The 120531-nt window shown below is 68.5% G+C and overlaps 12 protein-coding genes and 1 long non-coding RNA gene across 33 annotated transcripts; 4 read left to right on the forward strand and 9 right to left on the reverse strand.

Moving 5' to 3' along the window:
* LOC139020588 (uncharacterized) lies at positions 1-1206 on the reverse strand. The gene is made up of 3 exons (XR_011473332.1): positions 1133-1206; positions 137-246; positions 1-63 (listed from the first exon to the last, which is right to left on the reverse strand). It is a non-coding gene; the product is annotated as an uncharacterized lncRNA (long non-coding RNA).
* Positions 1207-3644: 2438 nt separating this feature from the next.
* On the reverse strand, positions 3645-25908 carry ABCA2 (ATP binding cassette subfamily A member 2). The gene is given in 52 exon segments (XM_070431011.1): positions 3645-4346; positions 4690-4896; positions 4982-5119; positions 5191-5293; positions 5479-5571; positions 5650-5753; positions 5851-5985; positions 6110-6251; positions 6337-6515; positions 6658-6775; positions 6867-6945; positions 6948-7128; positions 7247-7285; positions 7287-7361; positions 9148-9295; positions 9407-9522; positions 9872-9895; positions 9897-10047; positions 10126-10185; positions 10265-10377; positions 10465-10567; positions 10678-10760; positions 10762-10895; positions 10965-11284; positions 11388-11490; positions 11980-12198; positions 12285-12524; positions 12763-12883; positions 13015-13199; positions 13381-13563; positions 13684-13880; positions 14191-14403; positions 14496-14676; positions 14761-14925; positions 15036-15240; positions 15328-15478; positions 15657-15847; positions 15957-16071; positions 16149-16251; positions 16331-16504; positions 17237-17333; positions 17404-17571; positions 17673-17801; positions 18452-18611; positions 18939-19294; positions 19606-19824; positions 20086-20196; positions 20375-20502; positions 20977-21140; positions 21245-21356; positions 22355-22448; positions 25754-25908. Coding segments are annotated over 52 exon segments (7431 nt in total). The 5' UTR covers positions 25820-25908; the 3' UTR covers positions 3645-4310.
* Positions 25909-28211: 2303 nt separating this feature from the next.
* FUT7 (fucosyltransferase 7) lies at positions 28212-30062 on the reverse strand. The gene is given in 3 exon segments (XM_070431012.1): positions 28212-29186; positions 29188-29294; positions 29966-30062. Coding segments are annotated over 3 exon segments (1179 nt in total).
* A 3759-nt stretch (positions 30063-33821) lies between these two features.
* NPDC1 (neural proliferation, differentiation and control 1) lies at positions 33822-40032 on the reverse strand. Of its 2 annotated transcripts, XM_070430229.1 has the most exons (9): positions 39743-40025; positions 36231-36377; positions 35134-35268; positions 34869-35042; positions 34721-34787; positions 34557-34641; positions 34389-34468; positions 34094-34190; positions 33822-33992 (listed from the first exon to the last, which is right to left on the reverse strand). In XM_070430229.1, exons 1-9 carry the CDS (start codon positions 39852-39854, stop codon positions 33912-33914), a joined length of 978 nt encoding a protein of 325 aa, XP_070286330.1. In that variant the 5' UTR covers positions 39855-40025; the 3' UTR covers positions 33822-33911. The 2 variants fall into 2 exon arrangements, with proteins under 2 accessions (XP_070286330.1, XP_070286331.1); XM_070430230.1 differs by lacking the exon at positions 33822-33992 and having other exon boundaries at positions 34103-34190; positions 34865-35042; positions 39743-40032.
* A 2068-nt stretch (positions 40033-42100) lies between these two features.
* On the reverse strand, positions 42101-47295 carry ENTPD2 (ectonucleoside triphosphate diphosphohydrolase 2). The gene is made up of 9 exons (XM_070430238.1): positions 47125-47295; positions 45750-45867; positions 45040-45190; positions 44442-44601; positions 44142-44369; positions 43480-43734; positions 43284-43403; positions 42762-42896; positions 42101-42645 (listed from the first exon to the last, which is right to left on the reverse strand). The coding sequence occupies exons 1-9, from the start codon at positions 47239-47241 to the stop codon at positions 42442-42444; spliced, it is 1488 nt and encodes a 495-aa protein (XP_070286339.1). The 5' UTR covers positions 47242-47295; the 3' UTR covers positions 42101-42441.
* A 2577-nt stretch (positions 47296-49872) lies between these two features.
* Positions 49873-57646, reverse strand: SAPCD2 (suppressor APC domain containing 2). Of its 2 annotated transcripts, XR_011473334.1 has the most exons (7): positions 56996-57646; positions 55221-55333; positions 54534-54680; positions 54140-54247; positions 53943-54065; positions 52795-53871; positions 49873-49932 (listed from the first exon to the last, which is right to left on the reverse strand). XR_011473334.1 is itself a non-coding variant. In XM_070430240.1 (6 exons), the coding sequence occupies exons 1-6, from the start codon at positions 57579-57581 to the stop codon at positions 53743-53745; spliced, it is 1206 nt and encodes a 401-aa protein (XP_070286341.1). In that variant the 5' UTR covers positions 57582-57646; the 3' UTR covers positions 51593-53742. The 2 variants fall into 2 exon arrangements, 1 of the variants encoding a protein (XP_070286341.1); XM_070430240.1 differs by lacking the exon at positions 49873-49932 and having other exon boundaries at positions 51593-53871.
* A 3176-nt stretch (positions 57647-60822) lies between these two features.
* Positions 60823-67237, forward strand: UAP1L1 (UDP-N-acetylglucosamine pyrophosphorylase 1 like 1). Its single transcript, XM_070430239.1, has 9 exons — positions 60823-61176; positions 61855-62059; positions 62236-62411; positions 62671-62843; positions 62946-63139; positions 63788-63928; positions 64310-64495; positions 65010-65076; positions 65514-67237. Exons 1-9 carry the CDS (start codon positions 60888-60890, stop codon positions 65595-65597), a joined length of 1515 nt encoding a protein of 504 aa, XP_070286340.1. The 5' UTR covers positions 60823-60887; the 3' UTR covers positions 65598-67237.
* A 992-nt stretch (positions 67238-68229) lies between these two features.
* On the forward strand, positions 68230-77242 carry MAN1B1 (mannosidase alpha class 1B member 1). 2 transcript variants are annotated; one of them, XM_070430243.1, is made up of 13 exons: positions 68230-68530; positions 69105-69213; positions 69797-69912; positions 70583-70737; positions 70955-71064; positions 72110-72295; positions 72956-73104; positions 73400-73588; positions 74651-74841; positions 75341-75461; positions 75756-75953; positions 76022-76153; positions 76410-77242. In XM_070430243.1, the coding sequence occupies exons 1-13, from the start codon at positions 68420-68422 to the stop codon at positions 76611-76613; spliced, it is 1971 nt and encodes a 656-aa protein (XP_070286344.1). In that variant the 5' UTR covers positions 68230-68419; the 3' UTR covers positions 76614-77242. The 2 variants fall into 2 exon arrangements, with proteins under 2 accessions (XP_070286344.1, XP_070286342.1); XM_070430241.1 differs by lacking the exon at positions 68230-68530 and adding an exon at positions 68566-68586.
* A 929-nt stretch (positions 77243-78171) lies between these two features.
* DPP7 (dipeptidyl peptidase 7) lies at positions 78172-82240 on the reverse strand. Its single transcript, XM_070430244.1, has 12 exons — positions 81980-82240; positions 81768-81907; positions 80907-81070; positions 80615-80750; positions 80431-80512; positions 80057-80223; positions 79836-79896; positions 79445-79563; positions 79082-79238; positions 78907-78971; positions 78546-78616; positions 78172-78459 (listed from the first exon to the last, which is right to left on the reverse strand). Exons 1-12 carry the CDS (start codon positions 82194-82196, stop codon positions 78324-78326), a joined length of 1515 nt encoding a protein of 504 aa, XP_070286345.1. The 5' UTR covers positions 82197-82240; the 3' UTR covers positions 78172-78323.
* Positions 82241-82337: 97 nt separating this feature from the next.
* LOC139020596 (ESX-1 secretion-associated protein EspI-like) lies at positions 82338-87117 on the forward strand. Of its 9 annotated transcripts, none has more exons than XM_070430247.1 (6): positions 82681-83653; positions 83746-83824; positions 83924-85278; positions 85484-85962; positions 86105-86626; positions 86800-87117. In XM_070430247.1, exons 1-3 carry the CDS (start codon positions 82841-82843, stop codon positions 84406-84408), a joined length of 1377 nt encoding a protein of 458 aa, XP_070286348.1. In that variant the 5' UTR covers positions 82681-82840; the 3' UTR covers positions 84409-85278; positions 85484-85962; positions 86105-86626; positions 86800-87117. The 9 variants fall into 9 exon arrangements, 6 of the variants coding, with proteins under 6 accessions (XP_070286348.1, XP_070286349.1, XP_070286347.1 ...); XM_070430248.1 differs by having other exon boundaries at positions 86427-86626; XM_070430246.1 differs by having other exon boundaries at positions 85484-85653; positions 85819-86626.
* Positions 87118-90379: 3262 nt separating this feature from the next.
* Positions 90380-115575, forward strand: GRIN1 (glutamate ionotropic receptor NMDA type subunit 1). 10 transcript variants are annotated; one of them, XM_070430259.1, is made up of 21 exons: positions 90380-90941; positions 93123-93257; positions 96128-96304; positions 98152-98214; positions 98955-99055; positions 104037-104158; positions 104241-104415; positions 105765-105909; positions 106007-106090; positions 108238-108379; positions 108458-108585; positions 109099-109263; positions 109345-109463; positions 109574-109686; positions 109783-109931; positions 110025-110182; positions 110512-110673; positions 110897-111006; positions 111101-111246; positions 111491-111536; positions 114765-115575. In XM_070430259.1, the coding sequence occupies exons 1-20, from the start codon at positions 90684-90686 to the stop codon at positions 111515-111517; spliced, it is 2679 nt and encodes an 892-aa protein (XP_070286360.1). In that variant the 5' UTR covers positions 90380-90683; the 3' UTR covers positions 111518-111536; positions 114765-115575. The 10 variants fall into 10 exon arrangements, with proteins under 10 accessions (XP_070286360.1, XP_070286352.1, XP_070286361.1 ...); XM_070430251.1 differs by lacking the exon at positions 111491-111536 and adding an exon at positions 112463-112573 and having other exon boundaries at positions 114403-115575; XM_070430260.1 differs by lacking the exon at positions 114765-115575 and adding an exon at positions 112463-112512.
* Positions 115576-115590: 15 nt separating this feature from the next.
* LRRC26 (leucine rich repeat containing 26) lies at positions 115591-116814 on the reverse strand. The gene is made up of 2 exons (XM_070430262.1): positions 116055-116814; positions 115591-115972 (listed from the first exon to the last, which is right to left on the reverse strand). Exons 1-2 carry the CDS (start codon positions 116731-116733, stop codon positions 115665-115667), a joined length of 987 nt encoding a protein of 328 aa, XP_070286363.1. The 5' UTR covers positions 116734-116814; the 3' UTR covers positions 115591-115664.
* A 901-nt stretch (positions 116815-117715) lies between these two features.
* On the reverse strand, positions 117716-118598 carry TMEM210 (transmembrane protein 210). The gene is made up of 4 exons (XM_070429968.1): positions 118514-118598; positions 118211-118346; positions 117964-117993; positions 117716-117878 (listed from the first exon to the last, which is right to left on the reverse strand). The coding sequence occupies exons 1-4, from the start codon at positions 118596-118598 to the stop codon at positions 117716-117718; spliced, it is 414 nt and encodes a 137-aa protein (XP_070286069.1).
* Between the last annotated feature and the right edge of the window lie 1933 nt (positions 118599-120531).

Raw genomic sequence — 120531 nt, forward strand, 5'->3', positions numbered from 1 at the left:
CCGTCGTAGAGCAGGATGGGCAGCTGGGAGCCGGGCGCGAAGTCCTTCAGCACGTCTAGGGACCTGTGGGCACAGGGAGCGGGGGTAGTGGCGGGGGTGGGGGCAGCGGCCGGCAGGGTCCCGGGGCGGGGCTCACCTGCGGGTGTCCACCGTGGTGAGCGTGAAGGGAACACCCTTGAGGAGCAGGATCATGAAGAGCCTCTGGCAGGAGGGGCAGTGGCCCACGCTCTCACAGTCCTCGCTCGCCTGTGGGTGGGGGGAGGGGGGTGTCAGGGCAGGGAGCCCACCAGGATCCCTGCCCCCAGGCGGGTGGGGCCCGGCCTCCCGCAGCCAAGAGGCTGGAGCCGGGCCAGAGCTCAGCAAGTGGCCGGTGAGGGCCCTTGACATGGTCCCCGGGAGGAGGGAGGGCCCCAGAGCTGCTGGGAGGCTGGGAGCGGGCACAGGACAGGGGTGGGAGCGGGCACAGGACGGGTGGGAGCGGGCACAGGACAGGGGTGGGAGCGGGCACAGGACAGGGGTGGGACCCTGGCTCTGGGGCCTGGCCCTCAGCCTTTATCTAAAGAGTCTGGGTAGAGGCCAGGGCCCTGGCCTCCGGCCCCACAGGCTGGTCTCAGGGTGGGGTCGGCCGAGGGAGCTGGTTTCAGAATGATTCATAAGACAACTGGGCACCGAGGCCGTGGCACCAGCCGCCCGGTGCCCGAATGTGGGAGGGGGCCCGAGGCCTGACAGCTCCGCGGAGGGCGCCACGGGCGTGGGCACCAGGGGGCTGCCGGGCCCCCCTCCTACGGCACCGACCCCAAGCTCCCCTCGGGCCTGGCCACTGGCTACCTGCTTGGCACCTCCCTGGTGAGGGGCTGGCCCCGCCCAGGAGCCCAGGTGGGTGTTGGGACAGGGCCACCCCTACCCCTTTTGGGGAGGACTCACAGGCCCTTCTCCCCTCAGGCTAACCCCATCTTATTCAGCCCCCGTAGGCCTGCCTGAGCCCACCCACCCCAGGGGAAGGGGCGCAGACACTGCCACGGAGACCCACCCTTCAGCCCGCCTCCCCCGAGACAGTGGCACCCACAAAGCACCCCACCCTGAGCCCCCCGCCCCAGCCACCCCCACTCCTCCCCCCGCCCCTCCCCGGCACCTTGACGAAGAGCTGGAGCTTGGCAGTATCGGCCATGGTGGGAGCCACAGTGCTGGCCGCTGGGCGGGACCTGGGAGCTCTTTAAGGTTCCTGCCTGGGCCCGCCCTCCCCGCCCTGGGCCCGCCCTGCCCGCAGTCACCTGGGAGGCGGAGGAGGCGGTGCTGGCGGCTGGCGGGCCTGTCCAAGCGTGAGGGTGTGGCCTGGGAGGAACTGGGGGGAGGGCTGGTCCTGGGGCAGCGGGCACAGCTGGGGGTCTGAGTGCCTCATGGGGGTGCAGGGGGGTGGAGGCCATGACCAGTGGACCGGAAGGCCAGGAAAGAGGGGTGTCAGCCTGGGAGGGGGCAGCTCTGGATCTTCACACACACACACACACACACACACCGTGAACATGCCCGTGTCGGTCAGGAAGCTGGGCCGTGGGCAGAAGCGATCAGCCTGGCCCCAGCCTCGGTTTTCCCATCTGCCTGCCTTACAAGAGGGTCAGCCCCCTAGAAAGGGAGCCTCCTCCACCCACTGAGCTCCGTCGGGCAGACCCCCCCGCCCAGGGCGACCCGGACACACTGCGGAGCTCGGTGTCCGGCTTCCCTCGGCGCCTCCCCTCCACCAGCTGGGGTGTCGGGGCCCCTCCGCGACAGGGGGGCTCGCCCTGTGTGTTTCCTGCCCCCCAACCCTGGCCCTGGAGCCGCGTTGAGGCCTCTGCACCTGCACTCCCCAGGTCCTGTGAGAATAAAAGGCCCTCGTGCACCTGTGAGAGGAGCAGCGCGCTCACACTCACCGCACAGACAGACCAGAACCAGGTCAGGCTGCAGCGGCCGGCGCGTGGCGGTCACACGCTCGGGGTGTGCGGCTAAGGCCCCTCTGGGGACCGTGTCAGCAGCCGGGAGCCGGTGCTCCCGCCTGGGAGTGAGCCGAGGTGTCCTTGTGAACTCACGGGGGGGCGGGGGGCGCGCCCCGGCCGCGGGACAGCTCCTGTGTCTGTCTCACGGGGGGTCCGCGGGGCTCGGAGCTGGACACTGCCCCTCCCCCGAGTTCATGCGTGGAAATCCGAGTCCCCAGCAGCTCGGAGTGCAACGTATTGGAGATGAGGGTCTTTGAAAAAGGGATCATGTTAAGCGAGGTCAGGGCTGTCCTCACAAAAAGGGAAGATTTGGCTCTGACCAGAGGGCTCAATGGTTAGAGCGCCATCCAAGTACCGAAGGGTCTCGGGTTCGATTGCGGGTCTAGAGTGCGTGCTGCTGGCCCGGCTGGCATGACCTGAACCAGGAGGTCAGGGTTCGATTCCCAGTCAGGGCACAAGCCCAGGTTGTGGGCGCCATCCCCAGTGTGGAGTGTGCAAGAGGCAGCTGTTCAATGATTCTCTCTAATCATGGATGTTCCTCTCCCTCTCCCTCTGCCTCTGCCTTCCTCGCCGAGATCAATAACAATAATAATAAAGACAAGAAGCCGGTCCCGAGCCCCCCACGCGCCCTTCCCAGCAGCGTTCCAGTGGCTCTGCTCCGAAAGGAGACACAGGCTCGTCTGGGACGGGGGTGGGGACGGGGGTGGGGGCATCGGGGCCTCAGCAGGTGCTTCCTAGCTCCGCCCACTGAGAGGGCCGGAGAGCAGGCCCAGAGCCCAGAAGGGGCGCCAAACAAGACCCCCCCAAGAGCAGCCAGAACTTCTTGGGGAAGTGGTTGCGTCCAGACGGGGCGGGTTCGACGCAGGCCTGGGACTGGCCGCAGCGAGAGCGACCGAAACTGGGACCAGCCGAAGGGACGAAGCCGCCGGCGAGGGCTCCCACGGCCGAGCCTGGGGCCTCGAGCATAAAAGAGGTGACAGAGTTGTAGCCACACACGGTCGACGCGCTACGAGACTATTTTGCCACAATAAGAAGTTTTAAAGGACGACAGTAAGGAACGAGAACATGATTTTTAAAACCCATGAGGCCATGGTGGCTATTTCTGAAAGCAGAGGAGCTCTGTGGAGGCAAGTGCCGCGATGGGTGGGACATGGCCGCTTGGCAGCCTCCCCCGCCCCGCCCCCCCCGCCCCCGTGAAAGGGATGAGCTGGCCACACGCCCCCCGCCCTCTTGGGGGGTCCATGGCCGAGCTGGAGGGCCAGGCCCTGGAAGTTCCCTGTGACCCCGTCTCCAGCCTTTGCACGTGCTCCTACCTGGACTTGGGTCTCAGCCTTGAGATCCCCCCCCCCCACCCCCGGAGGCCCTCCCAGGCCAGGAGGAGAGGGAGAGAGCCCAGCACCCCCCCCCACAGGCCCCGGGGGCAGCAGGCCCGAGGGCACAGGGAGCACAGGAGGCCCAGCAGGGCCTGCCCCGAGCCTCACACATGAACACCCCATCGTCTTGGCTGAGGGGCGCCGGGGGAGTGACAGACAGCCCCTGCCTCAGTCTCCCCACCTGCAGTGTCAGGGTGCAGGGGGTGGAAGCCTGCCCCCCGCCCCCAACAGGCCTGATGCTCCAAGACAGGCAGACAAGCCTGCCACCAGGGGCCCGTCACCCCAACACACGACGCTCGTGTGGACTTTCCTGTTTATTTACTTAAAACAAACATCTGTGCGCTATGTACAGGTCTGGCGCCCAGGCGGGCAGGCGGGCAGCTGGGTGGGGAGCAGGGGCAGCTGGGGTCAGGCAGGGTCTGTCCTCTCCTGGCCACTGGGGCCAGCTTCGCCATCCCTGGTCCAGCCTGCTGCCCCTGAGGCAGCCTCTGCCCGGCCCACGGGGTGACCTCCCAGCACGAAAGCGGGGCCTGGCCCCCTCTCCTGAAGCACAATGAACAGGTGCCCGGGGCCGGGACCCACCGCCCCCTCAGCCCCGGCCGCAGCCCCTGCCTTCCAGGGGTTGTAAGAAAAGCGGGTCCGGGGGGGCCGGGTGCACCTGGCAGCCCTGTCACCCCGGTGGCCCCAGGGAGGGTAGGGAGGGGTGGCGGGCAGAGCTGGGCGGGCAGAGCCGGGGCTCTGGCCCCAGGCTTTAAGGCAGAGCGGGGTGAGGGTGTCAGCCCGGGGCCGGGCCAGCCTTTGGCACAATGAGGGGAGGGCGGCCCTGGCCCAGGGCAGGGGCTGGAGGGGCCTGAGGCCCTCGGTCCTGGACCTCCCATTCCAGGGCCTGCTGGGCGGGCACCAGGCCCAGTTCTGTTCCCTCCTGAGTTCTGTCCCCTCCGGCGTGTCCTGAGCCGGCGCCCGGCGGTCAGCAGAGGGTGTCCGTGTTGAAGGAGAGCTGGGCCTGGCCGACGGCAGACGGGCAGGTTCGGGGCGGCACCGGCACCCAGCAGTGCCCGACCCCAGGACCCAGGACTGGGCCTGCTCTCCCCCTCCCCACGCTGCTCCTCCCGCCCTCTCCCAGGGGGTGTGGCCTCTGCTCAGTCCGGTGGCCCCACCCCTGCTCCGCCATCGCTGAGGCCCCTCCAACCTCCCGGTCTCGAGGGTCTGCAGGGGGCCTGTCAGCTCCGCCCGTGCCCCGCCCTGCCAGGTGCACTGTCCTGAGCGCCGGGTCCCTCTGTCCCCGTGGCCACTGGCCCCCGTCCCAGCCTCTGCCGCCTGCTGCCCTCCCCCTTCGGGCCGCTCACCCGTTCCTCCTCGAAGCTGATGAGGCCCTCGTCCTCCGTGTCCAGGTCCTCGGGCTCATCGGCCACCAGCGCCCGCAGCTCGGTGGGGGCGGGCCGGCGCCGGAACAGGCTGAGCAGGCGGCCCAGCGGGGACTGCAGGGCCGAGGGCAGCTCTGTCTCCTGCTGCTCCAAGTTGTCGCTCTGCTTCTTGGCAAAGTTCACGAACACCTGGCGGGCAGAGGGGGGCAGGCGGTGGGCGGGGGTGGGGGGTGGGGACGGGAGGGCGGGCCGGCGCCCAGGCCCGGGCACTCACGTTGTCCAGGGTGGTCTGGCTGACCGAGTAGTCCTCGATGCCCAGCACGCCCACCACCTGCTCCATCTTGCTGAACACCTGGGCCAGCGAGATGCGCTCCGACTTCAGCTGGTACTGCACCTTGGTGTGGTGCCGCTCCTGGGCGCGGAGACCGGGAGGTCAGAGGTCCCGCTGGCCGTGCCCCCCTCCCACCCCCGGGGTCCTCCCACCTTGAGCACAGCCTCGGGGAAGTTCCGGTTGAAGAATCGCACCACGTCCTTCACGTTCTGGCTGCTCTTGGTCCTCACGGTGATCATGTAGCCATCCCCGAACCTGCCGGACCGGCCCATGGCCAGAGCCCTGCTGCCCAGAGAAGCCACCCCCTACCCCGCACCCAGGGCCCACCACCTGCACCCCAGGGCCGCCGCCTGCACCCCAGGGGCCCGCCGCCTGCACCCCCACGGCCCGCCGCCTGCACCCCAGGGCCGCCGCCTGCACCCCAGGGCCCGCTCACTCACCGGTTCTTCAGGTGCTGGATGCTGCCCAGGCAGCGCAGCCGCCCGTTCACCATGATGGCCAGCCGTGTGCACAGCGCCTCGCACTCCTCCATGCTGCGGGCGAGGGGCACAGGCTGGCACGGGGCGGAGGGCGGGGCGGGCAGGGGGCGGGCAGGAGGGGAGGGGCCGCACCTGTGCGAGGTCAGCACCACGGAGCGCCCCGTCTTGATGAGGTCCAGGATGAGGTTCCAGAGAAAGCGCCGGGCCTTGGGGTCCATGCCTGTGGTGGGTTCGTCCTGGGGGGGCGCCAGGCTCAGCGGCTGCACCCCTACCTGCCACCTCCCTCCTGGGCTCCCCCGGAAACAAGGGCAGGGCCCCCCGCCCCAGGCTCACCAGGAAGACGAAGGCAGGGAACCCGATGAGGGCGATGGCGGTGGACAGCTTCCGCTTGTTGCCGCCACTGTAGGTGCCGGCCGGCTTGTCCGCGTACTTGGTCAGCTCCAGCTTGTCCAGGGCCCACTTCACCACCTGGGGCGAGAGGAGCCATCGAGCCCCCGCCCCGCCGGCCCGCGCCCCCACCCCCCGCCCCGCCGGCCCCCGCCCCCCGCCCCGCCGGCCCGCGCCCCCCGCCCCCCACCCGGGCGGCCCCCACCTGGGCCTCGTCCTTCCAGGGGATGCCGCGCAGCCGTGTGTAGAGCTGCAGGTGCTCGCGGGCCGTGAGCTCGTCGAACAGGGCGTCGAACTGCGGGCAGTAGCCCAGGCTCTGCTGCACCTCGAGCAGCTCCTTGAGCACGCTGGGGACGCAGGCCGTCAGCACGGGCGCGCCAGCCACCGGGCACCCCCCGACGCCCCCCCGACGCCCCCCGACGCCCGCAGCACCTGTGCCCGTTGACGAAGGCCTCGCCGCCCGTCGTGCTCTCGTCGCCCGTCAGCATCTTGAAGGTGCTGGTCTTGCCGGCGCCGTTGACGCCCAGGAGGCCGAAGCACTCGCCGGGCCGCACGCCCAGGCACAGGCGGTCGACGGCCAGGATGCTGCCGATCCGCCTGGACTTGTACACCTGGCGGCCAGGGCGCCTCTCAGCGGGGCCCCACCGGGCGCCTCGCCCCCAACCGCACCTCCGCCCACAGGCAGAGCCGGGCTCCCCTCCGGACTCCCCTGCGGACTCCCCTGCGGCCCCGCCCCACGCGCCCGAGGCCCACCTTGGTCAGGTTCTCGATCTTGACCATGTCGTTGTCCGCGTCCCCCCGCAGCACCCGCTGCCGCTCGCTGGCCACGTCCACGTCGTCCTCCACCGGCTTGGTGGACACGGGCATGCGCCTGGGCGGGATGGACGGTGTGCAGCCCCCCGCCCTGTGGTGCCCCTGCACCCCCCACCCCGCACCCCCCCGCCCCTGGGCCCCGCACTCACTGCGGCTGCCGCAGGAAGTTGTACTGGCACATGATGGTGAGGAAGAAGCCCACGAAGCCCTCCACCGCCATGGCCACCAGCCCCGGGTGACGATGTCCCACTCGAACGGGGACTTCATCTTGTCAAACTGGCCTGTGGGGCTGCAGCTCAGGGCGGGGGCCTGGGGCCTCGCAATCCCCCCTGACCCCCCCCACCTGACATCCCCGACCTCAGGGGCTAAGCACACGTCTACGCCCCACCTCACAGGCCCTGCTGCCCCCACCTGCCCCACCCACACTGTGAGGGAGCCCTGTGCCCCCCACTCCGCGCCCACTGTGAGGAGCCCTGTGCCCCACCCCGCCCCCACTGTGAGGGAGCCCTGTGCCCCGCCCCGCCCCCGCACAGTACTCGTTGAGGTACTCGTTGTACGCCATCTCCATTGAGCCCGTGGCCCAGGTTGTAGTTGGGGAAGATGAGGAAGCAGCTCTTCAGGTAACTGTTGACGACCTTCAGGTCCTGGAAGGTCACGGGGTCACAGGGTCACAGGCAGGGCCACAGCCCTCAGCCTGCACACACCCCTCCCCCGGCCACCTTGTCGCACCCTCTCCCCCCTGCCCACCTTGTCACCCCCCCAGCCACCTTGTCGCACCCCCTCCCCCCTGCCCACCTGTCCCACCCCCTTCGCACCCCCCGGCCACCATGTCACCCCCCCGCACCCCCCTCCCCCCCCAGCTACCTTGTCGCACCCCCTCCCCCCTGCCCACCTTTGTCACCCCCCCAGCCACCTTGTCGCACCCCCTCCCCCCTGCCCACCTTGTCACCCCCCAGCCACCTTGTCGCACCCCCTCCCCCCTGCCCACCTTGTCACCCCCCCCAGCCACCTTGTCGCACCCCCCTCCCCCTGCCCACCTTGTCACCCCCCCCAGCCACCTTGTCGCACCCCCTCCCCCCCTGCCCACCCTTGTCACCCCCACCCAGCCACTTGTCGCACCCCCTCCCCCCCTGCCACCTGGTCCCACCCCCTTCGCACCCCCCGGCCACCATGTCACCCCCCGCACGCCCCCTCTCCCCCCCAGCTACCTTGTCGCACCCCCTCCCCCCTGCCCACCTTGTCACCCCCCCAGCCACCTTGTCGCACCCCCTCCCCCCTGCCCACCTTGTCACCCCCCCAGCCACCTTGTCGCACCCCCTCCCCCCTGCCCACCTGTCACCCCCCCCAGCCACCTTGTCGCACCCCCTCCCCCCCCTGCCACCTGGTCCCACCCCCTTCGCACCCCCCGGCCACCATGTCACCCCCCGCACCCCCTCACCCCTCCAGCTACCTTGTCGCCACCCCCTCCCCCCTGCCCACCTTGTCACCCCCCAGCCACCTTGTCGCACCCCCTCCCCCCTGCCCACCTTGTCACCCCCCCCAGCCACCTTGTCGCACCCCCCTCCCCCCTGCCCACCTTGTCACCCCCCAGCCTCCTTGTCGCACCCCCCTCCCCCCTGCCCACCTTGTCACCCCCCCAGCCACCTTGTCGCACCCCCTCCCCCCCGCCCACCTGGTCGCACACCCCTCGCACCCCCTGGCCCACCATGTCACACCCCCTCACCCCCCTGCCCACCTTGTCGCAACCTCCCAACCCCCGGCCACCTGGTCGCACCCCCTCCCCCCAGCCACCTTGTCGCACCCCCTCCCCCCTGCCCCACCTTGTCACCCCCCCAGCCACCTTGTCGCACCCCCTCCCCCCTGCCCACCTTGTCACCCCCCCCCAGCCACCTGTCGCACCCCCTCCCCCCTGCCCACCTTGTCACCACCCCCCAGCCACCTTGTCGCACCCCCTCCCCCCCTGCCCACCTTGTCACCCCCCCCCAGCCACCTTGTCGCACCCCCTCCCCCCCCTGCCCACCTGGTCCCACCCCCTTCGCACCCCCGGCCACCATGTCACCCCCCGCAACCCCCTCCCCCCCAGCTACCTTGTCGCACCCCTCCCACCTGCCCACCTTGTCACCCCCCCCCAGCCACCTTGTCGCACCCCCTCCCCCCTGCCCACCTGTCACCCCCCCAGCACCTTGTCGCACCCCCTCCCCCCTGCCCACCTTGTCACCCCCCCCCAGCCACCTTGTCGCACCCCCTCCCCCATGCCCCACCTTGTCACCCCCCCCAGGCCACCTTGTCGCACCCCCTCCCCCCCGCCCACCTGGTCGCACCCCCTCGCACCCCCTGGCCCACCATGTCACACCCCCTCACCCCCCCTGCCCACCTTGTCGCAACCTCCCAACCCCCGGCCACCTGGTCGCACCCCCTCCCCCCGGCCACCTTGTCGTGCTCGAAGAGCTGCAGCAGGAAGGTGGCCACGGTGGCCGTGATGCCGATGAAGAGGTTGATGACGATGAGGAACACGTAGGCCGAGCTGGGGACCTCGAACCAGAAGGAGGCTGGGTACATGATGGGGGTGATGGACCATCTGCAGGCGAGAGGCGGACACGGTCACCCCGCGGCCTGGCCCCCCCTCCCACTCCCTCTCTCCTCCGCCTCCCCGGCCCGCCCCCCCCCCCCCCCCCCCCCGGGCCCTTACCCGTAGAGCAGGAACAGAGAGAGCACGGCAGGGAAGTTGGTGGGCGACGTGTAGGCCGGCAGGTCGAACACAAACAGGATGATGATGCAGCAGGTGGCCGGGACCAGGTAGTTCAGCTACCAGAGCAGCGGGGACTGGTGAGGGCAGGGTGAGGGGCCTGGGGGCGGGGTGAGGGGCCTGGGACAGGGTGAGGGGCCTGGGGGCAGGGTGAGGGGCCTGGGACAGGGTGAGGGGCCTGGGGGCAGGGTGAGGGGCCTGGGGGCGGGGTGAGGGGCCTGGGGGCAGGGTGAGGGGCCTGGGACAGGGTGAGGGGCCTGGGGGCCAGGGTGAGGGGCCTGGGACAGGGGTGAGGACCGGGACAGGTGAGGGCCTGGGGCCTGGGGACGGGGTGAGGACCGGGACAGGGTGAGGGCCTGGCAGCTGACAGTGATGGGAGGGCCAAGGGGACCCCCGCGCGCGGCGCACCATGTCCCACACGTAGTTGGCCAGACCAGTAGGTGACGGGGCTGCAGCCGCTGACGAACTGCAGGTGCTTGGCCTTGGTGGACTTCTCGGCCACCAGGAAGACCACGAAGCTGGCCGGCACGAAGGACATGGCCACGATGATGAAGATGGCGATGACCACGTCGGTGCCCTGCAGCCTGGGGGGGACGAGGCGGCCCTCAGCCCTGCCCGGCGGCCGGTCCCGCCGCCCAGGCCCGCCCCGGCCCCACACCTACAGGTAATCCAGGGAGAGGCTGGCGCTGGTCTTGTTCATGGGGTGGTTGGTGACGGTGATGGCCTGCGCGGGAAGGACGGCCTCAGGGGCTGCTCGGCGCCCGCCCCCGCCCCGCCCCACCCGCCCGCCGCACCCACTCACCATAGGCTGCCGGGTGGCCCTTGCTCTTGGGCAGGTTGGCGCGCAGGATGGCGTTGTTGAGGCTGTTGAGGTAGGTGGGCATGCTGTGGTACCCCTTGTTGTTGTAGAACACCTGGGGGCACAGAGAGACCCCGAGAGCCGGTGGGTCCCCGCAGGCCTCAGGTGGGGGCGGGATCCCCGGGGCCGGCCGCGTGCTCACCTGGGCCGCCCGGCGCACTGCCACCTTCCTCACCATGGCCGGGGCCCGGGCGCCGAACGAGGCCGGGATGGACTTCTGGACGTTGCCGAAGGTGATGGCCCCCGTACCTGGACGAGGTCGGGAGCATGAGGCCCGGGCCGGGGGTGGCGACCCTTCCCCCCGCTGCCCGCCTGCCCGCCGCCCACCACCCGCCTGCCCGCCCGCCCGCCCGCTCACCGGTGCAGCCGGAAGCGGTCGGAGGTGAACAGCAGGTACTCGGAGATGTTGTGGCCGGTGATGTCGGTCAGGATGTCGCCCCGTGACCACCCGCCCCTGGGGCGGGCGCCCGCCCACGCCGCTGGGGCAGGAGAAGCCAGTGCCCTGGGCCGAGCAGGTGCAGCGGACCGGCTCCCGCACCACGCGCGGCAGGGAGGGCGCCGACGTCCAGTTTTCTGCAGGCACAGCGGCGGTCAGCGGTCCGCTCCGCCCCTCACCCCCGGGGCGGCCGCGAGCACCAGTACCTGGGCCGGACGTGGGCGGCAGCGAGCTGTTCCAGGCCTGCGGCAGGTCCTCGTCCGGGGGCACCGGGGAGTCGGACGGTGCGGGCGAGGGCGGGGGCGGCACGAAGTTGGACAGGGGCAGCCCCTGCGTGAAGGACTCCAGGCACATGCTGTCGAAGAACCGCGCGGCCAGCAGGCGCGACTCGCCACTGCTCAGGTTCAGCGTGGACCCCAGGGAGCCGTTGGCCGGAGACTTGAGCACGCAGGTGGCGCCCACGCCCGACGGCAGCCGGAAGGTGCTCACAAGCTGCTGGGGGCTGGCGTCCGGGGACAGCTGGAATCTGGGGGGACCCGCAGCCTGAGTCTGGGGGGGAGCTGAATGCCCACCCGTCCTGGTGCTCCATCCGGGGCCCTGCACACGTGGCCACCTGGCGGGCAGCTCACCGGTACTCCCGGCGCTCCTCGTTGGCGTAGGGGATGAAGTTGCCGCGAGGCTGGGTGTAGTTGTGGTACTGGGAGGGCGACAGGACCAGCGGGGGCAGGTCACCTGGGGGGGTGCAGGGAGCCTGAGCAGGTGCTGGCTGCCCGCCTGCCACCCTGGGTCCAGACCCCCCCTTTTTTAAAAAAAAATATATTTTTATTAATTTCAGAGAGGGAGGGAGGGAGAAATAGAAACATCAATGAGGAGAGAGAATCATTGATCGGCTGCCTCCTTCACGCCCCACACTAGGGATCGAGCCCACAACCTGGGCATGTGCCCTGACGGGGAATCAAACTGTGACCTCCTGGTATGTATGTCGGTGCTCAACCACTGAGGTCCGCAGCCGGGCCAGACCCCCCTCTTCCCAGAACCCGTCAAGTCCGAGCTGGGCCTGGGCCCAGGGAGGCCGGAGTCCCAGGTGTTCCCTCCAGGCTCAGACGTAAGGCCAGACCCTCACGGAGCGGGCGGGTCCCCCAGCTGCTCAGGAGGCGGGCAGGCCACAGTCCCACCGGGTGGGCCACCAGCCGATGCCCTGTGCCTGCTGAGCAGCCGTACCGATCTCGGGGACGGAGAGGGCCACGGTCATGGCCACGCAGACGAACAGGGCGGGGAGCAGGATCTGGGAGGAGAGCGCCTTGGAGTTGCGGCGGGCGCAGTGGAACCGCTTCACCAGGAGCCCGTGGAACTGGCGCACCTTCAGCCACCAGCCCTCCAGCTTCCGGCCGCCCTGGCCAGCCCTGGCGAGGGCCTCCGCCTCCGCCTCCGCCTCGGTCTCTGCACAGGGGAGAGCGAGGCTGAGCCGGCCGCCCGCCCCCAGCCCACTCCGGGAACCCCGCCTGGCCCGCCGGGCTGCCCCCCACCTTGCAAGCTGACGTTATCGGGGTCCTGTAGGTTGTTGAAGAGGGGGTGGTAGTCGCCGTAGACGTCGGCGTAGCCAGATCCCTCGTCCCCACGGGCAGAGCCCACGGAGGACGCAGACTGCAGCGAGGCCTGGGACCGGGCCAGCTCGGCGCACCTGGCCAGGTTGCTGGCCTGAGCCTCGCCCAAGGGGGCCAGGCCGTCTGCCCCAGGCAGCACCTCCTTACGGGACTCCTTCACATCTGCACAGAAGGGAGGGCTGGGGGGCCAGCTCCCTGCCAGCTGCCCAGGACCCCGACCCCAGGCTCACCCCCACCCAGGAGCCCCGACCCAGGCTCACCCCCACCCAGGCTCACCCCCACCCAGGAACCCCGACCCAGGCTGACCCCAGGCTGACTCCCCACTCAGGACCCTGGGCCACCACCAAGGGGAGGGTGAGGAGCCCCAGGCCGGGGTCGGGGTGCAGGGGGGGGCTCTCACCGGCCTCGCTGTTCTCCAGGGACTGGTCCTCCTCCGACACCTTGAGGAACACCTCCTCCAGCGTCGTGTCCATGAGCCCGAAGCTGCTCAGGTGTAAGGAGTCCAGGCTGCACTCCAGGTGCTGGGAAAAGCGCAGGGTGAGGCCAGAAGGCGGGGCGCCCCCAGTCCCTTCACTACCCGCCCCTCCTCCAAGGCTCCGCCCTCCAGGACCCCGCCCCCACCAGCCCCGCCCCCAGGGCCCCGCCCCCACACCTGGAAGAGGCGCTCGAAGGCCCCCTTCCGGGCGGCCTCGCTGGGCAGGATGTAGGAGAGCTCGGTGCTCGTGTCGGAGACCAGCAGGCAGGAGGCCACGTGCTTGCGGATGAACTGGGAGACCTGGGCTTCCGAGCAGGCGCTCAGCTGGGCCCGCCCGGGGGGGCTGGACGTCAGTCCCGGGTCTGGGAGGGGAGGGGAGACGGGGGCTTCACTGGGGGGCCGGGGTGGAGGGGCCTGGGAGGGTCCAGCAGGTAAGATGGGGGCCTGGGGAGAGGGCGAGCCAGGCGGGACCAGGCATCCGGGCCTGCGGGCAAGTGAGGGTGCAGCCCCCCTCCCTCGCCTGGGGCGCAGGGCCCCGCAGACCTGGGGGGCCGCCCGGCTCGGCAGGGCGCTTGACCAGCGTGAGGCGGTAGCCGTCGCCGTAGGCGCCCTTGAGGAACAGCGGGGAGCCGCAGCACTTGAGCTTCCCGTGCGAGATGATGGCGATGCGGTCCCCCAGCAGGTCGGCCTCGTCCATGTGGTGGGTGGACAGCAGGATGGTGCGGCCTGGGGGGCGGGGGCGGGGGCGGGTCAGGGAGGGGCGGAGATGGGCGGGGCGGACAGGGGCACCCTCCCCCCCTTCTCCGCCCCCCCCCCGCCCCCCGCCCCGCACGGCGCCCCACGCACCCGGCTTGTACTTGAGGATGAGGTCCCAGATGGCGCGGCGAGCGTAGGGGTCCACGCCGGCGGTGGGCTCGTCCAGGATGATGGCGCGGGAGCCGCCCACGAAGGCGATGGCCACCGAGAGCTTGCGCTTCATGCCGCCCGACAGCGTCTGCACCAGCGAGTGCCGCTTGTTGGAGAGCTCCAGGTCCGCGATCATCCTGGGCGGAACCGGACGGCAGTGGGCGCCTCCTCCTGCCCGAGCCCCGCCCACCCTTCGGCCTCGCCCACACCCTGGATCTGCCCAAGGAGGCCCCGCCCCACCACAAGGCCCCGCCCACACCCTGGATCTGCCCCAAGGAGGCCCCGCCCCTTCCGGGCCCCGCCCCCACCCTGGATCTGCCCCCAATGAGGCCCCGCCCCACCACAAGGCCCCGCCCCCACCCTGGGCCTGCCCGCGTGGGCCCCGCCCCACCTCCAAGACCCCGCCCACCACCAGGGCCCTACCCGCCCTCGCCCCGCCCCACCCACTTGTCGGTCTCCTTGCGGATCTCCTCCTGGGCCATGCCCTTCAGCCGAGAGTAGAACCAGAGGTGCTCCTCCACCGTGAGCCGGTCGAAGAGCACGTTGTGCTGCGGGCACATGCCCAGGTTCTTGCGGATCTCGTCCATCTCGGTCCGGATGTCGTGCCCGTAGATGGTGGCGGAGCCCGAGGTGGGCGGGAACAGGCCCGTGAGGATGGACCTGGACGAGGGGCAGGTCACAGCCCCGCCTCCTGCAGGACACCCACCCGCCTCCCACGTGGTCGGGACCCCGGGCACCCGCCCCCCACTCACATGGTGGTGGTCTTGCCGGCCCCGTTGTGGCCCAGGAAGGACACCACCTGGTTCTCGTAGAGGTTCAGGCTGAGCTTGTTCAAGGCCAGCTTCTTGTCGTTCTTGTAGACCTTGGTGAGCTTGTCCACGCAGACCACCAGCGGCAGGTGCGTGGGCTCCTCCTCCATGCCCCGGGGCTCCTCTGCGCCAGGCCCCAGGTCAGCGCGGGGCTGCCCCGGCCCCGCACCCGCCAACCACCCCCCGCACCCGTGGGTGCCCGCCTCACCCACGCGCCGGCTCTCCATGGCACAGGCCTGGTCCTCCTCCATGACGCTGAGGCGGGGGCCGCCAGCCCAGGGCCAGCTCCACTCCCAGGCCTCCGTCCGCCCGCTGCCCAGCCAGTAGGACTTCTGCAGCGGGAAGTACCAGGGCCGGGGCAGCCCGTACATGCCTGGGGCGGGAGGAGGAGGGGAGGCTGACGGGCCAGGGGCCACAGGCCACGCCCCCTCCGGGGAGCCGCCGCCCACCCCATTCCCACCCCTCCCGAGGGTCTGCGGGTACCTGGGTGCACGGCCTCGATGTACCAGGTGAGCACGCCGTAGACCACGGCGTCCACCACCAGCATGGTGACCGCCAGGAGCAGGTTGAAGTCGTCCCCCTCCACGGGCGACTGGCTGAACGTGTGCCACTGGATGCCCACGCCCGCCACCTCGTACAGGGCGAAGTACTTGGAGCCCAGGCCGAAGGCGGTGGTGGACATGAGGGACTGAGGGGACCGCCGAGTCAGCGCCGGCGACGGAGGCCAGACCACCCCCCCCCCCCCCCCGCCCCCGTCCCCGCCCAGGACCCTCACCGCGATGCACTTCTCGAAGGCGGTGATCTTGTCGTGCGCCACCTCCTCTCGGATCGCCACGTACATGTAGGGCACGTAGCTCAGGAAGTAGATGATGCCGCCGCAGGCCGAGGCCAGCTTGGCCTTGGAATACAGCACGGACACCAGGAAGCTGGGCAGGGGAGCCACGGCTGTCAGCCAGACCCTGCCCTGGCACACCCGGCCTGACACTGAGCCGGAAGCCCTGGGCTGTCCCTGCCGGGGCCCCGGGGAACTCTGGGCCGGGCTGTCTCTGCGCCCTCTGGGCGGGCACGAGGGCACCCAGCCCACTGCTGGCCGCAGGCTCTCACCAGAACATGATGGTGGCCACGGCGTAGACGGCCAGGAAGAGCCAGATGATGAGCACGTGGCTGTGCATGAGCACCTGGCCGTACTTGAGGATGGCGGTGAGCGCAGTCACGGAGATGGACAGCTGCACAAAGCCGGTGATGAACCAGGCCACCCAGTGCACCGCGTTGTCCAGGCCCATGGTCTTCATCACCTGCGGGAGGGCGGGTGCAGGGGCCTTGGGCAGCTGGGGAGGAGGGGCCCGCAGCTGCCTCCCCCCTCCCGTCTTCCCCCTCCCATGTCCCTCCCCCGCCCCGCCCCACCTCCTTCAGCCGGTGCTCCTTCTCTGCCACGATGTGCTGGATGGTCATGGCCACCGAGTAGACCCAGGAAATCACCATGCACAGCGGCATCATGTGCTCGATGACAAACAGGAAGCTGGTTCGGTGGGGGTGGAGCGTGAGGGGTGGGCTCGGCCCGCCCCCCCTGCCCCAGTCCCGGGCGCCCGCACTCACTCGTCCCGCGTGTAGCAGGGGTAGGGGAACATCTGCACGTAGCTGCCCGGCTCGACCACATCGTGCCCCACGAAGGTGTTGATGATGGCGCGCTCCATCATGTCTGCGGGCGGGTCGGCCGTCAGCCGGTGCAGCGGGGCCTCCCCCCGCCCCCCCACCCGGGCCCCAGGGGCGGCCCTCACCCTGGATCCAGACAAAGCCGTAGAGGAAGTACAGGCGGCCGCCGGTGTTGGGGCCCGGCCTCCAGTAGGCCCGGCGGATCTCGTTGGTTTTCTCGGTGAAGCTGGAGTTCTGGCGGATCTTGTAGTGCACGTGGGGCGGCAGGGAGCCGTCCTTGCGAGTCTGGAAGATCACGCCTGGGACAGAGCCAGGGGCAGGTGAGGGTGGAAGTGGGGCAAGCCCCGAGATGGGGTCTGCCCAGGGCAGGAAGGGACAGGAGTGGGTGAGGGGTGTGAAGGGTGGAACTGTGATGGGCGGGGTCTTGGGGGGGTTAAGGGTATGGGGTGGGGCTGGGACGGGGAGAGACTGAAAAAGGAGGGGCTGCAGGAGGGGGAGCAGGTGGGACTGCAGGTGAGGGAGCAGGAAGGGGAGCAGGTGGGACTGCAGGTGAGGGAGCAGAAGGGGAGCAGGTGGGGGAGCAGGTGGGGGAGCAGGTGGGGCTGCAGGTGAGGGAGCAGGAGGGGAGCAGGTGGGGCTGCAGGTGAGGGAGCAGGAGGGGAGCAGGTGGGGCTGCAGGTGGGGGAGCAGGTGGGGCTGCAGGTGAGGGAGCAGGAGGGGAGCAGGTGGGGCTGCAGGTGGGGGAGCAGGTGGGGCTGCAGGTGAGGGAGCAGGAGGGGACCAGGTGGGGCTGCAGGAGGGGAGCAGGTGGAGCTGCAGGTGAGGGAGCAGGAGGGGAGCAGGTGGGGCTGCAGGTGGGGGAGCAGGTGGGGCTGCATGTGAGGGAGCAGGAGGGGACCAGGTGGGGCTGCAGGAGGGGGAGCAGGAGGGGAGCAGGTGGAGCTGCAGGTGAGACTGCAGGTGAGGGAGCAGGAGGGGAGCAGGTGGGGCTGCAGGTGGGCAGGCGGGGAGCCGGGTCAGGGCTGACTCACTGGCGAACACCGTGACGTTGTCCTGGTAGGCCTGGTTGAGGGTGTAGTTGACAATGCTCTCCTCATCGGGGAACCCCTTGAAGATGTCCACGCTCACCTGGGGGAGGGGCATCGTCGGAACCAGCCCGGGCACCAGCGGGGTTCAAGGGGCTGGCCCGCCCGCCCACCTTGGACATGAACTGGATCCAGCCACAGGCCGCGTTGTCGATGGTGTCCAGCTGCTGCAGGAGGGCCGAGCCGTTGGGCAGCGAGAAGCCGTCCTGGCGCAGGGCGGGCGGCAGCTCCTCCAGGGACAGGTTCAGCGCCTCGGGGTGCAGCCGCAGCTCCGCCACGTACTGGGGGTGCAAGACGGGATCGGAGGGTGGCCCAGGCCACCACCACCCAGGACAGAGCAGGCGCCCGCCGCCCCCCACCGCCTCCCGCCACCGCCCCGCACCTGCTGCAGCCAGTGCAGGTGCTGCTGCAGCCGGCCCTGCGCCAGGAAGCTGCGGATCTCCGCCGAGATGTTGAGCCAGACCTGGGCGTAGTGGGTCACGTTGCCTACAAAGGCAAAGGTCTCGTTGGCCTGCAGGGGGGAGGGCGGGGGGCATGGGACTCACGCAAGGCCTCCGCCAGCGAGGTGCTCCGCTCCCTCCCCCGCAGCGGCACCAGCACGGCCAGTCCCCACCACCGCCGACCCTGACGCCAAGTCTCCCCTCCCTGCCTTTCCCCAGCTCGCCCTGCCTCTCCTCTGCCCCGCTGCCGCTCCAGGGCAGCCTGGGTCTGTTCCCTACCTCCCCAGCTCCGTCCTCAGACCCTGCCCGTGCATCCCTCCATCAGCCCTGACCCTTGGTCCTCATGGCGTCCTGGCTCTCCTTGCTCCAGGCGGGGCCTCTCCCCTGGGCTGGCCATGGACCACGCCCTCAGCCAGCCTCACGCCACCAGCTGCCTGGCCCCCTCTGGCCCACTGGACGCTGCCCTGGAAGGTGGCCGCCCACGGCCTCTCCTGCATCCGCAACGGGCCCTGCCACACCCGCCAGGCCAGGACCCTGCCCTGCACCGGCCCTGGGTCCCCCTGCACCTCGGTCCGCCCCCCAAGTTCCGTCACCCACGGAGCCCGAGCGGGACTCACAGCCCTGCGGGATCCCAGCCTGCGCCCCCCCGCCCTCCGCCTCCTCCTGCTCCCGCCCCAGAACACGCGGCTGGGACGCCGGGACGGAGCGGAGCGGAGCGCACCTTGAGGATGACGCGGTCGGCCTCCGAGCCCGCGGGCGCGTACAGGATCTTGGGGTTGCTGGTCATGAGGTGCACCAGCAGGCCCAGGTTCCGCTGCTCCTTGCTCGTGAAGCCCAGCGAGCTCATGTTGCCGCTGCGCAGCGCCTCCGGCTCAATGGTGCTGGGGACACGCGTGAGGGGGGACACACGTGAGGGGGGACACGCGTGGGGATGGGGTGGGGGACACGCATCAGGGTGGGGATAGGGGAGATGCATTGGTGGGGGACATGCGTGGGGGTGGGGGACACGCGTGACGGGGGACACGCGTGGGGGTGGGGGACATGCGTGAGGATGGGGGTGGGGCGTGAGACAGGGTCTCAGTGAGGGGCCCAGTGAGGCCTAGAGTGGGGGTGGGGACCAAGGCAGGGCAGGGAGGGTCAGAGCCAGGCCTGGGATCAGGCCCCAGGGGCCTTGGCCACCCGGTCTCCCTCCCCTGCCCGCCACCTACCGGTTGTTGCCACACAGGATGGGCTGCAGGGCGGCCCAGAGCTGCACGAAGGCCGAGCACTGGCCCTGCAGGGCCTCCGAGGGGGAGGCAGCGGGAGCCGCAGCGGACGGGGCGCCGTCCTCCGCCGTGGCATTGGAGCCGGAGCCTGTGCCGTTGGCCGTCCCGCCAGGACTGCCTGGGGGGCCGGGAGCCCGGTGGGCGCAGGCGCCCTGGGGCAGCAGCAGCGCCAGGGCCGACAGCACGTCCACGTCCTGCAGCACCTTCTGAGCGTCCAGCAGGTCCTCCAGCAGCGCCTGCAGCCGCCGTGGGGGTGGCGGCTGCTGGGGGGCTGAGCCGTTGGGGGTGTCCAGGCCCAGCTGGGGAGACAGGGGGTGTGTGGGCACAGCAGGGACCAGGGGCGGGGCTGATGGACACTTGGGGACAGAGTGGAACAGGGGGGTCACCCACAACGGGGGTGGGCGGGAAGAGGGGCTGAGGGAGCCCGGGCTGGGGGCGGGAGAGACGGGTGAGAACACGGGGTGGGGGTGAGGCCTGGCATCACCGCAGGTGCAGGACGCCCAGGCACAGGCACGCCCACACCCCGCGCAGCCAGGACCCTGCAGGAGCCCTAGCGCCTCCTCCGGCCCCGCCCCCGCCCGCGGCCAGCTGGCAGGCAGGGCCTCCTCACCTGCTGGGCGATCTTGGCCACGTCCAGCTGGTTCCGGAGCTCGGCGGCCAGCCCAGAGAAGCGCCGGGCACGGGCTGCGGCCTGCCCACTGCAGATCGCGTCCCGATAGCCCTGCAGTGCCGCCTGCTGACCCCCGGGCACCGTGAGGATCCGGCCCAGCTCCCCGGAGCCTGGGGCGCAGGTGAGCCGCTCCAGGAGGGCGGGGGCCGCCAGCAGCGCCTGGGGGTGCGGGAGAGCGGCTGGGAGGAGCCCCACCAAGAGGAACCAAGGCCTGGCCCAAGCCGGCCTCAGGCCTCGCTGCCCACCCACTGTGCCAGGTCTGAGCTCACAGGTTCTCCAGTGGGCAGGGCAGATACACATCACCATCTTGCCTTCCCCCTCCCGTGCCAGCCACAACCCCAGGCCCCTCCTGCACCCACCGGGCAGAAACACCCACCCAGAGGCAGGCAGCAGCCCATCCTCCCACCGACAGCCCCTCACCTCCAACCGGGACAGGGAGCTGGTCCGCAGGCGGCCCCACGGCTCCAGACCCCGGGGAAGGACTGAGTCCGCATCCAGGGCGGGCGGAGGGACAAAGAGCAGGCGGTAGACCTGGGGGTGCGGGCACGGCTCAGGCTGGGGTCTCTAGCCAGGCCCAGGGCCACCTCTGAGCCCAGCACGTCCCCTACCCCAGCCCTGCCACCGGGGGAGGGCAGAGCAGAGCAGAGGGCCAGGCCCGGAGCTGCCCCCAACAGCAGACACACGCTCTCGGCCAGGCTCCCCGCCTCACCTCGGGCACGTCCACCTGGGCGGCCAGCAGGGCGTGGGCTGTGCTGTTAGGCAGGGACAGGTTCTGCGTCAGGAAACGCCAGAGCTCCTGTGGGTCCCGGGCCACCGAGTCCAGAGAGAAGGAGGACACTGGACGGGCAGAAGGACGGGGCTGAGGGCCAGGTGGACCGGCTCGGGGCCAAGCTCCCGGCCCCACGGCTCAGCCAAGGGCGGGCGGCCGGGCCAGCCCACCTGAGCGGGGCCCCTGGGAGCTCAGAACAGTTCAGATCAGCAGTTTTCAACCCTTTCGCCTCGTGGCCTAAAGCAGTGGCTGAAATCCTGCGGCACCAAACATGTGCTTTTTGCTGATCTGACCCAAAAAATAGGTATAATCCTGACTCATTCACACGGGGCGGCTCTTGCTGTGCTGGCTGCTGTCACTTCTTCACGTGACAATCTACGGGAAGAGAGGTCAGCGCCCGACCGCACCGTCAGGGGCCGCGTGTTGTAAACATCCTTGCGACACCCCGGCGTAGACGGAATGGAGGGCGCAGGAAGTCACCCGCTGACGCCAGAGCTGGGCCCGGGCCCCACTCCACACGCAGGGGGCGGCCCAGCACGCACCTGCCGGCCTGTCCGGGCGGCTCCCCCGGGTGCCGGGCCCCGAGCTGAGGGCCTCCAGGTGCTGGCGCAGGGCCTCGAGCTCCGAGCCCAGGTTGGGCCGCTTGGGGCCGAACAGGTTGCCGTCCTCCACCACGCGATTGAGGCGCTCGAGCAGCTGGGTGACCCTGCAGCAGGCCCGGGTCAGCCGCCGGCCACCCGCCCGGCGGGGTGGGGCTGGAGGTGGGAGGTGGGCTCCAGGCGGGGGGAGGTGGGGGGCTGGGGGGCTCACGTGGAGTTGGAGTACTGCAGGAAGCCGAACTCGTCCCGCTGGCCGTCCGGGCACAGCGACTGCATGACGGGCAGAATGCCGGCGGAGGTGAGGGGGGCTGCCGTGTAGAAGGCTGGCGGGGACAGGGCAGGTGAGAAGGCCAAGGGGGGGGCGGGCAGGAGGGGAGGGGGGGAGACAGAGGCCGAGGAGAGAAACGGATAGAAAGTCAGGAAGGAGGAGCGGCTTCAGGCAGCAGACGGGCAACAGAGGGCCGAGAGTTCAGGTGCAAATGACCCAGCAGGTCAGAGGTCGAAGGGCACCTGACCACCCCTTCCCCACAATTCCCAGAGCATCCTTCTTCCCTCGGCCAGCCAAGGCCCGAACGCCCTGACCCCCTCCCCGCAGGACACAGGCGTGGCCCACAAAGCCCAGGGGAGCATATGAGCCCCCTGCTGGGCAGCGACCTCTGACCTCTGCGGCCAGCTGGTTAGCAGAGGGAACGCAGGAGCCCACAAGGGTCTGAGGGGAGAATGTCTGGTGCCCCAGCCCCAGCCCAGGCAACCCAGCCCTGCAAGACAGCGCCAGGCACCCCCAGAGAGAGAGGAACCCCGGGAGCTTGGCCCCGAGGCCCAGCCCTGTGCACCCGGCACCCCTCCCCCTTCCCCTCCCCCGGGGCCAGCGGTCCCTGCCAGTGGGCCGGGGGCTCCGCAGGACCCAGCAGGTCTGGGAAAAGCTGTTAATGCAAGCGGGGGTGGGGGGTGCTCAAGCCGCACCAGGAGGCCCCCCAAAACCATCCTGCGGCTGCGCCTGGGCCAGGGAGGAGGCGGCCGCTCACTTACTGACTGCATGCGGGCGGCGGAGGAGGACAGAGACCATGCGGGGGGAGGGGCAAAACAGAACAGAGGAGAACAGTGAGGACATCTCGTGTCGCGTGGCCGGCCGCACCCCCTGGGAGCCCAGCCACGAGCGCGGCCGGGACCGCCCAGGGGTGAGGCTCACAGATCGGGGAGGGGGCGCCTGTGGGATCCGGGACACACACACGTGGTCACGTGCACACAGGACATGCGTGTGTGGTGCGGTGCGGGCGGCCTGCCCACCCACCAGCCGTGCCGGGCCCGCCCGCGGCCTCACCTTCTTTCACAGAGATGGTCGGCTTCTTCTGCCGCAGCCCCAGCAGGATGAAGAAGAGGACCAGGGGGATGAAGATCTCGAAGGCCAGGACCCACTGCGAGGGGCAGGGCGTGAGGCCGCGGCCCGGGGGATGGGACCTGCCCGCCCCCGCTGCCCGCCAGGCAGACGCCCTCCCCTGCCCGCCCCCGCTGCCCGCCAGGCAGACCCCTCCCCGAAGGGCCAGCGCCCAGCCTCCACAGGCTCCCCCGGGGCCACCGGTCCACCCTTCCTCAGAGGCCTTTTCTTTCTTTCTTTTTTTAAACACATTTTCATTGACTTCAGAGGAGAGAGGATCACTGGCTGCCTCCTGCCCACCCCACACTGGGGATCATGGAGCCCGCAACCCGGGCATGTGCCCCGACCGGGAATGGAACCCAGACCTCCTGGTTCATAGGTCGATGCTCAACCACTGAGCCAGGCCGGCCGGGCCCTTAGAGGCCTTTTCGAAGGCCAAGAGAGGGAATACTGTCTGGCCCAAGTGAGAAATGGTCTCCCACCCCCAGACACACTGAGGGCCAGCAGGGGCCAATCAGCCAGCTTGTGGTCCACTCTGACCCGAATGTGCCCAGCTCATCTTCCCCACCTGCAGGGCCTAGAGAGGTGAGGCCAGGCGTGAGGGGGGCCTGAGCCTCTGTCAACCCCCAGCCCCCAGCCCCCAGGCACCCACCTCTCCTCTGCCCGGCCCCTGCCCCTCACCCCAAGCGGCTCAGGTGGGAGCAACAGCCCTGCCCACCCTGGGCCTCTGCCCAGGTTCCTTGGACGGCACCTGCCACCCAAGGCTGGGCACCAGGCTGAGCCCGCCAGGACCCACTCCAGGGACCCCGGCTCCATGTCATGTGGTCAGTGGAAGGGGTTCAGTGTCACCCCCGCCCCACAGGCTCTCAGAGGGGGAGGCAAGGAGGAGGGTCTCAGGTCAGCTGTGCTTGGGGGAACCCCGTGCCCAGCCCCAGGGCACGCCCTGGCCCCACCCCCACCCAGCTCTTCTCAGAAGCACCAGGTTTCCTTCATCCTCACCCCCCAACCAGACACAGGCTTCGGAGCCCCTTCCCCTGGGCGCTCCGTCTGGCCCAGGGTGCGAGCCCACCCCGGGGCGGGCGGCTGCTGCTTTGTTTACTGTCCTTTGACAATAGAGCTCTGTGGTCTGGACACCCGCCCCGGCCGTGCCAGTCTCCACCCCCTCCCCGAGCCGGGATCCAGCCCAGGGCTGGCCAAGGCGCCATCGTGGGCACCCACGGGGCGAGGGACAGGCGCGTGCGGCACACCTGCAGGCGCACAGAGCGAGGGCGGCTGTGTGCAAGCGGCCACTCCGGAGGCCGGGGTCATCGCCTGCCAGCCCCACCCACACCCGCCCTGCCACGGGGCACCTCCCGAGGGCGACTGCAGCAACAGGCCTCCTGCCTCCTCATCGCTATAGCAACGCTGCACACGGCTGCTGGGAGGAGGAGGAGAGGCCTGCCTGAGGGCGGTGGCTAGAGGGGCATCTGGTTACAGGCAGGCAGCACCGGTCCAGCCCCACCTGGGCATCCCACCCAGGGGCTGGCAAGGCGGTCGGACTCTTCCTGAGACCATGCCAGTGCCCCCACGTTGTCCCTGGGGCCTGGGTGCCCACCCCAGGCCTGAGCCCCTCCTGCTGGGTCCAGGGTAAAACAGGTGAGGATGGAGGTGCTGCCAGTCCCTCGACCAGAGCATCCTGCGGCCCCCGGGGAGACCCCCGCACCGCTAAGAGGCGAGAGGCCACACCCCGGGCCAGGCACACACACGAGGGGCTAACTCTGCTGGCCAAGCCCAGGGTCCACTCTGAGGGCGAGACCCTGCAGGGCAGTGGGGGACCAGTGGGGTCATGCCCCGCATCCAGCCAGCCCCAGCCCCACGGAGCCAGCCAGGGAGGCCTCTCACCTGTGCCGGCGACCACAGGCCAAGGACCCCACCTGGTCTGCCCAGCCCCTGGACCGCGTGGGGCGGGGGCACAGGAGGGTTCTGGGGGAGGCCCGCCTAGCAGGTGGGGCCATTCCTGCCTACAGGACAGTGGGCACCTCCCACCTGCTGGCCAGGTGCCCCGCAAGCCACTGCTCCCTTCCCGGAGCTTTGGGGTCCCCCGTGGATGCAGGGGCCATCATTCCAGCCCCTGCTCCCAGCAGCCCCTGGGGGAGGGGGCACTTCCCGCCAAGTCTGGGGGGCTGATACTAATGCATCCCAGTCCCCCTTCTCCTCCTGAGCCCGCCCCCCCCGCCGTCCGCAGTGACCCAAAACCTGCGGCAGGGCAGCTGCCCGCGGCTACCTGGGCTGCAGGCCTGACCCGGCGGCAGCCAGCCCCAGGCGGCCTGGCAGGGAGTGTACCCAGCCTGGCTCTCGGCCAGGGCCAGGTGCCCAGGGGACTCCTGCCAGCCCCAGGCCGTGGTGATGACGGCCGTGCTGCCCGGTCCGCAGCCCCGGTTCCCATGGTGCAGGAGCTGTCAGCCCAGGGCCCAGGGCCAGGCGAGACAGGAGCCTCCTGGGCCCCGGTGGGCAGGAGGGTGCCTCCTCCTCAGGCCCCTCTGGGGACCCTGGCCTGCTCCGGGCTCTGCCTGGAGAGTCCCCAGGGCCCATTCAGAAACCCAAGCTGCCTGCCGGGCCTCCCTGGTGCGCGGTCGGGGAGGGCCAGCGTGACGCCATCCACACCACCCGGCCCTTCACCCAGGCTCTGTCCTGACAGCTGCCAGCCCTGAGCCCCCCAAGAGTCACAACTCCAAACAGCACCCGGGGCCCCCGAGGAGGCTGGGTCGGGGGTAAGAGAGTGGACCCGCCTCGGGAGGCCTCCCCAAAGGACAAAAGGGTGCAGGGACACAGGGACACTCCCAGGGGGAGGAAGCACTGGGGCCAGGGGGGTGGACACGGGCGGGGAGGCCGCCCAAGGGCAGAGGACGGTGCAGGGAGGGAAGCGCAGGTCCCTGCAGGGGCTTCGGGGGCCCGGCCCAGAGACCACGGAGCCTCGGGGCTGAATCGAGGTCCAGCCCAGCCCTCCGTCCTGGGCACCAGGGCCTCCTGCGACCCCAGGTCGCGGGGCCGCCTGTCCCCAGCCTCTGAACTGGCCCCGAGCGAGCGCTGCGGAGGGCGCCGGTGACTCAGCCGAGCGCCGCGAATGTCAGCGGGCGCGGGCGGCGGGCTGGGCACGGCGGGGTCCCCCGACCCCCTACCCCCGGCGGGAGCCCGGCGCGCGGGGCCCGCCTGGGAGGGGGCTGCGGCCCGCCGCCCCATCGCGCCACCCCCCGCGCCCGCCTGGGGTCCGCGCGCGCCCGGCCCGCTCCCGTGCGCGCGGGGAGGGAGCGCGCCGCCGGCCCGGTGCGCGGGGAGGAGGCCCGCAGGCCCGGGGCGGGCGCTCACCGGGCTCCGGCGCTTCAGCGTCACGTTCTTCCAGAGCAGCAGCTGCAGCTGGTGCAGGAAGCCCATGGCGACGGCGGGGCCGCGCTCCGGCCTCCGCGCCCGGCCAGCTCCTCCGTGCGCCCCGCGGGCCCTTCCGTGCGCCGCGCCGCTCGGCATCCCCCGCGCGGGGGCGGGGTCTCGCGTCCGGACCGGCTCCGCGCTGGCTCCGCCCCGCGGAACAGCGACAGCCACTCGCGCCCGCCCGGTCCGCGCCGCCCCGGCTTAAAGGCGCCGCGGCGCCCGCCGCCCGCCCGCCCGCCTCGCCAGGCGTGATGTGAACGCCCACGTCCGCACGCAGATCCCGGGACGCACCCTCCAGGGCGCTCTGCGCCCGGGTCGCCAGGCCCGCGGGCAGCCTCCATCCGCTCCGGTGGAGGCGCCCCAGGAGGTCACTGGCCCGGAGGGCGCCCTGGGGGCCGCTGCGGGAGGCTCAGCCCCCGCCACCCGGTCACGGCCTCCGCGCGCCTCCCTCGCAGCCCCAGGGGCAGGGAAGTCAGCCTGACGTCTAAGACCCAGCGCCCAGCCCCTGCGGCTGGAGTCGGGCCGGTGCCTCGCCGGGGAGGGGAGATGGCGCCCTGGATGGAGATCCCCTGGAGGCTTCAGGAATCCACATTCCACCCCCACCCCCGCGCCCCTTAACGGGTGCGGCCGGCCCACCCCTGCGAGCTTGCCCAGCGGTTCCTGGAGAGCGAGCTGCTGGGCGACCAAGTGGCAGGACGGGCCTGGCCGGGCGCTGCGGGGCTGCTGCTCCCCGGGCATGGGAAGAAGGGAAGGCAGCAGGAAAGGCAGGTGCCGGGGGAACGGAGGCTGCCCCTCTGCGTGGCTGGTTTTTCTCGCCACATCCGAGGGCGGCCGGGCCCCTGCCCAGGGCGTCTGGGACCCAGCGAGTCAGTCCGCAGGGGTGGTCTGGCGCCCGCTGGTGGCCGGTGCAGCCTGGGCCGGCTGGGGAGGTTGCAGGGGCAATTCCCCAGGTGGCCAACAGGAGGCAGAAGAGGGCAGGCCAGCCCCTGCACCAGGGGAGCCAGCAGTGGCTCCGGTGCCCCTCCCCGGCTTCAGTTTCCCCACTTGTGCCCGGGAGGGTGGGTCATGCGATGGCCAGGATCTGGGGTGCACATAGAGGTCACACGTACACTGAATCCCAGCCCCTCCCAGCTCCCTCTATGAAGTGGGAGCTGGGGCAGCTGGGGCAGGTGGCGGGCACAATCCCTCACCCCCCCTACCCTGTGGCCTGAGGACACTTCCTTCTCCCCGGTCAGCACATGGGGTGCGTTAGGTCAGGGCCGGAAGTCACTGGCAGGCCTTTCCCACAAGCCACTGCCAGGGGGAGGGGAGTTTCCTGCGCCACCTGGGGCAGGGACAAGTCCTGATCTCCTATCACAGCTGCTCGAGCTGTTGGGGTTCCTGTCGGCACCCCAGCCTCTCTTATCATTCAGCTGCCTGCCACAGGGCCGCCAAGCTACAGCAGCATCCAGGGGGCGGGGGGGCTCCCTTGCTGCCACCAGCCGCCTGGCAGAGGGAATCCCCGCCACCGAGCAGACCGGGCCTGAGGATGGGGCATCTTCCACGCCCCTGGCCAGGTTGCTGACCTCTCCCCTGCTGTCCAGCCACTGGGTCTTTTGGGGGTCAGGGAAGGCTCTCTGATCGAAGGCATTAAGCGGGGATTGGAGGGACAGGGGGAGTGGGCAGTTTGCAGGGAAGGGTGGCTCAGGCAGAGGGAGTGCCGAGGCCTTGAGGTGGCGCGGGCGGATCCCTGGAGGGACAAGGAGGCCTGTGTGGCTGGGGTGGCAGATACGTGGGGCCCTGTGCTTCACACATGTGACACGTGCCGTCCTTGTCTGTGTTTCTTTATTGTCGCCGGCCCCTCCCTGAGTGGACTGGGGCTGCGAGAAGCCCAGAGCAGCCTGGCCCGACCAGCACATGCCCCGGCCAGCTCCCGGCTGCACACCGGGCTCTGGAACCGTGGTCGGAGTGGGCAATGTGGCTGGCACGCTGGGCCAGGGGATCTTGGGTACAGAGGAGGCTTGCGGGGGGGGACAGGTTTTGCCCCCACAAACCATAGGACCCTGCTTCGGGCCTGTCTCAGCCCCATGTCCCTGCATCGCCATGTCCAGGGCCAGCCTTGACCTACCCAAGATTTGATCAAGGTGGGGGGCAGGGTTCTCAGTGGCCTCTGTTCTGATCCACAGCATGCACCCCACTAATTCCCTTGCCTCTGCCACAGATGCCTCCTCCTCCAGGCAGCCTGCCCAGGCTGCCCCACTCCTCCCTCATCCTTGCGCCCTGGCCTCTGACTCCAGCCTGCACATGAGCCGGATGGTTGCCTGTGGGAGCCAGATGCCCGGCTTTTGCTTTAAACACCTGGCTGTCCACCCACCCCGCCCGCTCCCAGCCCCGCCCCCCCTGCCACTGCCAGCAGCGCTCAGGCCTGGAACCAGCTCTGAAGGTCCTGGTAGACCTGGTCACGGGGCAGGTGGGGGTAGCGGGCGCAGATGGCACAGAAGCGCTGCCGCCAGTCGTTGAACAGCCGCACCCGAAACCGTTCCCGCCACCCGAAGTAGCTGCGGTACTGGCTCTCATTCATGCCCAGGAGGAAGGCGGCCAGCTCGCGGGCCGAGCCGAAGTCGTCCACATGCACGAAGGAGCCGGGGGGTGCGAAGGCCTCGTAGGAGGCCCGCGGGGGCCCCAGCACCACGGGCACGGCGCCGGCCGCCAGGGCGTTGTGCCAGAACTTCTCAGTGATGTAGTCGGGGTGCTGCGAGTTCTCGAAGGCCAGGTAGAAGAGGTAGCGGGCCACGGTGGGCAGCAGGCAGTCGGCGCACAGCGGCCGCTGGCTGGCTCGGCCGTACACGTCCACCGGCAGGTGAGGCGCCAGCTGCCGGTACAGCTGCACGCGCCGCTGCTGAGCCTGGAAGTTGCTGACCACCCAGGCGGCCACCCGGCTCTTGGCGGGCAGCGGGGGCACGGGCCCCTCCCGGGGCTCCAGGCGGCCGTAGGGCACGAAGATGTCCGAGTCCCGCCGGTAGCTCAGCACCCAGTTGAAGACGCCCCGGAGACGGTCGAGGCCATGCGTGTGGCTGGGCGACTCCATGGAAGCCCACACCCAGGGCTGGCCCCGCGGCCGCTCGGCCAGGGGCAGGCGGGCCCGCCGGGTCTGCAGCTCGCGGTGATGGAAGACCACGGCGTCGGCGAGGGCCAGCAGGCTGCGGTTGGTGCTCAGGCTGCAGTGCTCCACGCCGTAGCGGGTGCAGGTGTCTCCGGGCAGCTCCGGGGGCCGGTGAGCAAAGGGCCAGTTCCAGACCAGGATGGTGAGCGTGCGCTGGGGCGCGGGGACCCCCCCAGGCGCCCCCCAGAACAGCCACAGCAGCCAGAGGGCCGAGAGCAGGACGACGCCAGACCAGGCCCCCCAGGGCCCCCAGCTTCTGGGCACAGCCACGCCCTGCACGGGACACAGGAAGAGAGCTGTCTCCCGGAGCTCGCCCACAGCCCCGTCTCCCGGCCGGGGCTCCCCGACAACCAGACACTCACCGGCATCATTCAGCCGCGGCTCTCAGAGTCGGTCACCCAGCAAACCCGGTCCCGCAATCACGGCCGCGCCCCGGGGAGGCACCCTGCAATCACGGCTGCACCTGGGAGGGCACGTCTTTCATCTGCCCGGCAGGGAGGAAATGGGGTGTCTTCCCAGCCCCCGCCCCGCCCCCGCCCCCACCCTGGGGTGACCTTTGACATGAACCACCACCCTCACCCCACCTCTCCTCCAGGCTTCTGGCTGCCGGGTAGGTGGTTCCAGGGCACCAAGCTGCACCCAATCCCGTGCCCCCGCTGGACTCGGGGCAGGGGAGGCCACCCTGGGTGAAGGTAACCCCCCCCCAGAAGGGCTGCCCACCGCCCAGGCCCAGGGCGCCCGTGGGGAGCAGGCATGCTTCCCTGGAGGCCACCGAGCCCCAGGCCAGCGCCACACCCTCTCCCGCGGTGGCATCGCCCACTTCCCCTGCTCACCGCCTGCGCCCGGCGGCCGTGGGCTCCCAGCCCCTCACCGTGCAGACCTGCTGCACTCAGCTCTCTGCCCGGAGGCTGAGGTTTCTCCTGCTGCTTCTCATTGGGCCACCTCCCCCCGCTACCCAAACCCTCCAGGACACCTGTGCCAGCACGCGGGTTCCCAGGGAGGGGTCCGACCGGGGTCCTGAGAGTGTCTGCCCAGGCGGGGCCCTGGCACCAGGCTGGGCCGGCCCAGGGGGGCTGCAGGGCCTTCTCCCCCAGGGCACGCATCCATAGACGCCCCCAGCGGGGTGGGAGAGGGGGGCCCGGGTCCTGCCAGGGGAAGGCTGCTGGGGGCTCCAGGCCCCTCCTCCAGGCCCGCAGCTCAGGATGGGGGGGCAGGAGGGGGCTTTCCAGGCTGGAAAGGGAAGGAGTCCTTGTGTCCTGGCGCTGGCGGCCGGCGGGCGGGCAGGGGGCTGGCAACGGCTCCAGGAAGAGGAAGGCGAGGATCCAGAGCCTTCTCCTCCCCCCCCCCACCCCACCCCCCCCCCCCCCCCCCCGGCAGCCTGGGTCCCGCCTGCAGGTCCAGTTCCTTCCCCTTTCGCTGGGGCTCTTCTGAGCTGCAGGTACGGCTGGCGCCCCTCGCCCCGCCTGCACCCCCGCGGCCGAGCTGGTGCCCTTTGGCTGGCGTGTTTGTCCTGGACGTGCAGGCAGATCCGGGCCCCGCGCTTCGTGGCCGGGAGGCCTCAGGCCCGTTGGATCCTGGAAACAGCTACCAGGAGCCCTGGGCCGGGGCTGCGCCCCTGCTGAGCCGGGCCTCCCCCTGCCTGGTCATCCTGGCCCCCCCAGCGCCCCTGCTGCCATGGGGGGGGGGTCAGGGAGCCCGTCGCAGACCCAGGGGCCCCAGGGGAGTCCAGAAGGCGGCAGTTTGGCCCCTGGGAGGCTCCGCACCCCCAGAAAACCTCTGAGTGCGGTGGGGCCTTGTGCAAGATCAGAGAGGAAGGGGGGCTGTGGGGTCTGTCGGAAGCATCTGGCTGGCGGGCGCAAGGAGTGGCCACGCAGCCAGGCCTGGCTCCGAGAGGGTGGCTGTCCCCTGCCCCTGCCCTCCAGTCGCCCCTGTGTTTAGGGAGATGACCAACGTGGCACCCGGCCACTGGCCCCACCCGGGCACCTCTCTCCTGGCAGGGGACCCAGGGGAGCCACGCCCTGCTCCGGGCCTGGCTCAGCCGCTGCTTCTCCCCGGGGCCGCGCCGGCGGGCGGCAGGGGCACGGAAGGAGCTGATCCCGCCGCAGGCTGGTTTCTGCTTCCCTGACCCTCTGCCCTTCCTGTTTGCCAGGCCAGGCTGGTTGGACCTTTGCCACCGGCCTCACCCACACCCACCACCTGCTCCCTTCCTGGGTGGATGCGAAAGGGGCTGCGGCCTTGGCCCTGCCGCCCCCCTCAGGGCCTGCGCCCGCCGTGGGGCCGTGGGAACCCGCCGGCTGTGAAACGGGCTTCGAGGTTTGGCCCAGAAACAGGTCAGAACGAGAGGCCCTGGTTGGAGAGAGGTGGGAGGCCTGAGTCAAAGGGAAAGTGGGGGCCCCTGGTGCCAGCTCCTCCCCGACCTCGTGACGCACTGGGGTGCAGGCGGCACCCGACTCCCGCTCACAGCTCCCCCACCCCCGTCACGCTGCCGCTGAGCCCTCCCCGGGGGCACCAATTGCAGCCGAAACCAGGGGCTGGGCCCACACAGAGGGCGGGCAGCTGCCCCCTGGTCACCACCCTGGCAGATGACACACTGCAGCCCCAGGCCCAGTGGCACCCTGGGGAGAGGGCCAGCGCCCAGCTGCCCAGCTGCCCAGCTGCCCCGGGGGTGGGCCTGCACAGGGCAGAGTGCAGACACGTGCCCGTGCCCGGGGCCCCCTGGCGGCCGTGTCCCAGAGCTGCCTGGTTCCGAGGGAGTGAAGGCGGCAGAGGGAGCCAGAGGGTAAGTTATTCTGGGGGAGGAGAGAGGGGGTGGGGGTGGGGGAGGGGGTGTGGTTCAGGGCCACCCTTCAGGAAGGTGGGTGCACTGAGGCTGAGGTGCAGCCAAGGGGGCAGCACTGGGTGGTGCCAGGAGCCACGGGACCACTTGGGCCCAGGGTGTCCTGCAGGCGCCAGCCCCTCCCCTCCTGTGCCTTCCCTCCCCCCCCGCCCCCCCCCCTCCCCCCCCCGGCTCCCAGGCTCGGGACACAGCCACAGCCTGTCCGTGAGGAGCCGGGGACCTGCTGGGGGCTCCTCCCGGAACCTCCCAGATGTGCCTGACTCTGGCTCACCCCCCCTGTTCTATACTGAGCCCCAAGACCCACTCCTGGGGTGGGGGCAGGTTTGCCGCCAGGGGGTTCAGAATCCGGAGTTGGTCAGGATTGGGGTCTCCGGAGCCCCTGTGGAGCCAGGGCCTCCCTGAGCCCTAAACCCTGGCCGCAGGGCAGCCCCCCACTCCCCCGGCCTGTGGTCAGGGCACAGGCCCGGGTTGCGGGCTCGATCCCCAGCGTGGGGCGAGCAGGAGGCAGCCAATCATTGATTCTCTCTCGTCCTTGATGTTTCTCTCTCGCTCCCTCTCCCTTCCTCTCTGAAATCAATAAAAATATATATTTTTAAAAGCAGAACTGGCTCCGAGTGAGCCTGGGGCCAATGAGGCGCTGGGAGCCAGGCGGGCAGCGGGTGCTGAGCTGCTCGGGGCCTGTGCCAGGCGTGGGCTGAGGGAGGCCCCCTGCCCGGAGGACCACAGCCCCTGCTCACTCCCCTGCCCCAGGCCCGCCGGCTCCTCTCATAGCAGCTGCCACTGGACGGGGCACCCTCTCTGCTGGGCAGCAGGGACTGGGGGGCAGGGAGGGGCCCCGAGGAGGGAGAAGACAGGACATACAGGTGGCTGCTCTGTCCAGGCCGGGGCAGCAGGAGATTGGAAAGGTGAGTGTCAGGACCTCAAGGACTGACCCAGAGCTCCCAGGACCTCCTGGCTCCGGGTCTGCAGGATCAAGCCGGCGAGACAGACGGGCCTGGGCCAGACCCGCTGGGCGCCAGGCGACCTTCGCCCGGAGGCCTGCAGCTCTCCGCACCCCCGCTTACCTCCCTGACACCACCCACCCTCATCCCACCCGGGCTCCTGCCCCTGGCACCGCCTCCTCCCATGGCCCACGCGGCTGAGGGCCAGCCCGAGGCCACAGGCCAGGGGTCCGGGCAGGAGGAACGTCCCAGCGGGCTGGGCTCTGGTCCGAGAAGCCTGCTGCTTTAGAACAAGCCATTAGCTCCAAGAAAGAGCCCGCCCGACCCCCCGCCCGGCCCCACCTGTCCCTCCTCTGGGGCCCACCTGTCCCCTCAGGGCTGCCCCCATCACCTAAGGGGCAGGGGTCCAGCATTCTCCAGACCCCACCCTCAGGAACCTTGCAGGTTCTTTTTAACGGCTACTTTAGTTTCTGGGTTGTTTTTTCAAATATATTTTTACTGGAGGCCCGGTGCACGAAATATGTGCACTGGGGGGGGGGGGGGCGGGGTCCCTCAGCTGGGCCTGTGCCCTCTCACAGTCCGGGAGCCTCGGGGGATGTCCAGCTGACTTAGCAGAGGCGGGAGAGGTCGGCTTCTGGCTGAGCGGTGCGCACTGACCACCAGGGGGCAGCACCTGCGTGGAGCGGCTACCCCCTGGTGGTCAGTGCTCATCACAGCGACTGGTCGTTCTGCCATTCGGTCAATTTGCATATTAGGGTTCTATTATAGAGGAGGAGGAGGAGGATGGGGGTGGCGAGGATCGCCCCAGCAGGGCCCAGAGGTGCCCCTCTCTCTGGGGTGGTTGAGGCCTCAGGCCCACCCCCGTGACCCCAGAGGCCGAGGGTGCGTCTCCAGCACCGAAGCTCAGATCTGAAAGCACTTTAGGGGCTTGTCTCCCGCATCCCCGTCCATGCTGGCCTCAGGGTGCCCCCACCGCCCTCCTCTGGGGGTCCATACTCTAGGGGACCGATGCAGGGGGAACAGAGGTGTCCTGTCCCCACAAGGGGTTTCCGGCGGGCGCCCCAGTCCAGCCACAAGAACGGCCAAGGGTCAGAACGTGGTTTCTTTATTGGGAAATGCGGGTCCCTGGCTCCCACCCGTGGGCCGTGGGGTCCTCAGAGTGTGGGCACGGTCTTCCGGTCACTGCGACGGCGGCGGCGGCAGGGGCGCGGTCAGCGAGGAGTGGTCGAACAGCGGGTTGCGCACTTCCATCTCCCCCGTCTGCAAAGGGCAAAGGCGGGTGTTCGGCGGCCCAGGGAGCAGGTGGGCAGCGCAGCAGTGCCCGCCAGGAGCTGGTGAGCCCCGCCCACTCCTGCACTCACCGGGGCCAGGCCGGGGCACTCGTACACCGTGAAGTCCCCATCTTCGTTCTCCTCGTCCGAGGAGGCCGAGTCCAGCTCCTTGGGTGGCTCTTTATGCCTGTGGTACGAACGGCCAGTCCTCCCCACCCTCAGGGGCCAGGGGCCCAGGCAGGGGGTGGGGGGGTGGGGGGAGGCTCAGTCTCTTTGGCCATGACCATGTGGGGGTCGGGGTGGTGGGCTCTGGGTAGGTGAGCTGGGCCTGGGGGTGGGATCAGCGGGGCCTGGAGTGGGGGTGCTTTCAGGGGGGGCATCTCACCGGTCCAGGCACCGCATCTGCTGCCTCTGGTGCTGGTAGTGGTACACCTCGGCGCTGTGCGCCAGCCGCTGGTCCCCCGGCTGTGGGGGAGGAGTAAGGGGGGCAGGAGGGAGGGTCAGGCTGCTGCTGGGGGGCTGAGCAGCGAGCTGGGGGGACAGGGCCACGCACCGAGATCCTGGGCGTGGTGGGGGAGCTGGTGGCCTGCGGGGCCGCGTAGTCGGTCTTCTGGGTCAGGCGGATGTCTCGCTGGAGCCTGGGGGAGTGGAGCGGAGACTGAGACCCCGGGGCACAGCCTGCACACCTGCCCCCCCACCTGCCCACGGCCGGCTCACCTGCACCAGCAGAAAGCAGCCACAGCCAGGGCGGCCACGCCGGCCACGGAGCAGGCCAAGATGAGCACTGCGGGGAGGAGAGGGCGCAGGGAGAGGGCCGTGAGGGCGCCTTCCCGCTGCAGCCCCGCCTCCCGCCCGCCAGACCTACCGAGGGCGAGGCCGTCCAGGCGCCCAGCCCGGGGCTCCAGGGGCGACATGTGCACAGGCCCAGACGACACGGGAGACCCCAGGGAGGTGCGGGGTGTGGGCGCGGGGGCTCCCCGGGTGGAGGGGAGGCCCAGGCCGGGGCCCTGGCCTCTGGCTGAGAGCCCCAGGGTGGCTGCTGCAGAGAGAAGGCCGTTATAACAGGACGGGGCTGGGTCGGGAGGCGGGGAGATGGGAAGGGGGGGTTGGGCGGAATGGGGGACTCTCACCGGGCTCCAGCAGCCGAAGGGGCGCCTCCTGCTGGGACAGGGCCGTGAGCTTCCAGCGCCCTGCCTCCTGCCGGGCCAACTCCTGGGCCAGGAAGTCAATGTCATCTTCCAGTCTGGGCTGGGGGGGACCCTCCGCTGGGAGGAGAAGGGACCATCAGGTGCGGAGCCCCAGCCCCTCCCAGCAGCCCCAGCTGTAGGTGACTCCATCCTGGAGCTGGTCCCCAGGCCCAGAGCCTCCCTCCCCGTCTGGGCTCCTCCCAGGCACTGGTGGCCTGAGGACTGGGCTGGTACCCAGCTGCCCCTTGTCATCCGGGGTTGCCATGGTGACAACTGAAGGGGAGCCCTGTGTGAGAAGCCGCATTCCCAGGAAACGTGTGGGCGGGGCAAGCGGGGAGGTCCTGGGGGAGTGTGCACAGGCCAGGAGGAGGGCAGGGTGCCCCTGACCCCACCCATTACCCACAAAGGGGTGGGCAGGGCATCAGGACAACATCAGTGCATCCATCGCCTTCTCTGCCAGAAGGGCGTGACTCCCCACGGAGCGGGGAGCGGCCCCACCCCGTCCCCACACCTCCCCCGGGAGGGTGGGCAGCTCCGGGCGGCGCTGGTGGCTCGGCCCCCTTCTCCCTGGGGTGGGCTCCGCAGGCCAGACAGGCCCCAAGCAGACGCCCATGGGTCTCAGCCCTCCCCCCTCACTGCCAGGAACACCCTCCCCCAGGAGCCCGCCCACGGGCTCAGACGCCCGGCGCCCCCAGCAGCCCTCGGTACTGCCCACCACACCTGGGCCCACTCAGTTCTGGGCTCGGGCTGGTAAGTGGGCGCCCCCGGTGCACAAGGAGTGAAGGAGTGGGCAACGGAGAGGCCCCGATGGGTGCTGGGGTGGGGCAGACTGCAGGGACCAGGCCTGGGGAACTCTCCCAGGGTGCCCCTGGCATTTCCCACCGGCTGCCTCTCGCCGCAGTCCGCCACCAGGCTCTGGCCGGAGCCTCTGGGAAGGATCGCTAGGCTGCTGGGAGGTGGCATGAGCGTCAGGGGGCCGGGAGCGGAGGCGGGGGGCGATGTGTCGCTCGGGGGAGGGAGGGGGTGTCCTGCTCCCGTACCCAGAGGCCGGTGTCCCCGGGGCACGCAGAGCCCGAGGTGGTCCTCCCGGAAGGGCTGGAGGCAGGGCCCACAGGCGTGAGCCCCCGGGGGGCACCGTGCCCGCCTCTTCAGGGCACAGTCCAGGCTCCCAGGACAGGTGGCCCCATCTGGAAAGGAAGCAGGGGCAGGGCAGGGTCAGGGCCTTCCCAGAGGCAGCCCTGTCCCAGGCGCCTCCCCGACCAGGGCCGCCCGGCTGGCTCTGGCCATTGTTCTGGGTGGGCCCTTCCTCCCACTGCCCGGGGAGCGGAACCAGGAAGACAAACAGCCGGCGACTTATCGGAACTTCCCCGCCCCACCCACTCCCCAGGGTCCACTCCCCAGCGGGAGCCAGCCCTCCGGACGGAAACTGACCCTCGCTGACCGACAGACCAACTCCCCCAGGCAGGGCCGCTCAGCCTCCACATCCTGCTTCTGGTCTCGGGGTGCCCACAGCAGGCCTCTGGCCAGACGGGGAGCCCTGGGGGGGGGGGTGCCTCAGGGCTCCCTCTGGCTCAGGAGCAGCCAAGGATGCTGGCGACCCGCCTCCCCCCCCACAGCAACTCTGCCCTCCTAACCCTGCCCTGCCAGCCTGCAGCCCGAGCGGGCAGAGCTGGGAGGCACCACGGACTAGGTGCCCGGCCTAGAACAGTCACGCCCCCATGTCCCACCTCCAGCTTGTCCCCGGGCAGAGGAGCTGCAGGGTTGGGAGACCTGGATGGAGGCGGCCAGTCTCACTTGCTTTGGATACAAGGCCAGAGGCAGGGTGTGGGGGGCTGCACGGCCCTGCGGGGGGGGGGGGGGGTGGCGCTGCTCCCCAAACCACCGCTGCCAGGGGTCAGGGACGCCAGGCACTTTGGCCCAGTTCCTGATGTGGGGCCCAGACCCGTGTCCTACACACGCAGCCAACAGATCCCATCCTGACACTGGGGGGTGGAGAGCAGTGGCCCTGTCTGCCTCGGTTTCCCCTCTGATGCAGAAGGAGAACCGGCCTGGCCGGTGTGGCTCAGTGGTTGAGCTGCAACCTACGAACCAGGAGGTCAGGGTTCATTCCCCGTCAGGGCACTTGCCTGGGGTTGCGGGCATGATCCCCAGTAGGGGGCGTGCAGGAGGCAGCCGATCCATGATTCTCTTTCATCATTGATGTTATTTTTTTTTTTTAAATATATTTTTATTGATTTCAGAGAGGAAGGGAGAGGGAGGGAGAGACGGAAACATCAATGATGAGAGAGAATCACTGATCGGCTGCTTCCTGAACGGCCCCCACTGGGAATGAAGCCCGCAACCCAGGCCTGTGGCCTTGACTGGAATCGAACCTGGGACCCTTCAGTCCACAGGCCAATGATCTATCCACTGAGCCAAACCAGCCAGGGCCATCATTGATGTTTCTATCTCTCCCTCTCCCTTCCTCTCTGAAATCAGTAAAAAATATATTTAAAAATAAGTAAATGGCCCTGGCCGGTTTGGCTCAGTGGATGGAGCGTCGGCCTGCAGACTGAGGGGTCCCGGGTTCGATTCCGGTGAAGGGCATGTACCTTGGTTGAGGGCACAGAGTGTGCACGAGGCAGCTGATGGATGTTTCTCTCTCATCGATGTTTCTAACTCTCTATCCCTCTCCCCTCCTCTCTGTAAAAAAATCAATAAAATATATATTTTTAAAAATAAAGTGAAAGGTGAATTGTCTCAAAGCTGAGGAAGGTCCTGAGGCTTCGGCCACCGGCCCGGCCACTGGGCACGGGAGCCAGCAGAGCCGGTGGGGTCCCCGCAGGAGAGCCGACCGTGCTGGGGAAGGGAGGGTGGGGGTCCCTCTGGAGGTCGGGGACCCCTCTCAGCCGAGGCCCTCGCGTGGCAGGAGGGCCCTGGGGCCCAGGGTGACGTGAGGGGCCGGGGAAGGCCCAGCTCTGTTCTTCTCCTGACCTCCGCTGGTCTGACTCGGTTTCCATGGTAACCAGACACTCAGGCATCCTGGCTGTAGGCACCCCCTCCAGAAAGCGCAGCAGCCCCCGTTCTGCACAGCCTGGGTCACAGGCGCCAACATCAGGAGCTGGGCCCGGGGTTTGGGCTCGTTAAAGATTAAGCCTGTGCCAGCCGGTCCGTCTGGGCCCCACCCACCAGCCGGGTGCCCGGGAACCAGGCATTCCACTCCCTGCCCTGGTGCCGAGAGCGCAGAGTGCACCCGGCCAAGGGTAGGGGCCAGCCTGGCTCCAGGGCCTGTGTCCAGGGGCCTCCCTACCCTCCCAGCCGCCAGCCCAGGAGGAGGGGGCTGCTGCCTGTCGGGCCTGGGACAGTCCCCGCTCCGGCCTCAGGGCGCACAAGGCTCCGGGGACAATGGCATCTGGAGAGTGGCTGGGACCCCTGGGTGAGCCTCAAGTCAAGAGCAGCTGGCTGGCATGGCTGCTGCCCACCCCGGGGGCTCAGCGCCATGGCTGCAGCCCATTTCCTCAGGAGGCCCCGCCGGCAGGCCCTGCGGCCAGGCTGTCAGTTGGCAGCCTCTGCCATCCCTGGCCAGCGAGGCTCTGGCCCTCCGGCCTCCTCAGGCACCTCTCTCGGTCTTGGTCATGCCAGCCCCCCACCCAGGGGTGCTGTGCCCAGGAGGAAGCCGGCCCTGCTCTGGCCTCTTCCAGCCACACACACAGACAACATTGCCCAGATCAGCATCCCAGCCCCGTAATCTTTCTGAGCCTCCGTTTGCTCGTCTGTAAAATGGGCTCAGAACAGCACCTCCTTGTGGGGCTGCCAGGAGGACGAGGGGACGTGTGGGCACAGCGTGTCCCAGTTCGGCCCACGGGGGCCCGGGGCCCTGCAGGCCGCCACCGCCTGGAACCTGAGAAGCAGGGAGGGTCTCCCAGGACCCCCGGTTCCTGGCTTTCTGCCTGAGTCTATCCTGGGAGGTGGCCCCCAGATCCCAGCACAGAAGGCAGCATGCGGGGTCCTCCAGGGCAGAAGGTGGGGAGGAAGCTTGAAACCGGAAGCCCCTCCTGCCCCCACTGAAGCCAGGATAGGACCCTAAGCCTCAGTGCGTCGGTCAGTCGGTCGGTCGGTGGAGCTGTCAAGACCTTGGGAACTGTCAGACCTGGTCATGGCAGCAAAGCAGGCCCGCGCCCAGCCCCGCGCAGGCCTGTGACTCCGGCCCCGGGGCAGACCCGGGCCAGGCCCGCGCCGCGCAACCCGCAACCCGAGACGCGCACGCCAGCTGCGCGCACAGGACGGGCCGCTGACAGCAGGCGCAGGCCCTGAGTCCCCTGAGACAGACAGACAGACAGACAGGCTCACGGACAAAGACCAGAAGCGCGTGACTTCGCGTTGGCCACCAGGAACCCGGGGACGAGCCCCGTCCAGCGGAGTCCTTCCGCGGCCGGGCCTGTGCGCCCCACCCCGCGCGGCGGGCCTGGCCTGCGGGGCCTGCGGCCGGGCGAGGGCGGCGGCGCTGGAAGGACGCGGCGCCGCGCGCACGACCCCCGCCCCCGGGCGCCCCGCACCGAGCGCCCCCGCTCACCCGGGGGACCGGCTGCGGCCCCGCGCAGGGCGGCGCCGAGGACGAGGCCGGAGAGCAGCAGCCGCAGCAGCCGCAGGTGCCGCGGGGAGGGCGGGGGCACAGGCGTCGCCATCCTTCAGCGCCGCGGGGGCAGCATGGCAGCGCCGCCCGGGCTGGGCGCGGGCTCCCGGCGCCGCGGGGGCGGAGGCGGAGGAGGCGGCGGCCGCGGAGCAGGAGCGGGAGGAGCGGGAGGAGGAGGAGGAGGCGGCGGCGTGGACGCTGCGGCAAAGGATCGGGGCTGTGGGCGCGGCGCCGGGAGGCAGCGCGGGGAGTGCGCCTGCGCGCCCCACCTGCGGGGCGGGACCGCGCCTCCACTCCGCGCCCCTCCCCCTCCCCCATTCCCGTGGGTCCCCCATTCTCTGGGCCTCGGGGTGCTCAGCCTCTGCGGCCTCTGCGGCGGGGAACTTCTCTGTTCCCCACAAATCCGGCTGAAGATGGGATCCTCCCCCCATGCGCTCCCCCGCCCCGCACTCCCCCGCTGAGGGGCTGCCCACTCGCACTCCGTCCCCACCCACTGGAGACTGGGACATGCGCGGGTCTGGCGGCGCGGCGACCAGGAACACAGGGACCCCAGGCGCGCACGGGTGGACAGGTGCCAGGCGCGCACAGCTGTGCCCAAAGCTGCACCCGGCGCTGGCACTCGGACGCGCACAGCACCAGGCCGCTGGCGGCCACCAGGCCTGGACGGGGAGCTGCTCTCCACTGAAGCCGCCAGGGGGCCAGGCGGCCCGGAGCTGCTGGGAGAGCCCGCGGGAGCCGCCGGGAGCTGTCCGCGGTGCCCGGTGCCCGGTGACAGGCTCCTCCTCCCCTGGGCCCCGGACAAGCAAGCAGCCAGGATGCACCGGGCGGCACTCCACCGGTCGCCTCCTGAGAGCACAGCCCCCCACCCACCTGGAAACTCCTCTCGGCTCACGCCACCGAGGGAGCAAGGGTGGCCCCCAACCCCAGGCTCCCCCTCAGGCCTCGGTGGCTGTGAGCTCGCAGGATGGGGCTGGCTGCCCTCGGGTTTCAAAAGGGCTCCCAAGTCCTGGCCGCTTTGGCTCAGTGGATGGAGCGACCGGTGAACTGAAGGGCCCCGGGTTCCGTTTTGGTCCAGGGCACGCCCTCGGTTGCACCCCCTCCAGGGAGCCTGCAGCCCCCATTCTGCACAGCCAGCACCCGGAGCTGGGCCGGGTTTGGGCTCCCGAAACATTAAGCCTGTGCTGGCGGGTTTGTCTGGACCCACCTGTGGTCGGGCACATGCGGGAGGCAACCCACCCGTATGTCTCTCCACCTCCCTCCACTCTCTCTCAAAACCAGTGAAAGAATTTCCTGGGGTGAGGATTAGCAACAAACAAACAAACAAACAAAACGGCTCACAACCTGGCAGGGTACAGGGTGGGGTGGGGGGGTGGGGGGCAAAACAGCGATGCTGTCCTCCCACACAGGCCTGACCAGACAGAGAATGTCTGAGCTCACCTCCCAGGAGAGCCCAGGTAGGCAGGAGACACAGCCACACCTTCCACCCCTCCCCACACCTCCCCACTCCCCCCACCCCTCCCCACGGGGCTCCCCACGCCTCCCCAACCTCCCCATGAGGCTCCCCACGCCTCCCACACTCGGGGGAGGCCTGCAGGAGCGCAGGTGGGTGCAGCTGGGTCTCTGGGGTGTGGAAAAGCATCGGCAGGAGGTGCGCTGTCTCCCTGTTCGCCGGCCACGCTGGGTTCTACAGCCAGGCTCTCCACCAGGTCCCTCCTTCCTGGAGATGGAGCCCAGCGCCCCTCCCACCCTCCCTAATCTCCACATCCCCACTCCCACCCCCTCAGGATCTGCCCCTCCTCCTGTCTCTGAGCGCCACCTGGACCCTGGCGCCTGCCTTGCCCATGACCTGCCCTCTCACATCTCCACTCCCTGACCCCCACCCCAGGCCCACTCTCAGCCGGGCCCAGCCTGCAGTCTGTCCTCGGTCACTGATGCAGGTCGGGTGCTGCAGGGGCTCTGCTGGCCGGAGACGACCCCAGGGCCTCAGGGCCTCTGGCCAGCCAGCAGCTGCTCCAGGCCAGGCCCGTGGAGCAGGGGGCCATGGTCAGCGCCGCCCCAGGTCTGGACTCGGAGAGGAAGTGGGGAGAGCCAAGGGCCACCCTGGGGACCGGGAGGGGCTGCGTGGCCAGCACAGCTGTGGGGAGGGAGGGAGGGCAGGCGCTGCTTTAGGACAAACTTTTTATTACAAAATGTTACAAGGAGGCGCAGGGCGGCTCCCAGCCTGTGGGCTCCTAATGCAGACCCTCCCCCTATTGCAGACCCTCCCCCTAATGCAGACCCTCCCCCTATTGCAGACCCTCCCCCTAATGCAGACCCTCCCCCTAATGCAGACCCACTGTGGGGTCTGAGGGCCCCAAGGATAGGAATAGAGGCTCCGCTTCCGGGAGGCCCACCTGTGGTTGCAGCTGTGGGTCTCGACATGACCCACCCTCAGCAGCAGAAGGAGCAGGAGGCCTGTGATGAGCCCACTGCAGGGTCTGCAGGGGCTGGATCCGGTGCCCTTCCCCCACCCTGGCCCCGTAGGAGTGGGTGCTGGAGTCCCCACCCGGTTTCCTGGCTGCTGAGGGGCAGCGATGTGGAGTGTGGGGTGAGGTGAGGAACAGGGGACGCAGGGCCGGGCAGTCGCCCCCAGCAGGTGCCTAGATGGCGCTGGGCGACTTGGCGGGCCGGGCCTTGCACAGCAGCAGGGCCAGCGCGGCCAGGAGCAAGGCAGTGAAGAGCAGGAGGAGGGCCACCCAGGAGCTGAAGGCCGTCGCCTTGCGCAGCCCCGGCGGGTCGGCGGGGATCATGTTGGTGAGGTTCAGCATGTAGCCCAGCGCCCAGCCGACCGCCGTGTCCCCGGCCTGGGGTGAGGGGCACAGCCTCAGCCTCCACGCAGCCCGGAGGCCCCCCTCCGCCCCGGCCCACCCTCCGCCCCGGCCCTCCCTCCGCCCCGGCCCACCCTCCTGCCAGCGCCCACCTTCTTCTGGAAGGTCACCCGGCTGAAGGCGTGCTCGTCGAAGCGGTAGCCCTGGCTCAGCAGCTGATGCAGGAACATGGCCATGGGGCAGTAGTTGGGCAGGCGGGCCCCTGCCTCCGGTGCCCGGGCCTGCAGCTGGGACACAGGTGGGGCGATGTTAGGCCCCGGCTACCAGGAGGTCCCGGCCCCAGGAGATGGGGTGGTGGGGTGGCCAGCCAGGTGCTGCACCACACACGCACACACGCACGCACACACACATACACACACACACACACACGCACACACGCACGCGCACACACATACACACACACACACGCACACACGCACACACACACACACACGGCAATGCGGGTAGAAAGACGAAGGCCCAGCTCTAGCTGGTTTGGCTCAGTGGATAGAGCGTTGGCCTGTGGACCTGACCTCCTGGTTCATAGGTCGACGCTCAACCACTGAGCCCCGCCAGCTGGGCTCCCCTCGACTTTTGGAGCGAATGAGTGCGGGGGGCCGAGCGGCCGGCCTCACCTCACTCCACGTCCGGCTGCAGACGGTGACCGCGGCGTCCTCCAGCTGCTGCAGCGTGGCCACGGGCAGCCCCATCGCCGTCCGCAGGAAGTCCACGGTGTAGAAGAAGGCGGAGAAGGCCTGCGGGCGGGCGGTCACCCTGAGCCCCGGCCCCGGCGCTGCCGGGCAGCCGCCCCCATCCCCGTCCCGGACTCACGATGAAGTCCCCGGACACGGGCGGCTGGAAGACCCCGTTGAAGGAGCAGCGGGAGAAGGGGCAGGACGAGAGGTTGAAGAGCCCGGAGACGAGGCCTCGGCAGAAGGCGGGGTCGCCGCTCCCGGACAGGCTGACCCGGTCGCTGCTGTTGAAGGTCTGGGGCCGCTGGGCCGCGGTGCACGGGGACTCGTACACGTCCCGGAGCAGCACGTGAGTGGAGTAGCCCCGCGGCCAGCAGGGGTGAGGGCGGCGGGTCTGGGAGACGATGAAGGTGGGGTTTCACCACCCCACTTTAAGCACTGCCCACCCCAGGACCCTGGGGGCCTCCCCAGCCTGATGAATCTCCCACCAGCCCACTTGGTGACGTCACTTCTGTGCTCAGGAGCAATCCGTGGCTCCCCATTGCCCCTGGCAAAAACCAAACCCCTGGCCAGACACTCCAGGCCCTCTGAGGTCCGGCCCTGGCCCTGCTTCCCTCGCCTGGTCCTCCCCAGGCCCTCCCCCGGCCACTGAGCCTTGGCCCACGCTGGGTCACTCCCTGCCGTGGCTCCCAGGTAGAGTGGCGGCTGTCTGGCTCTGCCCTGTGCCGTGGCCCCGTCCCCTCCCTTCCCTCCCTCCCTCCCTCCGGCAGGGCACAGGGGCTGGGGGCGGGGCGTGGGCACCTGGAGCACACTGGCCAGCAGCCTCTGGAGGATCTGGTCGCGACCGTAGCAGAGGAAGCTGTGGGTGTAGACGCGGTACTGCTGGCCGTAGAGCCGCAGCTGGACCTCATTGGCCGGGTCCTCGGCCGGGCTGGCCGCCTCGAAGGTGAGCTGCGTGGAGGCGCCTCCCAGGTCCATGGCCCCCAGCGTCCCCTTCCTCGGCCGGAACCACCGGCCGGCCCAGCTGTACTGTGGGGGGTGGAGGCCGGGTCAGCCGGGGCTGGGCGCTCGCACCCGCTCGGGGGCTGGCCCTGGGCCCACCTTGATGAAGTTCTCCAGCAGGTAGTTGGCGGTCACCCAGCCAAACACTCCCTCGTCCTGGCCTGACAGGATTCGGGCGCCACGGAAGTCGAAGGGGTACTGGGTCAGCGTCTGCGTCACGGCCGCCAGCACGTTGGCCGAGGCCTCTGGGCTGGTCAGACTGTCGGACAGGGAGGCCTCTGAGCGGCTTCTTCCCCGGTGCCCGGGATCCTGGGGTCCCCTTGGCCGGAATCCTGGGGTCCCCTTGGCTGGGATCCTGGGGTCCCCTTGGCTGGAATCCTGGGGTCCCCTTGGCTGGGATCCTGGGGTCCCCGGTGGCCCAGATCCTGGGGTCCCCTTGGCTGGGATCCTGGGGTCCCCGGTGGCTGGGATCCTGGGGTCCCCTTGGCCGAGATCCTGGGGTCCCTGGTGGCCCAGATCCTGGGGTCCCCGGTGGCCGGGATCCTGGGGTCCCCGTGGCCCCCAGGATTCTGGGGTCCCTGGTGCTGGCCAAGAGGGCCCCCCCGCCCATGGCTGCCGCTGAGGGCATTGGGGCCCACCCTGTGCCCAGGCTGCTGTGGGGACCCAGGCCCGGAGGGGCAGGGGCGGGCATACTCACTGGAGCAGGCGCATGCCCGCTGTGGCTCCCAGGTAGAGGGGCGTGCCCGCGTGCCTCTCCCTGGGCACGTCCCGCAGCGCCTGCTCCAGGCATTCAACAAGGCTCTGGCCGGCCCCCGAGGGGTTGTCTGCGTAGCTGGAGATGCCCCCACCTGGAGGGAGGTGTGAGCCTGGCGGCCAGCCCTGAGGGGGGCCAACGGGGTGGGGGGGCAGGGACGGGGGCGGGGCTCCCAAACCAGGTGGCAGCTTAAGGACAAAGACGCTCACAGACAAAGGGGCCACCCGCGTGCCACCCAGTCTCTGAGGCTGCACTGAGTGGGTGTGTGCACAGGTGCAGGACAAAGCACTGGGCATTGCCCCCCTGGCCTGGCCTCCCAGGGTCCTGCAGAGGGTGAGTGCCCGCCAGCTCCTCAGAGCCCTTCTTGTCCGTCTGGGATGTCGAGGCCCCTCTTGGGCCAGGCCAGGCCCAGCCCTTCCCACTACTCCCTGGGTTCCTTTCTAGAATGGCAGTGCCCACAGCCCCCCTGCCCAGGCCCGGGACCCAGCCTCTCCGTGGGGGCTCCTGCAGCTCCTGCCTGGAGCAGGCCCACCCAGCACCCAGCGGAGGGACCTGGCTGCTCGGCCGGCAGAGGCTGAGGCCAGAGAGGCCTGAGGCCCGACAGTGAGTGGGCGTCCGGGCCGGGGTGCACCAAGCGCTCGGGGGACCCTCACCGCGCACATCACAGGAGCTGTGCTGGCCCACGATGCCAGTGTCGTTCTCCTTGTCCGCCGGCCACTTGTAGATGAACATGGACGTGTGGGAGGAGCCGGCGTCCAGGACGATGCCGTACTGGGGGTAGGGTGTGGGGTCACCCTCAGGGGTGAGCGAGGGGCCTGAAGGCCATCCCTTGCCCCACTTCCCACCCCACCCTGTGTGGAGGCCAAGGACAGCCTCAGTGACACGGATTGGTGGGGGAGAACGGGTCGGGAGCCGCCTCCCTCGGAGGGCAGGGCCGTCCTGGCGACCACACACCCAGGAGCTGGGTCAGCTCAGACTCCCAGGACCGGCCACTTTCAGAATCTTGTCCTGGGGACGGAGCTCCGGCCCCGGGAGTGAAGCTGCTGCAGGAGGAAGCATCAGGCTCTTCCTCACCCCCCCTCATCCCAGTCCCCGAGATCTCAGCCGCCCTGAGGATGAGGAAGCCAGGGCCCCGGGGGAGGCTGGTCCCCGCCCTGCCCTGCCCCAGCCTCAGAGCCTGGGCCGGGAAGCCTGCAGAACTGAGAGGCTCGGCAGGTCAGAGTGAAACAAGCACCCGGCTTGCAAGTGCCACTTCCCTGCACCTGCCCCCAGGGGCCTGGATTCCAACAGGCAGAGGACGGAGAACTGGCCCTAGAGCCTGAGACAGGGCTGGGGGTGAGGGGCCGCCCCAGTCTTCCCCCCACCGAGGACGCCTGCCAGCCCAGCCGGCCAGCCCACCGGCCCCCCCACCCCGCCCGGTGGAGGCCTTTGGCTCAGAGCGTCCCTCCAGCCAAGGCCATCTGGGGCACCCCCTGCCCCACCCCAGGCCCCACGGAACCCCCTGGACTCCGGGAGGCTGGGCCTGGGATCCGCCAGGTCTGACCACCCCCCCAACCCCCCCACCCACCCTCCCTCACCCAGCTCCAGGCCCCCCTCGGAGCAGCTGCTCACTGGCAGGACCTCCGGGGAGGGGGAGGCCTCGCTGCACCCGGGCCTGCCCACCAGGTCTAGGCTGGGCCCTGAACTGATGTGCCCGGTGGGTGCCCGGGTCCAGCCGGGGCCTGGGGTCTGGTGCCTGGAGCCCGAGGCGCATCGGGCAGCAGGGAACGGCCCTTCGCCAGCGCCCCTGACGGCTCCCGGAGGGTTCGGGTTCGGCGACCGGGTACTTTCCAAACTTGGGCTCCGGCACCGCGTCTCCCCGGAAGCGCCGCCAGGCACCGGGGACCCAGGCCCAGCCGGGAGCGGAGCGCGTAGGGCGGGGACCCCACCCGCCGGCCCGGAGCGCAGCTGCCCCTGCCCGCGCGGACCCCGCCGCTCCCCGCCCCGCGCCCCGCGCCCCGCGCCCCGCGCCCGGTGCCCGAGCAGCACCTTGAGGGCGGGCGGCTCCCGGACGTCGCGCGTGGGGACGCACAGCAGCAGGAGGCCGGCCAGGCCCGCGGCGGCCAGCAGCGCCGGCGGCAGCAGCGACAGCAGCTTCCCGGCCATGGGACCGGCGCGGACGGCAGGGCGGCGGGAGCCGGCGGCCCAGGCCCCGGGCCGCGGGGTAGGCGCTGGGGGCGGGGCGAGGGCCGCACAGGCTCGCGGGCCCCGCCCACCGGGACGCCCCGCCCACCGCGCTCCCGGGCTCCCGCCGGTGCAGGTGAGAGGCGCCCGGCGCACCTGCGGCTGTTGCTACCCTCCCTCCCGCCCTAAAGGCTCATCCCCGCCGGGCGGCCGCGTCCCACCCGCTGACCTGCCCGCTGACCCCAAGGGCTGGCCTGCCCGGTCTGCTTGTGGACGCCGGGGTGCCCCTGGGGCAGGACCTAGAGAATCCCCATCCCTCGGGGGGGTGGGCGTGGTGTGGCTTTGGGCAGGAGGCCTGGCGTAGGGCTGGGCTGGGCTGGCCCCCTGGGTGCCTCCCGCCCCTCCGGCTAGAACCGGCCAGCAGCCTCGGAGCTGACCCAGCCCTGGCCGCAGGCACCGGGACAGGGACGCTGAGCTGGCCCCTGGCCCCGGCTGGGCTGCCCTCGGGATGCGGGGAGCTCACAGCTGAGCAGCGTGAAGCCTGACCTGGGTCCCAGGGGTCCCAGGACCAAGGGGAGGACAGAGGCCAAGAAACCTCCGGGGTGGCCAGTGCTGAGCAGCCCCGGAACCAGCTCGGTCTCTCCACCCCCAGAACCCCCGGCCTCTGTGCTCTGACCCCCCACATGCCCTTTCCCGGGCCAGGGGCCACCCCACTTCATGCACTTGGGGGACTGGGAATTCCAGCCCCAGGAAGGACTCAGTGAACAGTGGCAGGAAGCCCTGTGGCAAGACCACCCACCGGGAGTGCGGAGACGGGGTGGGGTCAGAGGGCAGCGTTTCATGGGGGCGGAGGGGGCAACCCCCTAGTCGGTCGGAAAGGCGGGGACATTTGGGCTGGGATCCCTGCCCCGGCTGAAGGTCTGGGGTCAAGGGCCCAGCAAAGGAGCTTTTCTTCCCACTTGGGGCCCTGAGGGAAGGGAGGGCACCCGGGCCTGGCTGAGCCCCAGCAGAGCCTCCGGGGTGGGGCCAGCACCCTCCCCCCAGTACCCCCTCCTCCCGGCCTTTCTTCCCCCAGAAAGCCCAGCGAGGGAGAGGCTTGCACAAGAGGCTGAAAGGAGGAGACAAAGGCAGCCCAGAGGAGCCAGCGGCCCATAAAAGGGCATGAAAGGCAGGCGCCGCGGGCTGGCCCCCCTTGGCTGCCCCCCAGAACCCCCACCTCGCCCCACGAGGCCCGGCAGGGCTCCCTGAGTCGAGCTGTCCTTGGGTGGAGCCCCAGCAGGCCCGAGAGGACGGAGCTGGGACCTGCCCTGGAGGGGCCCAGCTGGTGGCCCAGGGCCCAGAGGAGCCTGGGAAGGAGGCGGGGAGCCAGTCCTCCCCCCAGAGCCGCTGGGAAGGCCCCTCCTTGGCGAGGAGAGTCCTCCGTCCTCCGGGAGCTGGGGTCTGGAAGCGGGTGGGCAGTGGGGGTTCGCGTGGGAGGCAGTGCTGGCAGGAGCCCCCGGGCGGGGCAGCCGTGGGGAACCTTGGTGGGTGGGGTCCAGATGTGGGGCCCTGGCCCTGGCCCCGGCAGGAATGGGCTCGGAGGGGGTCCCAGAGCCCCCTCCATAGGAACAGACCTCGAAGGGCAGGGACCTTCACTGGTCTCGGCTGCCTCTGCCTCAGTCTCCCCGTTGGAAACCAGTGTCCAGTGGCTGAAACGCCTTCACAGGGGAGGCTCATGTGCTCATTCGACAGACGCTTGCTGAGCCTGGCTGTCAGCCTGGGCACCACAGGCTCAGTGGGCACAGGGGACCCCGTGCTGTGGGCACCGGGGAGCCCCCACACCTGTCCTGGGGGAGCAGGCATTTTTTTTCCTTACAAAATGTTTTTTGAATTGATTACAGAGGAAGGGAGAGGGAGAGACAGACACATCAATGATGAGAGAGAACCATGGATTGGCCGCCTCCTGCACACACCCACGGGAGATTGAGCCTGCGCCCCGGGCACGTGTCCTGCCTGGGAATCAAAACGTGACCTCCTGGTTCACAGGTCGACACTCAGCCACTGAGCCACGCCGGCCGGGACCTCGTGATTTTCTTAATAACATTGTCTCTTCTTTAGATTACTTTCTTGGAAGAATATAGTATAGAGTAGACATACAAAATACACGCTAATCGACTGTGTCATCAGGGAGGCTCGGGTCAGCAGCAGGATCTCGGTGGTCACATGTTGGAGGAGTCCGAGTTACACACTGATGTTTTCACTGCTCTGGGGGTGCAGCGCCCCCACCCAACACTGTTCCAGGGTCACCTGTGCCCTGGACACGAGTCCTCTGGCCGGGGAATCGTGGCGGCTCCTTGTCGGTCCAGATGTGCCTGCTTCCTGCTCCATCCCTGCCCCTCGGGGTCTCCTGGGAATGGTCTGCCCAGGAGGTCTGAAGGTCGGTTACCCCTGACCGCGGGCCTTGGCGTCCACCTGGACGGGCTTTCTGCAGAAACATTCCCGTTTCCTTCTTCCGTCTAGAGAACCGGTTGTCCCAGCCCTTGTCCCCGTGCCGGGCGTCACATGATGGCCTGTCTGCCCTGAGGTCACAGCTTCACCACCCAGGACACTCGCCCGGGAATAGTCCCTTCTCCTCACTTCTTTCCTGGCGCCCTCAGCTCTGCCATGACCATTTGGAACAACTTGCCCAAATGCCTGGAAAAACGGTTAGGAGTTCAACTGTGATGACATTGAATCTATACGCCAATTGAGGGAAGTGAACGTTATTTATGCATTCATTCATTTATTTAAAAAATCTTATTGATTTCAGAGCAGGAGAGGGAGAGAGAGATACAAACATCAGTGATGAGAGAATCATGGATCGGCTGCCTCCTGCACGGCCCACACTGGGGACCGAGCCCACAACCCGGGCCTGTGCCCTTGATCGGAATCGAACCCGGGATCCTTCAGTCCGCAGGCCGACGCTCTGTCCACTGAGCCAAACAGGGTCGGGCCATTCATTCATTTTTTTAAATCCTCACTGAGGATATGTTTTTATCGATTTTGAGAAAGAGAAACATCGATGTGAAAGAAACATTGATTGGTGGCCTCCCGTGTGCCCCCCGACTGGGGATTGACCTGGCGACCGAGGTACGTGCCCTGACGGAGAATGGAACCCACACCTTTTTGGTGTCCGGGATGGTGCGTCAACCGAGCCACCTGGCCAGGGCAGAAAATGAACATCTTTTGCCGAAACCGGTTTGGCTCAGTGGACAGAGCGTCGGCCTGCGGACTGAAAGGTCCTGGGTTCGATTCCGGTCAAGGGCATGTACCTGGGTTGCGGGCACATTCCCAGTGGGAGATGTGCAGGAGGCAGCTGATCAATGTTTCTCTCTCATCGATGTTTCTGACTCCCTATCTCTCTCCCTTCCTCTCTGTAAAAAATCAATAAAATATATTTTTTAAAAATGAATATCTTTTAAACATGGAGTCTTTTGTCCAAAACCAGGGTTTATTTTTCTATTGACATAGGTTTTCTTGTAGGTCTCTAAAAAAAGTTTGAAGTAATTTTCTCCTTAAAGGTCTCGCACATTTTTTTCTTAGATTTAGTACTTGGGACATACAGTTTTAGTTTTAAATGACATTTTCTAAGTTTGTTTTGTTTTTTTTGCTGGCTATAGTAATTAAATGGCCTTTTTTGAACTCATTTTGTAATCAGCATCTTATTAAACTCTGAATAATTCTAAGACTTTACCAGTAAAAGTCTGGACAGCATTGCCCATAACAGCACCACTCGTGTCTTCCTGATCAGGGGAGAATGCCTTCCACATTCCACCACTGACCCCGTTTCGCTGAGGGCTTTCGTGTAAATGCGTTTCCAAGTTTCTTATGAACATGAACTGAGTACAGTTGCATGTTTTCTTCTGAATTCCTTGCAGGCATATTTTCTCCTTTACTTTGTTCATGTTGTGAATTACAACACATTTAAAACATTTAACTCATCTTGCCCTTGGGACTGACCCAAGCTGGATAGACTCACTCTCTTTGTTGCTGGAATGGAATGAGACTGTATTTTTCCATTCTTGCAAAATCCCAGTTGGGGTTTGAATTCGAGGTTACAAATTTCCCTCTGAGAACCTTGCACAGTGCCTGGCCGGCGTGGCCCAGCGGTTGAGCACGGACCCAGGAAGCAAGAGGTCACAGGTTCAATTCCTGGTCGGGGCACACACTGGGGTTGCGGACTCGACCTCCATTGTGGGGCGTGCAGGAGGCAGCTGATGGATGAATTCCTCTCATCCATGTTTCTCTCCCTCTTCCTTCCTCTCTGAAAGATCAATAAAAACCTATTTTGAAGACAGAAACCAAAGACTACTCCTTGTTCACATTTACAAGGGCCTTTTATTTCCTTGCACATATAAGTTATTTTACATCCTGACAATCCCAACACCTGGGGATCTAGTCTGCGGTTTCTGTGGCTGCCACGGCGGGGCCTTTCCTTGTTTGGGGAAACTTGTCTTTAGCCTGAGGCACTTGCACTTCTGAGGGCAGAGGTTCTCATCGGGGCAGTTTGGGGCCCCCCCTCATCCCCCAAGTGTCACACATTCTGGTTGCTTCTGGCATCTAGTGGGGAAGCCAGGGCCCCAAACTGCCCCGCCCTGAACACCACCGTGCAAGCCTGAGGGACCTCTCCAGATGTCTGCCTCTGCCAGTGGCCTGGCCCTGCCAACCGGGGACCCCTGAGATCCTGCCCTTGAGGCCGCAGGGCCACACGGGCAACTGACGCCACCTGCATGGAACACCGGGGCCGCGGGAGCCTGCCTTCCCTCTCCTTCGCGCAGCCAGGTTCTCCCTGCTGCCCAAGGGCCAGCTTCACGTGGGGGGGAGGGTCTCCTGATGACACCCCCGGGGCAGACCTAGGTCCTGTCTCCCCAGATCCCTGGCCGTTCTGACCCACCCTGGAGGGGCCAGGGAGGAGCAAGCCAGGGGAGGCGGGGCGGGACGTTCCAGATGGGACAGCATGTGCAAAGCCCAGAGGGGGGAGGCAGGCTGCACAGCTACAGCCCGAAACCAGAGGGTTGGGTGGGGACTCGAGCCCAGACCCAGGAAGCACGAGGTCACCAGTTCAATTCCTGGTCAGGGCACAGCACTGGGGCTGGGGCTGCAAGTGCTGGGGTCACGGGAGGATTCAGACCAGGGGACTGTGGGTTCCAGTTCTGGAAGTGTCCCAGGCTGCATTTGGGGAGCAGAAGGACCCCCAGTGAGGGTGGGCTCAGGGCCTAGGCTAGGTTGAGGGACTGGTCATGGGATGAGAGGGAGGGGCAGATCCAAGAACCATAGAAGAGGAAGACTTGGGGAGTCCTGTGGGCAGGCCCTCGGGGCTGGCAAGGGTGCTCTGCAAGTCTGCCTGGGTGCCCTCCGGACTGTCCCGCCCTCGGACCTGCTCCCCGCCCCCCTCCCTGGAGGACCAGTCCCAGCCTCCTTCTGAGCCCTGAGCTCCTTTCTGAGCAACATGCTGTCTCCCAGCCCAGCCCTGGGGCCAAGCTGCGGAGGGAAGGAGGCCGCAGGTGGGGTGTGTACCTGGCGGGGTGCTCGGCCCACCAGGCCCCTCACGGCACGTCTGGGATTCCAAGGCTCCTCCCACCCCTGGTGAGGGCCACACCGGAGCCACTGGTGACCACAGCTCGCCCTGGCCAGGGTGCCTGGGGGCCCCGCGGCCCTGAGCCGGGTCAGATTGCTCTGTGGGTTGCCTGGGCTGGGTCTCGGCCAGGAGGGATGCCGGCTAAGCCATGTTGATTTAGGGCCCGGAGTCTGTGTGGAGGGGCAAGCAGGCCATCCTTCCAGCCCCACTCCAGGCACCTCCATCCATCCTGGGGGTCCCTGAAACCAGGCATAGGCAGACCCCACCCCCGTCAGAGCCACCCCCACCCCCCGATCTGTTCCTGCTGAGGGGCCCCTAGTCGGGGTGTCCTGGGTTGACAGAGGTCACCTGCTGGGCCCTCAGGCGTCCCAGCCCCCACGGGAGACCTCGGTGGGGGCTTCAGGATCCATGACCAGCACGCAGGTGGTGCCCTCTGCTGACGGCTGTCAGAAGTGCAGCCCGGCGTGACCAGGACCTTTTACTGTGGCCGCCAGGGGGGCAGGGGGGCGGGGGGGGGGGCGGGGGGGGGGGGCAGGCCAGCTGTAAACATGGGCAGGCCGGGGACACCTGATAAAACGGGCCACCGACACCTGGTGACCGGGAAGAGGGATCCACTGACCGCGAGAACGGGGTGGCAGCAGCTTCAGGCTGAGCCCGCACAACGGAGCCCTGGCCCAGGTCAGCCCCACGCCCAGGCCAGGATGGAAGGGCACCCTGGGGGCAGCCCACCTGCTGGCTCCACCTGGGGCTGGGGGCCCAGACTGGGAGCCGGGAGAGCCGTGTCCAGGTCAGCCGGGCGGTCGTCAGCCTGCGAGGCTGGGATCTAGGGGCCCTGCCCAGGGCCAGTGTCCGGCCAAGAGGCCATGTCCCTGCCCGTGGCCGTGGCCTTAGATGAAGGTGGAGTCCAGAGGCCCGGCGTCCTGCTGGCTGAGGGCGCGCGCCTCGAACAGCTGCTTGATGAGGGCGGACTTCTCCTGCTCCAGCTGCGTGATCCGCTCGCTCTTGTCCGTCACCTCCTGGCAGGTCGGGGGCAGTCAGGGCCCGCCAGGCGGCCAGCCATCCCCCGGCCCCCCCGCACGCCCCTCACCTGCGTGAGGAGCCGGTTCTGCTCTTTCAGCATCAGGATGGTCTGCTGCTGCCAGCCAGGCGCCGGGGGTGAGGTGGGGGCCAGAGGGGGGCCCGGGGGCCCGGAGGAGGCCGAGGGCAGAGCCTACAGGAGGGTACAGTCAGGCAGGCCTGGCACCCCTGGCTCAGCCTCTGGGGGGGGGGGGCCGGGGCACTCACCGTGCCAGCACAGGCCGCAGCCAGCAGCTCCCCCAGGCAGCGGGCCACCTCCTGCACCTTGGGCAGCAGTCGCCCCAGCGGACGGGGGCTCCCCTCAGCCCCAAACTCCTAAAAGGAAGCAGCGGAGGGGTGGTCAGAGAGCAGGGCCAGCCCAGGACCAGCCGCCGGGCCTTGAGGGGGCCCCCCAGGTGGCCCTCCTGCCCCCGGAAGTTCCTGCTCAGAACCCAGAGTCTGAGGTGCTGCCGGTCGGGGAGTAATTGCTGTGGGGGATCCCAGCACCCTGGGTGGAGGGGCAGCCGCTGCGCCCTGAAGAGGGAAGGCAGCCTGGGGTACGGAGACTGGGTGGTGTCACTGTGGGGGGGTCACCCTGCCTGGCACGGGCAGTGTCACTCACGGCGCTGGCCCTGCTCTGGCCCAGGCGGCGCTGGCGCTCCTGCACGCGCTGCAGCTGCTGCTGGTACCAGTCTCGGCCCCGGGCCATCATCTGCAGACCCTGCAGCAGCACCTCCTTCTCCTGCTCCAGCTCCGCCATCTGCTTCAGCTGCCGCGCGGGACGCACACGTGCCAGTCAGAGCACACACGTGGTGCGGCCCACACGCACGCACCAGGGACGCCCGGCACCTGAACCCTCCCAGGCAAGGGGCTCAGCCTTGTTCCTCCCCCTGGGGTCCAGCCTTCCACACAGGCCTCCCCAGGGAACGGGGCCACTGTCCGGAGCTCAGCGCCCCCTCCTGAGGCGAGCGGTGAGCACACGCTGGTGGCTGGGCCCACCCGGCAGTGGGGAGCCTGGGGCCCAGGCTGGGGCAGGGGCAGCTGTGGAGAGGGGCCAAGCCCATTGCCCCGGCACACCCAGGCCCCATCTCCCTGAGGGCTTCCTGCCCTGACCTGGGCCCTTCCATGCCTCCGGCGGTTCCAGCGGGGGGGGGGAGGGGGGGACGGGACAGAGGTGTTGGGAACCGAGCCCCTTCCTGTCACAGGCACCCCCGGACCCAGGCCTGGCCTCCCCACCCAGGTAGTGGATGGTCCAGGAGACCAATCCCAGGCAAGATGGAGAGTCCCAGTGCCCCAGGGCCCCGCTCACCAGCTCACAGTCCACTCCGTTCGTGATGGTGTGCCTCCGACGCTCGCCGCGGGCTCGGGGGGCCCGCCGGGGGTCCCCCACGCCCAGCTCCCAGGCCCTGCAGGTCACTGTGCCTGCAGCAGAGGCGAGGGCCTGACTGGGCAGCTCCACCCACAGCCTGGCTTCCAGGCCCCTCCCAACCTCGCTCCCACCACCCCAGCAACGCAGAGCTCGGTCCAGGCCCGCTGGCCTCTGGGGTCATCGGTCCAGGACTGCTGGCCTCTGGGGTCATCGCCAACTCGGAGCCTCTCTGGGCCCCTCCCCATATCAGTGCAGCCCCGGAGTCTCAGGCAGCGGACAGCCCCGCCCACCCCTCACCTGTCCCCACTTGACTCCCACCAGCTCCCCTCACACAGGCCTGGGGTCTGTTAATGCATGTCCGCACATGACACACGTGTGTACACACATGCGCAGGGCCTGAGCTCTCTCTCTCTGCACCTCCAGTCCCACCTGGGGGCTGAAAGGCTGCAGGTACTGGGAGAGGGGGGCCCTCCTGTAGCCGGGCCTTTAAGGGTGAACACCTGGGGCCGTGGGTGGAAGGCGGGGACCTAACTTCCCAGGTAGGGATCCCGTGGGCTTAGTCCTCGCTGTGCGCAGACAAGGTGCACGCACACCTGACAGGAGCTTCTGCAGCTCTAAGTCCACCTGCAGGTTCCCCGTGAGAGCGTCCTGGGGCCAGTCGGCTGCCGTGGGGGACGGGGCGCCTGGGCAGGGCTCCCGGGAGGGGAGGAGGGGTGTGGTGTGGGGAGCCCCTCCCTGGGCCCCCTAGCACGACCCACCTCCTCAGCTCATCTCAGAGGCCGTGGGAGTGGGCGAGTGATGCCAGCAGTGGGTGCAGGCGTGCCTGGCGGGGGCACGGCCAGAGGCTGGCACAGGTGGTGTGTGGGCCGCCAGCCAGCCCTGCTCATGCTCCAGGCAGGCCCAGGGCTCGCGTTCCAGCCTGCAGTGCTGTGTGGCGGGAAGGTGCAGGCAGAGGGAGGCGGGGAGGGACACACCCCAGGAAACCTGGGCCCAGTAACACTGTCCAGGCCACAGGCGGCCCCGGTCCCCACCCAACAGCACCCTCGACCTCCAGCTGGGAGGCCAGTGGGCAGAGAGGGGTGGAGTCCAGCGAGGCTGGCAAGCAGCGGGTGGCACAGAAAGCGCTGGACGCTGCCCCCGCTGGACGCTGCGGGGGGGGGGGGGGGGGGGGGCATCAGCCACGGTGCAGTTCCTGCTCCCGGGCAGGCGGGGGCACTCAGCCATCGCCGGCCCTGCCCAAGGCCGGGAGCCTGCTGGCCACCCCCAGAAGCCGTGGTCTGCCTCCCGGGGGCAGGGGCCTACCCCTCCTGCCGGCGGTCAGTCTGAGGAGGACTAAGGAGGCAGAGGGGCCCCTCTCCCGCCTGCACGGGGGGCGGGGGGGGGGGGGGGAGGCCGCCGCCCAGCAGTCACAGCCAGGAGGCCGAGGGCCGGGTGTAGGCAGGCATTTGAGATGGAGACGCCCTCTCAGAAGGTGCTGTCCCCGGCCCGGCTCATGTTTGGTACCGAGCGGGTTCCTGGTGGCCTCGCTGTGGTGGGGGGAGGGCCGGCCGGGCCCGGGCCCCTGAGCGCAGAGACGGGCAGAGACGGGCAGAGGCCCCTTTCCCCGCCCCGCCCCGCCCCGCCCCCGGTGGGAGATGCCCGGGCTGCACGTCTCCGGCTCCGGTCTCAGCTGCGGGCCGGGCGGAGGAGCCACCCGGCGAGCCGCCGGCACTCACCCGCGTCCGAGCTCGGGCTCCGCTCCAGCGCCGTGCCCTGCGGCCGCTCGGGCTCCGCGAGGCCGGGCGCCGCCTCCGCCGGGACGCACAGCTTCTCCAGGCTCCGGGCCGCGCCGCCGGGGCCGACCGCCGGGGGGCGCGCGCCCAGCGGCAGGGGCTTCCTCTCCAGGACGGTCCGCGGCTCCTCGGCGGGCGCGAACACCAGGCGCTGCGGGGGCGGCGGCGGCGGCTGGCCCCCGGGCCGCGCGGGGCCGCCTCCCCCGGCCGGGGCGCGCGCCGGGCCCCGCGGGCCGCCGTCGGCGCTCCCCAGCGAGGCGCGCAGGCCGGCCACGAAGCGCTCGAAGGTCAGGTAGCCGCTGGCCGGGGCCACCTGGCGCAGGCCCTCGAGGACGCCGCGGGGCAGCTCGCGCGTGTCGGCGCCCCGCCAGCGGGACTCGATCTCGCGCAGGTGCACGCAGCCGCGCCGCCGGTCGTCCAGGATGTCGAAGAGGGTGCGCAGGCTCTGCAGGAAGGCGCGCGGCAGCCCCTCGGTGCCGGGCGCGGCGGGCGGCGCGCGGCCCGGCTCGGCCATCGCGGCTCCGGCCATGGGCCTGCCGGCCGGGCTCCGTCCCGGGCCCGCCCCCGGCTGGGTCCCCGCGCGGCCCGACGGCGGGGCCCGGCGGGCGCACGCAGCCCGTCCCGACAATAGCGGCTACTTTTTGAATGGGCCTCCGCGTGGCGTCAGCGCTCATTAGCATCCGCGGCGGCCATTGGCCGAGGCTGGCCCATCTCCTCCGCGATTGGCTGCGAGGCCGCCAGCCCGGTTTGATTTTCCTGCGAAGGGGCCCGCGCCCCGGCAGCTCCTGCCGCCGCACCGGGAGGGGCCGGGGCGCGCGGAGGCCCGGGCGGCAGGGGCGGGTCCCCCCACTCCCCCCATTCCTGGCCTCGCCGCGGCTCCGTCCTCTCGGATTGGCTGCTCGCCTACCTCTCCGAGGGGCGGGACCTGGCACTCGGCACAAAACCTGTCCCCAGGTGGCCTGGAAGGGGTAAGGGGGGGAGCGCACCCCTCCAGGGACCCACCTTCCCCCCTGCTCCCCTGGGCGCTCTTCGCCGAGGGTCCCCGCACAGACACCTCCGACTCCGGGGCCCCTTTCTCTTGCGCCAGGCGGGTCCCCAGAGGATTGTGGGCTCCAGCCAGCTGGGCGCTTCCCCTCACAGAGGCCTCTCTGTCCCTGCTGCTGCCGGCCCCTCCCCTGGACCCTGGGGACGGCCTGGCCTTTCCTGCCTGTGTCGGGACAAAGCCACTTTTTCCTGTGTCCCCAGATCCCCATCTGGTGACCGGCTCTCCCCAGCCCCCGAGGTCCCTGCTCCAGCCTCTGCCTCTGGCCGATCGCCCCTTCCAGCTGCTCTCCAGGCTCGCCTGGTCCCCATGCCCCCTGCCTCAGTCTCCCCGTCATCCCCATGTCCCCCGCACTTGCCACCCAGCGTTCTCACGTGTCATCGGCTGCTTTCTAGGCAGACTGCCCACCCTCAGGGGTAAATCAGTGAAGAGTCGCCAGACACCGCCCCAGGCAGACCCTGGCTCAGGATTCACCTTGGCCCTTTGGCTGGCCTCTCTCGAGCCCATCCAGGCTGGCCCACCTCCCTGGGCCTCTGTCTTTGGGCCCCAAAGTATTGGTGCCTGTGTCTCAGGTTGTAAGGATAGCCAGGGAGTATCCTGGGTCCACTTCTCCTCTGGGGGGTACCCCTCAAAGGCCAGAGTTCCTGTGTGGTAAGGAATTTAGGGGGCCTGGAAAGCTGGGAGCCTGGAGTCCTCCCCTGCCTGCCCCTGGCTCCCCCTTTCATGGCAGGACTGGCCACAGACCCAGGGAGCATTCCAGCGTTTGCCCTGCAGTCCCTCCTCTGCTCCCAGCACCCCTCCTCTCCCCACCACCACCCGCATCCCCCACCCCATGTGTAGGGCACCTGGCATCCCCTCACCTCTGGGCCGTTGCCCATGTGGCTTTCCCGTCAGGAATGCCCTCCCCTGTCTGATCGCAGCAGGCACACTTCAAAACGCCCTCAGGTCCCTGACCCACCCTAAGTCGGTTAGGTGCCCTGACCCTGACCCTGACCCTGACCCTCAAAGCCTGCTTTCTCCTGGCTGAGGTGGCGGTCTCCCCGAGTCCCTGTGCTCTTTGGGAGCCAGGGGGCCACCCCAAGGCCCAGCATCAGCCCAGCCCTCAGTGGGTGCTCAGTGGACAGACGGCCACACAAGAGGAACCTGATCCTGGCGGCCACAGAGGAAACGCCAACCTCAGGGGGGACACCAAGCCAGGGTGAGGCCTGGGGATGGGAGGGCGGGGGACGGGCTCGGTGGAGGGTGCGGTGGCCGGCGGCCCAGGCCAGTGCAGCCCGCAGTGCTGGGGCCAGACCGGCGAGAGCCCGAGCTCACCCTGCAGAGGAGCCTGACGCTGTGTGGGAGGTGCCCCGCTGACCCTTGGTCTGTGGGCTCCCCCGTGGCCCCTGGCTCAGGGCGTGGGACTTAGGTGTGGCCCCTGTGTTCTTGAAGCCTGAACTCTGATCACTTCCTCCTCCAGGCCATTTCCCGGCCTGCTCTGGGCCCCGCTCCCCGTAACCCTTGGGATGAGGCCCTCGGGCAAAGGGAAGGTGACTCCTGGGCCACAGATCTGCCCTTGGCAGGTGGCCCAGGAGCCTGCCTGCCTCCCTGGCACCCCCGCCTGTGGGCACGCGTCTGCCCAGGTGGCTCAGTTCCTTTCCTTTCGGTCCTGCAGGTGCCTCTGGCTACACCGTCCCAATGGTCCAAACCCTGCTGCTCACAGGCCCACTCCCACCTGGAGGCAGGATTCGGGGGTCGCCCAGGCCAAGGCAGGCCCCAAGTTCGTGACACCTGGCTTCCAGGGCACAGGTGCAGGGGCCATGAGAGTCCCCATGGACTCTGTCTGGTGCAGGCCTCTCTGGTCCCACACACACCCTCCACCGCCAACATCTGCCCCAAACTGCCCTTCACCTGCCGCAGGCCATTCACTCATTCATTCACTCATTCATTCATTCATTCATTCATTCAGCAAGCCTTCCCTGAGCGCTCGCTGCTGGGCTTGGGACCAACACCCATTCATTCAGCCAACAGCACTAGCTGACCCCTCCTGTGGGCGGGGCATGGATCAGTGCGGGCAGGGCAGTGAGCCGACAGCCCATCTCTCCCGGGTGGGGTGCAGCAAGGCAGCAAGGCCGTTGGCCCCAAGTCTGTTTCTGCCCCTATCACATAAATTACTTTTAAGTAATAAAACTAGTTTCTAAAAATGAGTTCTGTCCCCAAATGGCCTGAGGGACTTTGATACTTGTCCCAAGGAAGGTCACCAACAGAAGCTATTGGCTAGACAGCAAGGCAGGGCAGGGGCGGCTGCGGGCGGTCTGGTCGCAGGGGGACCAGGAGGACCTCCCAGGGATGCAGGGTGGCCTTGCTGGGGCCTGGTCCACCCTCCGCAGCCAGTCCAGCCGCGAGTCTGGCCTCCTCTGGGGCTGATGTCCCGCCGAGGCGCCTTAGGAAGTGCAAACGTGGCAGGACCCGGCCCCCGGCCCCCCGCCCCCCGCCCCCGTCGAGCGCCCCCCTCCCGGGCAGTGGGCAGAGGGGAAGGGAACTGAATTCAGTCGGCGGGGGCGGTCGCAGAACCTTCGGGGAAGGGCTCCCCGACTCCAGGCGCCCGGGTCCGGCTCCTGAGCTCAGAGCGACCCCAGAGGTCCGGCTGGGCGGGAGGGCGGAGTCGGGGCGCAGCGGGTCCGCATCTCGGGGGCAGGGCCGGGGCGGGGCGCTGGGGCCGGCACCGCCCGCCGGGTCCCGTGACGCCGGTGGGGCCGCGCGGGTCACGAGGGCCTTCGAGGCCGGCTCGGCGGCGGCGGCGGCGGCGGGGACATGGCCTCGGAGGCGGCGGTGCGCGCCCGGCTGCAGCGCGCGGGCCAGGAGCACCTCCTGCGGTTCTGCGCGGAGCTGGAGCCCGGGCCGCGCGCCGCGCTGCTGGCCGAGCTGGCGCCGCTGGAGCCCGAGGCGCTGCGGGAGCACTGCCTGCGCGCGGCCGCCGCCTGTGCGCGCCCCCCGGGGCCCCCGCCCGACCTGGCCGCGCGCCTGCGGCCCCTGCCCCCCGAGCGCGTGGGCAGCGCCGTCCGGAGCGACCCCGAGACGCGGCGGCTCTGGGAGGAGGAAGGTAGGCGCGCGGGAGGCCCGGGCGGGGCGGGGCGGGGCGGGGCGGGGTCCGGCCGGAAGGGAGGTTGTGCGTGGAGTTTAGTTTGTCTGTTACCTCGCGAAGTCTCCTTCCCGCTCACACACTCCAGCGCTCCATTGCGGCGGGGAGCCCCCCCCAATGCTTTGTGCATGCGCACCCCTGGCTGGCCAGTGCCCCGCCCACAGGCGTCCTGGCATAGGGCACCCCTTGCACACTCGCACACCCTCCTTGCACACCCACATTGGCGCGGGCGCATTCCTGGCCTCTCGCCCGGAGGTGAGGCGGGTGTTCCTGGAGAGTCTCCGGCTCAGCCCCACCCCGCCCCGCCCCGCGCCCCCCACAGCTGGGGGCCGGGCTAAGGTGGGGGAGACGCAGGCGAAGCAGATCAGTCAGACCCCGGGTTCCCTCTGAAGGATCCAGGTTGGAAGGAGCCCAGGAGGACATCATAGAACCTGAGTGTCAGGGCGGCTTGGACTGGGGTGGGGTCCTGGCCGGATGAGGTCGCAGGTCCCCGGGAATGTGTGCCCGGTGGCTCTCAGAAGGCTCAGCCCCCCCCCCCCCGGCCCCCCCTGTCCCTGCCCCCACAGGCCTGGCTGGCTCTGGCTGCAGGGGTGGTTGTGTGGCCGGTTTGGCGTCCCCTCACGGCACCCCTGCCTCCAGGTTTGCGCCAGATCGCCCTGAACAAGGTGGCGGTGCTGCTGCTGGCGGGCGGGCAGGGCTCCCGCCTGGGCGTGACCTACCCCAAGGGCATGTACCAGGTGGGGCTGCCCAGCCAGAAGACCCTGTACCAGCTGCAGGCGGAGCGGATCCGGCGGGTGGAGCAGCTGGCCGGCGGGCGCCACGGGACCCGCTGCACCGTGCCCTGGTGTGTGTGCCCGCCCTGCATGGCCTTGGCCCCAGGGTCCCCGTCGCCCGGCTCTGCCCCACACACCCCTGCATAGCCCTGGACAGCGCCCAGCACCCACCCAGAGGGGCCCCGATGCCAGCCTGTCGCCGGGGCCGGCCCCCCTGACGGCCTGCTCGGCCTGCCCTTCCGCGCAGGTACATCATGACGAGCGAGTTCACGCTGGGGCCCACGGCCGAGTTCTTCAAGGAGCATGGCTTCTTCCACCTGGACCCCGGCAACGTGGTCATGTTTGAGCAGCGCATGCTGCCCGCCGTGACCTTCGACGGCAGGGCCATCCTGGAGCGGAAAGACAAGGTTGCCATGGCCCCAGGTGCGCCCCCCGCTGGCCTGCACGGCTGGGACCGCGAGGATGTGCTGCCTGAGGCCGGGCGGTTCTGGGAGAGCGGCCTCCCTGTCAGGCCGCATTCCCGTCTGTCACGGGCAGAACCGCAGGCCTCCGTGGGTAGTGAGAGCGCCTCGGGGCGCAAGGTCCCGCCCCAGGCGAGGGCCTCCTGCCTCCACCCTGGACAGCGGGCTGGGGCCCAGCTGGACGCTCACAGGCACCCCCCCCCCCTCCCCGCCCTCCGCAGACGGCAACGGAGGCCTGTACTGTGCGCTGGCCGACCACCAGATCTTGGAGGACATGGAGCGCCGGGGCGTGGAGTTCGTGCATGTGTACTGTGTGGACAACATCCTGGTGCGGCTGGCGGACCCCGTCTTCATCGGCTTCTGCGTGCTGCAGGGCGCGGACTGCGGCGCCAAGGTGAGCCCGCCAGCCTCCGCGGCCGTGCCCCCGCCCGGCCTGACCCGCCCCGACCCTGGTGCCCGCCCGCCCCAGCTCCCAGCGAGCCTGTCCTGGCTGCAGGTGGTGGAGAAGGCGTACCCCGAGGAGCCGGTGGGCGTGGTGTGCCTGGTGGACGGCGCCCCCCAGGTGGTGGAGTACAGCGAGATCAGCCCCGAGACCGCCAGGCTCCGCGCGCCCGGCGGGGGCCTGCTCTACAGCGCGGGCAACATCTGCAACCACTTCTTCACGCGGAGCTTCCTCCAGGTGGTCACCAGGTGCGCAGGGTGGGCTGTGGTCAGCATGGCCGCTGGGTTGGGGTGGAGAAAGGTTCTTGGCGTTTAAAGAAACCAGGGGGCCCGGCCGGCGGGCTCAGTGCTGAGCGTCCACCTAGGACCCAGGAGGTCACGGTTCGATTCCTGGTCAGGGCACAGGCCCGGGTTGCGGGCTCGATCCCCAGTGGGGGGGCGTGCAGGAGGCAGCCGATCCATGATTCTCTCTCATCATTGATGTTTCTCTCTCTCCTTCTTCCTTCCTTCCTGAAATCAGTAAAAATATACATATATAAAAAGAAATTTCTTTCACCTTTAAACAAGTAATAATAATGATAATAGTAACAGTAAGGAAATCAGAGGCCCCAGAGAGCCCAGCAGCGGGTAAGGCTCTGTGGCCAGGTGGCTGTCCCTCTTCCTGTGGTGCGTGTCCCCCCGGCACTACCTCTGCCCCCGGGGCCCCGTCACCTGGGCAGGGAGGAGGGCGCCTGGCTCTCGGGCCAGGGAATGGGGAGGGTACCTGTGCCCTCCAGGGACCCTGCTCAGCTCCCACCACTGGTGCCTGCAGGACCCACCTGCCACCGGCCCCGCTGGCTGGGAGCCCTCAGGGCTCCTGTCTGACCTGCGTCTGTCCCCCCCCTCCCCGTCCCGCAGGGAGTTCGAGCCCTTGCTGCAGCCGCACGTGGCTGTGAAGAAGGTCCCATACGTGGACGAGGAGGGGAATCTGGTGAAGCCGCTCAAACCCAACGGGATAAAGATGGAGAAATTCGTGTTCGACGTGTTCCCGTTTGCTGAGTTAGTGGCCGGAGTCATTTCCTTTGTCCGTCTTCCCTCCCGCTCTGGTGGGGGTTTCCAGGCCCAGTTGGGCGGGAATGTGGAGGCTGAGGTGGGGGCACAGTGGGGGTGCCCCCTCACAGTGGGGAGCTGGGGGGCTACAGGCAGGTCTCGGGGAGAAGGTCAGAGGAAGCGGCCCCCTTCAGGGGGGGCGTAGGGAACATTGGGGGCCGTGGACTTTGGGGGAACCCTGGCCCCTCCTGAGCCCTGGTCTGCGTTTCCCAGGTCAGGGTGCTGGGGCTCTGGGGAGGACTCCAGGCCGCACCATGGCCCTCTCGGGGCCAGCTGCTCCGGAGCGGGGTCCGTGAGCCAGGACGTGGGTCACCAGCTCTTCCCCCCCAGGAACTTCGTGGCCTTCGAGGTGCTGCGGGAGGAGGAGTTCTCCCCTCTGAAGAACGCTGACTCGGCCGACAGGGACAACCCCACCACGGCCCGGCGGGCCCTGCTTGCCCAGCACCTCCGCTGGGCCCTGCAGGCGGGGGCCCGGTTCGTGGATGCACACGGGGCCCGGCTCCCGGAGCTGGCCAGGTGAGGGCGGGCCCAGCTCGGCCACACAGTGACCACTCCCCACCCCACCGCCCCCCCCCCCACCCCCCCGAGCTGGTGGCTCCAGGGAAGGTCTGCTCAGGCCCCGGGGAAGGGGGGAGGGTGCAGCCTCACCTGGCTCGCTCGTGAGCTTGGAAACCAGGACTCAGGCAGGACATTCAGAAAGCGGCAAGGGCGGTCGCTTTTTAGGGCCGGGAAAGGAAAGAACATTCCATTTCTGTTTCTTAGGTCGCCCACAGCCAGCACCTGAAGCTGGGGTCCCAGGCTCTGGGAGGGATGCCGTGGGTAGGGGATTGGGTCCCAGCCCAAATCGGGGCCTGTCGCTCGGGCAGGGGCAGCTTGCTCAGGGCTCTGGGTGTCCTGGCATAGAGATGACCGAGTAAAGGACTGTGGGGAGCTGGGCGTGTGGTGGCCAGCTGGGCCACCCAGGACAGGGCCAGCTCCCATGGGCGGGGCGGGGGCGCCCCCAGCAGATGCTGACCAGTGGCCCCCTCAGCCCGCCCAGCAGTGGAGAGCCCCCGGCCGTCTGTGAGATCTCGCCGTTGGTGTCCTACTCTGGAGAGGTGAGCGCCGCCTGGCGTCTGGGCTCTTGTGGGGTCAGGCCTGCCTGGTCAGGGCAGGAAGACGGTGGGGGAGAGGTGGGTCCGTGGGCGGAAAACCGCAGCTCTGCCTCCTTTCACCCGGGGCGGGGGTGGGGGTGGGGGGGTGTCAGTGGGTCCTTAGGTTGCAGAGGACCTTCCTGGACGTGAGATGGGGGTGGGGTGGAGCCCTCGAGGTCCTAGGGGGTGGGGAGAAGAGCCGGGCGGCCTCCTCAGCGGGGTGTGCCGGCCATTCCCCTCGGGGTGAGTTCTGTCCCGAGCCTGCTGGGAGGGCTCCTGCTGCCTGCGGTCTTGAGGTGACACCTGACCCCGTTCCTGGAAGCCCCTCCCCAGCTCCAGGCAGAATTGGGGCCTTGGGACCCCTCCTGGGGCCAAGAGGTGGACACTTGGCTTCTTTCCAGGGTCTGGAGGTGCACCTGCGAGGCCGGGAGTTCCAGTCCCCACTCCTCCTGGACGAGACCCGGGTCAGGGCATTGCAGCCGTGACGCTCAGCCCGCCAGCCCCTGGGGTCCGCAGGCGGGTGGGTGCGGCCCTGGCCCAGGGCTCTGGGTCGGAGCGCGGGCGGCTGCACCCTTCCCGACCATGGGACACAGAAGGAAGAACCCTGGCTTACTCCGCCAGGGTGGGACCTGTCCCCTCGCCGGTTGCCATAGACACAAGTGACCACAGGCCTTCTGTGGGCTCCAGTCCTGGGTGTGGGGTCCAGGCGGGAGGCAGGGGGACTCTGGACCTTGGACTGTGGGGCCGAGGGAGTTGTGGCCTCATTGAGTGACAGCTGCAGGCCCTGCCTGGGAGCTGAGATGGGGCAGTGGCCTCTGGGGAGCCCCAGCCACACCCGGCTTTTCTACAGATGAACAGACCCCACGAGAGAAGGGTCCCTGCCCCCCTCACGGGTGACTTCTTTAGGGGGCTCCCCCCTTCCTGGCAGCTGACCCAGTAACGGTGCGGCTGGGGGCGCACAGCCCGGCCTACCAGCCGAGGTCGACAGCAGAGGCCTGACTCCTCACCGTGAAGGGCTGGCGGCACCGGGGACCGAATTCTCTCCATTCCCTCTGAGGCCTCGGCCCTCTGGTTTGAGCTGCTGAGGGTTAGGTGCTGCCCCCAGGAACCTGTGGGACCAGCACCCCCTGCCTCCTTTGTGGTCATTAATCTGGAATTTAACCAGATGGGGGGCGCCATCCCTCACCCAGTCTGCCAGCGGCTTCTGATCTTGGTGCTCACACACTCCTCCCCTGCTCGATAGAGGGACACAGGCGCAGCCTCTGTGCTTGGGGCCAGAGCACCCTCCCCGCACCCCCACAGCCTGGCTGAGGCCGGGGGAAGCCAGCTGGTCCTGGCTTTGCTGCTCTGGGCCCCAGCGCCTCCTTCCCCTCTGGACACAGCACAGGGGCACCTACCTCCCCACTGACGTGAAGAGCAGCTCCTAGTGCAGCCGCAGCTAAGCCGGGTCCCCTGTCCTCCCTCCACAGCCCCTTACAGGCCTGCAGGGAACCCCGGTTCCCCCAGGGTGAGGGTGCTGTAGGACAGGGGGTCAGGTGCCGCTGACTTCTGCAGGGGCTTGGCGTGGACGGTGGCTTCATGTGCGCCTGCACCTGGGCCCCACGGTGGAGTCAGGGCCGTGCCCAGGTCTCCCAGGCTCTTGCAAACCTCAAAACCAAACCATGTGCCTTAGGACCCTCGTCTCAGCGGCTCCACAGGCAAGCGGGGGCCTAGGGCCCAGGGGCCCACCAGGTGGAGGCCCGGGGCTGGGGTCCTGCCCAGAGCTCCTCACGACTGGAACTGGAACCCGGAACACGGCACCATTTCTTTGATGAGTACTGTTTTCTGGGCAAACTATGGAAACAGCTCACTTAAAAACACACACATTTTCAGGTAATTCTATTTTCATATAAAGTTTCCAAGAGCGCAGAGGTCCCAGGTACCCCTCACGGAGTTTCCCGTCACACTGGTAGCTTCAGGGGTTCCAGGACGCCACCACGCCAGGACACGTGCACTTCCCACCCATGTGCCTCCCTCTGTCCACTCTGTGTTCTGGAAGCTGGATGGTCCGGTCACCACAACGATCTTCGTGCCTTTGTCTCTAACCCCAGACAACTGCTAATGAAACGACTGTGTTGGAAACATGGCCAGACTCTTGATTTTTTTTGCACACAAGGTGGGGGGGGAGTCGCAATAAACACGTGCTGTGGTTGGCCCGGCCCGGCCTGGAGAGCAGTGTGGGCCCAGCATGTGTGGGGGAACAGCACCAGGTGTCCACAGCTCTGTCCATCAGCTGACCTGCCCTGGGCCGACTAGGAAGCCCTCCTGCTTGCTCTGCCCAGCTCCCTACCAGGCTGCGGGTGGGGTGGGGCTTGCAACAACCTATTGGGCTCAGAACCTGCGCCTTGACGCTGGTGACGCGCCCTCCTTCACCTGCATCCTCCAGGAGGATGGGCCGGGAGGGACGCTGGGGGCGTCGCCAGCACCACCCGCACAGCCGCGTGCGGGATGAGACCTGCAGGGGCCTGAGCGGCGGCCCCGGGAAGGGAGGGGATAGGAAGGCGGCAGGAGCGCCCTGGGGCAGCTCCAACCAGTCAGGGGCCGAGCTGGCCGCGCACACGGCGGGCAGCCCTGCAGGCACCCAGGCAGGTCACAGGCAGGGCTGCCCGGAGCAACGGCGGGCCTGAGCTGAGCGGGTCCCCAGAGCAGCGGGCGGTTCTGCTACGAGTGGAAGAGCGCGCCCCGCCGGGTGCGGAACCGCATGCGCCCCCATGACCAGCCGGTCGGAGGGACGGGAATCCTGCGGCGGGTCGCCGTGACGGTGACGGTGACGGCGCCATCCAGGTGGCTGCACCGCCCCGGCCCCGCGCCCCTCGCCCGGCACCACGGTGGCGGAGCGGCCGGCCGCCCTTCACTGACCGCGGGACTTGGGTGCACACGGGCTCCGCTGCGGGGAAACCAGGACGAGGCGCGCCCGGCCGGACGCTGACGGCTCGGCCCGCCTCCCTGCCGAGGCCACGCCCACACCCAGGCGAGAGGTGCGCAGGCGCGGAACAGCGTCGGCGTCGCGGGTGTGACGTCACACCAAGGCGCCGGAGTAAACAGACGCAGGTGTCCGGAAACGTCAACCCGAAGTCGGGCGCACGCGCAGTGGGGTTACGAGGGCGCGGCGCACGCGCATTGGCGGCGGGCGCGATGGGCGGGGTGTTGCCCGAACTGCGATGGCTGCCCGCGGGTGTCCCGCGATCAGAGCCGCCGGCCCCCCGCACAGCCCGGCCTCCTGACGCCGCCCGCGGGCGGGGTCCCCCGGGCCGCCTCCGCCGCCGTCATGTATCCGCCCGCGCCGCCCGCGCCGCGGCGGGACTTCATCTCCGTGACGCTGAACCTTGACCAGCGCGACGACGGCAGCAAAACCCGGCGGCGCCGCTCGTGCTGGCGGGTGAGGACGCCCCGCGGCCCCGTGGTCTCCGCCCGGCGCGCCGCCTCGGGATGGAGGTGCAGGCGCTGGCCCTGGAGGGGGCGCGGGTCCCGGCTGCACTGTCCGCGGGCCGAGCTCGGCGGCCTGGGCGGGGGAGGGCGCCGGACCGGGCGGACGCACCCCCAGCGGGTTCCCAGCGGAGACCTGAGGGTCCCGGATGCGCGCTCCTGCGGGGCCGGGAGCAGGAGCGCGACCACGTTAACCCCCGGTGCGGCCCCGGCGGCCCCGGGGCGTCCACACGCCGCATCTGGGCAGGTCCGGCGGGGCCGGAGCCCTGCACACGCCTTTCGGGGTCTCCCCGCGGCCCATGTGCGGACACAAGTGGACTCGACGTCCATTTCCCTCCCCGTCTCACCTGCCCCGGTGCCTTCTGCCCCGGCTTCCGGGCCCAGCCGGTCACCCCCGCGAGGGCGCCGCCCCCGTCCCGCAGCGAGGGAACCTCCTGAGCTCCTCCCCGTCCTCCCCGAGGTTGTCCCGGTGGGAGAGACCCCGCGGGATTATTCCCAGTAAAGGTGCCCCTCCGCCCCTGCCGCAGGCATGGAAGCAGCTGTCCCGGCTCCAGCGGAACGCGATCCTCTCCGCCCTGGCCTTCCTGCTGTGCTGCGGGCTCCTGTCCTACCTCAGCGCGGCCGACCCGTGGACAGGTACCCGCGTCTGCACATGGGCACCATGGCGGAGTCAGGGCCGTGCCCTAGGACCCTCGTCTCAGCGGCTCCACAGGCGGCTGCAGCTGAAACTGCCCAGGAGCCGTGAAGGGCGGGGAATGAGCACTCCCCAGGTTAAGAGGGGGATGGCGTCCCCAGCCTCCTGGCCGGACACGGGCACTGCTGCCAGTCCTCTGGCTGCTCCCGCGTCTGCTGTGGGCAGGTGTCCGCCCGCTGCCCTGCGGTGGAGGCTCGCGGTCAGTGCCCCCGTGGTTCTCAGGCCCCGGGCCGCCCTGTGTCCGGAAAGGACGAGAGGACGGCCGGGAGCCGGGAGGGGCAGGGAGGTGTCCTCCCCACGTGCAGACACCCAGGCAGCGCAGTGGGGCTGTGGGTGGGGAGGCGGACGGACAGCCATGGGCTCGGAGAAGGTGCTCGCCCTCGGCTGTTCTTGAACGCACAGGGGACGGCCCGAGGCCTGGGGGGCCCTCGGTGAAGCAGCAGGAAGCGCCGTCTGGGTGTCCCCCACGGAGGCTCTGAGGTCCTCGGGGCCTGGGCGATGGACTGAGGAGGTTCTCTGGTTCAGCCCCGAACCGCAGGCCAGCGGAGGAGCAGAAGGGGAGGCCCGCACACCCGCCCGTCTTGCCGGCTCCTCGGAAGGCAGATGCCGACCCGGGACAGGGCCCTCGGCTGCCGCCTCAGGTACCTGCCGTGAGCTGGTCAGGCTGGCACGGGCTCAGTGCCAGAGGCCTCGGGACAGGACGCAGGGTTCACACCGATGGCGAGGATGTCTGTTCCCACCATCTGATGGGTGTGTCACCCCCATGCTCCTCCGGGCGGGTGGGCGACCCTGGGGAAGGAGGAGGTGGGTCTTCCCTTCGACCTCGGCTGCGCGCCTGCTGGTCCCGGGGCCTGGGTTTGGTGGTGAACAGAGCAGACTGTCCTCTCCCTGGGCCAGGGCAGCCTCCCTAAGGACAGGACCCGGAGCAGCACTGAGAGGCTGAGGGCCTGCCTCTGGGGAGAGTTGAGAGCAGGTCGGGGGCTGAGACCCAGCAGGGCCTGGACTCGGAAGGGGCCAACCAGACCAGTCCAGGCCAGGCCCTGTGAGTCCTGGGCCTGTGCCAGCAGAGATGTTCAGGCCAGGGCTTAGCCCTCACCCAGGGGCACCAGCCGTGTGCAGTCTCCACCCAGGTCAGGGGCAGAAGACGGGGTGAAAGGCCCCTCAATCTGCGGGTCACTGTGAGGAGGAAGAGTCCAGCGTGTGCACAGCCCGGGGGTCGGGTCTGATGGGAGAGACCCCGGTGGACAGGGAATGGCCGCCAGTGGGCAGGGAGCTCCTCTCACTGTGACCTTCCCTGTGATGTTCGTCCAGAAGCCTCAAAGGCATGTGCGGCGGGGCCCCCCCAACCTGCAGATCAGAGCGCCCCACAGAGACGTGGAGGACAGGCGGCAGGAGGACGGCAGGAGGAGGGACGAGGCGGCGGACGAGGCTCGCCAGGGAGAAGACCCGCCAAGGACCATCGTCAGGTACCTGGAGCCGCAGTGAGCGCCGGGCGGGGGCTGCCTGTGGCGTCTCTTCTGGAAAAGAAGCCAAAAGGGAACAGCACCTGGCAGACCTGTGTCTTCCCTTTGAAGCGACAACTCATGCCCATCCTGCAGGGGGCCCGGTGGCGGGAGGACTGGGCCCCGAGGCGGCACCTCCTCGCCTGTCCTGCCCTCGGCTGCTGACCTCCTCTCCCTGCAGCTGGCGGGGAGCAGTGATCGAACCGGAGCCGGGCACCCAGGCTCCTTCCCGGAAGGCAGAGGCCCCTGCCCGGCCCTCTCTGCAGGCCCCCAGGATTCAGAACCAGCGAGGTGAGGCCCCCTGCGCCCTCTTGGGCCCCACCTGGGCATCCTGCGGGCGAGGGCACGTGGACACATGTGTCCCTGGCGAGGGCAGAGTGCCGGCCATCCTCCTGGGGCCGCAGCCCCTGCACGCAGGGCACACCCTCCTCAGAGCTTAGGCGGCGACACGTGGCTTTCCTGTTTTAATGTGTTTTATGGATTTCCAAAAGAGAGGGAGAGATGGAACCATAATTGACAAGAGAATCATTGATCGGCTGCCTCCTGCACAGCCCCTGCTGGGGATTGAGTCCACTATCTGGGCAGGTGCCCTGACCGGGAATCAAACCGATGCTCTGCCACTGAGCCACGCCGGCCGGGCAGCAAGGGGCCTTTTGAGGCCGGTGCCCCATGTCCAGGCTGAGGCAACGGGAATGCGTGTGGGAGGCTTGCTTTCCCGCCCGCGGCAGCTCCCGGGCCTGAGAGACGTGGGCAGCTGCATGGGTGCCTGCATTCAGTCACCGTGGCTGGGGGCTTCCTGGGTGCCGGCACTTCTGGGGAAGGACGTAGGACCCCAGAGCTGGGCTGGCGGCCAGGCCTGTCAGGGACACTGAGGGCCTCTGCCCCACAGAGTGGACACGCTTTGTGAAGCCAGTGACACTGGGACCTCATGGGTCTCCTCTTGGAAGACGCCAGGTGCGGGCTCACGAGAGGCGGGTGGTCTGGTCCTCGTCACGACACCCGTCACGGTGGACGTTCCCGAGCCCACGTTGCCAGCGCAGCCAGTGTGACTGGTCTGCGGCCTGAAACGCTCTGCTCGCCGGGGCTCCCTGTGGCTCGGCAGGTGGACGGACAGGCCTGGTGGACGTGAGTCCAAGCTGCCTTGTGAGGCCCCAGCGCCTCCGCCTCCACAGCCCTGTCCAGCTCTGAGGGTCTCACTCTGGGGCCATCCCCTGACCTTCATGCTGCCCTGTGACCCTGGACAGTGCTCCCCGGCTCCTCAGCCTCCCTGCTTGGGGCCCCAGAGGGACTGTCCTCCCTGACCAGGTCCTGTCCCCCTGGCCCGCTCCCCCCGCAGCCTCCCCTAACGAGCGCCAGCAGGCCGTCATAGACGCCTTCCGCCACGCGTGGGCCGGATACCGCAAGTTTGCCTGGGGCCACGACGAGCTGAGGCCCGTGTCCAAGTCCTTCAGCGAGTGGTTCGGCCTCGGCCTCACCCTGGTCGACTCCCTGGACACCATGTGGATCCTGGGTCTGAGGAAAGGTACCTGTCCGCCGGCTCCCGCGAGCGCCCGCGTGTGACGGCGGGCAAGTGAGCCTGCGTGCCCGGAGGTCCCCCCTGCGTGCCCGCCGACGCGCCTCCTTCCCTGGGGGCCAGGAGCCGGCGTGCTGGTTGTGGGGACTCTGTCACCTCACATCCAGGCGTCCTGGGGGCACTTAGGGCAGCAGAGAGGCCCCTGCCAAGAGCCAAGTGGACCCTGGTGGGCGCCCAGCGGCCTTCCCGCCGGGGTTTCTGCTGCAGCTGGGAGGGCCCCGAGTGGAGGTGGCACGTGGTCTGATGTAGCTGCCAGGACCCGGAACCGTCCTCGATGTCCACCTTGTGCCGCAGCTGGGGGCAAACTGGGACTAGGCGTCATGGGTTATTTCTAAACCGACGTTGGCTGAGAAGGCTGGAGGCCGCCACTGAGCCACCCCCGTGTCCTTGTGCCGTGGCCTCTGATGCCGACCACTTGTGCTCACGGCTGAGGTGGCTCCCCGGCCGCACGCTGGCCCGTCAGCTCAGACCCGAACACTCGGGTTCCTGCCTTGGCACCCTCAGCAGAAAGGTGGACAGGAGCACGGGTGTCACCCGGGGTGGGAGGCCCGAGGGCAGTGCTGGGCCCACGAGCGTGTCCCGTGCCCTCTCCCTCTCCCGTTCCCATAGAATTCGGAGAAGCCCGGAGGTGGGTGTCCGAGAAGCTGCAGTTTCAGAAGGACGTGGACGTGAACCTGTTTGAGAGCACCATCCGCATTCTGGGGGGCCTGCTCAGTGCCTACCACCTGACAGGGGACGCGCTCTTCCTACAGAAAGCCGTGCGTGCCCGCCGGGCCCGGGGCTGGGCCTCGCCTGCTCCCTGTCTCCTCTCTCCGGGAGCTCTGGGCGGGCTGCTCCACTTCCCTTCCCTCGCACCCACTCGTCTGTCTTGGCAGGAGCTGAGCCGAGTGCGTGCCCGTCCCCTGCAGCCACAGGGACACGCTGGGCTCGGAGCCCAGCCCCTTGGCTGCGTGGAGGGCGAGCTCCCCAGGGTGGGAGCGGGTGGCGGTCCGCGCTAGGGGAGGGAGCCACCCTCTCTGAGCGCCAGCACCGACCTCGCTGTGTGCGCCTCAGGAAGACTTTGGGAACCGGCTGATGCCTGCGTTCCGCACGCCCTCCAAGATCCCGTACTCGGACGTGAACATCGGCACTGGCGTGGCCCACCCGCCCTGGTGGACGTCCGACAGCACGGTGGCCGAGGTGACGAGCATCCAGCTGGAGTTCCGCGAGCTCTCTCGTCTCACGGGCGACAAGAAATTCCAGGTGAGGCCTGGTGTCTGGCGGAGTCCCTGGCTCGGCGTGGCGGGTGCCGATGGTGGGGCACTGGTCCTGGGCCGCCAGGCCCCTGCCTCTCTTCACGCCTCAGAGTCCTGTTTCCTCAGCGATGCCAGAGCTCAGGCCGGGGAGGCGCTGGCTGGCTGGTGCGACCCCTCCCTGGCCCCACCCCCGCCCCACCTGCTGTAGCACCTCTTTCCGGGCCTGACGGCTGGTGGCTGGTGGTGCAGGGCTCTGGGGGCACCCTGTCCCGGCCGCCTCGGAGGCAGCATGCGAGGCCCCGTCACGGCTGCCTGGGCCGGACGTGTTGACGCGCTGGCATCGCAGCCAGTTTTGTGCTGGTGACATTGTGCTTGTCCCCGCTGACGGCCTCCGTGGCCTGCAGTGGCCCGTGATCGGGGCTGAGCTCACGTTTCGGTGCGAGTGGCGTCTTCGTGTTGAGGTGGTGACAGCCCAGCGGTAGCTGTTTGCTGCTGAGACGGCCTCGGGCCGCGTGCTGCCAGGCCTGTGCCGCCATGGGGAACCAACAGTCGGGACGAGGGAGGTGCTGGGTAGAAGCCCAGGAAGCACCCGTGCGGGGTCCTGACTCGGAGAAGGGGCACGGGCCCGTGGGAGCTCGTGCGTGGTGCCGCCCCGCGAGGTGTGGGCTCAGACGAGCTGGGCTGGTGGGTCTGGAAGGGCGAGTGGGCGTTCACTAGGGGACAGGGGTCGGGGGCAGGGGATGGTCAGCAGCCCTGGGCTCCGGAGGGACGTGCCTGCCTCCCCCCAGGAGGCGGAGCAGGTGCCCTGCTGGGCGGCGGCCTGGGGACTGGGTGTGGCCTCAGGCACGTCCCTGCGGGGCCCCCACCTGCCCAGAGGACAGGCCAGCCCCAAGGCGGCCACGCCTGTGGACAAGCAGGGCGCTGTGAGGGTGGGCCGGCCGGTCAGTGGCCAAGGAGCAGCGTCCAGGACACAGGCCTTGCTGCCCGGGGAACGGATGGTCAGGGCGGAGGGCACCAAGCCCTCTGGCTGCCCGGCGCCCTCGCTCACCCCCCTCCCCCGCCTGCTCAGGAGGCCGCGGAGGAGGTGACCCGGCACGTCCACTCCCTGTCGGGGAAGAAGGACGGGCTGGTGCCCATGTTCATCAACACGCACAGCGGCCTCTTCACCCACGGAGGCGTGTTCACCCTGGGCGCCAGGGCCGACAGCTACTACGAGTACCTGCTGAAGCAGTGGATCCAGGGCCAGCGGCAGGACACGCGGTGAGGCCGCTCTGCACCGTCCCAGCTCCAGGGGTGCCCGTGGGACGCAGTTCCTCTCAGCACAGCACATGCCAGGGAAGGGCCTGGCCGCCTGAGCCGGTGCTGAGCTGGGGTCAGGGTCTGGCTGCGGGCCCAGCTCCCTCCCCGAGGAGGGGTGGATGCAGCCCCGCGAGTCCCCTCTGGAGAGAGGGCGCCAGGACACCTGGGCTCCCTCCGCGGGTTCCTTGGAGCTCAGCCCTCAGGGTGTGGGGAGGGCGGGAGGGGGCTCGCGTGGCTGCCCCTCTCACCAGGTCTTCCTGTCAGGGAGCCGCCCTCCAGGGCTCGGACAGGTGGGAAGGGACCACCCTGTTTGGGAAGCAGAAGGCACTGCCCTGCCCCTCAGCTGACCCACCCTAGGCCCCACCCCCAGGCCGGCCTCAGCCCTTAGGGGTGAGCACCCCTGGGGTCTGCCCCCGGACGGGCCGTGCACCCTCCGGACTGAGGCCGGGCCTGCTCTCAGGTTGCGGGACGACTACCTGGAGGCCGTGGAGGGGATCAGGAGGCACCTGCTGCGCAGATCGGAGCCCAGCAAGCTCACGTTCGTGGGGGAGCTCGCCCACGGCCGCTTCAGCGCCAAGATGGTGCGTGCGCTGCCGGCGGCTCCGCCCTGGCATCCGGGCCCCATGTGGGCCAGGAATGTGAGGGCCACAGGCAGACTGGCTGCCGGCCTAGGCTGTGCCCACAGTGGGGGGAGGGGTGACCCGAGAGGGCCACAGGCACCTGCCCCCCTGCAGCCGGGATCACTGTGGCTGGGGGCCAGGGAGAGGCCAGGTCAGGCTGCTGGGCCGCGGGGGTCCTGCTCCTGGCGTGGAGGCCGAGGGCTCCTGGGACGGGGAGGCAGGCTCCGCGGTGGTGAGGAGGCCCTTCACTTGCAGGACCACCTGGTGTGCTTCCTGCCAGGGACGCTGGCCCTGGGCGCACACTACGGGCTGCCCGCTGACCACATGGACCTGGCCCGGGCGCTCATGGAAACCTGCTACCAGATGAACAGGCAGATGGCGACGGGGCTGAGCCCCGAGATCGCGCACTTCAATCTGCACGCGCAGAAGGACCAGAAGGACGTGCAGGTCAAGGTGAGTGGGGCCGGGCAGGGCGGGCGGCCCAGGGCCCTGTGTGGGCCTCACGCCGCCTGTGCCCCCAGCCGGCCGACAGGCACAACCTGCTGCGCCCCGAGACGGTGGAGAGCCTCTTCTACCTGTACCGCCTCACGGGGGACCGCACCTACCAGGACTGGGGCTGGGAGATCCTGCAGAGCTTCAACACCTACACGCGGGTGAGCGCCGAGGGCTGGCCATGCCTCACGCCCCTTCCCCCAGCCCCTTCCCTCCCCAGCACAGAGGTCACACCCTCCCCAGGGCCCACCGTGCTGGGCAGAGCTGGGAGTGGCCTTAGCAAGGCCTCCGCGGGTTCTGGAGGCAGCTGGCACCGCCCGAGGCAGCCAGTCCCCTGGGGCCCTCAGTGCCCCCATTCCAGGCCCTGAGGAGGGAGCGGGCTGTGCCCACGCAGTGACCCTGCCTCGGCTCCTCCAGGTCCCCTCAGGCGGCTACTCCTCCATCAGCAACGTCCAGGACCCGCACAACCCACAGCCCAGGGACAAGATGGAGAGCTTCTTCCTGGGGGAGACGCTCAAGTACCTGTTCCTGCTCTTCTCCGACGACATGGACCTGCTCAGCCTGGACTCCTATGTGTTCAACACCGAGGCCCACCCCCTGCCCATCTGGGCCCCCGCGTAGGGCGGGTCCATGGGGCGCTGCCCTGGGGTCTCACTTCTGGTGTTGGAGGGGCCTGGCAGCAGGGCCCCGGCCCTGGATAGGCCCACCCTCCTTTGACCTTGGCCGTGTGGTGTCGGCCCAGCTGGACAGCAGGCCAGGAGGCAGCTGGGCCGGGCCATACCCGGGCTGTGAGGTGCTGGGTTGGCCGCAGGCAGCAGGTGTCTGCCCAGCTGTGGTTCCCTCGGGCCATCATCGGGGACCAGGAGGGAGACCAGCGCTGTGTTCAGGGGTCCCGTCCACGGGCCGCCTCCTTCCTGAGAATCTCAAACCATGGCTCACATTCCTGAAATCTGGACGTCCTACCAGCCAGCGCACGGGCTTCGGGGGGCACGGCCTCGGGGGGCCCCAGGCCCACATCTTCAGGGCAACAGCGAGGGACCAGAGTGCAGCTCGGCCTCGGGGTCTGTCTGTGGCCCTGTCCTGTCCGAGGTCTCGGGGTGTCTGTGGCCCCACTGACCAGGACACCTGGCTGGCTGTGCTGTTTACGTGTTGGACTCAGGGATCCCACGGGGGCGGCGGGCAGGTGTGCCCTGCGCCCGGCCTCCCGATGGGACGGACCTTCACTCGGGATAAAGTAGATCTGCTCCTGCGCTGCTGTGTGTGTGTGTGTGTGTGTGTGCGCGCACGTGTGTGTGAGTGCGCGTGTGTGCGCGTGCACACGTGTGTGTGTGTGTGTGTGTGTGTGGGTGCACATGTGTGTGTTGCGTGTGCGTGTGTGCGCGTGTGTGTGTTGCGCGCGCGTGTGTGTGTGCGAGTGCATGTGTGTGTGTGTTGCGCGCACACACGGCACAGGTGGGAGGGGCGTTGGGCTGGTCACCCTCACTGTCCGCTGAGCTCAGGACCCGCTGGCACCTCTCACCCCAGGTGCTGCTTTCCTGGGCGTGGTCTTGCGGTGGCCCCTCCCCTCCCGCAGCACCCACCTCAGGACTGACGGTTAGTTTCCGCAGAGACCACCCCCTGGCCTTGCCTGGGTCCCTGCCCCCACGACCCTCTCCGCCCTGTTCAGCTGGCAGCCCGTTGCCCTCAGCATCTTTAGGAAATGCTCTTCTCTCTGAAGCCAGGCCTCTCCTAGGAGACGCACCTCTGCCAAGGTCTGGGCTCCCAGGGGCCGGGGCCTTGGCCTTCGGACATGTACGCGTGCCCTTGACTCCCCGCAGGCCCAGGGCCCAGCCCGCCTCTCCTGGGTCTATAGCTGCAGGCCTGGCCCTGAAGTGGCCTCTGCCCCACCCCACCCCCAACCCCATGCAGGCCCCATGGCTGAGGGTGGGCTCCCCCAGGTCGGGCTGTGCAGCAGGACTGGCCTTGCCCTCCTCTGCAAGAGGTTGGGCCTGAGGGACCTCTGCCCAAGGCCAGGGCCTCCAAAGATGGACAGGGAGGGGGGAGGGGCGGGGCTCCTGGGGAGCATCCCTTGGTGGTGGTGACATTGAAAACCGCAGAGGAGGGACGTGGAGTCGCTGGGGTGGCCTCCGGTTTTTGGTGTCACAGCTCAGCTGGCCCCCATCACCCACAAACAGCAAACTTGGGGGTTCAGGACGTTTTATTGTGACTGATGATGGGGAAGGTTGGGCACGCATACACCGTGTCCTCTCCCTCCCCCATGGGACTTGGCGAGGCCCCTGCATTTGCCCAGCCCCTCCCTCGAGCACGCCCGCCCTGGTGTCCCTGTGGGTCCTAGCGGGTGGAGTGCCCCGCGGCCTTGGAGACTCCGTGCTGCGCCCGCCTGGCCTCCTCAATCCACTGGCCAATGAGCGTGGCCTCCAGCTGGCGTGCCTCCCGGACGGACGGGGGGTCTGCCGGGTGGGATCCCCTGAGGAGCAGGTCAGGGGAGGGGTCAGCACCCCTGCCAGGGCCGGCGGGGGCCGGGGCAGGCCAGCACCTTCCCGGCGGCTGTACCTGAGGTCCAGGTGATGCGCTCCCCCTCGGATGGTGATGGCCAGGACGGAGGCACTCTGGTTCCTCTGGATCTGTCGGTCAGACGCCCGTCAGGTGTGCGGAGGGAGGGGGCCCCCACACAGCCTGCACAGGCTGCACATGCTGGCCGGGGGTGCAGCTAGAGCAGTAACTACAGAGGAGGCTGTGCAGCCTCGACTGGCCTCACTGGAGAGGAGAGGTTATCAGAGGCCTGACCCCATCAGCCAGGAGGGTGAGGAGGTGCAGACCCGGGTGTGGGTGTGGGTGTGGGTGTGGGTGTGGCCCAGGCCCAGTGGGCTCCTTGGAAGTCTGCAGCCCCATGGGGAGCCCCGCAGGGACTCACCCCGCCCCCTGCCCAGGGGTCCAGGTCACCGTTGGAGAAGATGATGTTGCTGGCGGCTCTGAAGTCTGGAAGGGACAGAGCAGGTTGGGGGGACCAGGTGGGGCCCCGAGTTCAGTGAGCTGTGGGGCAGGCAGCTCAGACCCCAGCTCAGCCGCCCCCCACCCCCGAGCCTCACCGGCCCCCCCAAAGTTGGTGTGCAGCCAGTCCTGCCGGGGCCACACGCCCCAGGTGTCCAGGCAGTACTGCTGGCGGAGCTGCTCCGTGAAGGGCAGCGCGGGGAAGAGGTCCGTCTTGTTGTTGCTGGAGAAGGTCAGGCTCATCTCCGTGCAGGCCTGTGGGCAGCCTCACTCAGCACCCACCCTGCAGTCCCGGGCCCCCGACCCCGCGGTCCCGGGCCTCCCACCCCGCGGTCCCGGGCCCCCCACCCCGCGGTCCCGGGCCCCCCACCCCGCGGTCCCGGGGTCCCCTCCCCGCGGTCCCAGCCCCCCTCCCCACGGTCCCGGGGTCCCCACCCCACAGTCCCAGGCCCCCCCCATACCTGGTAGTCCCAGGCCTTGGCGTTGGGGCCCAAGCCGCAGCCAGTGGGGTCTGCGCAGGCCTGGTACTGCAGGTAGATGTCGTAGCAGGGCTCCGTGCCCGAGGAGTTGTACACCAGCCCTGGGGAGAGGGGGCTGAGCCGGTGCCTGGACACACCCCCACCTGCCCGCTCAGGACCCTGGGGTCTTGTGTGCCCAGGAGGGCACACCCCGGGTCTGCACCAGCAGTGCCTGCCCTCCCGGCCGTGACTTCCCACAGCCCCTGGGGTAGTGGCCCCAGGCTGGGCCATAGGAGAGGTGGGGGTGGTGGGGTTTCCTGGGCCCCGAGGTCCCCGGGATCCCCACACCAACACTGGGGCCCCCTCTCAGCACCAGGGCCCAGGGCAGACGCACCTGCCAGTGCCCGGAGGCCTGCGATCCTCTGGCTCTCACTCAGCAGCCGGTCGCAGGCCACCTGGGGGGCAGCGGGGCGCCTCAGCCGGAGACCCCCATGGCCTGCACCCCTCCCGTTCGCCCTGCCCTGGCCCCAGGCTGTGAGGGGTGGCGGTTGGCATCAACCATCCTGGGAAGCTGGCCGGGACCCATGGGGGGTGGGGGCGATGGGGGGTCCTTGCCTTGACAGGGTTGGCAGGCAGGCGCCCCATGAAGTCGGTAGGGTAGGGGTAGTCCATCATGGCCAGCATGGTGAAGGCGTTCCGGGCGAACCCAAAGAGCTGGGCCAGGTCCTTCCCACTCGAGAGCAGCTGGCAGGTGCCGAACGCCCGGCTGACCGTGTCGTGTGCTGCAGGGGGGGCAGGCTTTTGGGGGCTGCTGGCCAGGAGGCGGGTGCTGCTGGGGGGGCCGCGAAGGGGTGCAGGCAGGGCAGGCCTTTTGGGGTTGCTGGGGGGCAGGGTGCTGCTGGCCGGGAGGGGGAATACAGACAGGAGTGGGGGGCGGGTAAGGCAGGCCTTTGGGGGCTGCTGGCCAGTGGGGGGGGGGGCCTCCTCACCTCCCTGTAGGAACAAGTCCTTGATCTGCTGGAAGGCGTCCCGCACGCCCTGGGCACACTTGGGACTCTGGCCCTCAAAGTCCTGGAGGAAGGACAGGTGGCTGCAGCCAGGCTGCTGCGGGACCCCAGCCCTAGCCCCCCTGGAACCCCAGTCCCACCCCCAGCCCCCCTCACCCCCACTCACCGCCGAGACGTCCCGGAAGAACTGGTAGGCGTCGCCAAGGCCCGCCACGGACACAACGGGCGCACTGGCCGCCAGCGCGCCCGCCACCAGGTAGGGGTACTTCATCCGCATGTAGGCGGCGAGCATCCCCCCGTAGCTGGTGGGACGCAAGATCCAGGCTGGGCCCACACAGCCCCTGCCGCCAGGGCGCCTCCCAGCCCCGCCCCTCTGCTCCCCGCCCGCGCCCGGCCCGGAAGGACCCGGGACATCGAAGGCCCTTGGGTCCCGGGAGAGAACGGGGGCGAGGACCCACCTCCCGCCGAAGGCGATGGCGGGGACGTCCTGGGCCCCGAGGTCCCGGCGCAGCGCCTCCAGCAGCCGCGCGAAGTCGGCCAGCGCCTGCTCCACCGTCAGCAGCTCCGTGTGGCCGCGCTGCGTGGACCGCTCGCCGAACGGGAGCGACTTCCCGTAGTACCGCTGCGGGCAGCGGGACAGTGACTCGCCGAGGCCCCCGCCCCCGCCCGGCCCGCCCGTGGCCACCCGCGCGGTGCTGCTCAGGACCCGGCCCGGGACCCACCCGCCCGGTGCTGCCCGGGACCCGGCCCGGGACCCACCCGCCCGGTGCTGCCCGGGACCCGGCCCGGGACCCACCCGCCCGGTGCTGCTCAGGACCCGGCCCGGGACCCACCCGCCCGGTGCTGCCCAGGACCCGGCCCGGGACCCACGTGCCCGGTGCTGCCCAGGACCCGGCCCGGCACCCACCCGCCCGGTGCTGCCCGGGACCCACACGCCCGGTGCTGCCCAGGACCCGGCCCGGGACCCACCCGCCCGGTGCTGCCCGGGACCCGGCCCGGGACCCACCGGCCCGGTGCTGCCCGGGACCCACGTGCCCGGTGCTGCCCAGGACCCGGCCCGGCACCGACCCGGCCCAGGACCCACCCGCCCGGTGCTGCCCGGGACCCACCCGCCCGGTGCTGCCCAGGACCCGGCCCAGGACCCACCCGCCCGGTGCTGCCCGGGACCCACCCGCCCGGTGCTGCCCAGGACCCGGCCCGGGACCCACCCACCCGGTGCTGCTCAGGACCCGGCCCGGGACCCACCCGCCCGGTGCTGCCCAGGACCCGGCCCAGGACCCACCCGCCCGGTGCTGCCCGGGACCCGGCCCGGCACCCACGTGCTCCGCGAAGACCACCAGCGCCGCCCGCTGCGCCGCCAGCTCCAGGATGAAGCCCGAGTTGTTGGCGAAGGCCCACACGTCGCCCTCGTTGCCCGTGTAGAGGAACAGGGGGCCCTCGCCCCGCTTCCAGAACCGGTCTGCGGGTGAGCGCGAGGGTGAGCCGGAGCCGGTGCCGGCCCGGGGGCGGGGGGCGGGGTCCCCGAACTCACCCGACACCAGGAAGCGCTGCGGGAAGGTCCGGTTGCCGAACCTCTCGAAGTTGAAATGGTCCAGCAGCTGCTCGAAGTAGTGCTCCCGGAAGCCGGGGTCCGGGGCGCTGGGGGCCGCAGGGGGTCCCCGCCGCCCCGCCGCCCCCGGGCCGGGCCGCGCCAGCGCCAGCAGCAGGGCCAGGGCCGCGGGCAGCGCCAGGGGGCACCGGGGGCCCATGTCTGCGGCGCGGGCACCACCCGGGCTGTCACCTGACTGGCGGGCACCTCACGTGACCGGTGGGCGGGGCTGGCCGTCCTCCCGCTTCCGCTGCCCTCGCGTCACCATGGAGACGGGCGCCGCGGCCGCCGGAGGCTCCGGCTGGGCGCGGGGACTGGGCGGTGCGCGGCAGCTGCTGGGGCCCGGCCTGCGCCCCGCTCCCCGCCGGTCACCGACGGGTCCTGCTCGTGCCAGGCGCCGGCGGGAGGAGTGACCAGTCCCCCCGAACCGGCCTCTCGGCCACGCGGAGGTGTCCTGGGCCTGGTCCCCCTGCAGACAGGCCTGGGGACGGGCGGGGGGGGACGAGGCTGCCAAGGGGGAGGAGGGAGGCCTGGACGTGGGGGTGGGGTGCCCATGCCGCGGGCAGCTGCCCTGGGAAGGAGCTGGTCCAGGGGCAGCAGGGGCCGGGCTGGGCAGGGGCCGGGCGGGCAGGGGTGGGGCAGCCAGAACGGCAACACCCCCTCCCCAGGCTGCCCCTGGCCAGCGTGACCCCGGCTCTGCCCAGCCCCTCCGGCCTGGTGCGGGGACAGGGCTCGGGGCTGGGGGCTGGCCACTGCCCCGCTGTCCTGGTCCAAGGCCGTCACTGAGGCAACAGCTTGGTGACAATGATGCCCACATCACACCAGCCACGGGCGTGGCCCTCCCCTGCCCCCCCGGGCCCCCAGCCCCCAGTCCCTGTCCGGCCGCCCGGTCTCCATGTCCTCCTGCCCCCCCTGCTCCCCCTGCCCCTGTGTCCCCATGTCCCTCTGTCCCTGTGTCTCCGTCCCCGTGTCCTCGTGCTCCCCTTACCCCCCGTGCCCCCGGGGCCCCGTCCCTGGGTGCCCGTCACTCTGCTCTTTCCCCTGTGTCTCCGTGACCCCGTGCCCCTGCTCCTGTGTCTCGGTCTCCATGCCCCCGTGCACCCCGGGCGCCCCATGTACCCCGTGTCACGTCCCCGTCCCCGTGTGCCAGCCCCCGTGCCCCCGGCCCTGCGTCCCCGTGTCCCTGTGCCGTTACCCCTGTGTCCCTGTCGCCACGTCCCTGGCCCTGTGCCCCTGCCCCCCCGTCCCCGTGTCCCCGTGCCCCCCGCCCCGCGTCCCCGTGTCCCCCTCCTCACGTCTCTGTGTCTCCAAGATCCAGTGTCCCCGCATCCCCGTGTCCATGTTCCTGTGTCCCCGCGGCTGCGCCCAGGGCTGCCTGTCCTGTGTGAAGTAGGCAGCTGCCTGCTCGGGGCCCAAGGCCTCGGCAGAGGGGGGGCCGGGCAGAGACGAGGACGCGCAGCCTCCACCCCGGACGGCAGCCCCTTCACTGCTCCTGCTCCAGCCCCCCTCAGCGCAGGCACCAGCCCGCAGCTCCCCGCGGGCCCCCCGGCAGCTCTCCATCCAGGGGTCACCCGGAAGGAGTGTCCTGTTCCCTCTCGGACGGTCCTGCCCCACGTGGTAGCCCTGCACGGGGGGGGGGGGTGCATCTGGGGGTCCACAGCCTTCCCTCAAGCCTCCCCTCAAAGCCTGGGGCCTAATTCCCTCCACAGCTCGCAGATTTGGGAGCCGGACCTGGACCCCAGCACGCCTGCTCTGCCCTTTTAGACCTCCAGGCGGCAGCAACGGAGGGTAAGGAACGGAAGGCCCCACCCACCCGGTTCCCCTTGTGAAGCGTCACCTTAAGCTCGCGCGCAGCCTTGGGCAGCCTCTCCTCATCCCTTTCCAAAGCAAGGTCATCGGCCCAGACGACCTGGCCGCCATCTGACAGCTCTGCAGGGCCGCATCTGTGGTCTGCCCATGTCCGTGGTCCGCCCGTGTCCCTGGTCCACTGTGTCCATGGTCTGCCCGTGTCTGTGGTCCGCCTGTGTCCGTGGTCCTCTGTGTCCCTGGTCCACTGTGTCCATGGTCCGCCCACATCAGTGGTCCGCCCATGTCCGTGGTCCGCCCACATCCGTGGTCCGCCCATGTCCGTGGTCTGCCCATGTCCATGGTCCACTGTGTCCATGGTCCTCCCACATCCGTGGTCCGCCCATGTCCGTGGTCTGCCCATGTCCGTGGTCCACTGTGTCCGTGGTCCGCCCACGTCCGTGGTTCGCCCGCGCTGCCCACCTCACGGGCGGGGTATGGGTGTCTGCCTTGTTTCACAGCATCACGTCTTCAAGGTCCACGTGTGTCCTAGCGTGTGTCAGAACGTCCCTTCTTTTATTTTTTAAAATATATTTTGTTGATTTTTCACAGAGAGGAAGGGAGAGGGATAGGGAGTTAGAAACATCCATGAGAGAGAAACATCGGTCAGCTGCCTCCTGCACACCTCCTACTGGGGATGTGCCCGCAACCAAGGTACATGCCCTTGACCGGAATCGAACCTGGGACCTTTCAGTTCACAGGCCGACGCTCTATCCACTGAGCGACACCGGTTAGGGCACGTCCCTCTAAAAAAAATTTTTTTTTAAAATTAATTTCAGAAAGGAAGGGAGAGGGAGAGAGAAACACCAAAGATGAGCCCTGGCCGGTGTTGCTCAGTGGATAGAGCGTCATCCTGTGGCCCAAAGGGTCCAGGGTTCAATTCCGGTCAAGGCCACGCACCGCGGTTGCAGGCTCCTCCCTGGCCCAGGCCCTGGTCAGGGCGCGTGCAGAAGACAACCAGTCTGTGTTTCTCTCTGTCTTTCCCTCTCTCCCCCTCTCTCTTTAACAATCAATGGGAAAATATCCTCGGGTGTGACTGACAACAACAACAACAAAGATGAGAGAGAATCATGGATCGGCTGCCTCCTGCGCGCCCCACACGGGGGATGCAGCTTGCAACCGGGCACGTGCGGGACCGGGCATGGAACTGTGCCTGGTTCATAGGTTGACGCTCAGCCACACTGGCCTGGCTATCCAGGTGCCCTGCCCGTTTCTGAATCGGGACCCGGGTCCCCACGTGGGCCCTGTGCGCTCAGCTCGCACCGCGGGGCTGCAGGGTGGCCGCGGTCCTGGGCGTGTCAGGTGGTTCATGCGGCGACGCCCCCTGGGTGAAGGCTCTTTTGTTGTTTGTTGCTGAGTTTCAGGAGCTTTTCCAACGCGTCCTGGTTCGGATCCTGGTAAGACGAGCAGCTGGGACGTCCTCCATCCTGTGGGTCCTCCTTCCTCCGTAGAGGCTGTGCCCGGTGCCCAGAAGCTCCTGTTGCGATGACGCCCAGCATGCCTGCTTCTCCCTTTGCTGCTTGTGCTCCGGGGGTTCCTCTGAGAACTGGCGTTGCTCAGGCTGCGGCGCCAGACGCTGTCTCCCTTCTGCTTCTTTTCCAGAAGAGACGCCACAGGCAGCCTCCGCCCAGCGCTCACTGCAGCTCCTGGCACCTGATGACCAACGGACCGACCGACCGGGCGGGCCTTCTCTCTGAGGAGCCTCGTCCGCCGCCTCGTCCCTCCTCCTGCCGCCTGTCCCCTGTGTCTCTGTGGGGCGCTCTGATCTGCAGGTTCGGTGCCCTCAGCCTCCCAGTGCTGCTCCGGGTCCTGTCCTCAGGGAGGCTGCCCTGGCCGAGGGAGAGGACAGTCTGCTCTGTTCACCACCAAACCCCGGCCCCGGGACCAGCAGGCACACGGCCGAGGTCGAAGGGAAGACCCACCTCCTCCTTCCCCAGGGTCGCCCACCCGCCCGGAGGAGCATGGGGGTGACACACCCATCAGATGGCGGGAACAGACATCCTCGCCATCGGTGTGAGCCCTGCGTCCTGTCCCAAGGCCTCTGGCACTGAGCCCGTGCCAGCCTGACCGGCTCACGGCAGGTACCTGAGGCGGCAGCCACGGGCCCTGTCCCGGGTCGGCATCTGCCTTCCGAGGAGCCAGCAAGACGGGCGGGTGTGCGGGCCTCCCCTTCTGCTCCTCCGCTGGCCTGCCGTTCGGGGCTGAACCAGAGAACCTCCTCAGTCCAGCGCCCAGGCCCCGAGGACCTCAGAGCCTCCGTGGGGGACACCCAGACGGCGCTTCCTGCTGCTTCACCGAGGGCCCCCCAGGCCTCGGGCCGTCCCCTGTGCGTTCAAGAACAGCCGAGGGCGAGCACCTTCTCCGAGCCCGTGGCTGTCCGTCCGCCTCCCCACCCACAGCCCCACTGCGCTGCCTGGGTGTCTGCACGTGGGGAGGACACCTCCCTGCCCCTCCCGGCTCCCGGCCGTCCTCTCGTCCTTTCCGGACACAGGGCGGCCCGGGGCCTGAGAACCACGGGGGCACTGACCGCGAGCCTCCACCGCAGGGCAGCGGGCGGACACCTGCCCACGGCAGACGCAGGAGCAGCCAGAGGACTGGCAGCAGTGCCCGTGTCCGGCCAGGAGGCTGGGGACGCCATCCCCCTCTTAACCTGGGGAGTGCTCATTCCCCGCCCTTCACGGCTCCTGGGCAGTTTCAGCTGCAGCTGCCTCGGCCCCTCCGCTGCCCCCGGCGCCCCCGGAGCAGGTACCTGTCCACGGGTCGGCCGCGCTGAGGTAGGACAGGAGCCCGCAGCACAGCAGGAAGGCCAGGGCGGAGAGGATCGCATTCCGCTGGAGCCGGGACAGCTGCTTCCATGCCTGCAGCAGGGGCAGAGGGGCACCTTTACCGGAATAACACAAGTGCCCCTGGCCCCACAGGAGAGCTCGCCCAGAACCTCCCCGGGTCTCAGAAGCACCGGGGCCGACGGTTTTTCCAAATTCCGCCTCCAGGCCAAGGACAGAAAGCACAGCCACAGGACAGGACGTGACGTGTGACACCGAGGCTCCTGCTGCGGGTTTTGTGGATTAAACTCTGGTGTGTGCACCGCAGCTGCGTGCCGCTGGGTCCGGTGTGACTTCCTTCCGTCCGGCCACGGCCGCTGAGCCTGGGACCTGGCGGTGGCTCAGCCGGCCGGCGCCCTGGCTGATTGTAACAGGCAATTGTCAGAAATAAAACAATGGTTATTCTTTGTCGTAGGTCTTGAAGCCAAGGCCCTAGATTTGAGATCAGGCAGCGAAAACAGGTCCCAGCACGTAGCTGGTCTGTTAGAGGAGGGGCTTCCTCCCCTCCCTCCACCCCTCTCTAAGGTCTACACACATTTTACTGATCTCAGAGAAGGAAGGTAGGTGGGGGGAGGGAAATGTCAACGATGAGAGAGAATCATGGACCGCGGCCTCCCGCACGCCCCCTACTGGGGGTCGAGGTGCAACCCGGGCATGAGCCCTGACCGGGGCGGAACCCCGACCTCCTGGTTCCTGGGTCGACGCTCAACCACTGAGCCGCACCAGCCGGGCCCGTCGCACTTTCTTTTCTTCTGAGTGCGTGAGGCACACGCAGTGGCCAAAGGCCCTCGTTTGTTGCCCAGATGAGTCGGGTCTAACGCTTCCGCTGCTGCAGCCCCAGCTCTTAGGGCTGCACCCGGCACACAGTAGGTGCTCAGGAAATGTCTGTGGAGTGAGTGAAAGGTGGCGGGTCTTGCCCCCGTGGGATGCGTGGGGACCCTGTGAAGCTGGGAAAATGGCCGCCCGGGAAGAGGGGAGCTGGGAAGGCAGCGACGAAGGGACCCCCGTGGTGGGGCAGGCAGTGGAGTGTGGACAGGGTGTGCGTGGACGTCAGCACCGCTGGGGTCTGCGGCTGCTCTGGGTCGGGAGGCCCTGGGGTCCCCCCAGATCAGGGAACGGAGACCCCATCAGGCCTGCTGGCCGCCGGCCTCCCCCCCACCCCGTTTGGAGTGGGCCCCACAGCAGGGGGGCTCGGCTGTGGGGAAGCTGTCTCAGCCTCGTTCCTGCTCATCTGCTCGCCCGACCTCTCGTGTCTCCCGGCGGCTCATGAGCCCGTCCCCAGGGACTCACCCCCCCCCCCCCCCAGAGGAGGCAGAAGTGGGTTCCTGTCCCAGGTTCCGAACTGGCTAAAATCCTGGGGAAGAACTTGAGTGGTCGGCCTGGGTCATGTGACGATCCCTCAGCCAATGGGCTGAGGCCAAGGAGGGGCTGTGTTGATGATTGACAGCCCTTACTGGAGCGCTGGTGGTTGGAGTGAGGGAGGGGCGAGAGAAGGTCCCTCCACGTGCTGTTGGGCAGAATGAGCCAGCACTGGGGTGGCCGTGCACCCCAAGAGCACCTTCCCACGGGGAGCCCTGGGGCAGACAGGCGCTCCCTCCCACCTGGGGCAGAGGCCGCAGCCCAGGTCTCCTTGGGCCTCCCCAGCATTCAGAGGGGTCCCTGTCTCAGCCAGTTCCTCTGTCACAGCAGGGCAGCCAGTCAAAGGCCTTCTCCAGCCCTGGCCAGCGTGCTCAGTGGTTAGAGTGCCTGCCTGCAGACTGAAGGGTCCCAGGTTCGATTCCCGGTCAGGGCACATGCCCGGTTGCAGGCTCGGTCTCCAGTGTGGGGCGTGCAGGAGGCAGCCAATCAATGGTTCTCATCATTGATGTTCCTACCTCTCCATCCCTCTCTCTTCCTCTCTGAAATCAATTGAAATACATTTATATATATATATATATATATATATATATATATATATATATATTTTTTTTTTTTTTTTTAAAGGCTAGTTCACCCCAAGCCATGATGGGGGTGGAGGAAGCCTCCAGCTCAACACGGAGCCGCACTCCTGCAAGGAGCCCGTGACCTGGGGCGGGCATAGCCTCCACCCTCCCCTGGGTGTTGGGGACCTTGCAAGGGGCTCCAGGCGAAAGCTGCAGCACCCGGGCCTGGGGAGGCAGGGGGTGCTGACCAGCCCATTTTGACGGAAAGAGGGCCCTGCTGTGCGGGGTCCGGCTGCTTCCCTGGCTAAACATACCCACCGGCCACTTGCAGGCTCCCCACTGGGTGACAACCAGCTCGAAGATTCCTGGATATTTAGAAACTGCTGCTCCAGGTCAGTGGAGCTCCCACTGGAGGAGTGGGGGTGCGGGTAGACAGGCCCGGAGCTCGGCCTCAGCCCCCGTGCTCCCCCGCTGCTGGCTGACCCCTGGCCGTCCACGCCCTGCACGCAGGCAGCCTCGAGGCTGTGACCTGCCGGGGCCACAGAGCCTTTGGAGACGGGGCCAGCTGTGCCCTCCTGTGAGCCCCGGGAACAGGGGCCCATCCGCCCCCAGGCCCCGGTTCCCCTCACTGAGGAGAAGGGGCCGGAGAGGGAGCCGCCAAGCTGCAGCCCCTGCCTCCCGCCCGCCAGAGCTTGGCTCGGGGCTCAGCCTGGTGGTGAGAACTGCAGGGGGTGGGAGGGGAGGGGGTGCCCCCGGACCAGGCATGGACCTCCCCTCTCTCCCGCTCAGAGCGTCGCTGAGGAGTAGGGACGGCCCGCTTTGTCCCACTGGGGGCTTTTGCTGTTGGGAATGCAGAAGCCTCAGTTGCTATTGGAAACGGTGATGTCACCGGCGGAGGCGGAGCTTCAGTTACCCTTTAGGTTAGGGATGGGAGTGGAGGGGACAAAGAATTAGGATCTCCGGGAGCAGAGGGAGGAGAGGGGCTCTGGAGAGAGGCAGGACGGGGGGTGGGGGGCGGGGAGTGAATTAGGAGGGGCCGCCGGGGGAGGAGCGGAAGCAGATGACACACAGGTCTGTCCCGCGGGTACCTCCTGGGCAGTGCCTCCTGGAGTCTAACCTTAGTCCCACCTGCTGCCAACGCCACTGCTGGCCTTGGGATCCCCCAGCGGGGATGGGGCCAGACCCCCGACTCTGCTGGGAGGCCCAGCTCCGCCCGGGGCAGCCTGTCATCCTTCCATTCTCTCCAACCTTTGTGGGGGGGGGCGTCCAAGGCACATGGCCAGGTAGGTGGGGACTGTTCCCCATGTTTGAGCTTCTGGAGAAGAGCCCCCCCCCACCCTCTCCCAGGGGTACGTGGCCTAGGCCCCTCCGCACCCCTGGGTCTCCCGCCCCAGAATCCGTCCCGAAATATCACCGTGGAGGAGGACTCGTGCCCGCGCGCGCGCGCGCACACACACACACACACAGCCTGGCACCCAGGGCTGCGCACGGTGACACGGGAAGATCCCTACACTCAGCTCCCCGCAGGCCGCGCACAGCTCAGGCCCTGTCCCCGCGACCGCTCCACGGAGCGCGCGCACCCGCACCCGCACCCGCACCCGCACCGCCTCGCTCCCCCGCGCGCCCCGCGCTGGCACAGGCTCGCAGACGCAGCGCTCGCTCGGGCGCGGGAGGCGCCCCCTCGGCTCCGTGTTCGGAAGCGGGGGCGGCGGGAGGGGCAGAGACGCGGGTCCCGCTCCAGGCTCTGCAGCTGCCGCAGTCGCCGCCGCCGCGTCAGGATCCGCACCGGCCTCGGCGCGAGGCGGCGGGAGCCACCCCGGGACCCGCGTCAGCACCGCGGACAGCGCCCGCCGCTCGGAGCCCGAACCCGCGAGCGCCCGGGACGGTCCCCTCCGGCCGAGGGCTCGGGAGCCCCCTTCCCTCCCGAGGACGCCCTGGGCTTGAGGCTCCCGGGGACCTGGCGCCCGCCGCCCGCGGGGTCGGGTGCGCGCAGGCCGGCCGGGGCGCCCCGCTGGGGCCGGGGATGCGCCGAGGGCCCCGCGCCCGCGCCGCCCGCCCATGAGCACGATGCGTCTGCTCACGCTCGCCCTGCTCTTCTCCTGCTCCTTCGCCCGCGCCGCCTGCGACCCCAAGATCGTGAACATCGGCGCGGTGCTGAGCACGCGGAAGCACGAGCAGGTGTTCCGCGAGGCCGTGAACCAGGCCAACAAGCGGCACGGCGCCTGGAAGATACAGCTCAACGCCACCTCCGTCACCCACAAGCCCAACGCCATCCAGATGGCCCTGTCGGTGTGCGAGGACCTCATCTCCAGCCAGGTGCGCCCGCCGCCGCCAGCTCCCCCCCACCCCCACCTCCCTCCGCGCCCCAGCTCCGTCCACCTTCCAGCCCTTCTCCTTCTCGCGCGGAGAGGACCCCCATCGGCTGCCTCCCGCCGGAGAGGGCTGGATTCATTGGCAGCCAGCGCCCCATCTGGGCACCCAGACTGGGCACCTGCCACCATGGCCAATGACCCCTTAGAAGGGCTCCAGGCCCTGACCAGCGTGTGCAGCCGTGTGACAGGCATTTGGGGTGTGTGTGTGTGTGTGTGTGGCGGGGGGGGCAGAGGGGGCTCAGGGTCGCAGCAGAGGCGCCCGTCCCAGGCACGAGAAGCAGGATGGCGCCCAGGGCACCATTGTTCCGGCTTCTCATCCTCCCTCCCTTCCTCCCCCGCCTCCGCCACAGGTCTGCCTGTTTTGGGAAATGCCAGGTGCTGGAGGGCAGGAGCGGGGCTGGGCGCGGGGGAGGCAGCGGGCACAGCAGGGGAGCCAGGCAGCCAGGCAGCCAGGCAGCCAGGCTGCGGGGGAGGACAGGACTCAGGGTGGCGTGCTGGGAGCCGCCGCCGGGCACGGGCGCCGAATGCCAATGAGGCCGGGGATCGCCGCACTGCAGCCCTTTATGTAAGAGCAGGGCCGCCTCTGGACCCTGCCTCCTACACACCCGTGTCTGCAGGGGGCAGGGGCTCACATCAGCTCACGTCACAGGGCACAATCATTGCACACTCGCCCCACCTGCCCCCACGCAACGCCGCAGACACATGCACGCATGCGCCACACACTGCTTGGCACACCCAGGGCACACGCAAACGCCTGCTCACACACACGCCAGGCTCGGGGACCCCTCCGCATGTCCGTTAAACACAGGCGTTGGGTTACACTGTGCACACGCATCCCTGGCAAACGCTCCCAAACACCCTCATGTCATGCACACACGCCGATGCCAACACTGACCGGGCACCTCTGGTGCAATGGGGGGGGGGGGGGGGGTAAGGGGGAAGGGCCAGGGACGGGAGACCAGTCCCAGCAGCTCACCTGCCCAATCGGGGCCAGAGCTGTGCTAGAGGCCTGCCTCCCTCCCTCCCTCCCTCCTTCATGGCCGCCTGGGGGCGCTCACACGCTCTATGCAGGAAGGCGGGGGGAGCAGTCAGGGGTCCAGGTGGGGCCCTTTCTGGGGGTCACCCCTGCAGCTCACAATTTTGCTGTCTGGGCACTGTCTCCCCAGAGAACAGCCAGCCCCGCGCGCCGAGGTGACAGCAATCGCTGTCCCTCGCTGAGCACGCCCCGGGGGCCAGATGAGCCCACGGCCGCCGCTGCCTGCATGGGGCCCAGTGCACACCACCCTTCCGCTCGCAGAAGCAGGGGCCTGTGTGGCTCAGAGAGGGGAAGGCCGAGCTGGGACAGGCACAGGTCCTTCACCTATATATTTATTTCTGTTTCAGAGAGTAAAGGAGAGAGAGAGAAACATCACTGATGAGAGAGAATCATCCATCGGCTGCCTCCTGCACGCCCCCAGTGGGGATCGAGCCCATGACCCAGGCCTGTGCCCTGACCAGGAATCGAACCTCGACCTCCTGGTTCATAGGTCGACGCTCAACCACTGAGCCATGCCGGCCAGGCGACATGCGTCCTTCTCGTGTAAGGACAGCATGGAGCCGCCCAGCTGTCTGCCCCCGCCCCCCGAGCTTGGGCACTGGGTCTCGTTCACACTGAGGGAGCCCAGCTGCCCCTGGAGGCCTTGGGGAACTCCTCACCCGGCCCCTCCGTGGAGCCGGATGAGGGACAGGGTGTGGGGTGGCTGGTCGCCCCGTCCGGGACCTGCTGCCTCCCAGCACACTCTGGGGGTGACTTGTATGGCCAGGGCTGGGCCTTTGACCTCCCTCTCAGCACACACTGGAGGCGGCCCCTGCAGCGTGAGGGCGGCCAGAGGCCTGGGGAGGGGGCGGCGTGAGCCAGGGCCTCTCGCCTCCCTGTGTGTCTTCAGCGCCGCCCCAGCCGGGCTCTGCCTCTGACTCACCCCTGCGATTTGTTGATATCAGAGGGCAGTTCTGGGTCCTGCCTGGGGGGTGTGCATCCCGTGCTGTGTGCGCACAAATGGCGCCCCCGGCCCTCCCCCTGCTGGCCATGGCCCCGGCTCAGGGCCCGGCCACCCACAACCAAGCTGACGCTGTCCCTCGCCCACAGGTCTACGCCATCCTCGTCAGCCACCCCCCGACTCCCAATGAGCACTTCACCCCCACCCCCGTCTCCTACACCGCCGGCTTCTACCGCATCCCCGTGCTGGGGCTGACCACCCGCATGTCCATCTACTCGGACAAGGTGAGCCTCGCCTGGGGCCGCCCAGTGGCCCGGCACGGCGCCCAGGGCTCCCACGGCGCCCAGGGCTCCCACGGCACCATGCCCAGGGCCATGGCAGCTGCCTGTGGGGGGACACGGCAGGTGCTCAGACCAGGGGCCCGGGCTCACGGAACACAGGGCGATACATAGCACATGCAGCTGTGCAAGCTCACACACCCACACACACACACACTCACCCATGCACATGCACAGCAATGCGCACACACACACACTCACAGGTACAACCAAATCCACAGTCTCTCACACCTGCACATACCCACACTCATACACATCCACACGCACGCTCACACCAGCACATGCTCATACACTCACACTCACATGTATGCTCACGCTCACACCAGCACATGCTCACACACATCCACATGCATGCTCACACTCACATGCTCATACACTCACACTCACATGCATGCTCACGCTCACACCAGCACATGCTCACACACACATCCACATGCATGCTCACACTCACATGCTCATACACTCACACTCACATGCATGCTCACACTCACATGCACACTCACACCAGCACAGTCTCATACACGCACACTCACACACGCTCACACCAGCACATGCTCACACACACACACATCCACATGCATGCTCACACTGGCACATGCTCATACACTCAAAGTCACACCAGCACAGGCTCATACACTCACACGCATGCTCACACTCATGTGCACACTCCCACTTACGCACATGCTCACACCAGCACATGCTCATACATTCACACTCACACGCACACTCACACTCACACGCATGCTCACACTCATGTGCACACTCACACGCACATGCTCACACCAGCACAGGCTCATACGCTCACACTCACATGCACACTCACACTCACACGCATGCTCACACCAGCACAGGCTCATATACTCACACTCACACACCCAGCGGAAGGCCCGCTGAGAGGCTCAGACACCAGAGCCCGGAAGCAGAGGTCCCTGGACTATGGGAGGTGGGGCTCCTTCCCTGCCTCCGGGACCCGGGCACCAGCCTCCAGCTGCAGGGAGGAGAAACACCCCTGGGGAGAGGGGGAGGGAGGAGGGAGAGGGGGGAGGGGAGGCTGGGAGGAGGGGCGGGCTCCCAGGGCACAAGCACCGCCCACCACATGCCCCAAGCCCAGATCCAGACCGTGGCCCCCCCTCTCTGGTCCAGCGTGAGGCCAGCGTGGTGGCCACATCTCCAGCCGCCCCGGCCCCACTCCTGGTCCCAATCCGCAGCCAAGCGGTGCCCGACAGGGGCTGGAGGCCTGGCTCGGCCCCACTCCGAGACCCAGCTGCCACGGCGCCGCCGCCCGGGGCCTGGTCATGACGGACAGAGGCAACGGCGCTCCTGTTCCTGTTATAACCCTCCCTGGAGGATTCCCCTCCCCACTGACGTCCAGAGAGGGTAGGAGGAGAGAGGAGGGGAGAGCCGAAACACCCACGTGAGAGCCACACCTGCTTGGTTGCCTCCCGCCCCCGGCTCTCCCGGGCCGGGACCCTGCAGCTCACTCCATGCCCGTGACTGATAATTGGACCCAAGGCCCTTGGATCCGTGGGCCAAAGCTCTAACCAGTTGGCCAAACCAGCGAGGGCTGAAGGGCCATCCTTTTTTTTTAAGTATATTTTTATTAATTTCAGAAAGGAAGGGAGAGGGAGAGAGAGATAGAAACATCCATGATGAGAGAGAATCATTGATCAGCTGCTTCCTGCACTGGGCATCGAGCCACAACCAGGGCATGTACCCTGACTGGGAATCGAACCCAGGACCTCTTGGTCTGTGGGCCGATGCTCTAACCACTGGGAAGATCAGCAGGGCTGAAGGGGCATTCCTGCACTGGGGCTCCAAGGCACTGCCCCAGGCCACGAGGGGGAGCAGGCAGAAAACAATCTGGAGGTCTCAGAGGACCACAAGCTTGGTGGGTCGCAGAGACACCAATGGGGCTGCCAGTGCTGCCTGGACAGACAGGAACCCGGCTGAGAAGGGGGAGCCCCTTCCCTCTTCCCTCCCTGGAGATCCTGAGCCCGAGAGGCAGGGCAGGGCCAGCAGGCACAGCCTCCCTGATAGATCCCAGTTGCCTGATGTTGGGAAGGCCCCCGGGAAGCCCCAGTGGGGATCGTCGAGAGGCCGAATGTCAGGGAGCACTATATATATATACACGAGAGGCCCAGCACATGAAATTCGTGCACTGGGGGTCCCTCAGCCCAGCCTGCACCCTCTCGCAGTCCGAGAGCCCTCGGGGGATGTCCGACTGCCGAGGAGGCGGGTGAGGCAGCCGTGAACCCGGCTTCTGGCTGAGTGGAGCTCCCCCTGTGGGAGTGCACTGACCACCAGGGGGCAGCTCCTGCGTGGAGCGTCTGCCCCCTGGTGGTCAGTGCGCATCTTAGCGACTGGTCGTTCCGCCGTTTGGTCGATTTGCATATTAGCCTTTTGTAATATAGGATATTATTGATTTCAGAGAGGAAGGGAGAGGGAGAGAAACATCAATGATGAGAGAGAATTCTGGATCAGCTGCCTCCTGCACACCCCACACTGGGGGGTCAAACCCACAACCTGGGCACGTGCCCTGACCGGGAATCGAACCCTGACCTCCTGGTTCATAGGTTGATGCTCAACCCCTGAGCCACGCCACCCGGAGTCGGGCTTGGGGAGCACTTTCTGAGCCCAAGTCGTCCAGTGGCGGCAGCTGGTTGGCTGTGGGGAGGTGGGGGGCTGGCACCGTGGGGTGCTGCTGGCACCGTGGGGTGCTGCTGGGCACGTGCGGCCCGTGCAGGAGGAGGGAGGAGGGAGGAGGGAGGAGGGAGGAGCAGGGGGAGCCGCGCCCTCACCCGCCCGCCCGCCCGCAGAGCATCCACCTGAGCTTCCTGCGCACGGTGCCGCCCTACTCCCACCAGTCCAGCGTCTGGTTCGAGATGATGCGCGTCTACAGCTGGAACCACGTCATCCTGCTGGTCAGCGACGACCACGAGGGCCGCGCGGCGCAGAAGCGGCTGGAGACGCTGCTGGAGGAGCGCGAGTCCAAGGTGGGCGCGGGCGGGCGCTGCCCGCCGTCTCTCTCTCCATCCTGCATGGCCAGCACACCTCGTCCGGCGCCCGCCCCGGCCTGTCCTTGGCTCATTTCACTCGCTTTTGCCATTTAGTCCAAATCTCCTTTGTGTCCGTCCCTGCGGGCGAGGCAGGACCACCTGGAGCTCCGCAAACACCCCGCCCCGCCCGCCCCTCCGGGGTCCACTGTCCGGCCGCCGCCTGGACCCTCCCTCCTGCCCCTGCAGTTCGCCCCAGCCACTCTCAGAACTTGGGGCGCTCCTGCCCCCTCCCCAGCGCCTCCCCCAGGGCGCCCCGCTCAGGGATGGCCTCATGCGCCACGCCCTCCCAGAGGGCCCGGCTACCTCCCTGCTGCCCCCATTCAGTGTCCCCTCCCCCACTCGCCACAGCTCCACCTCACAGCGCCATCACCCTCCCCAGACCCCTGTCCCCGGGCATGAGCCACCCCGACCCCACCTGGAATCTGCCCCCACCAGGCCCCCAGTCCCCTCGTCTCACCTCCCCCCACAGGGCTGGCTCCGCCTGGAGACCAAAGTGACACCTGCTTCTGGGACACACTGACCCCAGCCCCGCCCCCACGCTCAGGGCTGCGGAGAGACAAGAGCGGCAACCTCTGGGGGTCCAGGTGACCCCCATCTCTTCACTGCCCACCCACTGCCAGCTGGCGCTCACCAGAGGCCCAGGGGAGGCTGCCCCAGCCCAGAGCTTGGCCCTCAGCGCTGGGCCCTGGGCCCCGGCCCGGGGGGTGGAGGCCAAGCTGGGCAGAGAGGGAGGGAGGCAGACAGGGAGGGAGGCAGGCCAGGGGGTGGGGGGGCATGTTCCCTGCGAGTCGGAGGGGCGTCACAGGCTTAGCACCAACCCCGGGCTCCGGGCGCCATAGACCCTGAGGGAATAGTGGGTGCTGTTTGGGGGTGAAGCCAGAGAGCAGACCCAGAGGGCCTGGGGGCTCCTATTGTGGGGATCGGCTGAGGCTGGGAGGGAGGGCTGGCTGCCAGCACCTTGGGGGACCCCCGAGACAGCGCCCCCACACCTGGCAGGCAGGTCCTCCGGGCGAGCCCACCAGGGCCACACACACTCACATGCCCGGTGCACACTCACTCATCAGACACCCTCCACACCAGCCACGGGTGCCCACCCTCACAGGCCCACGCAGTCACTCCACACCTCCCGCCAGACCCTCCCCTCCGGCCGCCAGGCACTCGGCACCTCACTCACCAGCTCACACACATGTGCCCGTGTACACACACACACACACACACACACACACCCGCCCTGTGGCTGACGTAGCTTAACGCTCCCAGGCACGTGCCTGCCACCCCTGTGCACACGTGTGCACACAAACCCCTCTCGCTCTCCAGAGGGCAGTGGGTGTGTGCACCCCAGTCAGCGAGCACAGAACACGGACCCCTTGGAACGGCCGACGGGAGGGTGCGGGGAGGCGGGCTGTCAGGGCCAGGGCCCGGGGAGAGGCGGCTCACCCCCGATTCAGGGCTGACATGGGGCACAGCAGGTGCATGGCGGGGGGAGGGCAGGGGGCCCCCAACGGGATCCGTGCGGCATGGGCGGGAACAGGGGCGCCCTTTCTCCCACGCACGACTGATTTCGAGAGCACAGCTCCGCGGCCGGAGCCTCGGTGGCCCCTGGCCCCGCCCCCAGCACCGCCCCGGCCCCGCCCCGCCCCGGGCCCAGGTGTTTGCGAGCTCCAGGTACGCGCCCATCTGCAGACGCCCGAGGAGGTGGTGTGATTGCTTTAGCGCCGTCATTTTCAACCGTTTATAATCTTCTTCTGTGTCTGCATATTTTCTCTGTGCACATTATTCATCAGAGTAAAAAAAGGAACTATGACAACCTCGACCAACTGTCCTATGACAACAAGCGCGGACCCAAGGTATATATGCATGGACTGCACGCCACCCACCGCAGGGGCCGGCCGGCGCCTCGCAGAGGCCGTCTCCGGCCCAGGCCAGGCGAGCGCAGGCCGCGCAGTGAGGAGAGCGAGGTCAGGAGAGGCAGCCGCAGGCAGGAGAGGGCAGGAGCGGCCGCCTGGGTCCCCGGCCGGCCCGTCGCCGCGGCCGGGCCTGCGTGAGAGCGGCCGCTGCAGGAGGAGCCGCCTCGGGAGGTGCATGCGAATCTCGGGGCCCCCCGGGGTTTCCTCGCGGAACCCAGGAGGGAGCCCGCGCGTCCAGCCGCCCGCCTGCCTGCTGGGGTCCGGGCCGCTCTGCAGGGGCCTGAGGATCGGGCCTGAGAGGAGCTCCCGTGGTTGGGCCAAGTCCGCCCGGTCTCCGCTCCCAGTTGCATTCCAAACCTGGTCCAGGCTCAGTCCGCTGCACGCTCTCTGCGTCTCGGCCCACCCGGTTGCATGCTCAGCGCACAGAGGACCAAGTGACAGGTGGAGAGAGAGGTCCGAGAGCAGGCGCAGCGCAGGCCAGCGAGCAGGCGCAGGCAGGACGAGCCAGGTCAGGCCAGGCCAGGCGGCAGGAAGGCAAGTGGACAGGGCAGGTGGCAGGTGCAGGCCGAGCAGCCCTAGCGGAGCTGCCTCGGACTCCTAGTGGCTGCGGCCCAACTCTCGCCCCTGAGGCGCTATGTCCCCGGCCCGGCCACCGGCTAACGCTCCTGCTCACACCACAGGCGGAGAAGGTGCTGCAGTTTGACCCGGGGACCAAGAACGTGACGGCCCTGCTGATGGAGGCGCGGGAGCTGGAGGCCCGGGTCATCATCCTCTCTGCCAGGTGAGGCTGGGCGGCCCCTCCCCCACTGCACCCCGGGCTGCCCCTGGGCGGGGCTGAGGGCACCATTGCACCTCAGCTTCCCAAGTGCCCCTCCACGGGGACCTGGCCACCTGGCAGGTGGGGCGCCCTCTCTCTGTCCATCCTTCCTGCCTTCTCCCTCCCTTCCCGAGTCACCACTGCCACTGCCCTGAGCTGGGCTTTGGGGTGGGGTATGGACAAGCTCCTGTCCTTAGGAAGGCCGATGGGGTGACACTGCACTCTGGGACTGGACTCAGGGAGGGGCCTGAGGAAGGCGTGTCCGGTGAGCCCAGGCGGGAAGGCCCCCGGCAGGGACAGGCCTGGAGCGGTTGGAGGCGGCGGCCGGGGAGGGGGACATTAGGGACAGTGAACCAGGCTGTCCTTGGCAGGGCCCGGCCCCACACCTCCCCCTCGGGGACCAGCCGTCAGCAAAAATCTCCCTACTTGCCAGTGGCTGGGCCTCCTGGGAAGGGAAAATCCAGGCCTCCAGAAGAGCCCAGGGGCCGCCAGGAGCGTGTGCTGGGCCCACCCGCTGCCTGCCCCGCACAGAAGCTCCTGGGCTCCCGTCCAGGGCAGAAAAGCAGCAGGGCCATCGGCCCAGAGGCACGCCTCACAGCTGCTGCCCTGCAGGAGAGTGTGAGGCCCCGGCGGGGTGCGTTTGCACACTCAGTCAGCACACCTCGGGCACAGAGCGAGATGCCCGCTGCCCAGGCAGGTCACAGGGCAGGGCCGACCGGGGCTCCGGGGCTTGGAAGCGGAAGCAGCCCACTCCCACCCACAGAGGTGCAGAAAGAGGGTGCTAACCGCCCCCCCCCCCCGTCTTACAGGGGCGAACATGGGTCTCAGAGTCACGAGTGACTTGCCCACGCTGACCCTCCAACCCTGGGCCCGTGGGGAGGGCTTTGGAGAAGGGTTTAAAGACCCGCCAGGCAAAGCCAAGAGGGCACACAGCCCTCCCTGAGAAAACCCACCGAGAGCAAGCCCAACCTGGACCTAGCTACCCAGGAAAGCCCCGCCCAGGACAAGCCCCGCCCAGGACAAGCCCCGCCCAGGACAAGCCCCGCCCAGAACAAGCCCCGCCCAGGATAAACCCCGCCCAGGACAAGCCCCGCCCAGGACAAACCCCTCCCAGGACAAGCCCCGCCCAGAACAAGCCCCGCCCAGGACAAGCCCCGCCCAGGACAAACCCCGCCCAGGACAAACCCCTCCCAGGACAAGCCCCGCCCAGGACAAGCCCCGCCCAGGATAAACCCCTCCCAGGACAAGCCCCGCCCAGGAGAAGCCCCGCCCAGGACAAGCCCCGCCCAGGACAAACCCCTCCCAGGACAAGCCCCGCCCAGAACAAGCCCCGCCCAGGACAAGCCCCGCCCAGGACAAACCCCGCCCAGGACAAACCCCTCCCAGGACAAGCCCCGCCCAGGACAAGCCCCGCCCAGGATAAACCCCTCCCAGGACAAGCCCCGCCCAGGACAAGCCCCGCCCAGGACAAGCCCCGCCCAGGACAAGCCCCGCCCAGGATAAACCCCTCCCAGGACAAGCCCCGCCCAGGACAAGCCCCGCCCAGGACAAGCCCCGCCCAGGACAAACCCCTCCCAGGACAAGCCCCGCCCAGAATAAGCTCTGCCTAGAGAAAGCCCCGCCCAGAACAAGCCCCGCCCAAAACAAGCCCCGCCTAGAGAAAGCCCCGCCCAGAACAAGCTCCGCCCAGGAAAGCCCCTCCCAGGGAGAGTCGCGCCCAGAGTAAGCCCCGCCTGGACCCCCTCCTCTATTTCCCTATTCATTACTCTTCTCCTCACTGGTCACAGGGCTGGAGGGGGATCGGGAGGCTGTGGTGGGTGGAGGGTGGCTGGGTGGGTGCACCAATTGGCAGACAGGCCAGTGGACAGGTGACTAGATCAGGCCCTTCATCCAGGACAGAGCAAACCAAGGAAGCTGTGACCCCAAAACACAGCTGTTCAACCGTGGTGCACGTTTGCAAAGGCCAAGGTCGCACCCACCTGGGCCTCCCCATCCACACACTGTAATCAGAGTGGCCACCAGGACACGAGCCAGAGAGCCACACGCAAAGCCAATCTACGGAACCCCACCCAGGTCCGGGGGGGGGAGGGGCGGTCTTCTCCACTGTTTCCCCTCTGGTCACTGGGACCCTGCCCACGCGCTGCAGGCACGGAAGGGGAAGGCCCCAGATACGCCCTGAGAGGGTCTTGTCCTGTGTCACTAGCCCCAGGGTCAAGGACCAATTTGCCAGATGTGGCTCCAACAAAGGTCCGCCCAGAGAAGGGGACATGGTCACAGCGGACAGTGGCACATGCACTGCACACATAGAGCCACGCACAGGAACTATGTGCACAGAACATGCATGCAAGCACACACCCTATACACCACATGTACATACATTATATGCACACCACACACGCACACCTATGTGCACACACCATACATGCACGTGTGCACGTGTGCACAGGAACAACATATTCACATAATTGTCACACATGCACACCGTGTTTTCTCACATGCTGCACATGCACATACATATGAACACACAGCATGCACATATGGTATACATGTGCACACATCACATGCACACACCTATAGACATGTGTATGTGCAATATACACATCATATTTAATGCATGCATATGCTCACACACAGGCACCATATAGACACCATACACGCGCGCACACAAGATATTGCATGTGTGCATATGCAGGCACATCGCACACAAATGAATACATAGACACACAGTCATGTACACACCTATATGCAAGTACATGCATGTACTCCATGGTAACACACATGTGTGCATGCTGTGTGCATGATCACATAGATCAGACCACATGCTACCTATATGCATACACCCCGCACAGGCAGGTACACTGCCCACCAAGGCTCAGCACTCACAGCCACCACCACCCACCAGCACCCTTGTGAATCCACCCGGACCAGGCCTCTGGGCTGGCAGGGGTGGCAGGGTCCCTCTCCTCACACGCTGGCCTCCTTGGAGCAGAGGCCAGTCCCACCGCAGAGGGCAGACCAGCCCCAGCTGGTCAGCCCCAGAAGTGCAGCTGCAAGGCTGTCCTCGGCTGTCCCCTGGGCAGTGCCAGCACCAGTCTTCTTGACCCTGGCACTCCGACCGGACACATTTTAGCTCCTGCTTCATGCATTTTGTAGAAAAACCCCATCAAGCCCATCTTAATTAATTAATTAATTTATTTTTACCAATTCTCTACCAAGTGCAGAGAATTCAGTTCCAAACATTCCTTCTCCTCTTGCCGCAGTCGGCTGTCTCCGTGAGCCAGTGCGAGGGCGTGGCCAGGCTTGTCCACAGCTGCTTCGCTGATGCGCCATTTACGCGATGCCAGCTCAGTGCGTCATGCCGCCTGCCCGGCACAGGCCCTGCCAGGCGTTGTGGCACCCGCGCCCCGACAGGCGATCGTGGCTGAATGCTCTCGTTTAGGCCACAGTGTGACGGACGCCGCCCTGCTCGGCGTCGCTCCCATCGGGCGCTGCCGTTGTCATTTAGAGCAAAGGCTTTCACACCTTCACCGGCTAATCCTTGAGGAAATGCGGGGCAGACCCCTTAGGCCAGTAATGGCGAACCTATGACACGCGTGTCAGAGGTGACACGCGAACTCATTTTTTGTTGTTGATTTTTCTTTGTTAAATGGCATTTAAATATATAAAATAAATATCAAAAATATAAGTCTTTGTTTTACTATGGTTGCAAATATCAAAAAATTTCTATATGTGACAGGGCACCAGAGTTAAGTTAGGGTTTTTCTTTTTTTTCTTTTTCTTTTTTTTTAATATATTTTATTGATTCTTTACAGAGAGGAAGGGAGAGAGATAGAGAGTTAGAAACATCGATCAGCTGCCTCCCGCACATCTCCCACTGGGGATGTGCCCGCAACCCAGGCACATGCCCTTGACCGGAATCGAACCTGGGACCTTTCAGTCTGCAGGCCGACGCTCTATCCACCGAGCCAAACCGGTTTCGGCGAGTTAGGGTTTTTCAAAATGCTGACACCCCAAGCTCAAAAGGTTCGCCATCACTGCCCTAGGCAGCCTAGGGCCTCCTCGGTTTCCAGGGTCAGCCATGTGACAACAGCTCAGCCCTCGGGCATCTGTCCACCCCCTTTGCACCCACTGCCCACGCACGGGAAGCACAGTGCCCGCCATGGGCCAGGTCCATGGGGATGAGGACGCCCCGAGGTCTCAGGAGCACGTGTGCCCCCAGGCGTGGCCTGTGCTCTGTCTGGCCAGTGGTCCCGCCCCGAGTGGCAGGCAGGGCACGGCTGCTTGCTCAGACTCTGGAAGGGAGCAGCAGCCCTCCTGTTCGCTGTGGCTGCCGCTGCGCTGCTCAGGGCAGTTCCCAGGCCCTGGGTCCCCCCAGCACCCGACCAACCTGGAGAGCCCCGGGCCCCTCACTCCAGTGCGGCCACGGGATCCAGAGGTCACAGGAGCAGGGGCACCGGCACAGGCCTGACTCAGCCACTCAGCACCGCTCACGTGCCTGGGTGCCTCAGTTTCCCCTCCTGACACAGGGACAGTACTAATGCCTGCCCCCTATGCAGCACTTAGAACAGTGCCCCCTAACGGGTGACTGAGTGATCAATAGAAAATGATCCATTGCCACCCTGGCTACCCTGACCCTGCTGGGCAAGGGCAGGGGTCCAGCAAGAGAGGCCTGGGAAGCTCTAGGGTCTGCGCCCCACCGCGCCCCACCGCGCCCCACCGCGCCCCACCGCGCCTCACCTCTGTGGGGTCCCCTGGCCCAGATATGGGCTGGGGGGGTGGGCAGGGCTGGCCCCACCACCCTGCGGTCTTCCAGGCCCCCCTCCAGGGGAGGGGTTGGGGGAGGGGCAGGGACAGGAGGAGGACCTAGGAACCGAGAGGAGCCTCCCGCCAGCCTCGGGTCAGGGAGGGCGGGAGTCCCGGCCCGTCACCCCCCTCTGCCCCACAGCGAGGACGACGCTGCCACCGTGTACCGCGCCGCCGCGATGCTGAACATGACGGGGTCAGGGTACGTGTGGCTGGTGGGGGAGCGCGAGATCTCCGGGAACGCCCTGCGCTACGCCCCGGACGGTGAGTGCTCGGCCTCTCTGGCCCCGGCGGGCGGGGTTCCCACACGGGTTCCCCACGGGCTCTAAGCCCTCGCTCGCCCCAGGCATCATCGGGCTGCAGCTCATCAACGGCAAGAACGAGTCCGCCCACATCAGCGACGCGGTGAGCGTGGTGGCCCAGGCGGTGCACGAGCTCCTGGAGAAGGAGAACATCACAGACCCGCCGCGGGGCTGCGTGGGCAACACCAACATCTGGAAAACCGGGCCGCTCTTCAAGAGGTGGGCGGGGCCTCTGAGTGGGCGGGGCTGTTCTGTGAGATGTGGGCGGGCTGCTCTTCAAGAGGTGGGCGGGGCCTCTCTGAGTGGGTGGGGTCGCTCTGAGTGGGCGTGGCCGCTCTTGAGGCGGACAGGGCTCTTCGGAGGTGGAAGTTGCGGCTCTTCGGCTGGTCCAGCTCAGCCGGCTGCCCACAAACTACAGACACAGTCACCTACCCCAGGTCCCTCCTGTCCCCACTCCTCCCCTCCACCCCCTGCTCCACTGTTATAATCATCCCCCCCATTTCCCACACACACCAAGCCCTGTCGCTGCCTCCACAGCTCCTGCCCCCAGCTTTTAACACTGCAACCAACCCTGAAACCCCACCCCACTCCCCGGGTGGCTGACAGCCTGCCGCAGGTGGGGACCGGGCGCTTCCAGGGACCCAGGCGTTCAGACAAGGAACCAGGGATGGCACAGACCCAAGTAGAAAGCCGCAGTGGGGCAGGAGTTAACTCGCGGCCCTCAGGTGGGCAGGCCCAGCCCATCACTAGGTCCCACCCCCTGAGTAGCAAGCACTGAGTTGCACATGCGGAGCCACAGCCTACCGTGTCCACATCAGGAGCACACACAGCTGCAGAGATAGGGCATATGTACACGTGTGCACACACATGTGCAAGACTCAGAGAGGCCTGAAGCACACGTGCCACATGCATGTGCATGGGCTTGCATACCAAGGATCACGTGTGCACACCGATGGTCCCGCTGGGTATGCCACATGCACACGCGTGGTGTGCACACGCAGACAGACAGGACCTCACCCTGTGTCCTTTCTGGCAGTAAAGCGAGGACAGGGCTATGAGGACAGAATGTCCCAGCCCACAGAGAGCCCTCAGCACCGGGCTGGCTCCAGGAGCTGCTCTGCGGCCATGGTGTGCTGTCCACCAGGTGCAGGCAGACCTGCGCGCCACCCGCTGGATTCACAGCTCCAGGGTCACGGGACCCGGCAGCCCACTAGGTTCAGGCTGCGCGGGAGGCGGGTCAGGCCCCTTAGGAGGTGGGGTCAGGCCGCTCAGGAGGTGGGGTCAGGCCGCTCAGGAGGCGGGGTCAGGTTGCCCGGGAGGCGGGGTCAGGCCGTGCGGGAGGCGGGGTCAGGCCGCTCAGGAGGCGGGGTCAGGTTGCCCGGGAGGCGGGGTCAGGCTGCGCGGGAGGCGGGGTCAGGCCGTGCGGGAGGCGGGGTCAGGCTGCACAGGAGGCGGGGTCAGGCCGTGCGGGAGGCGGGGTCAGGCTGCACAGGAGGCGGGGTCAGGCCGCGCGGGAGGCCGGGGATGGAGGCCCCCAGAAGTCAAGTGGAACCCACGCTGCCCCCCAGAGTGCTGATGTCTTCCAAGTACGCGGAAGGGGTGACGGGCCGCGTGGAGTTCAATGAGGACGGTGACCGGAAGTTCGCCAACTACAGCATCATGAACCTGCAGAACCGCAAGCTGGTGCAAGTGGGCATCTACAACGGCACCCATGTAGGTGGGGGTCATGAGGGGGTGGGGGCTGGGGCCTTAGGGTCCTGGGGCCAAGACCCCTGCGTGGCCACCCTCCATCTCATACTCCCACCCCCAGGTCATCCCCAACGACCGGAAGATCATCTGGCCGGGCGGAGAGACAGAGAAACCCCGAGGGTACCAGATGTCCACCAGGCTGAAGGTGGGGCCCGCCGCCCCGCCCAGCACCCTCACCCTGGACACTCCCTCCACCCCTCAGACCCAGAGGAGGGCACAGGGCGGCCAACAAAAGTGCCCAACGGAAGTGGGGACTGGACAGCACCTGGCCGCCAGCACACACCTGGCTCCGCACAGGGAGCCGGAGGCAGGGGGGGAGGGGGAAACGCCAGCCCCCACCCGCGGCTCTCTCCCCACTTAAATCCGGGGAAGCTGCGAGGGACAGGACTTCTCTGAGGACGAGCTGCTGGGGGACACAGGGCAGAGGGGCGGGCACCCTGTGGGCCTCAGCCTTAGCTCTCTGTCCGAGCTCTGGCCCCAGGGCTGCCACCTCCACCCTCCTCATCTCCCCTGTGGGAGAGCCTGGCCGCCCCACGCCAGCTTCCTGCCACGCCCGGTCACACTGTCCTTTCCACCTGGCCTCCCTGTGGGGGCCACGCCCCCCGGGACTCTCCCTGGGCCTCTGGGCGCTCCCTCCCCACGGCCTCATCCCTCACAGCTGCCCTTCCTTGGCCTGATGCTTCCCAGAGACTTCGGGCTCGTTCCTGGGCCGTCCCTCCTGCGAGGCTCTCCTGAAGGTCCTCCCCTTGCTGACCCACACCAGCCAGGGTCCCGTTTTTTAAATATGCCTTCATTGAGTTCAGAGAGGAAGGGAGAGGGAGAGAGATAAACATCGATGATGAGAGAGAATCGTGGATCGGCTGCCTCCTGCACGCCCCCTACTGGGGATCAAGCCTGCAACCCGGGCATGTGCCCTTGACTGAAGTCGAACCCAGAACCCTTCAGCAGCAGGCCGACGCTCTATCCACTGGGCCACACCAGCCAGGGCCAGGCCAGTGTTTTCGATCACCAACCACCTCCTCCCAGTGTCCCAGGCCCTGCCCTCGGCCCCGCCTGTGTCCTGGGCCCACCCACAGGGCCTCTCACCCGAGCCCTTGGCCAGCACCTGCCTGAGGGCACCACCTCCTCTGTAGGCCGAGTGGGCTTCCCCTAAAGTCCAGGCGCCACGTGTTGAAAAGTCTGAAAACACCAATGGTCAGATGGTCCCACCTGGGCTGCCAGCTTTTTACTTTTTTTCCCACTGATTTTCACTTATTTATTTTAAATATGTTCTTAGTAATTTGGGAGAGAGAGGAAGGGGGAGAGAGAGAAACATCCACCAGTTGCCTCTGTGTGCACCCCGACCCAGGACTGAACCTCCCGCCAGGGTGAGACCGGGAATGGAATCAGCAGCACTTCGGTGCATGGGACCAACGGAGCCGCACCAGCCAGGGCTCCGCTGACTTTTAAAAAGCACAAACATGTATTGTTGTTTAAAAAAAAAACATGGTGAAAGTTTAAAAACTCACCAAGCTCCTTCAGGGACTCGCAATCCCCTGGGAAAAGCCACATGCTGCCCTTGCCCCGAGGCTAGGCCTGTCCCCCCTGCGGCCCAGGCTCCTCCAGGTCCCGGCACGGGGCGCCGCAGGGATCCCTGCTCGCCCCCCTTTCCCCCGCCCCCCTCTGCCCGGGTCTGCCCTCCCCACCCCCGGCCCACAAGCCCCTGAAGGGAGGGGAGGAGCGAGCCCCGCCTGAGCCCCAGTGAGCCCCCGGGGAAGAGGCAGGCATGGGAGGGAGGTGGCGTCAGCAGGGGACACAGGAAGGGAGGATGGATGGCCAGACAAGGCCCGCTGCTGGGAGGCTGAGCAGTCAGACAAGGGACTGGGGCCCTGGGTCCGGTGTGGGCTCTGAGGGGAGGTCAGCGGCAGGACCCTGTCCTCATGGGGCAGGCTCTGGGCTGGGACAAGGAGTTCCTCATCCGTGAGGGGTCAGAGACCGTGCCCAGGACAGACTGGACATCCCAGCGGCTTCTTCATGGAGGGAGTGATGTGTGAGCCGAAAACCAAAGGGCAAGCGGCCAAGAGCGGGGCGATGTTTTAGGGCGGGTGCCTTCGGGGTGCTGAGTCTGGGCCCCCCCTGAGCGCAGCAGAGAGGTGACGCTGACGGCGGTGGCTGGTGGCCCCAGAGAGAGCAGCAGCAGGAGGGGGAAACGCCAGGATTGGCGGTTTGGAGGCGCCGAGAAGAGGACAGCGCCGCCCCCTCCCGCCGCCGCCGAGGGCAAGTAGTCCAGACCGGGTCTCCGCCTCCCCCCAGATCGTGACGATCCACCAGGAGCCCTTCGTGTATGTCAAGCCCACGCTGAGCGACGGCACGTGCAAGGAGGAGTCCACCGTCAACGGGGACCCTGTCAAGAAAGTGATCTGCACGGGGCCCAACGACACCTCGCCAGGCAGCCGTGAGCGGGGGCCGGGCGGGCACCGGGGACGGGCCACTCGGAGGGGAGCCGGTGGTCACCGCCCCTTCCTCCCCGCAGCGCGTCACACGGTGCCTCAGTGCTGCTACGGCTTCTGCATCGACCTGCTCATCAAGCTGGCGCGGACCATGAACTTCACCTACGAGGTGCACCTGGTGGCCGACGGCAAGTTCGGCACGCAGGAGCGGGTACGGGGGCCGCGGGGGGCGCCGGGGGCGTGGGGGGGGCGCAGGACCTTCTGGGTGCTAAAGGTCTTGCTACGGGTAGGGTCGTGAGTGGGCGGGGCCTTCCGTCTGGGCGGAGTCAGGAGTCGACAGAGCCTTCCTATTGGGTGGAATCTGGAGTGGGCGGGACCTCTCTATTGGGCGGAGACTGGAGTGGGCGGGACCTCCCTGTTGGGCGGAGTCTTGAGCGAGGGGCCTTCAGTCTGGGCGGAGTCAGGAGCCGACAGAACCTTCCTATTGGGTGGAATCTGGAGTGGGCGGGACCTCTCTATTGGGCGGAGTCAGGAATCGACAGAACCTTCCTATTGGGCGGAGACTGGAGTGGGGGGGACCTCCTGTTGGGCGGAGTCTTGACGAGGGGGGCCTTCAGATTGGGCGGGGTCTGGAGCGGGCGACCAGGAGGTGCACTAGGGCGGGAGCCTGACATGCGAGTGGGGCCAGTGGCGCCCGCACCCCCACCGGCTGTGTCCCCCACAGGTGAACAACAGCAACAAGAAGGAGTGGAACGGGATGATGGGCGAGCTGCTCAGCGGTCAGGCGGACATGATCGTGGCCCCACTGACCATCAACAATGAGCGCGCACAGTACATCGAGTTCTCCAAGCCCTTCAAGTACCAGGGCCTGACCATTCTGGTCAAGAAGGTAGGCAGGGGCCCCGGGCAGGAGGGAGGGGGGTCCTGGGAGGGCCCCGCGACGCTGACGCTGACGCGCGCCCGCCCGCAGGAGATCCCGCGGAGCACGCTGGACTCGTTCATGCAGCCCTTCCAGAGCACGCTGTGGCTGCTGGTGGGGCTGTCGGTGCACGTGGTGGCCGTCATGCTGTACCTGCTGGACCGCTTCAGGTGAGCGCGGCCGGGGGCCGGACCCTCCACCTGCCGGGCGGGCGGAGCGGGCGAGGGCGGGGCGGGGCTGCCTCTCCCGCCCTCTCCCGCCCGCGCTCTGCGCCCCGCAGTCCCTTCGGCCGGTTCAAGGTGAACAGCGAGGAGGAGGAGGAGGACGCGCTGACCCTGTCTTCCGCCATGTGGTTCTCCTGGGGCGTCCTGCTAAACTCGGGCATCGGCGAAGGTGAGGCTGTCAGGCCCCGCCCCGCCCCGCCCGCCCGGTCCTGCGCCGCCGCCCTCGCGCCGGCCCCCGCGCATCCCTGACGGTCTCTGCCCACAGGCGCCCCCCGAAGTTTCTCCGCGCGCATCCTGGGCATGGTGTGGGCCGGCTTCGCCATGATCATCGTGGCCTCCTATACCGCCAACCTGGCGGCCTTCCTGGTCCTGGACCGGCCCGAGGAGCGCATCACAGGCATCAACGACCCGCGGGTGAGGCCAGCCTCCCGGGGGCGGAGGCGGGAGGTCAGCGGGGGTCGCCGAGTGGGGCTGGGGAGCAGCCGCGAGCCCGCCTCTGACCCGCAGCTGAGGAACCCCTCGGACAAGTTCATCTACGCGACGGTGAAGCAGAGCTCGGTGGACATCTACTTCCGGCGGCAGGTGGAGCTGAGCACCATGTACCGGCACATGGAGAAGCACAACTACGAGAGCGCGGCCGAGGCCATCCAGGCCGTGCGGGACAAGTGAGGGGCGGGCCGTGCGGGACACGTGGGGGCGGGCCGTGCGGGACAAGTGAGGGGCGGGCCGTGCGGGACAAGTGAGGGGCGGGCCGTGCGGGACACGTGGGGGCGGGGCCGTGCGGGACACGTGAGGGGCGGGCCGTGCGGGACACGTGGGGGCGGACTGGACCAGCAGGCGTCCACCCTTAAAGGAAAAGCTAGGGTCCCCGCTGGGTGGAAACCATGGGGTGGGGACAGATAGGAGGCTCAGGCTGGCGGGACGGCATGCGATCGTGCGGGTCGAGGGTCGCCCAACTGTGCGGGGCTCCCGTGACGCCCGCCCCTGCCTGCAGCAAACTGCACGCCTTCATCTGGGACTCGGCGGTGCTGGAGTTCGAGGCCTCGCAGAAGTGCGACCTGGTGACCACGGGCGAGCTGTTCTTCCGCTCCGGCTTCGGCATCGGGATGCGCAAGGACAGCCCCTGGAAGCAGAACGTCTCCCTGTCCATCCTCAAGTGAGTGAGTCAGCCTCGCCTGCCGCCAGCCCCCTCCTCGCTCTCGGAGAGCCGCCCCCTCCGGATCCCGAGCAGAAGCGGCCCCGCCTAGGCCCCGCCCAACTCGCCCAGGCCCCGCCCCGCCCCCTCAACACACCCAGGCCCCGCCCCAGACTCGCTTAGGCCCCGCCCCCAACTCGCCCCGCCCCTGCCCGCTCCAGCCCCACTGCTGCCCGCCCACCAGGTCCCACGAGAACGGCTTCATGGAAGACCTGGACAAGACGTGGGTGCGGTACCAGGAGTGTGACTCGCGCAGCAATGCCCCTGCTACGCTCACCTTCGAGAACATGGCAGGTGGGTCTCCCCGCTCCCCCTGGAGACACTGGAGGGGGTCCCCCGGGGCGGCAGCCCAGCCGGCCAACACTGAGGCGCGGGGTCTGGCCCACAGGGGTCTTCATGCTCGTGGCCGGGGGCATCGTGGCGGGGATCTTCCTCATCTTCATCGAAATCGCTTACAAGCGGCACAAGGACGCGCGCCGGAAGCAGATGCAGCTGGCCTTCGCCGCGGTGAACGTGTGGAGAAAGAACCTGCAGGTAGGGCGGCCACCCCCCGAGGCCTGGTGCCCACGGCCCAGCCGGCCCCAGCCCTCCTCCATCCCCACAGGCCGGCGCGCTGGCCCTGGCTCCCGGAGCCCGTGGGAGCAGGCCTGGAGCTAGGAGCCACAGCCAGGGGCCCGCGTCGGTAGGGGGCCACCTGCAGGTGGCTGCCCACTGCCAAGCCAGGCCGAGGGAGGCCCCGTGCCCTGCTCCAGCCTCTGCCTGGCCTCTCTGTCTCCAGAGTCGCCCGCCGGCGCCCATCCCATAGGAAGGCAAACTGAGGCAGGGTAAGACAGGGACCCAGCTGGGTGTATAGCACGTGAGTCTAAGACGCATCCGCCCTCTCCGCCCTCGCCGCCCGCACCCCTCCTCAGCACCCCGGGCCTCCTTCCTGCTGCCTGCTATGTCCTGTGCTCCATAGGGGTCCAGCTGGCCCTGCCTTTGCCCAGGCCGCGTCTGTGGGAGTTTGCTGCCAGCAGGGGGCAGGCTGCGTGAGGGGCAGCCATGCCCACCTGGGGCGGGGCAGGCAGTGGGGCTGGCAGAGGCCGTGGCTCCTGCCCACGGTCCAAGGTCAGTCTGTGCATCTCTTCTCTTTCTCTGGGTGCCTCTCCAGAGCCTGCGTCCTGGGGTGAAGCTGGCAGAGCAGAGAGGGAGGGCCTTGGGGGGTGGTTGCCGGAGCCCCCCCACCTCTCATCTGCCCCCTCTTGCTCTTAGGACCCGGTCGCTGCTCTTGCTGGCGGGCACAGGGCCAGCCTGGCCATCAGACCCGAGGCCAGGGTCCCGGGAGCTGCCTCTGTCTGTCGCTCCAATCCATCTGGACGCCCACCTTTGGCCCCGCGGCCCCTTCCTGAATCTTGCTGGGCCCTCGGGGGTCAGGATGGCCGGCGAGCCTGAGGGGCAGGTCCTCCCGTGCTCCGAGGGCCCCTCCTCCTGGGACACCTGAGAGCCAGGGAGCCAGGCGACCTCCCAGGAAGAGAGCCACACGGGACCCCCAAGTCTAGCCCCAGCACAAGGAAGGTCAGGCCCGACCTGGGCAGGAGCTGAGGCCGCGCGCGGGTCCGGCTCTGGGTCCGGCTCTGGGTCCGGCGGCCCGGTGCAGGCAGGCAGGCAGGAGCAGGGCCTGAGCGGCCGGCCAGCGGCCCCCAAGGAGCAGGCGAGGGCAGGTGTGGCCGTCCCCCTTAGCTGTCTAATCGCTTATACATATTCATTTTAGGATAGAAAGAGTGGTAGAGCAGAGCCCGACCCTAAAAAGAAAGCCACACTTAGGGCTATCACCTCCACCCTGGCTTCCAGCTTCAAGAGACGTAGGTCCTCCAAAGACACGGTAAGGGGAAGAACGCCCAGTCCCGTCTCCGACTCTTCTCTCGCCCCTGCGTGTCTGTGTCCCGTGCATCAGGCGTGCCCTCCCCTCCCTCTCATCCCACCCTACCCACCCCATCCCAACCGCTGTGGCCTCTGCCCTCATCTCGACTCACTCAGCACACTAGGTCTCTCTCTCTCTCTCTCTCTGGGCCCCTCTCCGGGCCTCTCCCCCGCTGGCCCTCACGGGTCCTCGTCCCCATGTGTCTCTGCGTTAGTCCCCCCATGCCATGATGCCACGCGCCATCTGGAAGCTGTGTCATGTTGTTGGTCAGCCAGTCAGCCTGGGAGCCCAGAGCCGCCCGGTCCGGGGCTCCTCACACCTCAGGTGGCCGCACCACCTCACTGTCACAGCAGTTTCTCGGTCTCTCCCGGGGGCCCGCTGCCCTCGACTTCCGTGGAGGGGTGGCTGTGACGTCCCATCCGTCCATCTGTCTGGCTGCCGGCCCTGCCACCCAGACACCTGTCTCACCTGTCTCACCAGAGCCATGCCTGTTGCATCCCCTCCATGTGGTCTCTGTGTGGGCGGCTGGGGGCGGGGCCTGGCTCCCTCTGGGTGGACGGTTGGGGCCTGGAGTTGGCACAGGCCCCAGCCACAGGGGACCCTCAGGCAGGTAGTGGCTTGGACCAGAGGGGGCAGCTCCCGCCCCAGGCGGAGCAGGGGCCCCGCAGGAGGCGTACCGGCTGCCCCCAGAGAGTCTGAGGATGGGTGGGGTGGGCTCCAGAGCGTGAGGCCCCCAGACAGAGGGCCAGCAAGGGAAGGCCTCCCTGGGGACCAGCACTTCAGCTCCTGACCCACAGGCCACGTCAGAGCCAGGCCTTCTGCCTGAGCCCAGGGCTCCCTGCTCTCCTGCCTTGGGCATCTAGTCCCCGAAAAATCTGCGCATTTGGACCAAAAGCTTCCCAAACGGACCCAGTCTTGCTAGGCACACCCTGGTCCCAGGTGGGAAGGGGGCCGTGCAGGGACTGAGCCCACAGGAGCTTGCTCCAAGGTGGCAGTGGGTTGGCACCCTGCCCCCTGCACAGGACGAGGGGCAGGCCCCCAGGACACAGCCAGGGCGTGGCACAATGTGAATTCAAGGTGAAGCCACCAGAGGGCACCAACCCCCCCCATGAGGCCCGTCTGCTCCTCTTCCCCAGGGGCTGGGTGCAGGGCTGGTGGGTAGACAGTGAGTCGGTGGGGCTGGAGCACAGGCTGGGCTGCCCAAGCCAGGGGCACCACCAGGCGAGCAGGGAGAGGAGGGGGGTGTGCAGTCCAGGGGTGCAGGTGTCCCCCACAGACAGCACGCTGGGAAGGCAGCTGCAAGGAGCACAAAAGTCCCACAGGCGATGGCTGCTTTTGGTGGGCGTCACCGAGTCCTGCTCCCCCGTCCCCACCCAGAGCAGGCAGGCTCCCCCGCACCTGGTTCAGGTGCAGCTCAGAGACTCACAGGGCCTTTCCGGACACACTCCCATAGGAGGCCTCACCCGAGCCTCCCTGGGCATCAGGGACCACCCCCCAGGCCAGCTCTGGCCCCTGTGGCATCTGGGCCTGGCCCTTCCCTGCAGGGGTGACTGGGAGACCAGGCGGGCGGGGGAGGGCAGCCCAGCTCCCACTCGGCTTCGGGCTGGGCACCTGCTCGGAGGGAGGCCGGGGCGGGGGGCTCTGTGGGGATGGGGGGGTCGGTCCGGCTGCTGAGATCCTCTGCCCCTGTCTTGTGGCCGGTCCGGGCCAGGGTGGCACTGGGCACTCAGGGCTGGGGTCCCTGGTGGCCGCGGGGCCAGCGGGTATTGATTGTTGGTTCTTATTTATAGAGCACCGGGGGTGGACGCGGCGCTTTGCAAAACCAAAAAGACACAGTGCTGCCGCGACGCGCTATTGAGAGGGAGGAGGGCCAGCTGCAGATGTGTGCCCGTCATAGGGAGAGCTGAGACGCCCTGCCCGCCCTCCTCTGCCCCCCTCCCCCGCAGACAGACAGACAGACGGACGGGACAGCGGCCTGGCCCACGCAGAGTCCCGGAGCACGACGGGGTCAGGGGGAGGAGCACCCTCAGCCTCCCCCAGGCCGCGCCCGCCTGCCCGCCGGCCGGCCGGCTGGTCTACCCGTCCAGGCCCCGCGTGTGCCCCCGAGCGTCGGGCTAATGGGCCGCCTTGTCTGTGTATTTCTATTTTGCAGCAGTACCATCCCACTGATATCACGGGCCCGCTCAACCTCTCAGATCCCTCGGTCAGCACCGTGGTGTGAGGCCCCCGGAGGCGCCCACCTGCCCATTAGCCCGGCCAAGGACACTGATGGGTCCTGCTGCTCGGGAAGCCCTGAGGGAAGCCCACACGCCCGAGACGGCCCGCCCCGGCCTCCTGCCCCCTCGTCCGCCCGCTGGACCCAGGCGCGCCAGAGCTGAGCTGGCTGGGCAGGGCCGCGGGGTGCTCCGGCAGAGGCAGGGCCTGGGTCTGAGCAGGGAGAGGGGCGAACCTGGCCCCAGGCAGAGAGGCTGGGAGCAGAGACCGAGCCCCTTCCTCCCCAGCCACGCCCAGAGCCCCAGTGGGGGCCTGTGGCCCCTGGCGGCTCCTAGCAGCCTCTGGCTCCACCCTCTCCTCTTCTGACCTCCCCCTTCTCCTCTGGACCCCTTTTGCCAATCGGCCCTGCCCTTCCCTGACTGCAGACCCCGACTCCCCAGCTGGCAGCCCTTCCCTGGGGCTCCCGCTGCCTCCCACCTGCTCCTCCAGACCTGCTCCTCCAGACTGACTGCGCCTCCCTTCGCCGCCTCCGGCATGCAGCCCAGGACGGCTTCCCATCGCTGGCTCGGGGCTGCCCTCAGCCCTGCCCGCCACCTTGTACAGGCCCAGCCGTCCGTGTCCCAGTGCGCGCGTGCCTTCCCCTGCAGCCTGTGCGCGGATGCGCGCTGACCCTCCCCCCAGAGCCCGGAGCGCAGCGCACCGCTCCCCCGACCAGTGTGTGCAGTGGTGATGCCTAAAAGAATGTCACGAACAGCTCGGTCTGTGTTGCTTGTTGACGCCTGGAAGGAACGTGGAGGGGCGCGAGGGGTGGGGGAAGGTTGGGGCAGCCTCGCCCCCCTCAGCTCCCGGCGGTGGCGGGGCTCCCAGAGTCCGCAGGCGGGGTCCCCCGCGGGCTGGGATTCGGAGGTCTCCGCGGGGCGCGGGCGGAGGCGCGTTGGCGGCGCCCCTTGCAGGCGGTGACCACCAAGCCCAGCGCCAGGCAGGCGGCCAGGCTGGCGAGGAAGGAGAGGGGCCCGAGCACGTAGATCACGACCAGGTCCCGCGGGGCGAGCGGCGGGGCGCAATGGCTGAAGGCGGCGTCGGGGAAGGCCGTCAAGGGGCTGAGTGTCAGGCGCCCCGGCGACACACAGAGCAGCGTCTCGGCCTCTGCGGGACACGGGTGGGGCGTTACGCAGTGGCCGGGCCGCAGCGGCGGCCGCCCCGTCCCGCCAGCGCCCCCCGGGCTCACCTGGCGCGGGCCGCGGGTGACCGCGCAGCCAGGCGCAGAGCGGGCGCAGCGCGCAGCCGCAGGCCCAGGGGTTGCCGCGCAGACGCAGCGCGCGGAGTGCGGGCAGGCCGGCCAGCAGCCCGGGCTCGAGCGCGGACAGCTCGTTGTCCCGCAGGCTGAGCGCGCGCAGCAGCGGGAGCGGGCCCAGCGCCGCGGGCTCCAGGCGCGCCAGTCGGTTGCCCGCCAGCGAGAGGTTGCGCAGCGCGCGCAGCGGCGTGAAGGTGCCGGGCGCCAGCGCCTGCAGCTGGTTGGCGCCGAGGTCCAGCTGCTGCAGCGCGCCCAGGCCCCAGAAGGCGCGCGCGTGCACCCAGCGCAGGCCGTTCTCGCGCAGGTCCAGGCGCAGCAGCGCACCCGCGCCCACGAAGGCTCCGGGCGGCAGCGTGTGCACGCGGTTGCGGTCCAGCAGCAGGTCGCGCGCGCGGGGGCTCAGGCCGTCGGGCACCTCGGACAGCGCGCGCCCCGAGCAGTTGACCTGGCCGCTCGGTGCGCACGCGCACGCCTCCGGGCAGGCTCCGGAGCCTGGGGTTCCCATCTGGGTCCCCGTCGGGGTGGCCGCTGCAGGTGCTGGAGCCCGGACTGGCCACGGCGACAGCAGCAGCAGCCACAGCGGCGGCCACGAGAAAAAGGAGGGGCTCGGCATGGGGGCAGCCGTGGGACCTGCGGTGAGAGGCGGCCGCTCCGCTCGTGTGTTCCTGGAGCTCGTCCGTCCCTTCTGCGCGGCACAAATATTAACTCTCCCGCCCCAACGCCGGCAGTTCCTGTCCCAGGGCCGGGCGGCCTAGGGCGGGCGCTAGGCACATGGCCAGGGCCCAGCGCTGCCAGCCACCTGTCCCGGAGCTGCCGGCTCCTCTTGGCTCCGAGCCAGAAGCGGCGCTGGCGAGGTGTCCCCGCCCCCTGCGTCGCCCAACACCCTGAGCTCTTCCGAGGCCTGAGCAACTGGACCCCACACACAACAGCCACCGGGGAGGCGACGCACCGAATGGCAATGGGACGGAGTGTGCCGGCTCCTCACCGGGTCCCTGCCAGTTCGGGGCTCAGTGAAGTGACCCTTGTGCAGATACACAGCCCCACCCCCACGTGGGGATGTTTCTTCCCCCAAGTGCATGACTGGTGTTGCAGGGGCACATGTCGGGGCTGGGGGGGGGGGGTAGCTGCTGGTGTGGGGGTGATGCTGAGCCTGGGGGACAGGCCCCGCAGTGGAGGGAGGCTGCTACCTAAGGCTGGGGAGACAGGCCTGCCCCACCCCACCCCAAGGACTTTCCTGGAATCTCAAGGAGACAGTGTGGGTCGGGCAGGGACACCTGGGAATGATCATAGCAGATTCCACTCCCTCCAGAATGGCCCGCCCTGGGGTTTTCTGAGGGGTGGGCGGGGCCCAGGGCCCTCCGGCTTCAGGGTTGGGCTGAGGCTCCCGCTGGGCGAAGTAGAGGACCAGGGTGTGGCTCCCAGCCCAAGGGGAGGGGGACACCCAGGTGTCTGGAGTTATGCGGCCCAGCCCCATCACCGAGGAGGGGACAGAGGCGCACACAGACCCTCCCCACCAGAGGCAGCGCCCACGGGGCATGAAGAAGACAGTGCAGAACAGTAAATACGATTTCATTTCCCTCCCCCGCGGCCACCGCCTACTCAGGCAGCGGTGGGCAGAGAGGCTCCTCCAGGGCCAGGGCGGGGTCCATGGGAATGGTGACCAAGCCCTGGTCCTCCGGGGAGAGCTCCAGGTTGGCGTCCATGTGGTGGGACTCCACGTGCACCGTTTGCAGGTCCAGGTGGTCCTCCTGCACCAAACTGGGCCCCAGGGACTGGTCAGTGCCCCCAGCAGGGAGCAGGGAGCAGGGCACGCTCACCCAGGGGTCCCCCCAGCATCACTCACCTGCTGTCCACGGTTCCCCTGCATGTCTCACTGGGGGGACAAAGGCAGGTGTGAATCCTAGAACAGGCTGCACTGCAGGAGCCCAGGTGGCCCCCCACCCCCCACCCCGCGCCTCCCCCAGCCCAGTCTGGGAACGCCAGGCCCAGCCCATGACATCCTGTCCTGGGGGCAGGAGGCCCCTCTTCTGGCGGGACCCAGGGCCCAGGGCAGGCAGGGGGGCCCACCCCCGGCCGTGGGGCTCACACACCCCTTGGCTCGGATGACGCCGACCACCACGATGACCAGGGCAAAGAAGCAGCTGGCACTGATGCCCACCAGCACCACCAGCAGGGCAATGAGGGCCTCCCGGCTGAGGCCCAGGCTGCAGTCGCAGTGGTTTCCAGCTGCAGAGACAGGGGCCGGGGGGCCGGGGCCCAGGGGCCATTGTCAGCACCGCCCCGTGAGGATCCCCCCCCCCCCCCCGGCCACCCCCAACCCTGGTGGCCACCGACGGGCCCGCCTGGACGAGGAGGGGCCCTGGCGAGGGAGGCGCTGGGGCAGGAGCAGGCACCTGCAGCCGGGATCAGAAGGGACCAGCATATCAGGCCCAGGGGGCTGCCAAGCAGGCAGGAGTCAGGCTGCGGCCAGGAGGCCATGTCCGGCCTCCAGCCTGACCACACACACCTCTGGTCGGAACTCAGTGGCAGGCGCTGACCTCACAGTAGGGCCGTGAGGCAGGGAGGGTGGGGGCAGGGCCTCGGCCTGAGCCTCCCTCGCCCTTGGGTGTGGGGGTTGTGGCAGCAGGGTGGGTGGGCCTGGGAGCCACCCTCAGGGTCCGGGTCAGATCAGAGGCAGAGGCGACCTGGCTGCGGCTGGGGCCATGGGGAGGGGCCAGAGCCCTGATTGGGAAAGGGGGAGGGGCGGGCCCTGCACTTGGGCCCGGGGTGCTGGAGACAGTGCCCCAGCCCCGGGCAGCTCACAGCAGCTCCTACAGCGGCTCCCAGGCGCTTCTCTGAGGAGAAGGACAGTAGCCGCTCAGGTGGGGCCTGGTGACCGCCGTCACCACCCTCCTGCCAGGGCCGGACGGGCGGGGGCTGAGCATGGCCAGGGAGTGGCCCTGTGCCCACTGCCCTCGCATTGGCTGTTTGGGGGAGGGTCCGGCCCATACCCCAGTGATGCCCAGTTTGGAGGCCCCCAGGGGGTCCCCAATCACCCAGAGGAGGTGGGAGACACTGCCTACGGGCCACCCTCCTCCAGAGGCGTCGGCTCAGAAATGGCTGCGGGCAGGGTCCTGGGCTCCGGCTTAAACATGTCATTGAAGCCAGAGCCACTGCCACTTGGGGCTGCCTGCCCGCCCCTCAGAGGGTCTGGTCCCTGCACAGCCCCTGCAGCCCAGGCGAGCACTGCCCAGGGGACTCGCCTGCAGGCTGGCACGGTCCGGGTTAACCGTGGCCTCCTCCCCACCCGCCTACACTGGCCCCTCCGCCAACGCCCAGGCAGCAGGAGGAAGTGCCCGCCCCTCAGCGGACCCACAGGCTGGGGGAGGCTCGGCTGGGTTCCAGCTGGTCCCGGGTTATTTGGGACCTCCCTGACCCGACAGGTTCTCCCCCTCTTGCCCTTGGGGACCTCCTGGAAGCTCCTGGCACCTCTACACCTGCCGAGTGATGCTGTGACCTGAGGCACCGGGTGAAACCGCACTCATTCACAAACAGACCAGGGCAGGTGTGCAGCTGGCCTGTGCCCGGGCCTGGCACTGTCACCCGCCAGGCCGGTCCAGCAGGTTTGCATCCTGGTTGGGATGACAAAGGCGCACCCAGCCCAGTGCCAAGCAGATGCTGTTGGGAGACTCAGGGCCGTTGGGCCTTGGAGCGGGAAGCCCTCTGCTGACCGCGGCTCCGCACAGGCAGGGGCCCAGGAAGCGGCTGCGGCGTCCAAGGCTGGGGCTCTGAGCCCAACCCCACCCTGCCCCCAGAGCCCGTGGCAGGCCGAGTTCTCAGAGAGGAGGGGTCCCGAGTCGGAAATGCCGCTTGGCCCGGCCTTGTGCAGAGGGGGCCTGTGGGACCCACGGGGTTGTCTGGGCAGCGACGGCTCCAGGCCTGGACAGTGGGCACACTTGTTCTGAAGGGACTTGGTCGCCTGTGGGGCAGTGCCAGGCTCGAGCGGGTCCTGCCTGACGTTCTGGCACCGGAGGCTGTGTGCCCAGAGCAGCTGAGGCCGGACCTGGCCCGTCTGCACCTCCCCCTCCCGGGACCTCAGGTTCCTCTGGGCGCTGCACGGGGAGGAGGCGCCCGGGCTCCTGTGTGTGGCACTGTGCGCTGGGCCCGGTGCGCCCTGGCCACCCGTCGGGGGTGGAGGTAAGGGGCCTTCCTGCAGCTGCTGGCCTTAAGTGTGGGACGGGGACCAACGGCCACCCCTCTTGCCTGGAGGCATGTCCCAGGCAGCCCCTCCCGCTGGGGATGCAGGAAGGTCCCGGCTCAGGGGGATGTGTGGCCACCTGCCTGCCTGATGGTCCGCTAAACCCACATGACCCCGCAGTGGCCCTGGGGCTCTTGGTGCAGCACTCGGGGGCTGGACCCTCAGGCCGGGCTG

This window comes from Myotis yumanensis, unplaced genomic scaffold (genome assembly GCF_028538775.1).
Source record: "Myotis yumanensis isolate MYYU_CA2020_CCGP unplaced genomic scaffold, mMyoYum1.0.hap1 SCAF_12, whole genome shotgun sequence".
NCBI classification, from domain to species: Eukaryota; Metazoa; Chordata; class Mammalia; order Chiroptera; family Vespertilionidae; genus Myotis; species Myotis yumanensis.

What these genes read in the sequence shown, in the direction of transcription:
- NPDC1 (XM_070430229.1), bottom strand. Translation starts at nt 39,854, where the DNA reads ATGGCGACGCCTGTGCCCCCGCCCTCCCCGCGGCACCTGCGGCTGCTG. An exon ending in CCGGGGACACCGGCCTCTGG is followed by an intron (nt 35,269 to 36,230) that starts GTACGGGAGCAG and finishes TTCTCCTCCCAG; the next exon opens with CGGAGGGTCCCCCCCAGCCC. An exon ending in CAGATGCGGTGCCTGGACCG is followed by an intron (nt 34,191 to 34,388) that starts GTGAGATGCCCC and finishes TTCGTACCACAG; the next exon opens with GCATAAAGAGCCACCCAAGG.
- ENTPD2 (XM_070430238.1), bottom strand. Translation starts at nt 47,241, where the DNA reads ATGGCCGGGAAGCTGCTGTCGCTGCTGCCGCCGGCGCTGCTGGCCGCC. An exon ending in GGGAGCCGCCCGCCCTCAAG is followed by an intron (nt 45,868 to 47,124) that starts GTGCTGCTCGGG and finishes CCCTACCCCCAG; the next exon opens with TACGGCATCGTCCTGGACGC. An exon ending in CAGCTCCTGTGATGTGCGCG is followed by an intron (nt 45,191 to 45,749) that starts GTGAGGGTCCCC and finishes ACCTCCCTCCAG; the next exon opens with GTGGGGGCATCTCCAGCTAC.
- SAPCD2 (XM_070430240.1), bottom strand. Translation starts at nt 57,581, where the DNA reads ATGGCCGGAGCCGCGATGGCCGAGCCGGGCCGCGCGCCGCCCGCCGCG. An exon ending in GAGCCCGAGCTCGGACGCGG is followed by an intron (nt 55,334 to 56,995) that starts GTGAGTGCCGGC and finishes CCTCTGCTGCAG; the next exon opens with GCACAGTGACCTGCAGGGCC. An exon ending in AGAACCGGCTCCTCACGCAG is followed by an intron (nt 53,872 to 53,942) that starts GTGAGGGGCGTG and finishes CCGACCTGCCAG; the next exon opens with GAGGTGACGGACAAGAGCGA.
- UAP1L1 (XM_070430239.1), top strand. Translation starts at nt 60,888, where the DNA reads ATGGCCTCGGAGGCGGCGGTGCGCGCCCGGCTGCAGCGCGCGGGCCAG. An exon ending in TTCCTCCAGGTGGTCACCAG is followed by an intron (nt 63,140 to 63,787) that starts GTGCGCAGGGTG and finishes CCCGTCCCGCAG; the next exon opens with GGAGTTCGAGCCCTTGCTGC. An exon ending in GACGTGTTCCCGTTTGCTGA is followed by an intron (nt 63,929 to 64,309) that starts GTTAGTGGCCGG and finishes CTTCCCCCCCAG; the next exon opens with GAACTTCGTGGCCTTCGAGG.
- MAN1B1 (XM_070430243.1), top strand. Translation starts at nt 68,420, where the DNA reads ATGTATCCGCCCGCGCCGCCCGCGCCGCGGCGGGACTTCATCTCCGTG. An exon ending in CGCTCTTCCTACAGAAAGCC is followed by an intron (nt 73,105 to 73,399) that starts GTGCGTGCCCGC and finishes TGTGCGCCTCAG; the next exon opens with GAAGACTTTGGGAACCGGCT. An exon ending in GGCCAGCGGCAGGACACGCG is followed by an intron (nt 74,842 to 75,340) that starts GTGAGGCCGCTC and finishes GCCTGCTCTCAG; the next exon opens with GTTGCGGGACGACTACCTGG.
- DPP7 (XM_070430244.1), bottom strand. Translation starts at nt 82,196, where the DNA reads ATGGGCCCCCGGTGCCCCCTGGCGCTGCCCGCGGCCCTGGCCCTGCTG. An exon ending in GCAGCGCTTCCTGGTGTCGG is followed by an intron (nt 81,908 to 81,979) that starts GTGAGTTCGGGG and finishes GCTCACCCGCAG; the next exon opens with ACCGGTTCTGGAAGCGGGGC. An exon ending in CCAAGGCCTGGGACTACCAG is followed by an intron (nt 79,239 to 79,444) that starts GTATGGGGGGGG and finishes GGCTGCCCACAG; the next exon opens with GCCTGCACGGAGATGAGCCT.
- LOC139020596 (XM_070430245.1), top strand. Translation starts at nt 82,841, where the DNA reads ATGATGCCCACATCACACCAGCCACGGGCGTGGCCCTCCCCTGCCCCC. An exon ending in GGACGGTCCTGCCCCACGTG is followed by an intron (nt 83,654 to 83,745) that starts GTAGCCCTGCAC and finishes TTCCCTCCACAG; the next exon opens with CTCGCAGATTTGGGAGCCGG. An exon ending in CCAGGCGGCAGCAACGGAGG is followed by an intron (nt 83,825 to 83,923) that starts GTAAGGAACGGA and finishes CCCTTTCCAAAG; the next exon opens with CAAGGTCATCGGCCCAGACG.
- GRIN1 (XM_070430251.1), top strand. Translation starts at nt 90,684, where the DNA reads ATGAGCACGATGCGTCTGCTCACGCTCGCCCTGCTCTTCTCCTGCTCC. An exon ending in AGATGTCCACCAGGCTGAAG is followed by an intron (nt 106,091 to 108,237) that starts GTGGGGCCCGCC and finishes GCCTCCCCCCAG; the next exon opens with ATCGTGACGATCCACCAGGA. An exon ending in CACCTTCGAGAACATGGCAG is followed by an intron (nt 111,007 to 111,100) that starts GTGGGTCTCCCC and finishes TCTGGCCCACAG; the next exon opens with GGGTCTTCATGCTCGTGGCC.
- LRRC26 (XM_070430262.1), bottom strand. Translation starts at nt 116,733, where the DNA reads ATGCCGAGCCCCTCCTTTTTCTCGTGGCCGCCGCTGTGGCTGCTGCTG. An exon ending in TCACCCGCGGCCCGCGCCAG is followed by an intron (nt 115,973 to 116,054) that starts GTGAGCCCGGGG and finishes CGTGTCCCGCAG; the next exon opens with AGGCCGAGACGCTGCTCTGT.
- TMEM210 (XM_070429968.1), bottom strand. Translation starts at nt 118,598, where the DNA reads ATGGCCTCCTGGCCGCAGCCTGACTCCTGCCTGCTTGGCAGCCCCCTG. An exon ending in CCTTCTGATCCCGGCTGCAG is followed by an intron (nt 118,347 to 118,513) that starts GTGCCTGCTCCT and finishes CTGTCTCTGCAG; the next exon opens with CTGGAAACCACTGCGACTGC. An exon ending in GGCGTCATCCGAGCCAAGGG is followed by an intron (nt 117,994 to 118,210) that starts GTGTGTGAGCCC and finishes TTGTCCCCCCAG; the next exon opens with TGAGACATGCAGGGGAACCG.